Source organism: Triturus cristatus, chromosome 3_2, assembly GCF_964204655.1.
Source record: "Triturus cristatus chromosome 3_2, aTriCri1.1, whole genome shotgun sequence".
In the NCBI taxonomy this organism is placed as follows: Eukaryota; Metazoa; Chordata; class Amphibia; order Caudata; family Salamandridae; genus Triturus; species Triturus cristatus.
In genome coordinates this window covers 306,890,652-307,034,830 of record NC_140584.1, presented here as the reverse complement: position 1 = coordinate 307,034,830, position 144,179 = coordinate 306,890,652, and positions in this window count along the sequence as shown.

Below are 144,179 nucleotides of genomic sequence, written 5' to 3'. Positions count from 1 at the left end.
GGGGGAAGAAGTAGAGTCTTAGCACACACCCATGTGCTTGCCATGTATAGTCATGCACAGTATTTACAAGCGAGTGGGGTTTTCAGGTTTCAGTCTGTAATGCAAATACATTCAGCATCACTAAGGCTGGTTGCCCTTGCTGGAGTGTAGGCAGTCACCGAGAATACACATGGTGGTGGTCTGAAAAAACAGTTTGGACATGTGCATTTAAATAAATCAAAAAAAGTGGTTTCATAATGTGTCAGTCTGTAAAAGTGATTTTCACTTGCGCCGAAAAAAAAAAGAGCAGTAAGTGTGCTTTCAAATTGGCAAAGAAATTTCGTTTTGGGACTAATGTGAAAACATGACTCTGTGTGGAAATAGGAATTACAGGCAGAGATTTATTGCGTATTGCTCTGGTGATTTCACAGTTACATTAGATGGAAAGGGGGAGCGAATTTTTGGGGGAAGAAGCAGAGTCTTAGCACACACCCATGTGCTTGCCATGTATAGTCATGCACAGTATTTACAAGCGAGTGGGGTTTTCAGGTTTCAGTCTGTAATGCAAATACATTCAGCATCACTAAGGCTGGTTGCCCTTGCTGGAGTGTAGGCAGTCACCGAGAATACACATGGTGGTGGTCTGAAAAAACAGTTTGGACATGTGCATTTAAAAAAATGAAAAAAAGTGGTTTCATAATGTGTCAGTCTGTAAAAGTGATTTTCACTTGTAAAAAGTGATTTTCACTTGCCCCGAAAAAAAAAGAGCAGTAAGTGTGCTTTCAAATTGGCAAAGAAATTTAGTTTTGGGACTAATGTGAAAACATGACTCTGTGTGCAGAGAGGAATTATAGGCAGAGATTTAAAGCGTATTGCTCTGGTGATTTCACAGTTGCATTAGATGGAAAGGGGGAGCGAATTTTTGGGGGAAGAAGTAGAGTCTTAGCACACACCCATGTGCTTGCCATGTATAGTCATGCACAGTATTTACAAGCGAGTGGGGTTTTCAGGTTTCAGTCTGTAATGCAAATACATTCAGCATCACTAAGGCTGGTTGCCCTTGCTGGAGTGTAGGCAGTCACCGAGAATACACATGGTGGTGGTCTGAAAAAACAGTTTGGACATGTGCATTTAAATAAATCAAAAAAAGTGGTTTCATAATGTGTCAGTCTGTAAAAGTGATTTTCACTTGCGCCCAAAAAAAAAAGAGCAGTAAGTGTGCTTTCAAATTGGCAAAGAAATTTCGTTTTGGGACTAATGTGAAAACATGACTCTGTGTGGAAATAGGAATTACAGGCAGAGATTTATTGCGTATTGCTCTGGTGATTTCACAGTTACATTAGATGGAAAGGGGGAGCGAATTTTTGGGGGAAGAAGCAGAGTCTTAGCACACACCCATGTGCTTGCCATGTATAGTCATGCACAGTATTTACAAGCGAGTGGGGTTTTCAGGTTTCAGTCTGTAATGCAAATACATTCAGCATCACTAAGGCTGGTTGCCCTTGCTGGAGTGTAGGCAGTCACCGAGAATACACATGGTGGTGGTCTGAAAAAACAGTTTGGACATGTGCATTTAAATAAATCAAAAAAAGTGGTTTCATAATGTGTCAGTCTGTAAAAGTGATTTTCACTTGCGCCGAAAAAAAAAAGAGCAGTAAGTGTGCTTTCAAATTGGCAAAGAAATTTCGTTTTGGGACTAATGTGAAAACATGACTCTGTGTGGAAATAGGAATTACAGGCAGAGATTTATTGCGTATTGCTCTGGTGATTTCACAGTTACATTAGATGGAAAGGGGGAGCGAATTTTTGGGGGAAGAAGCAGAGTCTTAGCACACACCCATGTGCTTGCCATGTATAGTCATGCACAGTATTTACAAGCGAGTGGGGTTTTCAGGTTTCAGTCTGTAATGCAAATACATTCAGCATCACTAAGGCTGGTTGCCCTTGCTGGAGTGTAGGCAGTCACCGAGAATACACATGGTGGTGGTCTGAAAAAACAGTTTGGACATGTGCATTTAAATAAATCAAAAAAAGTGGTTTCATAATGTGTCAGTCTGTAAAAGTGATTTTCACTTGTAAAAAGTGATTTTCACTTGCCCCGAAAAAAAAAAGAGCAGTAAGTGTGCTTTCAAATTGGCAAAGAAATTTCGTTTTGGGACTAATGTGAAAACATGACTCTGTGTGCAGAGAGGAATTATAGGCAGAGATTTATTGCGTATTGCTCTGGTGATTTCACAGTTGCATTAGATGGAAAGGGGGAGCGAATTTTTGGGGGAAGAAGTAGAGTCTTAGCACACACCCATGTGCTTGCCATGTATAGTCATGCACAGTATTTACAAGCGAGTGGGGTTTTCAGGTTTCAGTCTGTAATGCAAATACATTCAGCATCACTAAGGCTGGTTGCCCTTGCTGGAGTGTAGGCAGTCACCGAGAATACACATGGTGGTGGTCTGAAAAAACAGTTTGGACATGTGCATTTAAATAAATCAAAAAAAGTGGTTTCATAATGTGTCAGTCTGTAAAAGTGATTTTCACTTGCGCCGAAAAAAAAAAGAGCAGTAAGTGTGCTTTCAAATTGGCAAAGAAATTTCGTTTTGGGACTAATGTGAAAACATGACTCTGTGTGCAGAGAGGAATTATAGGCAGAGATTTAAAGCGTATTGCTCTGGTGATTTCACAGTTGCATTAGATGGAAAGGGGGAGCGAATTTTTGGGGGAAGAAGCAGAGTCTTAGCACACACCCATGTGCTTGCCATGTATAGTCATGCACAGTATTTACAAGCGAGTGGGGTTTTCAGGTTTCAGTCTGTAATGCAAATACATTCAGCATCACTAAGGCTGGTTGCCCTTGCTGGAGTGTAGGCAGTCACCGAGAATACACATGGTGGTGGTCTGAAAAAACAGTTTGGACATGTGCATTTAAATAAATCAAAAAAAGTGGTTTCATAATGTGTCAGTCTGTAAAAGTGATTTTCACTTGTAAAAAGTGAGTTTCACTTGCCCCGAAAAAAAAAAGAGCAGTAAGTGTACATTCAAATTGGCAAAGAAATTTAGTTTTGGGACTAATGTGAAAACATGACTCTGTGTGCAGAGAGGAATTATAGGCAGAGATTTATTGCGTATTGCTCTGGTGATTTCACAGTTACATTAGATGGAAAGGGGGAGCGAATTTTTGGGGGAAGAAGCAGAGTCTTAGCACACACCCATGTGCTTGCCATGTATAGTCATGCACAGTATTTACAAGCGAGTGGGGTTTTCAGGTTTCAGTCTGTAATGCAAATACATTCAGCATCACTAAGGCTGGTTGCCCTTGCTGGAGTGTAGGCAGTCACCGAGAATACACATGGTGGTGGTCTGAAAAAACAGTTTGGACATGTGCATTTAAATAAATCAAAAAAAGTGGTTTCATAATGTGTCAGTCTGTAAAAGTGATTTTCACTTGTAAAAAGTGATTTTCACTTGCCCCGAAAAAAAAAAGAGCAGTAAGTGTGCTTTCAAATTGGCAAAGAAATTTCGTTTTGGGACTAATGTGAAAACATGACTCTGTGTGCAGAGAGGAATTATAGGCAGAGATTTATTGCGTCTTGCTCTGGTGATTTCACAGTTGCATTAGATGGAAAGGGGGAGCGAATTTTTGGGGGAAGAAGCAGAGTCTTAGCACACACCCATGTGCTTGCCATGTATAGTCATGCACAGTATTTACAAGCGAGTGGGGTTTTCAGGTTTCAGTCTGTAATGCAAATACATTCAGCATCACTAAGGCTGGTTGCCCTTGCTGGAGTGTAGCACTCTGGACATGGGCTTTTTAAAAAATCTGAAAAGTGGTTTCATAATGTGACAGTTTGTAAAAGTGATTTTCACTTGCCCAAAAAAAAGAGCAGTTTGTGTGCATTCAAATTGGCAAAGATGGAAGGAAGTTCTGGACGAGGTGGATGAGCACTTTGGCATAGAGCTGCCGCGCCTCCCGGCGTATGTCCTGCTGGGCCTCCCCAATGACCTAATGTACCCACTGAAGTCCCGCAGGGGTAGGCAGATTGCGATAGCGCTGGGGTCTGCGGTTCAGAACATTCTGATCCACTGGCGCACATCCACCGCCCCCTCCATCACCGGTTGGTTGCACAGACTCTGGCATGTGCTGGGGATGGAGAAGCTGTCGCTTACGGTTGCGGGGGAGATAGACCAATTTGAGGAGCTATGGCAACCCTTTCTAGCGCTGCTGTCCACTGAATTCCGGGAGCTCACCTGCCCGAGGTATCTTAGGCTTCTCAGGCTGCGGCCGCCGGTGACCCCGGCGGACTAGCTTACATGTGAGATGGGGACCCCCGGCGGGGGGGGGGGGGGCTGTGCGGGGCTTCCTGGTTAGGGCTACTTTGCTGCGGGACCATAGGACGGGGGGAGGGGGGAGTGTTGTTGTTTTTGTACTGGGAGGATGGGGGATGGGAGGGGGGGGACTGTGTTCTGTTGAGGGGTTGATTGGGGGGGGTTTTATTGCTCTGCTTTTGGGTGTCGGATACGCGCGTGGGATTCCACAGCTTGTAATTCTAGCGTTCATTTACTGTGTTCTTCCCTCTGAGCCAACGCTTCACCTATTGCCAACCCTCTGGAGATGCATCCCTTCTTCTTTGACTGTATTCCACGTATCCTGCCTCCTGTCCCCCTCCCCCATGGTTTGTTTTGTCTCAATAAAAACGTTTTAAACACAAATTGGCAAAGAAATTTCGTTTTGTGACTATTGTGAAAAGAAATGTAGTAATATATTTAAATACAATAAAGGATTTTTTTTTTAGTTTTTTTCAGGTATTGCTGAAGAGCAGTGAACAAAATTTAAGATGCCTACAAAATCCAGAGTTCAAAAAACGCTAAAAAAAAAACTATATTTGAAGACAACTGGAGGACCAAACTTAGTAGAAGATGCTCATGTTGGGAAAAAGAAAAAATCTTCTGGTAAGCAGAAAAAACAATTTCTTAAAAATATATTCAAAACAAAGAAAAATGTACAAAATGTCTGTACTGGAAAGAATGTTACAAAAGGAAGAGAACAGGAAAAAATTGAGAATTTAGTTAATGCAAATATACCTTCTGCAACTGAAAAGATTTACATAAACAGAAAAACAGCGTTTAAAGAGATACGTAGAAAAATGTTTCAGAGAAGAGTTATGTCCAATTTGATAAAGGATGTGAAGAAATATAAGCAAAAGGCAAAATATTACAAGAGAAAAAAAGAAATTGAAGCCATTGCAGCAAAGGCATTAGAATTAAAAAGGAAACTATTCATATTAATTTTGAATAGGATGCGTACATTAGACAAAATGGTTAATGTACTGAAATCACATAGCAAAAGGAAAAGAGTAGTGAACAGAACAAACTTTTGTAAAGTGTTTTTAGGAAAGTGGATGCATAGTTCAAGTAGTGAACCTTTTTTTAATGAAGAGAGCTATTTTCAAAGTAATAGTTTGCTGCATGCAGTTGACACCAGAGGTGGTTCATACGAAGTAACAAATGGTTGCATAATGGAGAAGGAGATAATGGTTCCAAGAGATGAGGTACAAGTGATGGCAGATGAGGCAATGGGGAGACGTCCTAAAGCCCCAGTGTACACTTGGAATTGTAGTAGTATTTGCACTGTGCGTCAGGAATCTATTGACAAATTTCGAGAGTTTCTAAGAGAATATAGTAAAAAAAGTGTAAAACAGAAGATTAAGGTGCTTCAAAGTCTGGATCCATGCAGAGTGAGAGAGAATACTGGTTTGCAGGGTCATTCTCTGGCTTGTCTATCTAGAAAAGTGTGCAATAGTGTTTTCCATCATTTTAGGATGCTGGCTGTTCATCATACTGGAATGAGAAAGTTTGTGAGACGGTTGTATTTTGCCAAAAGTCCAGCAATAAAGTTAAATGAATTGAATAGGGCTCTGTTCCGAGGAACGGTATCAGATGTAGAGAAGGTTGTTGATGAAATTCAGTTTTGTTACTTTGGTCCTGAACAAAACAGTGCAGAGAAGGACACAGTAAATGAGGAAGAAGTGGAAGAGAATGTAGAACCTTCTGTAAGTAAGACATTTAATGATCACATAACAAAATTTGCAATAGTCTCTAATGAAAGACCAAATGTTACTTGTATTTGTTGCCGCAGAACTCATTATAGAAAACAAACTAGGAATGTTGATCTCTACAGAAAGAGTGAAAATGAAGATAATTATAAGTGGAAGGATTTTGCCACATATATATTTCTAGAAAATTGTTTTGAATTGGGTGAAGATCAGCGTATTTGTAAATACTGTTACAACAAGTTAGAGGAAAATAGAATGCCGACCAGAGCTGTACATAATAATTTAGAATTGGATGCTATTCCTGCTGAACTTTCTGAATTAAATACATATGAGTCTATACTCATTCAATGTGTTCATCCGTTCCAGACCATAGTACGTATGGAGCCCAAAACTGGTAAATTACCTCCTTCAGATTTACTGAGAGGTTTAAAAGGTAGAGTGGTGTATTTGCCCTTGGATTTGAAAAAAAATATGGAAACTATTGATGCGGATACTTTGGAAACTGAACCATTAATTATTCTGGTTAATGGTGTACCTACAAAGAATAAGAAGATTTGGCAGGAGCTGGTAGATGTGCGGAAAGTACAAAGAGCAAATTTGTATTTGAAAAAAAATAACAAATGGTATGAATCAATTTATATAGAAGAAGAAGAAGAAGAAGAAGATTTTCAAGAAGACACAGAAACACCAACTGGACAAATTGAAAAAGTGGACAAGTCAAAGGAAGAAGAAATTTATGAACATTTTAGCATACATCCTCTTCATTCGAAAGAAGTTATGGGAGACAATATTGATCTCTTTCAGATGAAGAAAGCAAAAGGAACTCCTGTGAGTGTATGGGAGGAGAGCTTGGAAGCTCGATGTTTTCCTCAGCTGTTTCCTAAAGGAAAAGGAGGACGATACGATGAACGTCCAGAACAGATTCCAGCTTCAGAGTATCGGACTACAAGACTATATGCTGAAGATCCCAGATTTCGACAAAGTATTCCTTATTTGTTCCATCTTTTATTTGAAAGCGACTTGTCTGCACTGTCTTATGCAGTAAATCACATTTTAAAAAGTGGAGTACATTTACAAAATGTGTCTGCTAAGGATTTTATGGAGAAAGTGCAGCACCGAGATGATCATTTGGAAACACAACTGATCAATCTGATGGCTTGTCAGCGTGGGACAAATGAATATTGGTACCGACGCCATGGTGAACTAAAATGCATGTTACGGAATTTAGGAACACCAACATGGTTCCTTACCCTAAGCTGTGCCGAGTACGCTTGGGATGATTTACTGGATTTTCTACGAGAGGCAAATTCAAACATTAAAAACATCGAATACAAGACAGCAGGAGAACTGTGCTCATTGGATCCGGTTAATGTTTGCAGATATTTCAATCATAGATTTGAGGCTATGATGTCCTTCATCTGCAATAAAAAAAATCCACCCCTTGGAGAAGTAGTGGATTTCTTTTGGAGAAAAGAGTACCAGGCAAGAGGTGCTCCTCATATTCATATGCTGTTGTGGATCAAGGATGCCCCAAAGTTTGGAACAGATGCTGATGAAGCAGTGTTATCTTACATTCAAGAATATGCAACATGTGCTATACCAAAAAGCACAGAAGAGAACAAGTTAAAGGAGCAAGTTTTACGTTTCCAAAGTCATCGGTGTGGAAAATACTGTCGACGGAAATACAAGAGCAAAGAAAAATACTACACTAAATGTCGATTTGGATTTCCTAGACCTGTTCTTTCAAATGGAAGAGTAAACAGTTTTATGTCAGCTGTGAGACATACTATCACAAGAAAATCACCTAAGAATACCTACAACCTTAAAAGAAAAGAAGAATCAAAAAATATAAATGACTACAACCCAGTCATTTTATCCATGTGGAACGCTAACATGGATATACAGTATGTAGCTGACAATTCCATTGCTGTTGCACGATATGTAACGTCTTACATTACGAAATCAGAAAAAACAGAATTGAAGGAAATGTGGGAAGAGATTTCTCACGAGAAGACTGTCAGTAAGAAGCTGTACAGTTTCAGTTTGAAGATGTTATCGCATCGAGAAATTGGATCCTACGAATGTTCAGATAGGTTATCTTCTGCAAGTCTCTACTCGAAGTCAAGAAGAATAATTTGGGCAAGTTTAGGCCTTGCAGCAATGAGAAATCGGGTACTGAAATCTGTAGGAGAAATTGAATATTTGGTCGAGAATGACCCAGAAAGTACAGATATATTGAAAACAAACATGTTGGACACATATTATCCCAAGAGAAGTCAACATCTGGAGAACATGTGTCTCTATGAAGTGCTGCAGAACTACATTTATTCAAGGAAAGCCGCAGAAGACATCAATAATGGAAAATATAAAGTCGTTGGTGAAGAAGGATGTTTGGTGAAGCAAACAAAAGGAAGTTTGATAAATCACCGGAAGCTGAGTTGCGACACTACTGACAAGAAAGAATTTTACTACTTGGCTCTTTTACAGTTGTTTAAACCATGGCGTACAGAGGATGAACTACTGGGAGAATTTCAAAGCTATGAAGATTCATTTAATGCTTGCAAAGACAGCATACAATGCAATACATTCACAACTTATCTGCAAATGTTAAATGAAGAAATTGAACAGGAAACTACAATTGCAGCAGAAATAGCTAGAGACAGTTCTCAGGACAGCCAAAGTTCAGGAACACACAGTCAAGATCCCCTAGGACAACCAATCATTGAAAATGAAGCATCAATAGCCATGAATGAAGTGGAAACGGCTATGAATCAAGCTCAAGAAGAATTTATAGACTTAGAAAATTTGGAAAGACAACTGAATCAAGAGCAGCAACAAATTTATGAAGAGATCAAAAACAAAATTGATCACGGATTTCTACATGTAAAAAAAGAGTGCTCATGCACATCATTTCATCCAATCAGGATGTATGTAAGCGGACAAGCTGGAACTGGAAAAAGTTTCCTAATAAAAGTCATCAGAAGCTACCTACAGCAAAAAACGGATTCTACTTTGTCTTGTGTGGTTACTGCTCCAACTGGGTTAGCAGCATATAACATAAAAGGAATCACCTTACATCGTTTGCTAATGTTACCAGTGGAGCATGAGAACAAAATACAATTCAACAAGCTAACTGGAGAAGCATCCTTGGAAGTTTCAAGAGTATTGAAGAAGATGCAAGTTCTCATTATTGATGAGGTGAGCATGGTATCAAACCTAATGCTTGCCTTTGTGCATTTAAGAATGCAGCAAATTTTGAAGACAGACTATGACATGTTATTTGGTGGAAAACACGTCATAGTTTTTGGAGATCTTTTGCAACTTACTCCAGTTAAAGGACAACCAGTGTTTAATACTGTGACACATGAAGACACGAAGAAGTCATTGGGAAGCATCGGAAATACAAATATTTGGTCCTTCTTTGAGTACAAGGAACTTACTACTAATATGAGGCAAGCAAACGATGAAGAATATGGAAGTATTCTGAAAGATATCAGGATTGGACTACTGACAGAAGTTGGCAAAAAAGCATTACAGAGTCGGCTGCTACATAATTTATTTCCAAAGGAAGAAATAGTTGCAGAGAAGATATACAAGAACATTGCAGAAAACAAAAGTGTCATCTGCTTAATGCCAACTCTACGTGAATGCTCAATATTCAATGAGGAGCTTTTGAAATTGGAAAAGGAAGAGATCAGGAAATTGGAAGCAGTGGACAAAATTGAGGATGGAAGAATTACTGTCACAGTAACAGGCAAACTGAAAAATAAATTGGACTCACTAGAGAAGAACATCTCCAAAACAGCTGGATTAGAAAAAAATCTATATGTTTGCATGAACTGTAGAGTGTTTTTAAGGAGAAATTTGGATGTTGAGAAAGGTTTAGTTAATGGAGCGATGGGAAGAGTTGTGGGTTTTATTAATTACCAGAAAAAAGAAGGAGTTGAATGTTTAAAAATAAAATTTGATCAGATAGATGAAGTTAAAGATATTTGTCGTTGTACAGTTCGTTTTATGCTTGTGAAAGACTTATATGTACGTAGGAAGCAGTTTCCGTTTTCTCTAGCATATGCTGTAACTATTCACAAGTCTCAAGGATTGACTGTAGATTGTGCATTTGTGAACATTGGTTCAACTGTGTTCAAAGAAGGTATGGCATATGTTGCTTTGTCACGAGTCAAAACATTATCAGGTTTATTCATGATAGACTTTGATGAGTCAAAAGTTAGTGCTGATACAAACTGTGTAAAAGAGTATAATAGATTAAGAAGAAGCTATGCTCCTCATTTAGGTCAGTATCCTGTGTTGGAGAAACGTGTAGTTTCTCGTAAAAGAAAAAATGAGAATATCTGTAGTGAAGATGTAGAGAAGAGGAAAAAAAAGAGGAGTGATGTAATTGCAAGCAAAAAGAAAAAGGAAAATGAAGAACAGGTTGTAGGATGTCATTTTGAAAATAGCTCTGGTGTCAACTGCTACGCAAATGTAGTGCTGAATGTTGCATTTTATCTGGAAAGTTTGCAAGAGCAGATAATAGTAAATCAGGGAAAAAGATTCTGTTCAGAGCTGAGTCTCCTTTTTCAAAAGCTGAGTAAAGATAAAACTCAAATAGAAAGTGCTACTGACATTAGAAAACTTTTAGATGTATGTTCAGGACGAACACAGTTTTCTCAAAATGAACAGCAAGATGCACATGAATTTTTGATGTATTTTCTTCAGGTAGTGGAAGAAGAAGGAGTTCCCATTGACATTTTTTTTGGTCTCTCTTATAAATGGGAACATAGTTGTGATAATTGTTATAATATATGTGGCTCTATTGTTGATAATGAAAGGTTTATTTATTTGACATTGCCAGAGAGTAAAACAGTCACTTTTGCAAAATTAGTTAAAGATGCTAATCATAGCATGAAATGTGGTGAGTGTAATTCTGACATGTTTTCAACATTAATTTTAAAGGAATACGGACAGTATGTAATTTTAATGATGCAACGATGTAGAGCTGATGGTTCAAAATTGGAAACTTTAATAAAGAAGTTTACAGGACAGCAATTATCAATTTCAGGAAAAACTTTTTTAACTGTTGCAATAATTTTCCATGATGGACCTACTGTTACTTCTGGACATTACACAGTTTATCTTAAATGTGAAAAAGGCTGGACACTGTGTAATGATTCCCAATTGATTTTCAAACAACGTTTGCCTTTTGATTTAGCAAATTCCTATCTAATCTTCCTGAAACCTAAATTTTAGAGAGACTTGGCAAGATCTGGACAAAACAATTTTACCATTTTACAGGATTACCATTGCAATTTTGTAAAAAAAAGATTTTTTAAATTATCATTTGGCCTAATGGAAAGATAACCAATTGTAATGTGGACTTTTTTAATTTTTAATGAAACTTTGAAAAACCAATAATTTAGAGATTATCGGTAACTTCTGCACATTTTAAATTTTGGAATGTTATTGGAGTGCCATTGGAAATGTTTTCAAAAATGATTTTAAAAATTACTATTTGGCCATGCGGAAAAGTAACCAATTCTATTGTGGACTTATTAAATTATTAAAAAAAATTTTTTGAACCAAAATGTTACAGAGAATCGGTGAGATCTGGACAAATTAAACTTTAGAATTTTATTGGATTACCGTTGGAAATTTAATCCAAAAAAAAATTTAAAATTACTATTTGGTCTAAAGGAAATGAAATCAGATGTATTTTGGAGTTATTTGAGATATAATATTGTGATTATACTTCTGAAACAAACATATCAGACGGTATTTTAAAGAAATAACTATTGGTATTAGATGATATTTTTTTACAATATTATGCATTTCTATAATGTTAAGTTTAAGTAAAAAAAGAATCAGGGCATTTTTAATACAATCTTTGTGATTGGTATTTTTTTTTGCCCGCTGTAAAATGATGAATGCAATTGCTTTCACAATTTATAGTGAAATGCAATATATTCTGAAAACAGCAAAAATAAGGCAAAAATATTTTTTGGAAAAAAATGTAAATATGTGTACTGTATTATAAAATGTTTTAAAAATATTAATACTTTTTTCTTTTTTTCCAGATAGATATAGAAAATTTTCGAAAACTACAAACATTTTTAAAACTATTTTTAAAAAGAAAAAATGAATAAATATTTTTTCAGTGAGTATGGTAAGTCAATACTAATAATTGTAGTCTCTCAAGGACAATGTAATGTGATAAATGATTTTTTGTGTTTTTTTTAAAAAATAAAAAAAAAGTACGCGCACCGTACGCGTACGGTAAAAAAAAAAAAAAAAGTTTTTAAAAACATATGTAAAAAAAAGATGAAAGATAAGGTTGGCTCTTAAAAGAACCGTTGTGTTCATGCAGGGACAGAGGAAAGGAAGCATGGGAAAATTATTCAAAGCGACAAATGTGCTGATCTATTTTGTTGTTCACAAGGGAAACACTGGTCTCCCTATGGCAAATTAGATCTTTACAAAATGTGCAATGAATATCAACCTTCCGAAATCGAGGGTTCATTTCCAGAGGGCCAGCAAAAGGAGATTCTCCCCCCACAGATGAAGGGCTCACCTGACCTGCAGAAGAAGGAGTCAGCCCTGCAGATGATGGTCCAGGCTGAGCTACTGTGGATGTACTTGCTTGTCTTTCTGAAGAGTTACCTCCAAAAAGATGACCATGTGTCCTTCTGTGTACATCCTGGAGGTGTCTCTTCATGGTGTGATTCCCAAAGGAATACTTCCTGTTAGGATTACCTCTAGAAAGTACACGCTTACACAGCTTACAAGTCACTAAGGGTGCATTTACCTTTTGCTGGCCTTCAGGAAAAGTAAAATAATCCCATACATAAGAGGGCTTTTGTTTCCTCGATCTCTGCCTCAAGACAGTGCTGCTAGTGCTAGCCTCACTCTCAGAAGAGCTCTGCTGTTCTGCCATCGTATCCCAAAGACAAACCAGCTCCTTCTCCCAAGGGATCACAAGCAGAAATGAGGGGAATGGGTGTGGTGTAGGAGAGTTCTAGAACTGAAAGTAGTTTCAACCAATCAAAAGTTGTGTTTCATGATCACATGACCTACCGTACGCTTACGGTACGCTTACGGTACGCTTACGTCAAAAGTGCGCATGCGCGTAAAAAAGACACGCGCTTGCGCGCATGCGCATAACAGTCACTACCCGACACTTCCGCGTAACGTGCGCGTGTGGCGTAAGCGCGCACGCGTCCCACGCGCAGTACGCGCGGCTACGCAAAGTGCGTAACTATACGCAAGCAGCGTAGATAGATTACGGACGTTGCGTAAACCGTACGCTTACCGTGAGCTTACGGTACGCGTACTAAAAAAATATTTTTTTTTTAAAAAAAGTACTGCAAATAAATTTTACATGTTTATTTAAAAAAATATATTTAAAAAAACATATTAAAGAATTTTAAAAATTTAATCATAGTCTTTATAAAAGGTAAGATCATTAAATTAAAAATATGTTAGAAAAAAAAAAAAAATAACATTTAAAAAACCTTGCAAATTCACTGAAAAAACCATGGGTTTCACACACGTTATAGTTAGGAATTAGCATTTAAAAAACCTTAGAAATTCAGTGAAAAAACCATAGGTTTCACACATGTTATAGTTAGCTGGACATTTTACTCGTAAAAAACCAATGAAATTGCCCCGTTATAGTTAGTTCAGCTAACTATAACTCGCGCGCCCGCAATGCACTGCTGATGACGTCACATATTACATCACTCATGACATGGTCAGTGACATCACTCATGACATCACTGATGACATCTCAAATGACATCACTGATGACATCACTGATGACATCATCCTTGTGATAGAGTGGTAGACCTCCTCTCACCCTAATATAACCTTTGACACACACATTCAAAAATAGAGACTAAAATTTTCAAAACAATGGACATACCAATACCAGTTACAACAACCTCTTCAGTAATTCTAAGATCCACATACACATCCACTCATTCACCAACAGTCCAATACAGTCACTCATACATGTACTCACTCATCATATGTACTCATACACCTATACATCCTGTTACACAATGCCACTCATGCATAGAGTTACTCACACACATAGTCACTCGTGCTAATAAAGAATCAAACATACATTTACTTGCATATACAGTTATACACACACCACCATACTTACTTCTACGGAAACTTACACATACTTAGTCTTTTAAACAATCACTTATAGAAACACATACTTATTCATACAGGAACTCTTCCAATCTCTCACCCTTGCATATACTCACATATATACACCAATAGTCACATATACTAGTTTTAAACATATGTAGTTACTCATAAAGACACTATTGAGACAGTCATTCACTCACTAACACACCCATACACACACTCATCCACCCATGCAGTCCTGCACACATGGTCTGTTCAACACATACAAACAGTGAGTCACTCATTCATGCACCTATGCACTACGTAATACCCCCCACCGAACCATGCAGACACTCAGACTGATACTCAAAAAACCAACTAATAACCTATATAGACACCCATGTAGCTACTCACCAACCCATGCAGCCACTTATACACAAAGTGAGAGACTGATACAGATAAATACATATTTAAACATTACTCACTAAGCCATGTATTCACTAAGATACACTTAATCAGTCAGTTAAACAATCAATTTTTCAAAAACAAATCATCCATTTAGACACTTATATACCCATTTATTCTTTCATCGACCTTGAGATATACATATATAAAACATATTTAATTTTCAGAAAAACACACATTCACTGGATGATGTCATCAGTGATGTCATCAGTGATGTCATTTGAGATGTCATCAGTGATGTCATGAGTGATGTCACTGACCATGTCATGAGTGATGTAATATGTGACGTCATCAGCAGTGCATTGCGGGCGCGCGAGTTATAGTTAGCTGAACTAACTATAACGGGGCAATTTCATTGGTGTTTTACGAGTAAAATGTCCAGCTAACTATAACATGTGTGAAACCTATGGTTTTTTCACTGAATTTCTAAGGTTTTTTAAATGCTAATTCCTAACTATAACGTGTGTGAAACCTATGGTTTTTTCACTGAATTTCTAAGGTTTTTTAAATGCTAATTCCTAACTATAACGTGTGTGAAACCCATGGTTTTTTCAGTGAATATATATATATATATGTGTGTATTTTTTTTTTTTCCAAAGCAACAGCTCGTCTCGTCGGAATACACCAGCGCTCTTCTCACGGTGCGGTATCCAACGGCAGAGCCAAGCCATTATAAATCCACCATGAATCCTTCCAGCACGGAAAAATTGGGTCGCACTCACGTCTAGAATATTTTCCAAATTGCAGATTTTATTTTCAGTTATAAATGCATAATCTGGGCAGAAGATCTACGCGTTTCGGTTTTAGCATAAGACCTTGGTCACGATCAAGATGGCACTTAGACACCAACAGTATTAGTACTTTTTTGAAATTTTACTGATGTTACTTCCTGTCTGGTTTTTTTAGGTGTCAACCTACTAGCATTATGGGATATGTAGTCCTCATAACTTCATTTTTGTGTGTGTGTGTGTACACAGTGAGAAAAGCAAAATATTTGTTTCCATTGTGAACAATGTGTAAAAATAAATACATATGAAACCTTGGAATGATTATCCACTTAATTTGCAAAACATTATTAATAACTTAAAGTAGTTCTTTTTTACGATATATATCACTTAAATTGTATATCTCAATTGAATGCTATGCTTGTTTCGGGATACAAGTAAGCTATTTATAAGGAATTTATCTTTCAAAATACTGCATCATAATCAGAAACTAAGACCATTTCTATCAATGCATTTATCAAGCTATTCCTACAGCGTAATGTTAGAGAAAACCGAGGTTATCATTGATTTACTAAAACATCTTAATCCATTCTGAGTTCTTCACTTGCTGGCTTCTTTTGACTTTGCGGTTCAGTCAGAGTTGCGCTGTAACATATATGTTCCATATCATCTCTGAGCTTCTCTTCCAGTTAGGAACAGAATACAATCAATCACCCAGTTATTTCATTCGAGTGTTATGTACGTGTTTCAAACCATGCCTTCTATGGTGCTTATTCTTGTGAATTTTCCAAATAGAATCATAAAATACTGCAATTTATTTAATCCCTTTGGGTTAACAGTATTGAGAAAACCTATTGCCCATTGTTCTCTTTGTTGCAGATTTTAAATCAAGCCTCCAGCAGCCTTTAATAACATTGTTACAATTGCTGTCTTGATGACAGTGAAACAGTCCCACTGGTTGGTTGTTATGCATCTTTGTTTCCAGTTGGTTCCAAATAGCTTGAATTAAAGTATCTCATAGATTTTCTTTTTGTGAGAATACCACTTGTTTGATTCCAGACAGAATGAAATAGTTCTCTATGGTGTCACAATACGTTTTATGGTATTTGTGATACTGTTTGATAGTCTACGAGATTGTTTGTATCAGGCTTTATTTTTTCCTCATTTCTGAAGTTGATGGAGCATCCCTTCATGTAAGTGCTTGCCTTTTATCTGTCTTGATTCAACCCTTGCTATATGCTCTCTCAAGAAATGTGTTGTACATTTCCTATCCCCCTTGCTGGGAGGCGCTGTCATCAGATGCTGTTTTTCGTATTCCCAAGAACCGACAGGCAGGAAGCCTTACTTTGGTTTTTGATGGATGGAAACTTTAATGATTTATTAAACTTTTCTACCTGTTACTTTTATATGTTCTCCTGTTCTCATTGTATTCCTTACTTTGTATAGTGTGGAATTATTACATTTTAAATGCCATCAATTAATCTAGAATATCTTTCTACACTCCAACGCAGGACCGGCTTTAGGGCGGTGCAACCGGTGCAGCTGCACCTGGACTGAGTTTGGGTGCCTGTGTTCAGGGGGCGCTGTAAAAGGAAAAAACTTTGCAAAAGGTGCTTTTAAGTTGATGCCTTCCTTGAGTGTCCAGCAGGTTTCAGGCAACCTTAAAAATGTCAAGACCATGATTAATGTTTCTGCTGCAGAGATCTTTTGTCTACTGGCAGTTTTGACTCATTATAAGGTAGCGCAGAGGGTTATTATGCCTGCTGCAAAGAACATCTACCATGCAGATCACAGAACTGTATTTTTGTGAATATCTCAGTGGGTTATTGCTTTTGTCACAAAGATCCTTTTGTTACTTGCAGCTCATAAAGTACATTCCTACTATAGCACAATACCCTATGAACTAACTGTCAAAGTGCTGCATGGAAACTGCATGGTATAGTTCTCCTTTATAAGTTTAATTAAACAGTATAGATTAGAATGTTACGTTTTCCCCCCTGTCTTAAATTACCCTAATGTTGCTAAAAAAAGGGTTGGTTTTGATAGAAATACATGTTTATTAGTAAATCCAATTCCAACCACTGCGGTACGTTTTAAATCCTAAGTTTGTACCTCTTCAGATCAAAAACTCTTAAAATATACTGCCTGCTAGTATGGATAACGTGATTCCTACACCTTGTAATCCTCATTATTTTACGTACCTTCCTATAGACTGATTTACACATGTATGATTCATTGTCTCTGTATGGTGTATGTATGATTTAAAGTGCTCTGACACCCTATACTGGTATGAATAGCGCTATAAAACAATTCAAATGCATTTGTGAGAGGGGCTATGGAGAGATAAGGGGCCCTGTTGGATGGTGGTAGTGAAGGAATCTGCAAAGAAGGAGGTCATGGGGGGCGAAGAAGGTTGCTGCCCCGGGAGCCACCAGCACTAGAGCCAGCCCTGCTCCAATGCACCATAAATGCAGCACCACAACTGAACAAATATCTGCAATCTATTCCAGATTGACATAGGCCAGCCCATCTTCCCTTCTCACGATACTCCACTATTATTTACTCTTGACAAGTTCTGGAAATCTGAACTGTTGCGCCTCCGGGGGGAGTTGAGCTTTTCTCTCGCCATCTTATTGTCTGGAACATAAAACACGTAATTTGGTGGATATACTACATATAGTATATGACTGTTTCAATGTTGCGTTTATATGCACACTGCTATGTAAATATTGACAACAGAGGATTCTCACCACATTTGTAATCCACATTTGTAAAGCGCGAACAATCACCCGTAAGGGTCTCTAGGCGCTGGGGGCTGTTGGGAAGATTAAGCAAGCTATTGCCCAGAGTCACATGGTGCTGGGCTAATCTGCCGCCAGAGCCGGGGATCGAACCGTGATCCCCAGATTCCGGCGTCAGTCGCCCTGGTCGCGGCGCCACACCTCTTCCTCACCCTGACTATGGGAAATATTTCGAGCACACCGAATCTTTCAAAGATACCAACGATGGAGAATATTGGGTATGTTACTTTCTCTTTACCAACCTCAACACAGTGGTGAACCTGGTGTCTCAGTGTCACCTCTGTCATGCAACTGGGAAAGTCAAACCTGAAGACCACATCATCGCTGAAGAAGAACGTCAACACCCGTGGACTAAAAAAACCATTGACTACTGCACCACCACTAATGGCTGACATCTAGTGATCCTCAGAGACGCTTGCACAAACTATCCTGTTGGCGGAATTTGTGGCATCCATTTAATTTGATAATATGAACCTCAAACTGGAAAAAATACTAGCAACGCATGGCTTACTCAAGGTAGGAGATATAAATGGTTAATGCAGCCTCAGTCTAAAGTGTATAGTTAAAACAACTAAGGGGCATATGTACAACAAAATGTCTGAGCGCGACGCTGCTCGAAATTTTTGCAGCGTCGCGCTCCAACATTTTCAAAATGCAGAGATGCTCCATATTTACTACAATACGGCAGACCCCTGTTTTCCTTGCGCGTGCGCTAAAATTAGCTGCCTAAAGCCAATGCAGGCACTCTTGCACCATAGTGGAAGGGTGCCTGTGTTGCAGGGAATGATTGTTTATGTGCAGAAAGGTGTTCCTTCCTGCACATAAACAATCCATAATGGCTATGTGTTACTTCTATGAACAGAATGCAACACATAGAAGTAGCACATTGTCACTATTTAATGATTGTTTATGTGAAGGAAGGGACAATTTTCTGCACAAAAACAATCATTAATGGCGTTTTGCTCTTTCTATGTGTGCTGCAGTTTGCAGCACACGTAGAAAAAGCAAAAACAAGGAGAAATCAAAGCATTTCTCCTCGTGCACCATTCTAATGCCTGCTCTTGCATGGCATTAGTTTTTGGAGCTGCAACAGTTTTACACCTCCTTGTAAATCTGGGGCAGCGTCATAAAGCAATGGGTGTTGCGGTGGAAAGCCCACAGCAACACCCTTTCACGCAGATACCATATTTACAAAGCAACGTAATGCCACTATGTAAATATGGAGCAGGGCATTGCGTCATAGGAACATTGTTAAAAGTGACGTTCCTATGGCTCAATGCCCTTTTTCGGCGAGTAGCACGCTACTCCGGAACCCATAAAGGATTAGTTTCAAACTAGTATAGTGAAATATGAAAGTAATTTGAGTGGTGGTGGAGTGGTGGATAGGTCAGTCAGTTATTTGGATTCAGAAGGATAGCAGAGGGATAGAAGAGGGAAAAAGGTTTGCATTTATAGAGCGCATGTTACCCCTGATGGGGTGTTGAAGCGCTTTTTTGGCAAGTAGCACACTACTCCGGAACCCATAAAGGATTAGTGGTGAATTACTCTAGTGAAATATGAAAGTAATTTAAGTGGTGGATATTAGTCAGTTATTTAGATTGAGAAGGATAGCCGACGGGTACAAGAGTTGTTATTTGGTCACGACATATGAGGTAAAACTCCCATCATTCCTGAGTTGGTTCCTACCAGAGTCAATACTGAAGACACTGACAAACTCCATTAATGGCAGAGAACTTGGGGGCGTGGTCTGCTGCGCAGCGGAATGGCCGCTCCCTGAGTGCGCTCCGCCGGCCGGGAACGAATCCTGGAATAATCCTGCACTCTGGATGGATGCTCTCCTGTCCTGAGCTCACCAACTTGCTGCGGACTATTAGCAGACCCCGCTGTGAGTGCTCCGACGTCTCAACTCCACTCCGGGGCTGAGTTACATGAGCCGCTGGCTGGACGCTGGGGAAATCGAAGCTGGACTGCGGGGCGGAGGTCGGGAACTCCAGCCCGCAGCTTCTGGAGGACTGCGGGCCGCGCGACGCTACGGAGGGCGGCTGGGTGCCCTGCGGTGCCGGAGCTCGGACCTGCGACCTATCCTTGGCAGGTGGGCTTTATAAATGTCTTCTTACTGCCTGGGAGCCCTTGCATAGACGGAAGTGCGGTGCGGGAAGCAGCAATACTTGGAGCTTACTGATCTGAAGCCTCATCAGCTCGTGATTACCCCTGGCGGTATAATTAAAGGGGCCGATTCTGCTACGGCCTTGCTGACTGCACTACAGATTGGATGTTGGCTGTGGGTGCTGTGATCTGGACACGTTGGTGTGAGACCTGCGGACCATACGTTGCCGGACGGCCGCTATGCGGTGCACACCCGATGTAGCGCGAGCTTGTGTCCTGCGGTGATCATGAACATCGATGGAGCGGGAGTAAGTACATTTACATGATTCATGTGAGGTGCTTTGGCCGCTGTGGATGCCACGTTTGCGTGGCCTGATGTAGCGCCGTGGGAGTGTTAGGCCTGCCCTGGCTGGAACCCAAGCGACCTGGAGAGACTGCAGGTGGGGGCGTGGAGTTGTGTCCTGGCTGATATTCTAGCGTACTAGAGCAATTGCACGTGGTGGCTGCGTGCCTTTGTGTCTTCTGCCGTTGGCTGGAGGAGAATACTAGCCCGGGTGCTGGGCCTGTGACGCCTGGGGGAAGTGCCATTGCAATAGTGGAACACCTAGGAGCTTTACCCTGAGGTGGCTATTGCATGTCAGTATATGCAGGATAGGTGCTTACCTGCAGCGGGCGCAACGTGGCCGTATATTGCTGGATTCTGAACACTCTGGGCCTCATGTAGAGACTGTAAACCGGCCAGGCACCTTGGTGTTGCGAAACTGAGTTGACCCTCGAGAGTACTGCACGGGCTGATTGTTGCCGCCGAGGCGTGGACGGTGGGAGGTGATCCGTCCTAAAACAGCCGAGCGCTGGTGGCGCAGCGGATCGAGAGGTGATCTGGCTAGTGTGACCCTGATCGGTTCCCCCCTATAGGGCGTTCCACGATACCATCGACATGGGCAAGCCTGATGCGAAACAGCCAAGTTGACATTTGAGAACAAGCGTACCACACACCATACGGAATCGGAGAATGAGGCACAGTCAAGTAGCCAACATGACTCGCAGGCAGAGGACCAGTGCGAAGACTTGCGAACACTTATGCTAGAAATGCGCTCAAGCCTTCAAAATATTGATACAAAATTGGACACCCTGACATCGCAGCTAGACTCAGTCAAATCCCAGGTGATGACACACGAGACATGCCTAGACGCACTTGAGAACCGCCATACTGAATTCCACGAGTTTCAGGTGGAAACTAAAGAACAGTTACTACACATGGCATAAGCTCTTGGGGGTCATCAGAGCTAAGAATGATGATTTAGAAGCCAGATCGAGACGTAACAATCTCCGAATTACTGGTATTCCAGAGACAACAACAATTTCTAAAATGTCCTTCATCACAGATCTACTTCATGAGTTATTTGACCCCGGCCTGTCATCTGTGTTCGTGGTGGAAAGAGCTCATGGCTCGCTGGGGCCGAAGCCCCTTGTTAGTGCGCCACCCAGACCCATCATAGCCAAACTATTGAATTATCAGGATAGAGACTGTATCCTCCGGCTGGCTAGAGAGAAAGGACAAATTAAACACAGGGGCGACACCATCTCCTTCTATCCCGACTTCACCCCGGCAGTGCAGGCGGCGTGACGGGAATTCCTCCCGGCCAAGCGTATCCTTTTGCAGGCACAGATTCCATACTCCCTGCTGTACCCAGCCAAGTTGAAAGTATCGTATGATGGGACTGCTCACTTTTTCACAGACTCGAAATCCGCACTGAAATTCACTAAGCATGTAGGAGGCAAGAACGCGAAAGGGAATCGCACAGTGGAGAAGACTCCAGGAGACAACTTAAGTGACAATGACTGATATGGGTATCATATTGAGGGGCTGATTGTTACTTTGAACAAGTTGAAATGTGGGGTTTGGAGGGACGTGGGGTCAGTTACCGAAATGAGGCCTGCTGTTCTCCTTTTTTTAATTTGTTTCTGCTAAGAAGTTTTTATGTGGATTGAATGGATGAGCTCTTGGGCATTTGGCGCCATCCACAGAACTTCCGGCCACCTTGTGTGAACAAGATAGTTTGCCGGCACTACTGCGCCCCCGTGGGAAGAGTTCCGTTTTTTTGGTATGAATAGATTTGTTTCTCTTTTGTTCCTATTTTTGGGGGGGTATTCTGCAACCTAATTTGGGGGTTGGAGTGGGTGGTGGGGGGGGCGGGGTTGAGTGGGTTTTATCATTTTATGCCAGTATGTATATAAATGGTTGGCTAAAATGTGCAGTCCATGGTTGGAGGTCATGTTGGGACCGCTACACGTATAGAACAAGCCAATGCACCTTACACACAGTGCCACTAATGTGCTGAATTGCGTTACTTGGAACATCCGTGGGCTCAATGATGGTAGGAAGGCTAGACTGGTTCATGCTTATCTGTCCAGACACAATGTAGACGTCTGTGTATTGCAGGAAACACATCTCAACGTTGCACCTTCACAGAGGCTCCGTCATAGTCGGTGGGGTAAAGTTTATTCATCCGAATATTCCAACCATTTGCGTAGGGTGGCTTTACTGATTAAACGGGGTTTGGACTGGAGGGAAAGGCTGGTGCAAGCTGATCCCGAGGGTCGTTATGCCTTTGTACGGGGGGTATTGTATGGTGTTTCCATGGTTATTGTGGCCGTCTATGGGCCTAATGTGGAATCTCCAGATTTCTTCAATAATGTTTGGACAAAAATCAGGGCGACGGGCTGTAGCACAGTACCGTGAGGGGGCGACTTCAATGCTATCCTAGATGATGACTTAGACAGGCAAGGCACCTCCCGCTCATTGCATCCGGCAGCTAGTGCCGCACTGCGTGCTATAATCACTGACGGTGACTTGATAGATATATGGCGCGCCAGACACCCCCAGACCAGGGAGGGCACCTGTATTTCCGATCACCACAGCGCATGGTCCCACTTGAACTTCTGGCTAGTATCTAGAGATATAGCCACCTGGACTGTTGATATAGCACACTTGCCACGCTCATTGTCAGATCATGCTCCCGGCTTGCTGAAACTAAACATTCCGAATTCACCGCAGCGCACCTTCACCTGGCGTCTTCCGCCATATGCGCTACTTGATGAAGCATTTAAAGAAGAGATACGGACGGACATCACTGAGTATTTCGGTTTGAACACTGGGTCGGTAGCCACTGAGGCTTCCCTTTGGGAGGCTTTCAAAGTTGTGATAAAGGGGTCAGTGTATCGCCAGACAGGTGGGAGTGTTGAAGGCAATCAGGGGCACGATTACTTCACTTGAGACTCAAATTAAGGAACTTGAGGGGAGATTTTACTCCACCAATGATCCAATCGTACTTGGCCTCTTGAAGGCCAAGCTACTGGACTTCTCCGAGGAGGCACAGCGAGAGCTTAAGTTCCTTGGGAAGTATGCAGAGGCAAGGCGATACGGAGAGGGGGACAGGCCAGGACGCACACTAGCGGGTATGAGCAGACACCCTAGACCCACGTCATTTATACATGAAGTATACACCGAACCAGGCACTGTAGTTAGAGGCCAGGTAGAAATCCTAAATGCTTTTTCCACATTTTACTCTCAACTCTATACTGCTACCCAAGATACATGCCCCCGAGGGGCTGCAGTCATTTCTGGACTCGACTGCGCTGGCCTGGTTTAATAACACCCACAGAGAATATATGGATCTCCCCTTCACTGCTGAAGATGTTGCCCAGGTTATAAAAAGTTTGCCGCTTGATAAGGCCCCTGGTCCTGATGGTCTGACCACATCTTTCTATAAAACATATGTTGAGGAATTAGCGCCTAGGTTGCGGGCGGTGTATGAGGAAGCTCTGGAGGGGGGGTTATTGCCTAACTCCATGAGGGAAGCTGTGATTATTACCGTGTTGAAGCCCGGTAAGCCAGAATCTGAGGTTGATTCGTATAGACCACTATCGATGATGAATGTGGATGTTAAAATCCTAGCTAAGTTGCTTGCGAATCGGTTGCAGCCGCTTCTCCCCATGATTGTACTCCCGGATCAATCGGGGTTCATCCCAGGAAGCTCTACCTCCCATAACTTACTAACTATTTTCTCTGTCTAACACTACCTGCACCCAGAGGTTTGCGCTGCGGTGGTGTTCTTGGATGCCACCAAAGCGTTTGATACACTGGAATGGCCATATCTCTTTGCTATACTGGGTCGGATGGGGTTCAGCCCGCTTTTCATTAGAAGTATACGATTGCTATACACTTTGCCCAGAGCCCGAATCAAGGTGAACGGGCTGTTGTCCGACCCCTTCCCCATATCTCGTGGTACGAGACTGGGCTGCCCTTTATCTCCACTCCTGTTTGCGATCGCAATGGGGCCCTGGCTGCCCGTATCCGGCAGCACCATACGGTGCGAGGTATAGGTTTTAGTACTAGAAGCCTGCTTATCTCCTTATATGCTGACGACGTAACTCTCTATCTCGTCAACCCAGAGGAGAATCTAGACCTGATTTTGAGGGAGTTTATACGATTTGGTGGTCTGGCCAGAATTGTTGTTAATTGGGCAAAATCAGTGACATTTCCCTTGACAGATGGTACGCCTCAGGTACACTCCGAAAACCCTTTAAAATGGGAAGCGAAGGAGGTCAAGTATTTGGGCATATGGATCAGTTGGGATACACAGGAGGTATGGAATCTGAACTATGGGCGGGCTGTGATATGGGTGGAAGAAAAAGTAAAGTTATGGTCAAAATTGCCGCTGTCCCTGACTGGGAGGATAGCTCTAGCAAAAATTGTCATTTTGCCAAAGTTTTTATATCTATTCGTAAATATTCCAATCCCGCTCACGCAGCACTTTTTTAATATTCTCAAGTCACAGCTCATCTCCCTGGCATGGGCGGGCGGACAGGCCAGGGCGTCCTGGTATATGTTAACACTTCCGCTACGACGGGGGGATTGGGAGCGCCGGACATGCATCTTTATGCACTTTGCGCTCAGGCTCAATTTTGCAGTTCTGGGTGCACCCAACGCCCTTTCAGCCTCACGTGGCTGTAGAGCTAGACGCGGTTGCATCAGTTCCGCTCAAAGTAGCCATTTATAAATCGTCAAAGCGCTCACGTGGAGATATAGACTCCGCCGGAATGCTGCGTTGGGCATGGGAGGAGCTGCGCAAGCGGGCTGGAATCCCTGTGCTGTATGCTCCCTTGATCCCGCTAGCTCGTAACCCAATGCTGCCCTGTATAGAGGATGGAATTAGCAGGGTGTTAGCACAGACTATGCATCTTCACACCTTTGCAGACCTGTTCCCTGAAAACGAATTCAGACCACCTCCGACTGCGGACGGGGATAGGACGGTATCCTTCTCTGAGCTGTTCTTATATCACAAGCTGCGTACGGCTTGTCGAGCCCTCTGTGGGAGCTTCCCTGCCACCCCTCCGACCCTGTCAGCGTTGGAAAACCTGCTGAAGTCCCCCTCCCCTCGCAAACTTGTTACGAGACTGTACACGCACATGCAGAAATCTGCCCCTTTGGTAAGGCCTAAATCATTCCAATGTTCCAATGTTGGAATGAAGAATTTTCCACCCCAGTAACTGAAGAACAGTGGGAATTTTGTTGTGGACAGTTAAAAGAGCTTTCTCCCAATTATAAACTCCGACTGATCCATTTCAAGTACTTGCACAGATTTTATAGAACACCTATAGGCCTGCATCACATGGGGCTCAGAGAGGATGAAAGCTGTTGGCGATGCGGGTTGTCCCCTGCTTCTTTCTTGCACATAGCGTGGGTCTGCCCGGAGATAGCTGGGGATTGGCCCAAAGTGTTTGTCACGGTAAGCCAAATTGTTGGAAGATCGGAGGTCCCATCCCCAGCTCTTGGATTATTGGGCTATGTCAAAGACACCCCACCCAAGCTGCGCAAATTGCATGCTTTGCTTTTATTATATGCTAAACGCCAAATAGCGCTACACTGGGGAAGGAGGAGGGCACCAACTCACAAGGGTTGGATAGCGGACGTCACCTATGGGCATACACAATTAACTGTCTTTTGGGAGCTTGCCCCCCCCCCACTCCTCGACCCTGTGACATCTGGGAACCGTTCCTGACATGGGCTCAGGGACAGAATGAAGTTGCTGATGTGGAACAGACTGGAAATCCATAGGCTGTGGAATGGGGAGATGCTGCTCTGGGTTTTGTAAATGTGCATTCCTGCATGCTGATGTCTATGAGTAGTGTCAAGTGACCAACAACTGTTTTATGTGTCAATGTATGTACTGCAACCAACCCACATTTTGAATTATTGTAACAACAAACTGGCCCGTTTTGCTGTTGAAGTGTTTTGTATTTGCAAAAATGTCAATAAAAAAACAAATGGCAGAGAACTTGTGACTCCACAATACAAGTGAGATACACTGCGAGGTTTTGCATGTCATTTGAATGTCCAATTTGAGTAGTGGTGCCAATAAAGGGACCATCATCCACAAAATGGATCAGATTCAAAAGCAAAAACTCAACATCTGGAGTGGAGTCTGAATCAGCCCACACAACAGCAAGTATCAATGACCAATAAGGCTGCCTGGATATTCTGATAGTGCTTGAAAACATCACTGAGGAATACACCTGTTTCGATGATTCTACCAATATTGCCTGTGAGGGAGCCAAGGATGGTGCAACTTACCGTCTCCATTCCTGGCCATTAATGAGATTCTGAGTCTATTAACTGGAATCATCAATGTTACATTTAGAGTGTACCTGGGATAGAGATTGGACCATAATGTGAGTAAGGAACACATCAAGGTAGATTATTAGCTTGGCCTCTGTATGCCAAAAGCCAGGCATGTACCGCAAAGCCTTTTATTTAATCAATGTGACAGGTCATAGGAAACGCCAGCAGCAGGACCATTTCAGGGGTGTCTCATCTTTGATTGTTGTGTATGCACAAAACTGCATCAATTCCCAAATTTAAGGGAAAGATACCTCAATGGAATAAAGTGAATAAAGATGAAACACATAAACATTAAAAAAAAGTTTGTGGATTTAGCACTCAAAGTCATGATATTTCTGGGTACGCCTCAAGGTAAGACTTCAGACTATATTGTCTGTCCTGAAGGCCAGGAAGTGCATATTAGGTATGGCCATGATGTCTCACATATCATATGGTTAGGTGAACAAGGCCTCTGAGCAAGGGTAGACATAGAAGGGGAAAAAGCTCAGCATGGTGGTCTCTCGGGTGGAATTTTCCATTGGCCCATGGAACCTTTTGAAGAAGAATATATTCTGGGTGATAATGCCCTCAGGCAGTCACAAAAGTTCCTTTGACATCCGGCATCATACAGAGCTGATGTTCAAATGGGGAAATTAACTAACTCCAAAGTTGTTGGTCTTTCTTTGGCATTTGATCTCCCATTTTGATGTCAAAGGCATGGACGTGATGACTGGTGTGGTCATTGGTGCTGCAATGATGAGAGAGAGTAGCCCCATCATCCAGAGGAGTAGGGACATTGGTCGGGTCATGTGGTATGGTGTCAGTCACTATCCTTCAGATCCAGAGGTTGGTGGGAGGGCGTTGGGCGGTCAAGTGTGTTTTGGTACTCCCCCATTAAAAGAAAAGTGCCTACTCTGGGTTGTGTTCAGAGACAAAGATGATGAGAAGAACCGTGTTCAGAGAATGCATAAATCTAATAAATTCACAACTGGGTTGAGGACACTGTACTTTGAGCTACTCTGCAAATTTCTCACTTTGGATTTTGGGCCCATTGTTGGGGTATAGTCCATTTAAAAGTCGATGAAGAGCAAGAGCTTTCTATAATTTTGGAATGACTTCAACTACTGATGTGGTTGTGACTACCTCCACTTCAGGGTCTTTAAAGTACTCCTCAAATGATAATTATGAAATAGGAAATATCTCTTGTCGAGAAGACAGACACAATCTGTACAGGTCCAGACACAAGGATAAGAAAGGATGTCTTCTGTGAAGACAGTGGTAGGTGTGTCTAGCTTCTCAAACTGCGCACACTCTGACCATGACTTCAATGACATCAAAACACTTGCTGGCATTCGACCCTGTATCTGTCTTGCTTTGGTTTCCAACACTGCCAAGTGACCAACATAAGCCAGTTCAAGGACTCATTTGGTTAGGCCCAGAGGTATGTCGATTCAATTGCCTCTTAAAAGTAGTCCATGATGAGTCACAGCAGGTTTGATAGATAGACATCAGAAACTGACACGCATTGGCAATGCAACATGTTTGGTTGTGGATGACAGTTTTCAGGAGCCTTAGCGCACAGTTTGGATGGAGAGATTAATCCGTCATTTCTGGCAGTGGCTGATTGGATATCATATAGTGACATCAGCAGTGGGCTTGATACTTCTACCACCAAAAGGACATTCTTCTGTTCCTTCAGAGATCTCACCCTCTGTGTCAGTTCCTTACCTAGGTTGGTGAGATAATCTGCTGTAATAGGAAGAAGACTCTGTATATACTATACCAAAGTAAGGTATAGTGTGCACAGAGTGTAGTGGATCTTCAGAGGTTTTACAGAGGCTAAAGTAGATAATACCTTACTCTCTTTTGTGCTAGTGTGGGTGAGCAGTTAGGCTTATCAGAGGGCTGTGTTAAGCATTTGTTGTAAACACAGTCAAGAAATGAGGCACATACTCAATGACTAACTCCAAGTCCAATGTTTGTATGAAAATATGACTTTGTTACTTGTACTTCAGAGCCAAGAAGAACTCAGTTGCAGGTCAGTACCAGTTTAAAAATAGCAATATTTTTAGGTATAATAGAAATGTGTTGCAAATAGCAATAACAATACTTTACAGTAGTATTAGAAATACTTTGGGTGTCAATCAACAGTAGCAATACTTAGCAATGCAGAAAATAGACACAGTACAAATAGCAAGAATATACAATGCAATCCTATGGAAGGAAAACAGTATGCACATTAACAGATAAGTACACAATTTACAATCCCAGTCTTCGGTAGTTTGGGCCAACACAGGGCAAGGTTCAAGTGGGCGCCAAATCTGCACCATCAGCGGCACGGGGGCAGCCGGGTGTAGAGGTCAAAGGTCGTGCCGGAGCCCAATGTTAATCTATGGAGACGGGGTGATTGGAGTTGCACGGTTTACAGGTAAATATCCACGGTTTCAGCGCACAGGCCTCAGGAGTTTAATCACCTACGGGGGCACGAGGCAGCATCAAGCAAACACCACCAGCGGTACAGGGCGGCAAGGTGCACGGTGCAAAGACTGCGTCAGGTGCCCAATGCAAGCGAAGGGGGCAACTCGGTTTCACAAAGAGGCTGCAGGCTCAGGCCAGGAGGCTGAATGAAGGCGATCAATGACTGGGCAGGTAAGTAGGAATGTCGGGGATGCCTGAGGACCATCAGCTGGGCTCTCCAGAGTCAGGGGGCTGAAGATACAGGGATGTCTTTAGACATCGGAAAATATTAACCAGCCAGTCGGGGTCAGGGGAACCCTTCGTGATAACACTGCAGGTGTCTTCGTGGAGACTATGAGAGGTCAGCCACTGATGGTTTTGAGGTCTGAATCACTGGGGAGACTTCACTGGATTAGTGGGCCGCGCAGACTCTGGTCATGGGCGTCAGGTGCAGAGTGGGCAGGACTCGCGGACCCAAAAGGCAAGGGAATCCTTGGTGTTAGTTTCTTTGTGGACAGGGCCGCTGTCCTCTGGAATTCTTGGTCTTATGGGAAGGTAGGTAGTCCTCCAGGGCTGTGGAGGTCGCTGGGCCTGCAGGACGGGTCGCTTCTCTGAGCAGGTTTCTTCGAGGGCTGCAGACAGGCCGGTGGGGCTGGGGCCAAGTCAGTTGTCGTCAGGAGTCTTCACTGCTGCACAGCTCTTCCGTCCTTCTTTACGTCACCAGGAACCTCTCCTGCTTACTCATTTTTCACACAACATTGCTGCCAAAAGTGGGGCTTGGTCAGTGGCGGGCATCCCCACTAGGTGGAGAGGCTCTCACTAGCAAAACAAAGGGCAGGAAGCCTTTGAGGCTCACCGTCCTGAATGCTGTTCTTGCTTAGGGGTAGGTGAGAACCACCTCACCCCAAACAGGCTTTGTTTCTGACTGACGAGAGCACAAGGCTCCAACCTCAGGGGGTCAGAAACATGTCTGAAAGTGGCAGGCTGGTGCAGCCCAGTCAGCTGCAGACCAGATATTTCATCATTTTTCAGGGGGCATCCCTAAGAAGTGCTCTGAGTGAATTTTACAATAAATCCAGCACTGGCATCAGTGTGGGTTTATTATGCTGACTCTTTTGATATCAAACTTCCTAGTATTCAGTAAAGCTATCATGTCGCTGTGGAGTTCATAATGATAAACTCCCAGCTCATGTACTCAATATGGCTTCACTGCCCTTACAACTTCTAAGAATGGCCTTAGACACTGTAGAGGCATATTGCTCATTTAGCTATGCCCTCACCTGTGGTACAGTGCACCCTGCCTTAGGGTTTTGAGGCCTGATAGAGGGGTGACATACCTATGCCACAGGCAGTGGTTTGTAGGCATGGCACACAGGGATGTGTGCCATGTCGATGCTTCACTTTTAGCCACACCTAAACACACAGCCTGTAATGGCAGTGTGTATGTTTGGTGAGGGGGTCTCTGAGGGTGGCACCGTACATGTTGCAGCCCTTAGACACCCTCTCTGATCACAAGTCTCTCGGTAACAGTGGTACCTTTTTTACAAGAGACTCGTATAGGGGCCAGAGCATGCCAATTGTGGAGACAAAGGTACAGTTTTGGGAAGGAACACAGGCAGTGGGAACCTGATAAGCAAAGACCCAGCGAACATTCAGTCAAAGTGCATCAGAAACCAGGAAAAGAAAGGGGGGGAACCATGCAAAAAAGGGCACTTTCCTGTGTTTTGGGATCCAGGTCTGGTGGTAATGATAAATTAATATTTTTGGAGCTTCAGGATCCATTGTTTGATTTGCGGTGGGGGTCTGGATGAAGTTCGTTGACATAGGGGTTCCAGCAATGTTGTACTTTGTGACAGTATAGGTGGGATTGGAAGTTCTTTCTTGATCTGTACGTACCTCTGTTCAGTGTCTGGTTGGCATAGAATATTGGGGCTCACTCTCCACACATTTGAATTTGAATGAGAACGCATCCTAGTACCATTGAACTGGACACCATAAACAGCTTGGTATCTTCAGAAAGAGTACGGAAGTGTAGTATGGCATCTTTGGTTGCTTAAAAGCCTTTGATGCACTGCAAAACATTTCCAAACTGATCTGAGAAGATCAGGTTCGGTGAAAAAGGTGAGGTGTTGGATGAACTTGCTACAATATGTCGAAAAACCAGGAAGCTGCATACTTTGGAATTACATGGTGGTGGAACCGATGAATTGATGTCTGTCTCTCTAGTGGGGTCAGCGGTCACTTCTCCTCTAAAGGAACAGTAGTCATAGAAATCAACACAAGGCCTGGGGAATTCACATTTTTTCTTAGTCAGGGTTAAGGTCAGACGAGAGTTACATTCTTTGATGGTCTTGAAATAAACAAACATATCATCACTAACTTTGATGACATTACATAACCCCGCGAAGATTTCTGTGGTACAGTTTTTAAACACTTCTGCAGCATTGGAAAAGTTAAAACTGAATCTCTTGTACCAGCTAACTCCTCTGTTCGCTGCAAAGATAATCATGTATTTTGACTCAAAGTAGTAGCTGATGGTATTCTGACTTGTTATCTATTTTCAAGAACCAGTCGACTCCATTGACCTCTGTGACCAGATGGTACTCTGAGTGTTAAGAAGTGTTGATGTTTGATTGTGGTATGAGGTAGGTGGATGTCCAGACAAATGCTTGCTTCTATAGGTTGTACGAGCTTCTAGGCTGCTAAATGTTGTGGGCCCTTCAATTTTATCTATGATGTCAGCATTTTAGAGTCAAGTAAGTTCTGCATCCATTTTGGGTCACATGTGAAATGTGACATGGCAATGATCTAGTGCCACAGGACATACAGTATGATTGATATCAAAATTACATGGTGTTGTTCTTGAGACATCTTCTGCCCTTAAGGGATGTTTTAAAGTCATTGAGAATAGCATTTAGTTCACAGGTGCTGACACTCGGAGACAGAGGTTCTTGGACACATAATAACCATTCAATGTGATAGGCCCAGATTTGGTGACAAACACTTTCATGTGATCAGTGTAATCCCCATGCATGACATGAGCAATGAATATTGCACAGAGTGGAAAGTGTGCTGTATTCCCATATGCAAAAATGAGAACCGTGATTGGATGAGGTTGATAGCAATTTTAGAAATACATATTGTGATCTTGCGATTACATTGATGGAGGTACTGTTATCAAATTATATAAATTCATACCTGGCATTTCAGCTGGTTCCTCCTATGGGTTTCACGTGGATCACATGCACCTCTCTTACCATCTCGTTGTCGCCTGCCTTGCAGCTGGTGAGGGTGTGGGTGTGACTATACCAAGATTCTGAGTCCAAGATGTGGTGAGCAACTGAGTGGGCGATTTGGGGCAGGACCAGCAGACTTTTACATAGTGATATATCTTCCTACATGCCAAGCACTTCTTAATGCGTGCAGGTAATCTATTAGCGTGAGGGTAAATACCACCACAGTGTTCACAGACAATACACGTGGTGTACAGAAAGGTAGCTTTTGTTGTGGAACTTGAAATTCGATTCACAGGTTCAACCTTCATTGCAGGGCTCATACACGTGGCTTTGATGTGTGCGGCTCTTCAATTCAAAAGTTCAAATGAGCGGCCTTGTATGAGCAGGGCAGGGATAGACATCTCCAGTTTACTGAGGAGAAGATGTCTGAGCTTTGTTGAGGCACATCCTTTGATGACTTGAGAACAAATTTCTTCTGTTTCTTTGTGCACTGTGCATGTGCTTGCCAGGTCTTTGAGGAGTGCATGAAAATTATCTATTGACTCTTATAAGTTTTGCCTGCCTTATCCTATTAAAAAGCATTCATAATCAGTGTTGGCCATTGGTGCAAAATTAATTTTCAGGGCTGTGATTGTAGTGTCATATGTGCAAGGTGGACCAGCTTCTGGTAGTGCTCAAGAGGGACTGAATATTGTGTTCCCTGCCAAATGAAAGAGCATTGATCCCTTTAAATCATCTTTGTCTTCCAGCATAGAGACACACATTTCAAGTGGTCATGCCATCCATAGGCACCATTTCTAAAATTGTAACGATGGTGTGCCAAAGAATTCAAATGGGTTTATGCCTGAGATGTTGGACATAGTTCTGTTGTGAGACTCAGTGGCGAGGTTTGGTGGTAAAAAATGGCACAACGGGTTTGGTGGGGTAGTCTTACCAGAGATAGTGAGAAATGATGTATGACAACACTGGCATCCACAACCATCCTGCATGCACGCTGTAACGTTCTAGACCATGTCTTGTCTCTTTTGCAGTGCAATGTCCGAGGCCAGACCAGAGTCCAGAAGACAAAGAGCAGAGTGTGTCACCTTCCAGGTTTAAATGGTCAGTGGAAGCAGGCGTAGCAATGTAATAACGTGGTGCGTCAGTTTTTTTACACTGGTGCGTGGCTAGAGTGGCGAAGTGAGATGATCTTTGAGGTGAAACCACATATGAGGGAAAAATGCCGGTAGCAAGGCCAGACTGGCCAGACCGAGCATCTGACATTTACCTGTGAGGCTGGAAGGGTGGGGGGCTGATTTTCTTAGTGGGGGACGGTTTTGTAGCAGTTTTTTAAGCACTGCAAAGTTCTTGTATATCCAGCAGTTTCTTTGCAACAATAAAAGTGGCAAGACAACTCCGGTGATTAATATACCTTCTAGAGAGAGATGGCAGTTTTGTCTAGTGGCAGTTGTGACCCATCTAAGGTAGTGCACAGGTTTTTTTTAAATAGTTTATTTATTGTTAGTTGGCATTATACAGAACATCAACATACCTTCAGGTAACAAAATACATGCAGTGCATACAGATGTGTGCACATGGTACATGCCGCTCTAACTGACACATTGGTGCAGACTGGTTTCCTTCCTTTTTACTAGCACAGTGTCTCCCCAAGCTGCACTTCAACATCTGGGTGTGTACTGTGGTGTATATTGATGGGCCGTGGGCTGACTGAGCCAGAGGTGTATTTCTAAGTGGTATGGAGGCATGGACCGGGTACTATTATCCCAGGCGTCCGTCAGGCACTCCACCGTCGTAGGTGAGGTTGAGTTACGATGAAGGAGGTAGGTGGTGAAGGGTTCCCAGATATCTCTGGGATGGGATCCCGGGGGCATACGCTCCCAGAAAGTGGGTAATTGCTTGTGACAATAGGATATATATTTGAGCCATGTGTTAATTGTTGGAGCCTGCTGCAGTCTGCAATGCATTGCAACCCTGCGCCTGGCCAGTAAGAGCAACAAAGCGGCTAATCTGAGGAAATCCCGTTGCACCTCCTTCACGTACTCAAGCAGGCTGCTCATAGGAATGAGGGGGAGTTGCGTCTCAGTGATGTTGTGTATTATGTGGAAGATCTCGTGCCAGAAGGTAACGAAACTGGGGAAGTGCCATATGAGGTGAATGAAATCGACTGATGGTGTCTGACATCGAATACAAGTTGTATGGGCGTTCGATATAGCCGATGTAGAAATGTAAAAGGTATGAGATGAAGCCGATAATTAGGAGATAACATTTCGAGTTGGCTGCAGCAGAAGGTCCACTGGGTGTCGATCAGAGGAGTGTCAAGGTCAAGGTCGGAGTTCCATGCCTCGCAGGCCCTCGTGAAGAGGATTGGAAAGGCTTTCTGCATGTGGATGTAGAGGTGAGTCATTAGCTTCTGCTACGTCGTGGTGGTATATATGTATTCCAGCATGGTAAAAGAGTGGGCGGGGGCACAGGGAAGAACTCATGGAGTGCGTGGCAGGTGGCTCATAGCCAGGATAAAGATCCGCACAAGTATGTAAGCCCATTGCATCTGCGCTCATGACAGCTCCCCTGTGATGGAGCAGTGGAAGCAGGGGGTTGTTGGCCACAAGGACAGAAGGGGCATATAGCTGCGGGATGCTGACACGTCTCCTAAGCCCGTCCCATGCCCAGCGTACATTCTGGGTGGTGTCGATATCTGACCTGGGCAGCTTGTAGGGGAGAAACAGAGCTGTTGTGAGTGGCCAGCTATAGATGCAAAAAGAACAATTGATGGACAGAATGCAGAATAATGTCATACATTCACCCAGTACAGAGATCTGGGCCTAAATCCAGTGTTTTTTTGCTCACTATGCCATTCCAGTTTGAACCCAGCCACATGCAAATCAGTCTTGACCCTGTGCCCCATGGGAACAGTCCAGCCCGAACTGCCTGGCCAGGTCCTCCCTGGACTGGAAACAAGCATCCTAGGACCGGTTTCAGGGTTTCACCCCTCATCAGCCAGGATAGCTTGACTCCAGTGGCATGGAGAGCACAGGACCCACATCTGTGCATACCTGTCCAACTCCGGTTGATAAATGCAAAAAGAACAATTGATGGACAGTGTTAGACCTGTCAGCCCTTTGGGTGGTCCCTCCTCATCATTATTTATTTTGTCCCACTTTTGCCTCAAACCCTGTTTGAATTTTTCCTTTTTGGGAACCACCAGACTTTTTAGTGTTGCTACAGATTCAGGGAGCCATTTTAGCTACCCCTGAAACTTCTGTCTGAGGGCCTGAAGCACAAAATGGTGGCCTCCTGTGACATCACCAGCATCCACTGGAACCTACCAGCACTTTCCAGAACCTTCCAGGAGATTCCAGAACTGTGTGACAGTTGGAAACCGTTTAGAATGTTGGGAGGATAAGAGAGGCAGTTGGCACCTGACTGGTGAAGAGAGAGCAGCACAACAGTGAAGGAGGAAGGAGTGAAGCAGCAGGGGTGGAAACTTGTGCCTGGAGTGGGGTCCATAAACCCACCCTTGATACTTGTCCCTACTGATGGATCCCAGCCTATAGCCCTGTGTGGGAAGAAGTCAGAAGAAAACCATCCTAAGGACCTGGACAGCAGGAACAGGCCTTAGAACCAAGAAAGCAGCAAGATTCTGACCTGAGAACTGGTTTCCCTGGAGCCTGGCGTCGAGTAGCCGAAGACCTGGAGCCCGAGGTGGAGAAGCGGCGCTGACTGAGGTAGCAGACGTCGTACCCGGAGCCGCCTGAGGTCGTAAGAGGGCGCCGGCGGAGGTCGAGAGGAATACCAAGGGTCGAGAAGGAAGTGAACCGAGGTCGAGCGAGCGGCGTCATCGGAGGAGTGAAGTCCGCCCTCCGGAGTCGTCGGAGACCGAGGTAGAGGAGCACCGGAGGTCGGGAGTGAGGATCGCACTCCGGAGTCGCCCGGAACCTGTGAGGAGGAACACCGGAGGTCGGGGGTGAGGATCGCACCCCGGAGTCGCCGGAAGTCGACAGCGAGGCCAGGCCGGCCGACGTCATCGGAGCCGAGAGCGCCATCGGACCGGAGCCGCCCGAAGTCGACTTCGTGAAGAGACTGCCCGACGCCGTCGAATCGGAGGTCGAGATCGAACCGAGGCCACCGACATCGGACCGGAACCGCCTGCCGGCGTCGTCAAAGAACTGACATTGTGCCGAGGCCGCCGAGACCGAACCGGAACCGCCTCACGGCGTCGACACGACTCCAGCGGCGTCGGAACATCAGAAAAGGGCAGTAAGTGGAGTAGAGGGCGCCTAAGGCCCTGTGGAGACCTGAGAGACTACTCTAAGGGGCTAGGGAGGTGCTGAAACCCACCTGACTGTGCCTGGGGTGAACTGGGACTAACCTAGAGAGGTTGTGTGGAGAGGGAAGCCAGGGCATTGGAATTTCCCCCCCCCCTTTGATCTACCTCAGTTTAGGCCTCAGCCTTTGCCTCAGCCAGGGAGTAGTACCCCTCGAGCCTACCACAACCCTACAAGCTGTGCCTGGGCCAGATCAGCCCTTCAGAAGTGAAGTGTCATCTGATTACAGGAGTGTTGCTGTATACTGTTAATTATTTATTGGGGGTACTGTATTTATTGAATTTTTACCTATTTATTGCTGCACTATATTTATAGGTCCACAGGACTTGTTGGTGTACAGTATTTATTGGTACAGTATTTATTGGTACAGTATTTATTGCCTCAAAGTATTTAATTGTCTGTATATATTGCACTTGTATTTATGCCCTGTTATTTATGATCACCCCTATTTATTTCATCAAACAGCAAATATTTATTTGACCTGCTCTATTTAAGAATGTATATATTGTGATTGACTTATTTATTTTCCCAATCAGCAACTAAGAGAAAAAGATAAAGAAAGAATATTTTCATAATTTTTACGGTGTAGAGTCGTTTTTGGAACGGATGCACGCATGGTTATTGTATGGGTATATTGTATGCTTAGCACTGCGCCTGTTTCCTGACCACTCGAGCCAAGCTACCCCATTGTGTCGGGAAGGTCCACCACCACCCTGCGGAGTGGAGGTGGGCTGTTTCCAACATAAATTGGTGGCAGCGGTGGGATAGAGCTGTGCCTACATATACTTAACAATAACTGTGGGTAGTCCATAGGCCTACACCGGGAGTTTTCTCACAGCGGCCTTCCTAATTGTGGGTTTTTGTTTTTTCCAAATTTACTCTGGTGGTGGGAGGAGGTATTACTAAAGGTACCCCCCTGCATTGTTACTGCACAAAACCTGTCCTCTAACCTGAGTGGGCAAGATGGAGTTTGTTCTTGAAAATCTAGACACGTACACTGTGGCCCAACTCAGGGAGTTTTGCCAGCGAGAGGGGGTGTACTGTCCCCCAGGAGCAAAGAAGGGTGCACTTCAAACCAGCTTAAGGGCTTGGGGGGAGGCACGCAGGGAAAGCAAGGCTGAGGAAGAAGACAGGGATGGAGAGCCTGACCCTGAGGGGGCTGAGATGTACCAACCTGAGGTGGGGAACCTGTCCGCAGGGCCCAGGACACTTTCTAGGAAGGGCAGCACTGTCTCTAGTGGGGGCTTATCCGAAGTGGAGTTAGCAGACCGGAGAGAGAAGAGACAGCTCACATGGGACTTAGCAAGGCTGGAAAAGGAGAAAGAGGAGCAGAGGATGGCCCATGAATTGCGACTGAAAGAAATAGATCTTCAGATTTTGAGAATCGGGGCACAACCTGTTCCTAATGGTGGCAGCCAAAACCAAGAGTCCACCAGGGAATCCAAACCTTACCTGCCAAAGGACATTGTAGCGAGCTATGGGGCGGGTGACGACATCGCCAAGTGGCTAGCAGCCTATGAGGTCTCATTGAGGGCCCATGGGGTTCCAGCGAAGTATTGGGGAGGGGGATTGTATAAGTACATGCCTCCAGCTGGTAGGGATGCTTTATTGGCCCTCGAAGAGGAAGAGCAAACCCACTACCCCACCATGAAACTGGCGCTCATCAGGAAGTTTGGACTAACTCCGGAAAAGTACAGACAGAAGTTCAGGGGTAGTCACAAACTGGGCACACAGAATTGGGTGGACTTCCTGGACTATGCAAAGAAGGCACTGGAAGGTTGGATTCAGGGCAGTGAAGTAAGGAACTACGAGGAGCTGTTTGACCTGGTACTGAAGGAACACCTACTCGAGAAATGTTTCCCTGAACTGCGGCAACACCTGGTGGATAGCAAGCTGACCAGTCCCCGGAAGCTTGCTGAGGAGGCGGACATTTGGGCTAGTACCCGGGTGTCCACAAGGGGGACTGGAGGGGATACTCAAAAGGCCGGACAGGGCGCCCCCCAGAAGAAAGAGGGAGGGGAAAAGAAAAAGGAGTTCTCCAAAGGCCCCCAAAATAACTTCCAAGGGAAGGGAACAGGATTCACCTCTAAGGCTAACCCACCCAGAAACCCTAATCCTGGCCAGAGTCAGCAGCCAAGGTTTGTCCATTGCTACGAGTGCGGTGGCGTTGGACACTATAAAGGAGATCCGAAGTGTCAGAAACGATCACCCCCTCCCACTGGAGGAAAGCCCCCCGGAGTAGCTAGTGTAGTGCTCGGGGAGGAGATGCCCTTAACTAAGGGAAGGGAGTGGGCGGGTGTCACTTTAGTGTCCCTGGGAGAACGGGAGATGGTTCCTAAGATCCAGGTGCCCGCAAATACTGCAAAGTATGGGCAGTGGATCACCATCAATGGCCAAAGAGGGGAGGCTCTGAGAGACACAGGAGCCAGTATGACTATGGTACGTAGCCAACTGGTGTCTCCAGAGCAAGTCATTCCCGATGTACTCCACCCAGCCGCGATGGCTGACGGCAGAACCGGCCACTATCCCGTGGCTGAGGTTCCCTTTGAATGGGGGGGGGTTGCAGGTTCACTTCGAGTTGCCGTAAGCCCTGCCGTGCCAGTCGATTGTCTGCTGGGCAATGACATGGAGCACAATGCTTGGAAGGAGGTGGAATACCGGACTCACACCGAGATGCTGGGTACACCTGACTGGGCCTGTGTTAGCACAAGGTCCGAGACTACCCGAAGAGGGAGTTCATTCCGGCTGGAGCCTGGAACAAAGGCCCAGCCAGCTGCCAGTCAAGGGAAGAACCGAGGACAGGAGGAGCCTGCCTCGGCGTCTCCACCCCGTAGGACGGATAGGCCACCGGAGGTGGTGAGCCGGGAGTCTGCGGAGGGGGACGTTACCAACCTGGAGGACTTACCCATCCCGGCCGAGTGGCACGTGGAGGGAGGCCCGTCCAGGGAGGAATTCTGCCAGGGCCAGAGGGAGTGCCCTACCCTTGAGGGGCTGAGGCGACAGGCCGAAGCCCAGGCAGCAGGGAACGTTGAAGGGAACTACAGTGTTTACTGGGAGGATGGCCTCCTCTACAGTGAACCCAAGGCACCCCTACATGGATCGTCACGAGCCTTGGTAGTCCCTCAGCGTTATCGAGCCTTCCTTTTAGAGTTGGCTCACGAGATACCATTGGCAGGACACCTGGGGCAAGACAAGACCTTCGCCCGTCTTGTCCCACACTTTTATTGGCCTCAGATGAAAGTGTCGTCCGATACCTACTGCCGGACATGTGTGTCTTGCCAAGCCAGTGGGAAAACAGGGGTGAAGCTGAAAGCTCCCCTGGAACCACTTCCTGTCGTTAGCACCCCCTTTGAAAGGGTGGGCATCGACATTGTGGGTCCATTAGATCCACCAACTACAGCTGGTCACAGGTTTATCCTGGTTCTGGTGGATCATGCCACACGGTACCCAGAGGCAATACCTCTGAGGACCATAACAGCACCTGTTGTGGCTAGGGCCCTGATGGGAATCTTTACCCGAGTGGGTTTTCCCAAGGAAGTTGTGTCCGACAGGGGGACCAACTTCATGTCAGCATATATGCGGGCAATGTGGAAGGAGTGTGGAGTGACCTACCGGTTCACCACTCCTTACCACCCCCAGACAAATGGTCTGGTGGAGAGGTTTAATAAAACCTTGAAAGGCATGATCAGAAGTCTGCCTGAAAGCCTGCGGAGGAAATGGGACGTCCTCCTACCCTGTTTACTTTTTTCTTACAGGGAAGTGCCACAGAAGGGAGTGGGCTTCAGCCCCTTCGAGCTTCTGTATGGGCACCCTGTACGTGGACCTCTTAACCTGGTGAGAGACGGATGGGAAAGAACTCCCAGAAAGCTCCCCCAGGATGTGGTGAGCTACATGCTGGCCTTCCGGAGCCAAATGGCTAAGTTGTGGAAGCAAGCTTCTGACAACTTGGAAGCCAGCCAAGCAGTGATGAAGGCGTGGTATGACCACAACGCTCACCCGGTGGAGTTGGAGCCTGGCCAGAAGGTGTGGGTGATCGAACCCGGAGAGCTTAGTGCCCTCCAGGATCGCTGGTCAGGACCCTTTGAGGTGTTGGAGAAGAAGGGTAAGGCTACCTACTTGGTGGACCTGAAGACCCCTCGTCAGCCCCTGCGGGTGCTGCATGCCAACCGCCTCAAACCCCACCACGAGAGGCCCGAAGTCATCTTGATGATGGTGACTGACGGAGGAGAGGACGTGGAAAGCGAGCCTCTCCCTGATCTGTTTGCGTCTCAAGAAAAGGATGGGTCGGTGGAGGGAGTGATTCTCTCCCCATCTCTAACTCCTGAACAGCAGGAAGACTGTCGCCAGGTCCTGGGGCAGTACTCTTCGTTGTTCTCCCTTGTCCCGGGTAGGACTCACCTGTGCGTCCATGACGTGGACACAGGAGACAGCCCACCTGTGAGGTCCAAGATCTACCGGATGTCAGACAAGGTGAAGGCCAGCATTCATAGTGAAGTCACTAAGATGCTGGAGCTAGGAGTGGTTGAACCTTCTAGCAGCCCCTGGTCCAGTCCGGTGGTGTTAGTACCGAAAGCTGCACCACCGGGTGCCCAACCAGAACTGAGGTTCTGTGTGGACTACCGGGGACTGAATTCAGTGACAAAGACTGATGCACATCCGATCCCAAGGGCGGATGAGTTGATTGACCGGCTGGGAGCTGCCCAATATCTAAGTACCTTTGACCTTACTTCAGGGTACTGGCAGATCTCGTTGACTGATGGAGCAAGGGAAAGGTCAGCCTTCTCCACGCCCAATGGCCACTACCAGTTCTGTGTGATGCCCTTTGGGCTCAAGAACGCACCTGCCACGTTTCAGCGCCTGGTAAACCAGATCCTCACCGGAATGGAGAGTTTCTCTGCTGCTTATCTGGATGACATAGCCGTCTTCAGTAACAGCTGGGAGGATCACTTGCGTCACCTGCAAGCTGTTCTCCAGGCCCTGAGACAAGCTGGATTGACGATCAAGGCCAGCAAGTGCCAGATCGGGCAGGGGTCGGTAGTGTACCTTGGACACTTGGTGGGTAGGGGAACGGTGCAACCCCTCCAGGCGAAGATCGAGGCCATCATGGCCTGGGAACCCCCCAAGACACAGACTGAGGTCCGAGCATTTTTGGGCCTCACGGGATACTATCGCCGCTTCGTGAAGGGGTACGGTACCATCGTAGCCCCTCTCACGGAGCTCACGTCCAAGAAACAACCTCGACGGGTAGTCTGGACGGAGGCCTGTCAGCAAGCCTTTGAGAGATTGAAGAAAGCCATGTGCGAGGCCCCGGTCTTAAGGGCCCCAGACTTTTCCAAGAAGTTCATTGTCCAGACAGATGCATCAGAACATGGCATTGGGGCAGTGTTATCGCAACTCAACGAAGAGGGTCTGGATCAACCCGTGGTCTTCCTATCCAGGAGACTACTTCCCAGGGAACAGAAGTGGAGTGCAATAGAGCGCGAAGCCTTTGCAGTGGTATGGGCTCTGAAGAAGTTGCGGCCATACCTGTTTGGAACGCACTTCCTGGTTCAGACCGACCACAGACCCCTTCGTTGGCTGATGCAAATGAAGGGGGAGAATCCCAAGTTGTTGAGGTGGTCTATTTCCCTACAGGGGATGGACTTTCAGGTGGAACATCGGCCTGGAGTGGACCACGCCAATGCAGACGGTCTCTCAAGGTATTTCCGCCTTAGTGATGAGAACTCCCAAGGGGTTGGGTAGCTCTCCCCACTTTCAGCTGGGGGGGACGCGTGTTAGACCTGTCAGCCCTTTGGGTGGTCCCTCCTCATCATTATTTATTTTGTCCCACTTTTGCCTCAAACCCTGTTTGAATTTTTCCTTTTTGGGAACCACCAGACTTTTTAGTGTTGCTACAGATTCAGGGAGCCATTTTAGCTACCCCTGAAACTTCTGTCTGAGGGCCTGAAGCACAAAATGGTGGCCTCCTGTGACATCACCAGCATCCACTGGAACCTACCAGCACTTTCCAGAACCTTCCAGGAGATTCCAGAACTGTGTGACAGTTGGAAACCGTTTAGAATGTTGGGAGGATAAGAGAGGCAGTTGGCACCTGACTGGTGAAGAGAGAGCAGCACAACAGTGAAGGAGGAAGGAGTGAAGCAGCAGGGGTGGAAACTTGTGCCTGGAGTGGGGTCCATAAACCCACCCTTGATACTTGTCCCTACTGATGGATCCCAGCCTATAGCCCTGTGTGGGAAGAAGTCAGAAGAAAACCATCCTAAGGACCTGGACAGCAGGAACAGGCCTTAGAACCAAGAAAGCAGCAAGATTCTGACCTGAGAACTGGTTTCCCTGGAGCCTGGCGTCGAGTAGCCGAAGACCTGGAGCCCGAGGTGGAGAAGCGGCGCTGACTGAGGTAGCAGACGTCGTACCCGGAGCCGCCTGAGGTCGTAAGAGGGCGCCGGCGGAGGTCGAGAGGAATACCAAGGGTCGAGAAGGAAGTGAACCGAGGTCGAGCGAGCGGCGTCATCGGAGGAGTGAAGTCCGCCCTCCGGAGTCGTCGGAGACCGAGGTAGAGGAGCACCGGAGGTCGGGAGTGAGGATCGCACTCCGGAGTCGCCCGGAACCTGTGAGGAGGAACACCGGAGGTCGGGGGTGAGGATCGCACCCCGGAGTCGCCGGAAGTCGACAGCGAGGCCAGGCCGGCCGACGTCATCGGAGCCGAGAGCGCCATCGGACCGGAGCCGCCCGAAGTCGACTTCGTGAAGAGACTGCCCGACGCCGTCGAATCGGAGGTCGAGATCGAACCGAGGCCACCGACATCGGACCGGAACCGCCTGCCGGCGTCGTCAAAGAACTGACATTGTGCCGAGGCCGCCGAGACCGAACCGGAACCGCCTCACGGCGTCGACACGACTCCAGCGGCGTCGGAACATCAGAAAAGGGCAGTAAGTGGAGTAGAGGGCGCCTAAGGCCCTGTGGAGACCTGAGAGACTACTCTAAGGGGCTAGGGAGGTGCTGAAACCCACCTGACTGTGCCTGGGGTGAACTGGGACTAACCTAGAGAGGTTGTGTGGAGAGGGAAGCCAGGGCATTGGAATTTCCCCCCCCCCTTTGATCTACCTCAGTTTAGGCCTCAGCCTTTGCCTCAGCCAGGGAGTAGTACCCCTCGAGCCTACCACAACCCTACAAGCTGTGCCTGGGCCAGATCAGCCCTTCAGAAGTGAAGTGTCATCTGATTACAGGAGTGTTGCTGTATACTGTTAATTATTTATTGGGGGTACTGTATTTATTGAATTTTTACCTATTTATTGCTGCACTATATTTATAGGTCCACAGGACTTGTTGGTGTACAGTATTTATTGGTACAGTATTTATTGGTACAGTATTTATTGCCTCAAAGTATTTAATTGTCTGTATATATTGCACTTGTATTTATGCCCTGTTATTTATGATCACCCCTATTTATTTCATCAAACAGCAAATATTTATTTGACCTGCTCTATTTAAGAATGTATATATTGTGATTGACTTATTTATTTTCCCAATCAGCAACTAAGAGAAAAAGATAAAGAAAGAATATTTTCATAATTTTTACGGTGTAGAGTCGTTTTTGGAACGGATGCACGCATGGTTATTGTATGGGTATATTGTATGCTTAGCACTGCGCCTGTTTCCTGACCACTCGAGCCAAGCTACCCCATTGTGTCGGGAAGGTCCACCACCACCCTGCGGAGTGGAGGTGGGCTGTTTCCAACAGACAGAATGCAGAACAATGTCATACATTCACCCCAGTACAAAGATCTGGGCCTTAATCCATTGTTTTTTTGCTCACCATGCCATTCCAGTTTGAACCCAGCCACATGCAACTCAATCTTGACCCTGTGCCCCATGGGAACAGTCCAGCCCAAACTGCCTGGCCAGGTGCTCCCTGGACTGGAAACAAGCATTCTAGGAAGGGTTTCGGGGTTTCACCCCTCATCAGCCAGGATAGCTTTAATCCAGTGTCATGGAGAGCACGGAACCCACGTCTGGGCATACCCATCCAACTTGGGTGACAAATGCAAAAAGAACAATTGATGGACAGAATGCAGAACACTGTCATACATTCACCCCAGTACAGAGATCTGGGCCTAAATCCATTTTTTTTGCTCACCATGCCATTCCAGTTTGAACCCAGCCAAATGCAAATCAGTCTTGACCCTGTGCCCCATGGGAACAGTCCAGCCCAATTGCCTGGCCAGGTCCTCCCTGGACTGGAACAAGCATCCTACGGCCAGTTTCAGGGTTTCACCCCACATCAGCCAGGATAGCTTGACTCCAGTGGCATGGAGAGCACGGGACCCACGTCTGAGCATACCCATCCCACTCGGGGTGACAAATGCAAAAAGAACAATTGATGGACAGAATGCAGAACAAAGTCATACATTCACCCCAGTACAGATATCTGGGCCTAAATCCATAGTTGTTTTGCTCACCATTCCATTTCCTTGTGTTTGCTTTGTTCGCCCTAAGTTGGCAGGGTATGCCCAGACGTGGGTCCCTTGCTCACTTTGCCACTGGATTCAAGCTAGCCTGGCTGATGAGGGCTGTTATCCCGAAACCGGTCCCAGGATCCTTGTTTCCGGTCCAGGGAAGACATGGTTTGGCAGTTCGGGCTGAACTGTTCCCATGAGGCACAGGGTCAAGACTGATTTGAATATAGCTGGGTCTGAACTGGGATGGTGAAGTGAGCTAAGGAACGATGATGGATTTAACCCAGATCTGTGACTAGGGTGAGTATCTGATAAGTTTCAGTGCTCCGCCCAACATCTCCTTGTGTTTGCTTTGTTCACCCTAAGTTGGCAGGGTATGCCCAGATGTGGGTCCCTTGCTCACTTTGCCACTGAATTCAAGCTAGCCTGGCTGTTGAGGGCTCTTAGCCCGAAATCAGTCCCAGGATGGATGCTTGTTGCCGGTCCAGGGAAGACATGGTTTGGCAGTTCTGGCTGGACTGTTCCCATGAGACACAGGGTCAAGACTGATTTGCACATAGCTGTGTCTGAACTGGGGTGGCGAAGTGAGCTAAAGAACGATGATGGATTCAACCCAGATCTGTGTCTGGAGGTGAGTGTCTGAAAAGTTTCAGCACTCCGTCCATCATCTCCTTGTGTTTGCTTTGTTCGCCCTAAGTTGGCAAGGTATGCCCAGACGTGGGTCCCTTGCTCACTTTGCCACTGAATTCAAGCTTGCAAGGCTGATGAGGGCTGTTATCTCGAAACCAGTCCCAGGATGCTTGTTTCCAGTCCAGGGAAGACATGGTTTGGTAGTTCGGGCTGGACTGTTCCCATGAGGTACAGGGTCAAGACTGATTTGCATATAGCTGTGTCTGAACTGGTGTGCCGAAGTGAGCTAAGGAACGATGATGGATTCAACCCAGATCTGTGTCTGGAGGTGAGTGTCTGAAAAGTTTCAGCACTCCGTCCATCATCTCCTTGTGTTTGCTTTGTTCGCCCTAAGTTGGCAAGGTATGCCCAGACGTGGGCCCCTTGCTCACTTTGCCACTGAATTCAAGCTTGCAAGGCTGATGAGGGCTGTTATCCCGAAACCAGTCCCAGGATGCTTGTTTCCAGTCCAGGGAAGACATGGTTTGGTAGCTCGGGCTGGACTGTTCCCATGAGGCACAGGGTCAAGACTGATTTGCATATCGCTGTGTCTGAACTGGTGTGCCGAAGTGAACTAAGGAACAATGATGGATTCAACCCAGATCTGTGACTGGGGGTGAGTGTCTGAAATGTTTCAGCGCTCCATCCATCATCTCCTTGTGTTTGCTTTGTTCGCCCTAAGTTGGCAGGGTATGCCCAGACATGGGTCCCTTGCTCACTTTGCCACTGAATTCAAGCTTGCAAGGCTGATGAGGGCTGTTATCCCGAAACCAGTCCCAGGATGCTTGTTTCCAGTCCAGGGAAGACATGGTTTGGTAGTTCGGGCTGGGCTGTTCCCATGAGGCACAGGGTCAAGACTGATTTGCATATAGCTGTGTCTGAACTGGTGTGCCGAAGTGAGCTAAGGAACAATGATGGATTCAACCCAGATCTGTGACTGGGGTGAGTGTCTGAAATGTTTCAGCGCTCCATCCATCATCTCCTTGTGTTTGCTTTGTTCGCACTAAGTTGGCAGGGTATGTCCAGACGTGGGTCCCTTGCTCAATTTGCCACTGGATTCAAGCTAGCCTGGCTGATGATGGCTGTTAGCCCGAACCCAGTCCCAGGATGCTTGTTTCCGGTCCAGGGAAGACATGGTTTGGCAGTTCAGGCTGGACTGTTCCCATGAGGCACAGGGTCAAGACTGATTTGCACATAGCTGTGTCTAAACTGGGGTGGCAAAGTGAGCTAAAGAATGATGATGGATTCAACCCAGATCTGTGACTGGGGGTCAGTGTCTGAAAAGTTTCAACGCTCCGTTCATCATCTCCTTGTGTTTGTTTTGTTTGCCAGCTATAGATAGCGGAAGCCTAGACCACACCGGTACCCGGTCCTCCAACCAGTCCACCACGTGTCCATAATTGCCTTGCCATAGTTCGCCTAGGTCTCTGCTTAATCAGATGCCCAGATATCTGATTGGGCCAGTGGCCCACTTTATGGGGCATTCAGTTGAAAAGTGGTGGCCTACTTCAAAGGGCATTCAGTTGAAAAGTGCAGTGTGGCATCTGTCAGAGGGAAAAGAACAGATTTGGCCCAATTTACTTAAATGCTAGAATACCCATCGAATCGCACAACCTCTTGCGTTAGTGGGGCCAGGTTGGTCTGGGGGTCACGTACATGGAGTGTGATGAAGTCTGAGTATAAAGAAATTACTAGACCCCCTAGATGTAAAGCCTATGCCTCTGTAAGCATGGTGTTGGCGGAGCTGCGCCGCAAGGGGCTCCATAGCCACAGCAAATAGGAGGAGTGAGATTGGGCATACCTGTTGCTTGCCACGTGTGATGGGAAAAGGTTCGGAGACAAGACAGTTAAGCTGCACTCGGGCTGTGGGAAGAGTTAAATCAATGTGACAAAGCGGGTGCTGAGACCCAATCGTTGTAATAGCGAGAAGAGATAGGCCCATTCCAGTGAGTCAAACTCTTTGGTAGCGTCCAACAGCATTGCTATGGAGGGTATCTGCAGATGGTTCATCACTGCGAATAAAGTTCGGACTGTATGATAAGTCGACCTCCCCGGAATGAAGCCGGACTGGTCGCACCATCACCTGCAGCAGTGATAGTAACTGGTTCACCAATATCTTAGCGAATATCTTGTTATTGATGTTTATGAGTGATAAAGGACGATAGAAGTCACATTGGTCAGCTGGCTTATGAGGCTTTAGTAACGTGACTGTGACGGCTTCCCTCGGAGGGGGGGGGGGAGACCCTGCTTTCACCGAGCCCTGGTACATGTCCAGGAGTCTGGGGGTCAAGAGCTGAGAGTATTCCTTGTAGAAGGCCGCTGTTAGGCCATCAAGGCCTGGAGCCTTCTCTCCTGGTAAGCTTGCGATTACCTGGGCTATCTCCTCCACAGTTATGGGGGAATCCAAAAATTCCCGTTGGGCATTGGATTGCCAGACCAGTTATAAGGTGTCCAGGTATGTCTCGAGGTCCATGGAGGTGGCTATGGGAGTGGCAGAGAATAGGCAGGAGTAGAAGGAAGACATAACATGCAGGAGATCCGAGGGAGAGGAGCAGAGCCAACCTTCTGCATCTCGGAGCTGCGACACATAGACAGAAGCGTGTGGCTTCCGAATCAGCCCGGCTAGCGTCCTTTCAAGGAGGTCGCCCTGCCCATACCGTCAGTCCTTGGCCTCCTTGCCAAGGTAATGCGCAGCGCACATGGTTAATATGCCTTGTGCAAAGAACGTTAACTATGCATATCAAAGAACAGTATTTTATGTGCACATAGCTCAGTAGGTTACTGCTTTTGTCACACACAGATTCTTTTGTTACTGTGCAGTTCATAAGTTACAACAAAATCTAGCACAGTGAGCTATGAACTACCATCAAAGATCTGCATGCAATCTGCATGGTACATGTTAGAAAGTTATGTTTGTTTCCCAGTCTTTCATTATCCTGATATTGCTAAAAAAAGATTTGAGTAGAAATAAATTCTATTTAATAAAGTCAATTCTAACCACTGTGTTATGTTCTGAATCCCGGGTTTGTGCTTCTTCAGACCAAGCACTCTTAAAAAATGCCTACCAGTATGGCTGACGTGAATCCTACACCTTATAGTCCCCTTTGCCTTATATGATATTTCCATTACACTGAATTACACATGAAGGATTCATTGTCCCTGTATGTGTGTGATGTAAAGGTATCCAACACCCTACACTGGTGTGAGAGATGCTACAAAACAAATGGAATACACGTGAGAGAGGGGACATGAAGAGATGAGAAGCACTGTTGCAAGGTGATAGTGAGGGGATCATTAGAGAGCCCCAACAGCATTATACAGTATACTCAGCACAGCAGTACTTGATAGTAGCACAACACTCCATTATGCTAAGTATTCTATCAATATGAAACCCACAATATGTATCTGTATATGTGATTGCTCTCCATGATAATGCTGTACCAGTCATCTCTTTAAACTGCTGTTTATATGTATGTGATGAAAACCAAATAAAAAGTATATTAAAAAAATTCTTGGTGCATAGTATGAACAACATTTACTGTGCTTTAAAGGCTAATACAATTGAATATAATGGCAAAGGTGATGTAGAATGTTCAATTTCTTCCCAAATTTTATTGGGGGAGAACCTTCCAAAGTCCCCCTTTGTAGTGGTCAGGCTCACTCGCTGCACTTGCTATGCACCGTATGGCGAGGTTGGTCTGACAAAATTTGTTAGGGCTCCTTTGTGTTCCCAGTCAGACCCTGGCCGGTAAAAGTTGTTCAGGCGCAAATGAGGTTGGAAGATGTCTGTTCTTCATCACCTGTGGTGTGTTCCCAGGTTGACGCAGCACGAGTACAATACACAGTTAGATACGTTATTAGTTTGGTTTCATAACGCAAGTAAAGAGAGGAATTCCCTTGGTAGAAAACTAGAATAAATGCTTGAATAATTGTAACAGACACAATCTAAAGCCCATGTGCTAGAGCATGTACAATATCAAATTGAACCATAACAAATTTAAAATGATTTTTTTTTAATTATTTTGTATAAAATAACAATTAAAAATTAAAAAATAAATTTGTTTTTGTTAACATCAAACATATATAATCCCACCAGTAGTACATAAACACATATCACATAATAGGAGCCTGTGACATTAAAGAATTGATGCACAAAACACCGATATAAGATATAAAGATCACAGTAAAAACAATTTTGTCTAGTTTCTATCTCTAAACCATACACTTAACAGAGAGACAGGGACAGACAGTTTATTTTGTCATTTATGTAACACATCTGTTTTTGAGATTTCAAAGGGCTCTTCTTCAGAACAATCTAGTCGTAATGTATCTCAAAGAAAAGCTATTCACACAGATTATGTTAAATGTAGCGTCAACGCAATTCGATGGTTTTGACTAATAATCCATCTTTATCGAGACCAAAATTACGTCCCTCTTTCAAAAATCGACAGAAGAATTTCAGGTAAAAACCAGGCAATGTTATTTTATGGAGTAAAAACAAGTTATCGTTACGTACAGTTTTAATTACTTTTCAGGGTCAGTGCTGGGCACCAAGGTCCAGCACTGGGATCTGTCCTGATAACAGGTGAGTAATATTGTTTTTGTTCATCGGTTGATTTTTAGTGAATATTTTAAAGTTTCATAACTCGGCACTTAGAAGAATTTCCAAGTGAAACCAGTCAATGTTAGCCAATGGAGAAAATGTAGGTTATCGGTTTTCAGGTAAGTACTCGACTGTCAGAGTTAAGGTTCTGGGCATAGACTCAGGGGTCTCCCAGGGTCAGATAGGTACAGTTGGTACACCCTCAGCGGCACAGGGGAAGCCGGGTGCAGAGAGAGTTAGGCCCAATGTTAGCCTACGGCGGGCAGGGGGCCATTGGTTGGTGGCTGCTAGCAGGCAGGCCACACGGCTGTGGGAGCTGGGCTCCTGGTCACTTACACAGGGCAAGTTGGGAAGTAGAATAGGATAGATGTTGCACTTCCAGGGGCACTCGGGCGGCTGGGTGCAGGGTGCTTTTGAGCCGTCGGACGTTCAATGTATTTCAATAGAGAAGCTACCAGATGAACAAAGGCTGCAAGCTCGGGGATGGAGATTCTTCAGGTGTGACCACCACTTCGAGAGGTAAGTTGGGAAGCTGTAGGTTAGGTAGGCACCCAGGGGTGTCTTTTCGCGTTGGGAAATCTTACCCTCTGCTGGTGGCGGTTGGAGGAGTCCCTGGTTCTGAGGCTGCAGGCGTTGTCAGGAGCGTCAAGGAGGGTTCTTGGGTGCTGGATTCTTGGTCACAGTCGCCAGGGGGACATCCTCATGGTCTTTGTCCACTCAGGCACAGGCTGGGCTCGGCGGGTGCCTGAGTGTGCAGGAGTCGCGGTTCCTGGCTGGCATCAGGGGTTTGTTACTTGCTTTGAGCAGAACCACTGCTCGTGGGAGTCTTAGTCTTTTAGAGGAGCAAGGCAGTCATGTCCTCTGGGGTTTTCGAGGTTGCTGACCACTGGAGACGCCGGGGTTTAGCAGGCGCAGGTTTGAGGGTCGACAGGCCTGTAGGGCTGGGGCCAAGTCAGTTGGTGTCTTCCTCTTGTTAGCAGCTGCACGGCAGGTCTTCTTTCTTCTTGTTCTTCTTGCTTATTTCAGATTCGGATCTGAGGAAGAAAGGTTCAGGTTACCCCTAATACTAAATGTAGGTGCGTTACAGGTAGGTAGAGGTCAGGGACCAATGGGTCCCTTCCCTGGGGTGGGTACACCCCCTATCCTGCCACTCTCCAGTGGGTGGGGGGCAGGAGCCTAATCCTGATTGGGCAGGGCTCCCCATCCTTAAGATGGCGAGAGCCCGGAGTTGTGCTTCACCTCGCCTCCCCCACCTGAGGGGTGGGGTTGGCAGAGGCTGGCACACCCCCTTTCCTCACTTGGGCTTTCCCGCCAGTTTTCCCGCCAGAGTGGGTGTTAGAACCGGTGGGGGCCAGTTGCTGAGTACAGCAAGTGGCCTGGGGAAGCTCACAAAGGCGGCATGCCTTTGAAGCTTCCCCTGCCCATCCTGGGGGAGGAGACCTAGCACCTCGCCCAGAATGTGCCTTGTTGCAGGCCCAGGAGAGCGGATTGCTCTCTACCCAGGGGTCCAGCAACATGTCTGCTGGGTGGCAGCCTAGGCAGCCTCTCAGGCAGGACGTGGATTGTGGGTTAGGTTCAGGGGGCAACTCTAAGTTGCCATCTGTCGTGCATCTTACATTAAATCCCACACTGGCATCAGTGTGGGTTTAATGTGCTGAGAAGTTTGATACTAAACTTCTCAGTCTTCAGTGTAGCCATCATGGTGCTGTAGAAGTTCATGATGACGATCTCCCAGCACCATATACTCTTAATGGCAGCACTGCACTTACAGTGCCCAGGAATGGACCTGGGTACTGTAGGGGTACAGGGCTCATGCACCTGTACCCACACCACTGGCATAGGGCACCCAGCTAGAGGGGTGACTGAGGTATGCCAGGGCAGTGTGGTTGTGGGCATGGCACACAGGGATGTGTGCCATGACGACTCTCTATTTTGTTCTGCACCAAGACACTCAGTCTGAAAAGGCAGTGTGTGTGTGTCAGAGTACAGGGCCTCTAAGGGTGGCACAATAAGTGCTGCAGCCCTTAGGAGCCTTCTCTGGTCACAGTGCCCTGGGTACCTATGGTACCATTTACCAGGGGCTGACATGTGGCCAGAGATGCCAATTGGGTTTAGGCTTCATGCAGTTTTAGGGAAGGAACATAGACCCTGGGTACCTGATTGGCAGGAGCCCAGGGCACACTCAGTCAAACTACACCAGCAATTCAGCACAAAGTGGGGGCATACCATGCAAGAAAGATGGCACTTTCTCACACCAACAAGCACTGGTCAATACAAGGTCGCCCTCCTCTTCTGTTGAGCTGTGCCATCCACCTTTGGATTTTCTCCCCAACTCACGCCTCATCTATGCTCACAAGACCACACAGGCATGGCTGACGATGCCAACAATGCAGCACCCCTGCAGGGCCCGCCACCCACCCAGGCTGCATCTCAACATACACCAGTTAGCGCTCTACCTCCCCTTCAGCGAACTCGTAGACCCAGCTTCTGCCTTGCCTCACTGGAAAACCTGGATCGGAAGGCTGGACAACTACTTTGTTGCAACTCGTGAGCCCGACGGCTCCATCAAGAAATCCCTCCGCTCCATTAGGCGGGAGAGGAAATCTACAAGCTGTTTGAGCACCTGCCTAACACGGGTGCAGCAACAACTATAATGCAGCCGTTGGAGCACCCAATGCGCATTTCGACCACCGCCTTAACCCGGACCACGAGCTTTTCAAGTCAAGCCTGCCAATGTGAAGGGGAGTCCAAGGACACATTCTACGCTCACATGTGGGAACTAACCAGTACATGCACAGCAGACGATCAACCAAAGGAAGTAAGGGCTCAAATTATACAACGCTGCAGGAACAAAAGATTAATGGGCCTCATCCTACAGTAACCCAACATCACCCTAAATGACATCCTCATCTTGGCCAAGTCCCACAATCGATCCACCACCAGGGTCACTGAAATGGGCATAGCCATCACGCAACAGCCAGAAAGGAGCGCTTCGGTGAAGACAGAATGAACCGACACGGTTCGCGCACGAGGCAGGGTGAACAAACCAAGACAATCAGACCCTCCTACGTCTGGTTCCCACTGTGGGTATTGCGGGTGCAAACAACACCCTCTCGAGGATTGCCTAGCGCAAGGACAGACATACTCAAAGTGTGGCGCCCTAAACCACTTCGCCACCGCATGTAGAGGTAGGCCTAGAGGCAGAGGCACACAAGGGAGGCGAATACCATTGAAATCAGTAAGGCAACTGTCCCTTGAAGTCCCAGACTCCTAGGGCTCCTCGAGATAAACCCTTGTCACCGACACCAATTAGAAGACTCATCTCCAGACGAGGAAGCATTCCTCATCTCGTTCACAAACAATCTCAAACTGAACAGACGACCACAACCCACACTCATATTTGAGATTGCAGGATCCAGCATCAATGCCCTCATTGACCTTGGGCCTCGGTAAATGTAATGGGGTTCCAGCAGTACTGCCACCTCCAGCCACGACCCCCTCTATCTCTGACAAAAACAAAAGTCTTTACATGCAGAAGCCAGACACCTCTACCCCTAAAAGGGCCTATGACTGTGCAAATAAAAGCAGAGGGCAAAGAGATCACGACCACATTCCATGTCGTCTACAAGGAAGCAGACACCCTTGTTGGGAGCCATAATGCTGAGGACCTGGGTCTAGTGGTTTTTGCACACACTTTGAAGGCATTTCAGATGGAGGAGATCCTAAGCCAATTCCTGGATCTATTCACAGGACTTTGGTGCCTTAAAGCTCCTCCAATAAAACTACACATCAACAAATCCATCAGGCCGATAGCCCACCGCTGTGTACTGTTTCACCTAAGACCATTTGTGGAGCAAGAACTCAACAAACTCAAAAAACAAGGACTGATTGAAAAGGTCTCTTGCCCGACACGTTGGGTGTCCCCCATGGTGATTGCCGAGAAGCCGGAGCAATCATGCAAGACAAGACTATGCATAGACATGCGCCTCCTCAATCAAGCCATCAAACGCGAGAGGCACATAACGCCAATGATGGATGACATCATTGCAGACTTAAATGCCTCATGGTGGTTCTCCAAGCTGAACCTCAAAACCGGGTAACACCAACTATAGCTGTCGGAGGAGAGTCGCTATATCACTATGTTCTCAACACACCTAGGGCTATGCCGGTACAAGTGGTGGCACTTTGGAATCTCCTCTGCAGTAGAGGTCTTCCAAGAGGCGATCCGGGAGATGCTGTACAGCCTACAAGGTGTCATGAACGTAAGCGACAACATCCTGATCCACTCAACGACTGCTGAAAAACATCACCGACACCTCCCGGCGGTGTTGAAACGGCTATCCGATCATAGCGTCACCCTGCGTAGAGACAAGTGCTCGTTCTTCCAGAACTCAATTGAGTTCTTTGGTTACATTTTGAACCAAAAGGGAGTCAAGGTGGATCCCCGCCAGTCCCACACCATCAAGCAAACACCAGCTTCAACCACAGTGTTGGAGGTACGTGGCTTCCTGGGAATGGCCCCATGCTGTGGCTGGTTCGTCCCAAACCTGGCGACCATTGCTGAGCCTCTACGGTCTCTCACCAAGAAAGATGCTCCTTGGAAGTGGGGCCGCAGCGAAGAAGACGTTTTCCAGAACATAAAAGAAGCCCTGCTCCGCAAAACAACAATGGCCTACTTCGACTCTAAGAGGCACACTGAACTGCTGGTTGACGTCAGCCCCGTAGGCCTGGGAGCTGTGCTCACCCAAGGAGGGGAACCAGGCAAGTGGGCACCACTCACATTCGCCAGCAAAGCTCTCACACTAACAGAGGCTCGATACTCACAAATAGAAAGAGAAGCACTGGCCTTCAAATGGGCGCGTGGTCACTTCCATCTCTACCTCGGCGGACGGCCGTTCTGTGTGGTATACCAATCATCAATCACTTATCACCATATTCTGTGGCCCAGCGCCACATCCTCCACCGCGGATTGAACGTTGGGCCATCAAGCTACAATATTACCAGATGGAAGTAGTCTATTGACAAGTATCCAAGAACCCTGCTAATTTTCTCTCCCGTCACCCACCATTCCTCATGGATGATAGCAATGACAGCGCGGATACCGTGGAGGAGTATGTGAGCAAGGTGCATGCCCCCAAGCGCTCAACATCCAAGAAACCAGCGAAGTGACCAAAGCTGACTCTGTCATGATGAAGGTCATGGACACACTACAACACGGCTTGTGGCAAAACTTCCTAAGAGATGCCAACAACTGGCACGCCCCGAATAAGGAACGCCTCGGGAAGATATGGAGAGTATGCAATGAAATGTATGCCATAGCTGAAGGTCTGATATTATGAAGAGCATATATCGTAATCCCTGAAAGTCTCCAACTCCGAGTGAAAACACTTGCTCACGGAGGCCAGCAAAGGACTATTCCAATGAAGTCCCAGATGAGAGAGAAAGTCTGGTTCCCAGGCCTGGAGCAGCAGTAGATAATTTTGTGAGGCAGTGCCCATCATGCCAGCTCACATATCTCCAAGAAGCCCCAGTGCCAATCAAGGAAGAGCTGTGCACAAGCCCATGGTCCCAGATGATTTTGAGAGCTTTGCAGCTGGAAAAATCACAGCAGTGATAATCGACAGTTACTCTAAATACCCCATAGTGGAAGGTGTGGAGTCAACGGCTATCGCAAATGTTGCTCTGGTGCTGGAAAAGACCTGTGCCCTGTTTGGCCTCCCACAGGAAACAAAAAAGGACAATGTGCCACCGTTCCAGTGTGCGGAATTCAAGGACCTGCTCACAACCTTAAGCATAAAGCACTGCCGCATCACTCCGCAGTGGCCACAAGCCAACAGTAAGGTGGAGCGCTTTATGCGCACGCTGAACAAAGCCCTCAGGATCGCTGTCGCAGAAGGCTCCATTCCTGAACCCGGCCTGCACCATTTCCTGCAAGAGTACTGAGGGACACCTCACTGCACGATGCAGCGGTCTCCCTGGTCCTTGATGTTGAATGGACACAGGCGGGACAACATTCCCGTCTCCCACCAATGGGTGCCATTCTTGTATGAACCAGAAGATGCTCAGGCCAGGCGCACCTGGACCAATGGGCATGTGAGCCTGAAGAGACATTCCAAGCCCCCACAATTTCTGCCAAGAGACCTCATGCTAATAAAGGACCGAAAGGCAGGATGGAAGTTTCGGACACCTTTTGAACCAGGGACATGGACAATCACCCACTGGACCGGCACCATAGTCATCGCCAGAAGAGGGCAAGAGACCATCACGAGGAACGTGTCATGGTTCCAGAAGGTAGACTTCTTCAGCCAACAGGTTCCCAAATCAGATGACGAGGAGGTCACCCTGGAAGACCTGCGTCCGCAATCTGACCCCGGAGAAGTTCCCTCAACCTACCCCACTAATGGACCGCTGAGCACAAGGTAAAGCGCTGAAACGGAACCCCAGCGCAAGCTACGGTCTGAAGGCGGGGGCAGCCGCTCCTACCATCTACGCTACATCTAGAGGCCAAATCCACCACCAAGCCAAAGACTCAAGAGACTTTGCCTGTCAAGCACAAGCAGAAAGATCGACGACAAGTTGGGGAGGAATGTCCTGACTATTGATCAGTAAACCGCACCTTGTACATCCTCTGGCTAGGTGTGGCCAGAGGCTATATAATAAAGGGGCTAACACCGCACGTGCTCTTTAGCCTGTAGCCTATCCATGTGTAGGTGCCTCAGTTGTTGGTTGCCACTGTGACACGTTTTGTAGTACACCCACACACGTGGGGCTCATCACACTCCCAGAGAAAAGTGTCTGTCCAGCTCTGACCTAACATACCAGAGAGACGACACTGTCCCCAGGTCACCCTGGTTTTGAGTATGTACAAATTTCCTAAAACGTGCATTTTTTTTCCACAATTTTAAAATAAATGCAAAATACACATTCCAAGAGCTGTATTATTTTTAGTGTTCAAAGTCAATTAATTATATGCGTTTTCCGGATTCTCTTGGAAAGCACGCGTGTACAATAAAGAATGAGACAAACAGCGTGCGCGAGGCCGGTTCCTGCACTTCCCAGTGACGAGCGAAGCACACAGTCCTGCATTCTTATCTGGCTCGGCTCCAGTCCGTGCGGGGTGCCGCCAGTCCTGGTCTTGCAGCGCGCTCTGCAGTCAGCAGGCTGGGCTAATTCATTGCTGGATCACACAGCAGCGCCGTTTCTTGTTCCAGGAGGAAAGGCTGGGCCTGGGGGAGGGGAATGGGGGTGGGACTGCTTGCTCCAACTGCCACTTTTACCTGCCTGCAAACTTTTGTTCCCCCTTCCTCCGACTCGCCAGGCTGAGCGTGTGCGTCTGTGTTTTAGCTGTAATTAATCCGCGGGTTAATGTGCTAGCTGCAGAGTTTTATGTACAAATTGCAGTTCGCCGGTTTAAAGCCCAGTAAAATAGCAACCTGGTTTAGACATCCCTTCTAAGGGGTTAAGAGCTTACAAGCACTGTAAATGAGTGTTTACTTTATTTAATATATCGTGTTGGTTCCCGGCTGCATGCGTGAGCCAGACTGTTTAGATTTGTTTATGTGTTTGAGATTTTTAAAGGACCGGTGGAGGCAGCTGATAGCGATTCGTTCGGGTTCCAAAAGCAAACACGCACAATAGGGTGTAACGTGGGTCCCGCCCACCATTTAGGGCGCCCCTTCACCCAAGGGCATTTCATACCTGGGAGGTAGCAATCTGAAGAAACAGCGCAATCGTATTTTGAACCTATTTTTGAACAAAATCTCCTTCGTACAGTTCGAGAGGCGCTTTTTTGTACATGTATCAAACTGTAAAAATGTTGTAAAGTTTAAAAGTGTGGTGTAACGTTTCACTTTGGAAGTTAATGTTAAATCATTAAATGTGTGAGGTGGCTCTGCTGTGTTAGTGCAGACAGTTATTATGCACGTGTTAGATATTTAGAGCAAACCTAGCCGAAATGCAGCACAGCACGGTACAGGGTCAAAGGAAAACACAGTCGGTGAGTGATTGGAGGGGTAGCAGGTTTAGTCTCTCTGCTATGTGAGGTCAGAGCGGGACAGGCACTTTTCTCTGGCAGGAATGACACCCTGTGCTTTGAGAGGAGTGAGTTAATCTCACAACGTGTTATTGGGTGGCGTGAGGTTTATGAGATAAAGCTGTTTTGCAAAATTGCAGTCCCTGCACAGTTTGTCCAGGGATCGCAGCTGCACGTGGTGGAAGGATGGAAGAGTGATGGACTGGTTCTTGTGAACGGGAGATACCATTTTATGTAGGAAAGATGGGCAGGTGCTAAGAACCCGTTTTTCTGGTAGAACACTGAATGATGGTTGGACAGAGAAGGCTTGAAATACCCCCAATACTGGTCTGGCCATTGCCATTAAGAAAACAGTTTTCATAGTCCAATTTCAACCAGACAACTGTGCATTGGCTCAAATGGGTATGCAATGAGGCAGGTTAACAAAAGCCTCAAATCTCACTGAGGAATGATAAACGAGTGGGTGACATCAGTAAAATATACCCTTAAGAAAACGTGGCACTAGTGGCGACTTAAGAAAGGGAAGGTTAGTCAGCAAGACACGTAATGCTGCCGGGAGTAGTCAAATATCCTTTTACAGGAACAACTTTTGGGCCCTGCTTGGCAAAATAAAGTGCGGAGCAAAGTACGTTGTAAATGCTTGACTGAAAGTGGTTGTGACCTTCCAAGTTGCTCCTCTGAACAACCTGTTGTAGAGACCAACATAAATTGAGATGATTGTGGGTTTCTTGGCTGCTAAACGGACATCTGTAACTTCGGACATGAAGCAGAAGGTCTCTAGTTGGGGCAGCTGGGTGTTTGGGGAGTAGGGTGGATGACTGGCCACCCAGCATCGAGCACTGGTCCATACGGTGCAGGAAATGAGGCGAGGGCTGAATTCCAACAAATGGGCTTACCAAATCCTCCATGACCAGTCTCGGGCGATCAGTATCTATTATGCTTGTTTCTTCCAAACCTTCTGTAGGACTCAACAGAAGCAGGAAACTGCATAAAGCGGGCCTGTGCTCAACAGAACCTAAAATTATTCCACCAAGTAACTACTCAGAGTGACGCACAGGGCACAAAAAAGGGAACACCTCTTGTTCTTGGCCATGGTGAAGAGATCAACACATAGACCTTACAACCTGGAGAACAATTCTACCACTTTGCGATAAAGTTACGAGTTGTGGGCCTCTAAGGAGAGATGACTCTGAGCATATGCCCTCACTTTGAGGGTGCCCACAAGGTGTACCACTATTGGGAAAATCCTCACTATAGGGCTGACTGCCACAACCTAATTGCTTCCCAACACCAGACCCATGACCCTACAACTTCCTGTCTGCTGATATAATGGACTATATTGGTGTTGTCTGACACAACTTAAATTGTACTCGCTGAGAAGAAATCGAGGAAAGCCTTTGTTGCAAAACTGATCACTTAAAGCTACATCAGCTTTATGTGCAGGTGCTGCTTTTATGTGGACTATAGTAGTGCACCGTGATGTCACCTAAACAAGCTTCCGAACCAAATGAAGAGGTGGGCATAACAAAGGCAGCTTGCAACTATGGAAGGCCGAAGGGAGAACCCACCAAGAAGTTGGAAGGGCACATTCACCAGTGAGTTCAGAGAGGAGTGAATGATATATCAGCACCCAGACGAAACCCCCCCCCCCTTGATGTTGCTGCCATTGTTTACATAAGCATGACTAAGCCTTCATAGGCTGTCATAGGGACACACAAGATGAAGTCCTACAGACCCTGGCTCAAGGACAGCATTTTGAACTGGCTCTGCTGAATGATAATATTATAATAGCAAAAGTCGGTGATGGGTCTCAGGCCTTCATAGAGTGTCTTCTTTCTCCATGGACACCACAAATCTTTGTCCCCTTTCTTCAAGAGGGCAAGAACGTCTGCCTCCATGATCGAGACTTGTGCTGGTGGGAAAAAGGATGGCCTAGAGTACAAGGCCGGAAGGGTAGAGTGTAATCCTTGTTGATTAGTCGGATGACCCGTGCTCCATTGAGATTTTTTACCAATTAGTGGAAAAATGAGAGCCCTGTTAAAAATTGGTCGGGTGGGGTTGAAGGGGTTATGTGGCAGGCAGAGCCAGTAGAAGATGTCAGAGAGGGGGCTGCTCTTTTTGATGGTGAGGGTGTCCTTTAGATTCAACTCTGTCCCAAAAGATACAATGTATTTGTTGGGGTGTTTGGATTGGCTGTGGAGATTGGTGCTGCCTGAACTGTTGTGTTTTAGAGTAGCCTCAAAATGTCCTGTACTGCTGGTGAAATTGTTTTGCCTAGGAAGTCAGGCCTAGCGAGTGTGCCTTGACTCTGCTATTTTTGAAGCGCTCCACGGAGGAGTCTGTCTTCTCTTTGAACAACTGTTGTCATTGAAGGGTATGTCCATGAGGTTTGCTTGCACCGCCCGAGAACCCAGTGGAACACATTCAAGAAGGACAGCATAAAGTGACAGCCACGCCCATGAATTGCACCAGACTTCAGGGTCTGTTGGTTTGAAGCGTCCAAACCATTGTTCACCAAGTTGGAGAAAGGCTTTTTCATTTGTTCCTGCAAAGTGATGAGTCAATTTCACCAATTCTGACAGAGCTTAGACCTAGCATCACACAAGGCATGTTGTGTTCACCAGCCAAAAGATGAGGCTACCCACAGCAAACATGTTTAAGGCCCTTAGAGTCCAGTGTCTTAGACTCTCGATCTGGAGAGACTGTAAGATAAGCATTTGGGGTCAGCTTAACTTTTTTTTTTATTTTTTTTTATATATTTATTTCTTTATTTCGACTACACAGAGTCACAAAAGAAAAACATACAATAATAAAACAGAACATTGACAAATTTCCAATGTACAACAAATACATCTTCAAAACAATGTTAACCAAGAAATTAAAATTATCGGTGTTGCCAGAAAGAATATCCACTAGGAAAGTCATCCAACGTTTGGATGATCATATACAACGGGGATGATCTCAACAAATTTCAAAGCTTTATTCGACAGCATGTCATAAAAGCATGTTACATCCTAACAATAAATATAAATACTATGTTTAAAAACAATGTACAATTTTTTAAAATTACATTAAACCATAATGCTGGCGAATAGTTCCGATGAATTAATACCATCAATTTAAGACAACCTTTATAAAAAAATTGAACAATGTCCTTAGTGTCAGATACTCATTATCCATCTTCTAGCATTTTTAGGGTACGTGAACGTATTACCCAGGCCCACCCCAAGAATTTTGCTACAGCAATAACCAAGTATGGAGTGCAATCAGATTCAAATATCCTCAGGGCATCCTTGTATCTACGTATTCCCAACTTTAAACATACTGGTTTTATCCATCTACGACGTGGGATAACATATAATGGACAGACAAATAATAGATGGCCAGCATCTTCGATCAAATCTCGACAGTGAGGACAACAATTATCATGGTTGGATGACCAATTTTGGGTAAATGCTTTAACAGGGAGAGACCCAATTCTAAACTGAAAATACAGTTTTCTATCCAAAGGCCTCTCTATGTAATCCCAAAATGCCTCACAAGATGGAATACATTTAATATCGAGGTATCGTCCTGTTAGATTGGCATTCTGGCCAGTATTAAAAGCAGATGTTATAATCATGTCCCAGTACATTTTTTTGAGTGCAGGCTTAGGAGGAATTTTTAACCCATTTGGATCATTCCATAGATGCCCCAGGTCTAATTTTATTAATAAGTCTCTGATTTCTTCAAGCCATGCTATAGAATGAAAATGGTCAGCCCTAATAATATCTTTTAGGGCGGTAGCATAGTGGGCAAGTTCCGGTGTGACCATGATGCGTCGCCAATAAAGGAGTGGGCGCAATCGTGCCAAGTCCTCAACTCTTTTCCTACCAAGATCATATGCTAATGGAATCATTGGGGTACTTCGGGGAACTCCCGTTAAGCAACGTAAAAACTTATTTTCAGCTAGACTTAGTTGTTTCAGGTTGCCAAAGCCCCATAATTCCGATCCATATAATACAGCACTAATAGCCTTCATATTGTAAATCTCTAAGGCTGGAGTGATAGGTTTAGTCAAGGATAATTTATATTTTGAAACAATTGCTCCCGCTAACTGATGAAATTTTAGGGCAGCCATATCAATATGGTTTGTCCACTTCATATTGTTCTGGAGGGATATCCCTAGGTATGTGAATGCCTCTACTTGTTCTAGCGGGGTGTCGTTGAATTTAATAACACCTCTAAAATGTTTTCTTTTATTTAAGCACATAAACTTTGTTTTGGAGGTGTTTATTTCTAGACCACGTTCTCGACAAAAATCACCGAATGCATTTAGCGCCTTCTGCAGGCCACTAGGTGTCCGTGAGACTATCAGTGTGTCGTCCGCGAACATGAGGACAGGCACGCGGGTCCCGGCCAATACGGGAGCGTCTGTGGGAGAACGGCTCAGATATTCTACAATGCCATTAATAAACAGGGAGAACAATGTGGGTGCCAAGACACATCCCTGCCGAACACCACGCTCTACAGGGAATGTGTCAGTAACCTCCCCCTGCGTTCCCCACCTGATTTGTGCGTAATTGTTCTCATGCAAGCGGACGAGTAATGTTAGCAGTTCTGGAGCTATCCCTGCTTCGTCGAGAACCCTCCATAGTTTGGTGCGAGGCACTAGATCAAATGCGGATTTTAAGTCTATAAAAAACGCATAAAGGGTCCCATTAGTTAGCTTTACATTCCTCCAATAGAGTGCTAGAAAATAAAATACCTGGTCAACCGAACTAGTACATGGTCTAAACCCAGCCTGAAAAGGGGACAAAATGTTATTTTCTTCAATCCAGGTATGTAGTTTATTTTGTACTAATCGACCCATCAGTTTCTGGGCAGAATCTATGAGACTGATGGGTCTATAGTTACTGGGTAACGATTTGTCCCCTTTTTTAAAAACTGGGATTATTTCAGCCCCTTTCCATGAGGGGGGTACGGGCGCACCCATAGCTATGGAATTTGCTAAGTGTTGAAAGTACTGACACCAGGATGTTCTATCAGTTAAAAATACATCCGCAGGTATTCCGTCCATCCCGGGGGCACGACCCCTGGTTATACAATCTAATGCTAGATTTACATCTTTAATCGTGAACACCTGCGTATGAAAATAAATGGCCGGAGGGGGTGAGTGCTCACCTTCTCGCGAGGCTGAAGCATATTGTGGTTTGAAAAAATCAACCCATTGGTTTATTGCCACATTATTTTGGGGAGATGGTGCAACCCCGCCTCTATCCCACTTCACTATCGCCCAAAACTTCTTTTGGTCCTTGGACAGACAAGCAGTTTTCAAATCCAGCCAGTGATCCTCGTCCCATTCCTTCTTTGCCACTAGCTGTGTGTGCTTATATAGCTTTCTAGCAGATCTCACATTATCCATATTTTTCGATCTAAGGGCCAAACTTAGACTCTGGCGAGCTGTTCTACAAGATTTGTTGAACCATCCCGCCGTAAGTTGTTTGTCCTTATTACATTTCTCACCCACTAGGGGCTTTTAAAATTTTTTTGGGAGATTTAGGAAGAAAGTGGTGTGGACCTCGTCCATTGATGATAAAAATTTATTTCCAGTCGCTTGTGTATTCAATTTAGCCACTTCATTAGTTACCACTTTTTTAAGATCTTCTAATTCCTCAGGCTTCTCTATGAATCTGTCCCATTTAACATGCCTCATGTTGTTTGATACAACGACATCCAGGCTAATTTTCCCAACATTGATTTCGGGTTCTATGGGCTCATTGAAGGTTTGTAGTTCCAAGCACAGGGCGTTATGATCACTATCTTCTCGTGCGATTATGGTCATATCATTCAATCTAGCCCAAATCCTTATATCCACTAGAAAATAATCAATGCGACTAGTGGATCTGCTATTGTCAAACGTATTTGCGCCTTGGCGATCTGACCGAGTACGTCCATTAGCAGCCCTAAGCCCTCTCTCTAAACAAAGTGCTTTCAATTGAATGGCCACGGCTGTCCACCTCTTGACCGGGGGTAGATCCAGCTGGGGAACCCCCCACCTACTATCCTCTTCTTCTGCTAGAAACTGATCCTCCGAGCCAAGAGGTTCGAACGTCGTGTTAAAATCTCCACCCACTACAATAGGCTTCTCCGATGGTAATACAGAAAGGTGATGGTCTAAGGCAGATATTACATCTGATGAGGAGCCTCCAACCGTCCCTCTAGCATAAATGTTTGCAATAGCCAATCCCTGGTCATTAGGCCAGGTGATATTTAATGACAGGATGTCGCTAGATTGAAGACTATATTGGTCAATCTTACAGCGTAGGGATTGGCGAATCCAAATTATCAAGCCTCCTGAGGGACGACCTTTAGTTTTTTTAGTAGCAGGTACGTAGAAGTTAAGGAAACCCAAGCGATAAACCGGGTCCGTTGACCATGACTCTTGAAATAATATTATGTCGAACTGGTCGACAAAGATGTGCCACTCAGGACAGTGCATTTTATTGCCAATTCCTGCAAGATTCCAGGATAAGACGGACAAATGAGGCTTGGGTTTAATAGGACTAGTAAACTCATATAACGTTGGTGAGCTTTGGGTCTCATCTCCAATCCTATTCACATAATCAACCCTACTGCTAGGATTACCTAATGATTCATTTATTAGTGCCTGTGGTTCAATATCTCCAAATCCTAGATGGATGGGTAGTGCTGATCTATAAAGTTCCTTTGCAATGAACTGGGTAAAGCTGGGGTTGCCTTTTTCAATACTGTCTTTACAACTGGCTGACCCTATAGGGATAGATAGAGTATCGTGCAAAGTTGATGCATCATCCTCAAATCTAGCATTCCCATCAAGTCAATCACAGTCGTTCAAATCTGACAGAACCTCAAATCTGTTTTCTATGTTAATGTTCCACATCCTGTTGAGGTCACTCCCACCCCCTATACTAGGCAATGGGGTCCGCCCTTTCCTCACCGTTGTTTGATTTACCTCCCATTTTTTTCTACAATAGAAAAATTTAAGTGTTAAGGGAATGATGGTGCCATATCTCTGTTGTGGGGGAAATATATTATGCAGGATATTAGGGAGGACTGCTGGGTTAGAAAAATTGATAACCACGCAATCCCCAGCATACTTTTTAGGATCATGGCCTAACCATGAGACCCTTCTTGCCATGATGATTTCGCCAGCTAGTTGTCTCTCTCCCCAAGGAGAGATTCTCATATTTTTTGTTAACCAGTGTAAAGATTTGCTAATGAGGGAAGATGTAGTTTCTATTTTATCAGATGATATAATGGGTACATTGGCAAGAACCAATGTAGTAGGAAGAGCCTCAACAATACATTGGAACTGATCATTCGCTGGGCGTTGAGCAAGTCGGTCAATAGGAGGGCCTGGTTTAAATGCCTTCTGGGAATTCTCGTCATTTGTAAGTTGCAAGAGTGGGGGATTCACTATCTCTTTTTGTGTAACCCTTCCCTCCCCTCTAGGTAGTGCTGTCAGAGTGCGGTGACTTGGTGCCGAAGGCTCAACTCTGGGTGCTTCATCTACAGGTCTGTTTAGCAAGGAATTTAATATGACTACCTCTGTCATTAGTTCATCAATTCTGGCTACCAGAGGTGTAATAACACTCTCAATTTTAATATCAATCATGTTTGCTATTTTCTTGGACAATTCATTCTCAGAATATTTGGCAAAATGAGACTCTGGTGCATCAGCTTTCCTCGCAATTTTAGGTGCAGAGGTGGCCTTTTTTTTTCCCTGGGCGGGAACCATTACTTTTAGCCTGAATTTTCCTACAGGCTCTAACTTGCCTGGTTCTGGGGGGAGGGATGGAAGAATCGGAATCAACTAATTCGGTGGCCGTCTGTAAATCTACATCAAGAATAGGTTGTGAGGTGACTGTTGGATGGATACTTAGTTCAATAATATCACTCTCTAACACATCAATTTCAACTGGGGTGCTAGTGTTAACCAATAAAGGGGAAGCCAACAACGAATCAGACAAAGGTGCTGGCAAAGGAGAATTTTCAGGAGGATTTTGAGAACAGTTTAATCCCAATGAAGCCCTCCTGTCATTATTAATTTTACTAACGATCTGCACCATATAATTGTCCATAATTTTCACACTTGCTGCTTTTTTCGATTTAGGCATTTCACCACACAGCTATGACAGATGTGCTAGTAGTTCACTGCCGATTGATATCAGCTGTGGTTAGATCGATTAACAATGGTGCCCAACAAGGGAGAGATCGGTAAAACACACACTCAGTCACTTTCATGGTAGAAAAGGTCCGTTCCGTCCTCTGTCGTCCTCGGACGGCCTCAGACGGCCCGCCCTTTGCCCGGGCTTAGCCCGGCGCCGACCCGCGCGCGATCCCGCGTCGCGGGGGCTCCCGCTGGCTTTATGCGCCTACAAGCGCGCTTCTTTGACGTGGGCGGGCTCGTCCCACAAGGGTTGCTGGGAGCAGTAGTTTCCCTGCACTCAGCGGCCGCGAAGGTGGTGGATGCGGCAGCGGCAGGGAAGCGCTAAGGTGCTCTGGAGTGGGCGTCCTCCGGTGTGGAAAATACAGCGTAACACAAGGAGCAGGCAGGCTGTGGGTCAGCTTCAACCAAGGATCCGGTAAAGTCACCCCCGCTCTGCCGGGGCTCCCGCTGGCTTTATGCGCCTACAAGCGCGCTTCTTTGACGTGGGCGGGCTCGTCCCGCAAGGGTTGCTGGGAGCAGTAGTTTCCCTGCGCTCAGCGGCCGCGAAGGTGGTGGATGCGGCAGCGGCAGGGAAGCGCTAAGGTGCTCTGGAGTGGGCGTCCTCCGGTGTGGAAAATACAGCGTAACACAAGGAGCAGGCAGGCTGTGGGTCAGTTTCAACCAAGGATCCGGTAAAGTCACCCCCGCTCTGCCGGGGCTCCCGCTGGCTTTATGCGCCTACAAGCGCGCTTCTTTGACGTGGGCGGGCTCGTCCCGCAAGGGTTGCTGGGAGCAGTAGTTTCCCTGCGCTCAGCGGCCGCGAAGGTGGTGGATGCGGCAGCGGCAGCGAAGCGCTAAGGTGCTCTGGAGTGGGCGTCCTCCGGTGAGGAAAATACAGCGTAACACAAGGAGCAGGCAGGCTGTGGGTCAGCTTCAACCAAGGGTCCGGTAAAGTCACCGGCATGTTGTGTTCACCAGCCAAAAGATGAGGCTACCCACAGCAAACATGTTTAAGGCCCTTAGAGTCCAGTGTCTTAGACTCTCGATCTGGAGAGACTGTAAGATAAGCATTTGGGGTCAGCTTAACTTTTTTTTTATTTTTTTTTATATATTTATTTCTTTATTTCGACTACACAGAGTCACAAAAGAAAAACATACAATAATAAAACAGAACATTGACAAATTTCCAATGTACAACAAATACATCTTCAAAACAATGTTAACCAAGAAATTAAAATTATCGGTGTTGCCAGAAAGAATATCCACTAGGAAAGTCATCCAACATTTGGATGATCATATACAACGGGGATGATCTCGTTAACCATTGATCTTCTTCTGATATTCCACATTGCAGTTAGGAATTTACTAACAGCAAAAACAGTTAGTGGAGATAAATCAGATTTTAGTATTCGATAAGCATCCAAATGTTTCCTAAAGCCCCATTTTTTACATAGGGGGACAATCCACTTTTTCCTGGGCTTCATGTACGAAGGACAGAAAAACATTACATGAATATCGTTTTCTGGCTTCTCAGTGCAGACAGGACAATTTAAAATAGTTGGTGGGTGCCATCTACTCGTAAGAGCTCTGATTGGAAGGGAATTGTATCTCCATTGGAGAAATAATTTCCTGAGAGCAGTGGGATTGATGTCATTCAACACTGTCTCCAGCTTATAATAATCTTTCATTGATAAAAATGAACTTGTCATTGAGCCCAGTTTATCAGTCACTAACCACGCAGACTGATTGCTATCATAATACATACCGACCAGGTCTTTACGGGATATAGTTCTGCAAGCCTCTTCTGGATTTGTCCACAGAAGAGAACAGCCCAACCTGTCAAACTCTTCCTTTATATATTTTAGCCATGGGAGTTTTTGAATAATTGGATATTTTAATAGTTCCAAGAATTCTTGCCTATAAATAGTAAGTTCAGGTGTTACCCATAAATGCCTCCAAAAAGTTAGGGGCTTTAGACCTAATTCCTCCTTTATGGATCTTATTCCTAGATCTAGCCTAAGAGGGAGAAGGGGAGAACTAGTAGGAAGGGATAGTAAATTCCGAAGGAATTTATTTTCCGTGGCCACGATTGCTTGGGCACAATTGTCCCCACAACTCGCGCCATAAATTACTGCCCCTCTAGCCTGCATTTTATAAATCTCAAGTGGCGGGCCAATAGGTTTTATATGAGATTTATTCCAAAGTTTAATGATCCCCCCAGTTTTTTGCATTAACTTTAGTTGGGATTTAATCTGATGTTGGGTCCAGACCAAATTCTCATTCACGGTCACTCCCAAATACTCAAACATCTGAACTCTTTCCAAACTGACACCGTCAATAACCGGATTAGGGCGAGATGTTTTTGGGGGATTAAAAATCATTAACTTTGTTTTAGCCGTATTTATTTCCAACCCCCGATCATGACAAAAGGAGACAAAACCGTCCAAAACTCGCTGGATACCCATTGGGGACTTAGCAAGTAACAGGGTATCATCAGCGAACATAATCGCCGAAATCCCTGTACCAGCGAGCTTTGGAGCGTCTCTATTAGGGACCGCGTTCAAATGGGAGATGACTCCATTTACATAGAGACAAAACAGGGTTGGTGCCAAGACACAACCCTGCCTGACCCCCCTGTTGACGGGGAAGCTGGATGACAGATTACCTTCTCTCCCACACCTGACCTTGGCAAAGTTGTTACTATGAAGTCGTATTATAATATCCAATAAGGAAGGTGGAATTCCTAAGTCCCGTAAGACAACCCATAGCTTCATGCGTGGCAAGAGATCAAAGGCTGCACGCAGATCTACAAAGACGGTATATATGGGACTGCCCTCTACCTTAACCGTCTTCCAAAATAACATATTCAATCTAAAAATCTGATCAGTAGTCGATACACTCTTTCTAAAACCAGCCTGGTAGTGGCTCAAGAACTCCTCAATCCAATCCAAAAGACGATCTAAAATCAACCTGGCAAAGAGTTTCTGGGCTACAACTATCAGGCTGATAGGCCTATAATTGGCTGGGAGGAGGGGCGACCCCTTCTTAAAAATAGGGACCACCTCCGCACCCAACCAGGTATGGGGAACCGGCATACCCATAGAAATTGCATTGAATATTGCTAAGAGGTAGGGTGCCCAGACTCTAGGTTCATTTTTTTTTTTTGAAAACGTATTTTTATTGCAGAATTAAGTGTGAGAACTCCATAATAACTTCCCATGCCCACAATGTGTTCCAAAGGCTCGCATCCTTGTAACACTTTACACAGCCATTCAGCCCACATCCCGGAGGCTGGGCGGCACAACATTACTGGCCCCTAAATATCATAACCAGACTGACCCCATCGAGCAGGTAAATTTCCCATGGCAACAGCTGCTTTTTTCCCATCCTCCTCAGTTCCCGATTGTCCGTCAATATATCAACACCACACCCCGAAAACTCCCACCCCCCCCTCCCGCCCACCCAATACTGCTGGCGGGGGCCCCCATCATGAAATCTAGCTTACTATTGCTACTGCTACCGGATATTCGCCTATAGCCTCCCGGCCTCATGGAGCCCTTCCCTCTCGGTCCTCTTGCTCAGTGCTGTCCAGCCGGTAATCTTTCAGAGCCTGTACTATCTGCTCCCATGCCCTCACCCAGTCCAGCCCCTTCTCATCCCCTGCCCTGGTCGCCTGACGCCTCCTCAGCACACTTTCACAGCTCGCCCACTTCTGCAACTCAGCCATCCATCTCCCATATGACGGGCCCTCCCGCGATTTCCAGTGCCACGTAATTTCTCTCTGGGCCAGCAGGAGGCCCAAGTCAATGAACTTACTGGTCACTTTCATCTTCGCCGTGTGTGGGAACCAGAGCAATAAGCAGGCCGCCATATCAAACTCCACCTCCCGGTCCGTGACAGCATTCAGAAGCTCCCCTACCTCAGCCCATCCTGTACCTTAAAATACCGTTTTATCCTTCCCGGGGTCAGATAAGCCCTATGCAGTACAAAGAAATGCACCTGCTGGAAGCGGGCGTTCCTACTCCCTTTCCATGTTCTCCTTAGAATCTGACTCCATACCGTGTCCGGGATGGGTTTTCCTATACTACTCTCCCACTTCTCCTTCAACGCCGCGAGCGGTTCCAACCCCCCTCGTAGCAGCCTGGAATGGATGCAGGTGACCGCCTTAACTCTCCCTGCCGCCATCACCACGTACTGGCAGGTCTGAACCACCGCGGGCTCCACCAGGCCCTCCCTCCAGTACCGCCGCGCACACCGCCGTGTGTAACAGGTAACTCCCATCCGGGAGGCCAAACTGTTCCTGCAGCACCCCAAATGGCGCCAACGCCCCGTCCACATACAGATCCCACCATTTGCAATCCCAGCTCTTCCCACTCCGCGAGCGGTGACCAATCGCCACCATGCGGCAACGCTGTCAGCATCCCCAGCGGGATCTCTGGCGCGTACGGGTGCACCGCCTTCGCTCTCCTCATGCTTCTGCGCCAACACTGTCGGAGTGTCCTCTCCTCTACGGTGAGGTCTCGTAAGTCCAGCGTCTGTTGCAGGACTATGTAGGATAAAACATGTCTCTGGATCCCGGAGTCCCTCTCATGCTCAGGGCCTCTAAAGACTCTAGCGACATTTTGCGTCAGTACCTGTAGCTGCGCCGCCAGGTAGTACAATTCGAAATCAGGGACCGCCAATCCGCCGTCAAGTTTGGGTCGCACCAAGGTCTCCAAGGCCACCCGCCGCCGTCCGCCCCCCCACAGGAAGCCGACCACCAGCGATCTCAGCTCCGCAAAGATGCGCTGGGGGATCCAGATCGGCAGGGTGCGGAAATAATGAAGCAGCCGCGGCAGGGCCACCATTTTCAACAGGGCCACCCGGCCCAGTACCGACAACGGGAGGGAGGCCCAAAAGGACATGCATCCCTTCAGGGCCTGTATTCCCCGACCTATGTTGCCCTCCAGCAGGTCCCCAACGTCCCGGTAAATCCTGACCCCCAAGTAGGTGAAGCACGTGGCCTCCCACGCCACCTCCTCCGTGAGTGGGGGGTACGGGACATCTGCCCGCAGCGGGAAGACACAAGTCTTGTTCCTATTAACCCGGAGGCCCGACAGTTCCCCAAAGCCCGACAGCAGTTCCATAGCCCTCCCCAGGGCCTCCTCCGAGTCCTCGAGATACAGCAAAAGATCGTCTGCGTACAATGAGATATAGTGCGTCGTCTCCCCACTCCGGACCCCGCCAAAACTTGCCCCCGTCCTTGCCCGCATTGCCAACGGTTCCATCGCCAGGGCAAACAACAGGGGAGACAACGAACAGCCCTGTCTCGTACCCCTGCTCACCGGGTACTCCGAGGAAACCACCGATCCCAGTCGCACCCGGGCTGAAGCCGAGGAATAAAGGACCCTCGTCCACCGCCCAAATCCATCCCCCAGGCCCATTCGCTCCAGCACCGCATCGAGGTAGCCCCACTCTAAGCAGTCGAAGGCCTTCTCGATATCTACGGAGAGCACTGCCGGCTTCTGGGCAGGGTCCCAGACACTGTCCACTATGCGGACCAGGCGCCGAATATTCATGGCTGTGCTCCTAGTGGGGATAAATCCAGCCTGGTCCTCATGCACCAGCCGGGTCCCAGACTCTAGGTTCATGTTTATATAAATCTCCGGGGACCCTATCCAACCCTGGAGCTTTACCCGCAGGAAGCGCCAAAATAGCAGTCTGTACCTCAGCAAGAGTAAAACTAATCAAGTCTATCTCTGGAACATCACTCGACGGCAGATCAACCCAGAGGGGCTCCGTACTGGGAGAGTCACCCTTGTACAGAAGACTAAAGTGGTCTTCCCAAACTTCTGGAGCAATGTTCGGGTTGACTGCAGGATCCGGCTCTGCTGATCCAGTAGTCACAATCTGCCAGAACCTCCGCGGGTCCCTGTCCGCTAAAGCAGTGGTTAGGGTGGCCCAATTCTCTTTTCCCCACTCAAGCTTAGCGTAGTGGATGAGATGTCGGTAGGCTCGTCTCCTTTGCCGAATAACATCTCTGCTATCATTATCTTTTAATGCATGCATCAATTCTGTCTTTGCCAATCTACACGCCCTATTATACCATGGGTGCTTTTTACATGGCCTTCTCCTGCAGGGAGCTGGGGGGTTCAAAATATCTGTTAAACTAGAAAATAATGCGTTATTAAGTTCGGCAATTTTTCCGTTATAAACAGACAGAGGTTGATGGTCAATAAGGGCGGCCATTTCTTCCAAAACTGGGGTAACGCTAGCATAGACTTTAGATAAATCATCTGGGTTGCTAGCTAATTTAGCCCATTTTACCCTACGTCTATTATTGGAAAGAACGAGTGTATTAGTTTTATCCGATTGCAATAAAGATTCATCCTTGCCCCAACCTGGTAGCAAGAAATCCAAGATCAGGGGATTATGGTCGCTCTCTCCCCTAGGGAGCACCACAAAATCCTGAACTCGTTTCCATTCCTTGCATTGGACAAAAATATAATCGAGTCGGGCCTCTCTACCGAGTTTATTAAATGTAGGCTTGGAGGGGTTGTCGGATTTTGTTCGCCTATTACATGCTCTAATAGAATGAGCCAAAACTAAAGAGGTAATTTGTACAGCCAATGGTGTCCAAGATCTTACAATAGGTCCTACCACAGGTGGAGTTTTCCATAGGTCGTCCTCCTCCTGATTTATGGCATCCAGCAGCCCCTCAAGTGGTTCAAAATGAGAGTTAAGATCTCCACCCACCACTAAGAGAGTACCCTCAGGAATTCTAGACAATACAGTGGATAACACTTCAATGACCCCTGACTCTACAGAATAACTAACCGGTCTTGAATATACGTTGATCAAGGCCAGTTGTAAGCCAGACCGCCATTTTAAGAGTATACCCTGCACATCATCAGACCCTGTATCCAGAACAGTGGCACTACACCCCAAGTGTGTCGCAACCCAGATTATTAGACCCCCTGAGGGTCGACCCTTTCCTCCCCACTTAGCCGGAACTAAAAAAATGAAGCAAACCCCACACGATGATAATGTTCCCTGGCCCAAGTCTCTTGGAAATAGCATATATCATGCAGGTCTATGAATGAGCCCCATTCAGGACAGTTGAGCTTATTGAAGAGCCCAGCTATGTTCCAGGAGAGAATTTTTTGTAAAAGTCGGCCACTGGGAATATCAGAGGAATTTCCAGATATAACTTCATCAATTAAAGTGGGGATTTGTCCGGGGTGACCGGTGTCGGGGGAAGAAACTGCCAACTTCGGTTGTGGACAGCAAGGCTCTCCCTCGTCCCCGTGAGGGGCATTCTCACCTTGCAGCCAACGACCTCCTCGAGGCAGCTAAACCTATTATAACAGGAATAGTCATGCAAGGTGGGCTGGTTGTACCTAGTGTTGCTCAGCTTTCTACTGTGAGAAATTGGTCCCACCCTTATCCAATCATCAACATTCCCTGGGTGAGCATAGGTATTACATGGAGGATAGAAAAAGGATAGTGGAAAAGGTTGAATAGATGAAACTCCCTGGTTCCCCCTCCAGTTAAGAATATATGACACAATCTTGGGGTTTCTAAAATTCACCACAACGCAATCACCCTTACTTTGCTTCATGGTATTTCCCAGCCAGCTGATCCTCCTAACCATCAGAACATCGGCTGTCATAAATGGAGGGAGAGGCCTGTGGGTATTCAACCAACTAATAACTTTATTTTTTAGAGAGTCGTGAGTTTCCAGGTCAGGGTTAGCAAGCACAGGCACTCCGGTCAAGACTATTACATAAGGAGCTGCCTCAGGAGGTAGGTTCACAACATTTTTCCGTCTTAAATTACCCAGGTCTTTGTTGCCGATACCCCCATTGTCATTGGGGATATTCCCTACTTTAGTTAAGTCAAGTTTAGGAGCGAGATTGGGGGACCTTAGAGGGTAAGATAATTGTTCCTGTGGTATTGAGGACGTGACGGCAGTGGAAAGTGGTAAGTTTGGGGGTGGTGAAGGTGTGCCTATTGGAATTATTTGACTTGCTCCTGTGGATTTAGACAAACCAGCAGAGTTAGAAGTAGTCGGGAACAGGGGATCAACCAAATTCAATTGTTGTGCACTTTCAATTTGAGGACCAATCATACCATTGGTCCTCAAACAATTAGTAATTACCCCTGTAGCCGTTTCTATTTCTTTTAGTCTAACATTAATGGAGTCAAATCTAACCATTAAGGGATCAAAAAAATCTTTCAGAGCATTTATTAGAGTGCTAATTAAGCAATCTTTCACTCCTCCCATTCCCTCGCCGGAAGTAGAGGAGGGAGGCTGGGAAAGTATTTCTTCGGAGATTAGGGTGGGTATTACAATAGAGGTTTCAATTGGCCTTGTAGGTACCATAGGTGCGGCCTCAACTGGAGCATCACAAGTAGTATCTATTCTAGCCTTTTTCCCACCCTTAAGCTTCCTTACACATTTCCTTTTAGGTACAGCTCCCTCCCGTGCACCTTGGACTGCTATCGACTTTGCTTCACTCCCCCCAACTAAGACAACTTCAGATGAAGGGACAGATGAACACTCGGGAATAGGCTGGAGCGAATCTCGCCGTGAGGATATGCTAGTCCTAAGCTCCTGCAAAACCAAGTCAATCGTTTGATCAATACTGTCCATTAAAGCAATATGAGAGTTGTTCATGTCCTCAGGGGATCTAGTAGATGCAAGTAGACCTAGAGAAGATCTTCTGGTACTTTCAATACCCTCAGAGAGGCGTCTTTCTAATATATTTAGCTCATTATTGACCACAGAATTGGCCCTAATAAGAAAATTATCCAATGTACCTGGGACCATCGTGGTTGACGGCTAAGTTTTCTTCCGTGTAACCATTGATTGCATTATGAACGCAAGGAAAGCCAAGAGGAGAGGCCCGGTCCGGTCTTGTCCGTGCGTGAACGGGCTTAAACGGGCCCGCCCTTTGCCCGGGCTTCGCCCCGGACTGCGCCCCGCACGCGTCCCGCTCACGCGAGACTGGGCGTGACTTAAATGGACGTGGGGAGAGGTGAAGCCGGGAAGAGGACCCAGGTGCGGTGAGTGATGGTTTGGCAAAGCACACTGGTCCTCGCAGTCCCAACGGTGATTGTACATTTTTAAAAAGAGTAGCGCCTTGAGCAATGGCCGGTCAGCTCCTCCAGGGCAATTTGCAGGATAAACGAAGTTTAAAAGACACAATGTCCTCGCCTACGAGCGGCACCCGTGAAGCGGGTGCCGCGAGGCGTTATGTAGCCGGGAGAGGTGGAGCCGGGAAGAGGACCCAGGTGCAGTAAGTGATGGTTTGGCAAAGCACACTGGTCCTCACAGTCCTACACATTTCAGCACGCTTGGATAATTCTTTAAAGTTTCCGGCAGCATCCCACTCCGACCTCATTCCTTCGGCATCTCAGTAATGCGGGAGACTGAGGAAGCTTGGACCTGTAGCTCTCCAGAGAGATCTGTGGCAATAAAAATGATGTATCAAAGGGTGCAGCTCTGTGTCAGTGAGGAATTGTTTTCTGTGGACTGCCAGGCTCAAACAGCACTTTTTAGGTCTCGCCTGACCCAGCGCATGCGCTGGTCTGGCGAGACTTATTGAGAGGGCTCCAAAAAGTGCTACCAGGCCAGCCTAGAGCTACAGTGCATGTGCACGGGCGTTTTCCCGCAATTACTTTCACTTTCGCAGCCGCACGGCCGCTTTGCATAGCCAATAGGTCTCGCATTTGGGACCTTATAAGTATTTAGTTATGCAACTGTTGCATGGCTAAACACTTACAAGGTCCCAAATGCGAGATCTATTGGCTATGCCAATGCTTGTTTAAATCGTGGCAGGTGCTATAAAAACACAGAAGAAAGCTGCAAGTTTACTCTGAAAGGTTAGATCTATCCTTATTAGTGGGCAAAGTGCTGCTTTTCGTAACACAGAAGTAAATAAAGACTTCCTCTGAAGGATGCCCAGAGGGGTTAGGGATGTTCCATTCTGAAGAGATATAGTCCAACATCTGTATTGTCAGAGGGAAGGAGCTTGTCAGCCTCTGAGTCCTTATTCTCGGTACAGTCTTAGTCTTTGTCAGGCATTGCAAGAGCATCAGAGTCAGATCCAAACATTTCCTTTCTACTGGAAAATATCTGGACTGTATGGAGGGGCTATGTCACTGCCAAATACTCCCGAAACTTTGTACGCCAATTAGGTATCAGTCAACTTCAAAGAATTTGAATGCTGCACTGAAATCAGCTCTAAAGGTGACACAAGAGGGGCGTGGCTATGATGGCAGCTTGAGCGGACGCGTTTCTCGGTCTCTCCTGCCGGCCGTCCAGCAAAAGCACCGGCGACCGGCTGCACCCCGAGTCTTAGTGTTGGTGGGGGCCGGTCGCTGCATCGACAGCTCTGGGGGCGGTACCCCCGTGCGGGCGCGAGCCCCTGGCCCCCGCAAGCAGGTGAAAGTCGTGCCTGTGTGATCCGGCCGGGAGGAAGCGAGGCGCCATTAACAGGTGGAGTGCGGGAGGCCTGGCCGGCGGCGATATCCGGAGGAGGGCCGGAGGCCGGCCCGCACGCTGTGATCTACCCCTGCCTGGGTCCGGGGGGTGTGCGGAGGGGAGCGGTACCGACCTCCCTGTGGCCTGCTTGTGTGGCGGAGGTGCGGAGACCCAGGGGAGCACCCGGCGGAGAGGAGCGCCCGGGGACCCCGGCGGAGCCGAGTGAGCAGCGTGACGATCGGGTGAGCTGTCGCCCCTGGGAGGAGCTGGAGGAGACTGAGGGGAGCGGGACAACCCGAGCCATCGGAGGCACGGAGAGGCCTGCCCGGGGTGCCCGGGGGAGGGCGGCCAGCGAGCGGATAGCGAGAGCTTTGCCTATGATGGCCGCCTAGACACACCTTTGGGACCCACGAGGCCTGGGGGCCCTCCGCCCTCACGGAAGCTGTGGACCCTGCGACGGCTGCAGACTACGGGGAGCGACATCGGCTGGCGGCTTGGCGAGGTGAGGAGGCCTGGGCGCCCCGAGAGGCGGTTGGAGGGAGCGGGCATTGGCGGGGGCCCGGTGGCTTGCAGTGACGCTTCTCCGCCCTGGGGTGGCATCGAGGAGCAGGTTGATGCCGGTGAGGGCCGGAAGAGGCCCAGCACGTGTGCAGGAGCCCCGAGCCTCGGGCCTACGGGTAGGCGGCGGTGATGTAGAGGCCTGGTAGGAGCCGCCTGTGGGACAGGCCAGCCGGCGGGGGACAGTGGCTGAGCGGGCGGCACGAGCAGGTGGCCTGGAGTTGGAGGGCACGCGAGGTGGCACTGAGGGCGCAGCGCGCCAGAGTGGAGTCTGACATCAGCCCCATCCCGCCGGGGTGGATTGCTGGCAAGCGGTAGGGAGCGGCGGCGGACCACGGGCGGCGGGTTTGGGCCCTCCCGTGCACGGAACGATGACAGGAAGGTAGGGGCGAGTAATGGTGCCCCCGAAGCAACGGAAGGACAAGACGCTGAAAGAACTGTTTGCCCACTCCCCGGCGGGTTCCGCGTCGAGAGCCATGGCGGCGGCGGCGCCCAGCCACTCAGCGGCACAGCAGGAGGGTTCTGAACAGATTACTAAGTCCTTCCTGGAGTCCATGTTCACGGCCCTGCGAGCAGATATCCAAAATCTGCAAAAGGAATTCACAGCCGAGCTCAAAGAGGTCCGTAGAGACGTGGACAGCATCGGAGAGAGGGTCGTGGTGCTGGAGGAGAAGGGGGACGGGCGGGACGCAGAGCTGGCGGCGCTACAACAGGAACTTATTCGGGTCCACGATCAGCAGGTGGACCTCCAGTCCCATGTTGAGGACCTTGAGAATCGTTCCCGACGCCACAATATCCGAGTTCGAGGAGTAAAGCTCACGGAGGACACGAAAGATCTATTCGGCTTCACGACAGCGCTCTTTAACCACATCCTGGACCGTCTGTTAGATGCGGACCTGCGGATCGACCGGGCGCATCGCGTGGGTCCCCCCAGGTCGGGGGCTGCCGCTCCCTCGGACATTCTGGTGTGCGTACAGGACTATCGCACCAAGGAAGACATACTCCGGAAAGCACGTCAGAAACACCCCGTGACATTTAGGGAACATGCCCCGGTCCTCTATCAAGACCTCTCGGTGCTCACGCTCCACAAGCGCAGACGGTTGCGGCCGATCATGACACATCTACAGCAGCGCAACATCCCATACAGCTGGGGGCATCCTTTTCGCCTAGTGTTCCGCATTGAAAACACCCTATACCAATTGCGCTCCTTGAAAGAGGCGGCGCAGCTACTGGAGATCGAGCTGCCGGCGGAGGACAGCGGAGACAAGGGTGGCTCGGCAGACAGGCGGCCCGAGCGGCTGGGGTGGCGCCGACAGGGTCGTGGCAGGCGGTCCAAGAAGCCCCCGGCGGCGGAGATCCTCAGAGGCCAACAGGCGGCATTGGAGACTGTCTCTGCGGGGTTGCGCGCCCCCTCACCCGCCTGAGCGGCACGCTGCGGTGCCTGGCTCGCTGGCTGGGCTGTCGGCGGGAGAGAGGCCTCCCCATTGGGACACTTTATTCCTCGCCACTTCCTTCTCCCCTTTGGGAAGATAGAGGACATTGCTGCGGGACTTTTTTCCTTCTTCTTTCGTTTAAGTGTTGAAATTTGGTTGTGGGGGGGGGGTAGGGGGATGGGGGGCGTTATTCTCAACATGGTCCGGGGTTTCACGTCCATCACTAGGCGGGGTTGCAGCTGTTGGCGGGCTGAGGAGCGGGCACGTGGGTCACACCTGGGGCGTTCCCTTGTAGGGCATTGTATAGCAGGTCGGGGGCCTTCTAGGTTCTATAGATAAAGCAAATGGCCCCTCATACACTTAGGGTACTATCACTTAATGTCCGGGGGCTTAATAATCCGGTCAAGCGGAGGGCGGTCCTGTCCTGTCTAGAGAACACATGGGCAGACATCTGCCTCCTGCAGGAGACGCATCTCCTAGCACGGGACTGTCATAGGCTCAGGTCCCGTAAGTTCCCGACACAGCTCTTCTCCTCTGGTCCTACCAAGGCAGCGGGGGTGGCGATTTTGGTGGCCCAGCGGTTTTGTGGGGAGGTTTTGCAGAAGGAGGTGGAGATTAGGGGGCGGCTCTTGGCCTATAGGTTCGCTCTGGGGGCCCAGACCTTCACCATTGGCTCCATCTATGCCCCAAACGAGGGCCAGGAGCGCTTCTTACAGGCCGCACTCACAGAAGTTATGTCCACCAGAGACCGCAACGTCCTCTTGGGGGGCGATTTGAATCTCGTTTTTGACAATATACAGGATAGGTCCTGCCAGTGGACACATCAGGCGGGGGCGCTTTCGGCGGCGGGAGTGGCCCGCCTACGTGACTTGGGGATGTCCGACCTGTGGCGGAGTTTTCACCCCCGGGATCGCGAGTTCTCCTACTACTCTCACGTGCACAAGACCTACGCCAGGCTGGATTATTTCTTGGCCTCATCCACGGTACGGGCACTGGCCACTGAGGTGGAGATAGGGGTGGCCTCCCTTTCTGACCATGCGCCGCTCCTTCTGGTTCTGGCTCTGCCGCCAGTGGCGCGCCCGGACAGAGTGTGGCGTCTCCGAGACACTTTGCTGCATCGAGAGGAGGTAATGGTGCAGATACGTAGGGCTATCAAAGATTTTCTCGAACACAACACTAACGCCGACACGACCTTAGCGACCCAATGGGCGGCGCTGAAAGCCGTCCTTCGGGGGGAATTCATTGCCATTTCGTCTGCCGACAATAGGGAGCGAGGGCGTAAAAGGGAGGAGCTCACGCGGGCGACCAAAGAGCTGGAACAAATACACCAGAGGACGGGGGCTCCCCGGGTGTGGCGCCAACTTAAAGCCGCCCGACAACAATTAGCGGCTCTAGATCAAGATAGAGCGGAGTACGCCGCCCTATGCCTAAAACATGCTTACTATACCGGGGGAGATAGATGCGGGTGGCTATTGGCTCATAAGCTACGGGAGGCCCGCAACAGGCAGGGAGTCCGTGAGCTATGCCGGGAGGACGGCACGAGGCTCACGGACGACCGAGAAATAGCTGAGGCGTTTCGTGCGTACTATGCCGACCTTTACACCGGCTCCCGCCTGGCGGACGATCAAGGGGCGGACTATCTGAACTCGATCACCCTCCCAGCTCTGTCTGGAAGCCAGGCGGACCAACTGGACAGAGACATTCGTCCGGAGGAAGTGATCGCTGCCATCGCGCGGCTGAAACTGGGGAAAGCCCCGGGGCCGGATGGCTTCACCGCGATCTTCTACAAACAATTTTGCACCCAGTTGGCTCCCCTGCTCACCAAGCTATTTAACTCCTTCGCGGCAGAGGGCGCGATCCCGGCGGATCTACTGGAGGCCCATGTAACGATCATTCCCAAGCCGGGGAAGGATAAGACCAGATGCGGGGCCTATCGCCCCATTTCCTTATTGAATGTCGACCTCAAGCTCTATACGGGAATTTTGGCCAGCCGGTTGGCGCCTTGTATGCAGGGCCTCATAGAACCGGATCAGGCGGGGTTTATCCCGGAGCGTCAGGCCCCCGACAACACGAAACGAGTCCTACACCTGATTGAGAAGGCCTCCAGGACGACGGGGGAGTACATGCTTCTCACGTTCGATGCAGAAAAAGCGTTCGATCGGGTCCATTGGCACTACCTGGAGCAGGTGCTGCTGAAGATGGGCCTGGGGGAGAGATTCCGCACCCATATCTTCAACTGTTACAAATTCCCCTCGGCGGCGGTCCGAGTGAATGGGCACACATCCTCCAGCTTCCGGATAGAACGGGGCACGAGACAGGGGTGTCCGCTGTCGCCGCAGCTTTTTGCTGCCTACATGGAGCCTCTAGCCCAGAAGATTCGACAGAACCAAAGTATCTCTGGTATCAAGTTTGGGGGCTATATCCATACCATCAGCCTGTATGCGGATGACGTGCTGCTCTCCATCGCTAACCCGCGGGAATCCCTCCCGGCCTGCATGGCAGACCTGGACACCTTCGCGGGGTGGCTGGGTTTAAGGTAAATATGGATAAGTCGCAGGCTCTTAGCCTTTCTTTGTCTCGACCCACCCGGGAATACCTGCGGTCCCTGCTTCCCTTCCAGTGGGAGGAGGAGTCTATCCCCTATCTGGGGATACAGCTGGCTCCGACGCTGCCGCAGGTGGTGGACCTCAACTACGCAGCTCTGAGCCGGAAAATCCGTAGGGAGCTGGGGTGCTGGAAGTACTGCCCCCTTTCATGGCTGGGCAGAATCGCCGCGGTCAAGATGACTGTCCTGCCACAGCTTCTCTACATATTCCGCACGATTCCCCTATACCCGCCTACCGGTTGGCTCCGACGGACGCAAGCAGAGCTGGCCCACTTAATTTGGAACGGGCGGAAACCGCGCATGAAGAGGCTGTTATCCACTCTCCCTCCTGAGAGCGGGGGGCTGGGGGTTCCCGATCTTCAGCTATACTTCCGGGCCGCACAGCTGCGCTACCTAGTGGAGTGGAGTCGCCGGGAGTCGGAGAAACACTGGCTGTTCCAGGATCAGGCAGTTGCAGCCCGGCCCCTGCAGGAGGTTCCCTTTCTACGTAGGGAACACAGGCCCCCTAACCTGTATGCCTCGCACATCACCCGAGTGCCTTTAGAGATCTGGGATCGAGTAAGCATCACGCATGACTTCACCACGTTCCCTTCCCCGCTTACTCCTTTGTTTGATAACCCGGAGTTCACCCCCGGGATGAACACGGAGGCGTTTAGCCGGTGGAAGCCGTCGGGTTGCCGCTTCCTATATCACATGTATGACGGGGAAGGTGTTTATCCCTTCACACAATTCTCACAGGAATACGGACTGCAGGAGACGGAGAGGCTCCGTTACCTGCAAGTGCGGCATTGGGCGCTGGACAGACGGGTGCGCCCGTTGGCCGATCGGAGATTCTCACCGTATGAGAGGTGGCTCCTCACGCGCACCTCGGATAAACAATTAATCTCCGATTTGTATGGCATGTTGCAGGCCCGGCATACACATACCTACAACGCGGGGAGAACGCGGTGGGAGAGAGAGTTGGGTCGAACCTTGACTCACAAAGTGTGGGAAGGCATATACTATAGAGCCCGCCACTCTGCGTACCATATGGGCCTTACCGACACGCTCACGAAAGTGGCGACTTACTGGTACTATACCCCAGAGCGGCTCCATGCCATGGATCATCAGAGGGAGGCGTGTTGTTGGAGAGGATGCGGGCAGGTGGGCACATTGACGCACTTACTGTGGGAGTGTGAGTATATCCGGCCGTTTTGGGCGCAGGTGCTTGATGAGGTGGACAGGCACCTCAACACTGAGATACCACGTTTTCCTGCCTACACGCTGCTGGGCCTGCCAAATCCCTTGACCTACCCGCTTCGTTCCAGGAGGGGAAGATTGAAAGCTATAGCACTGGGTTCTGCGACACAAACTATACTCACCCATTGGCGCACTAACAACACTCCATCCTTCACTGAGTGGCTACATCGGTTATGGCACGTCCTGGGCATGGAAAAGCTCTCACTGACGTTGGCAGGGGAGGGTTCTAAATATGGAGAGCTATGGAAACCCTTCTTGGCAGTGCTGGCCTCTGAATTTCGGGAGGTTACTTGTCCCCGATACCTGCGCTTACTGCGCCTCGCCGAGGAGCAGAAGACAGAATAGCGCTTTCAGATCGAAGGGGTCCCCGAGGGATGAAGGGAGATGGACGTGGAATGGGGGGGGGGTAGGAACGGGGGTGGGAAGGAGCGGGGGGGGGCTTGGGACCCTGGTGCGGGTGTTGCTGCAGAACTATCTGGAGGGGCGGCACGGACTCGCGCCACGCTCTCAGGGACAGGGGTTCTGTTTCATTTTGGTTCTTTGTTCAATTTAGGAGCACCACGGGGAGCTTATAGTCTCAACGGGTCGTCTGCCGCCGGGCGTGGCCTGGGGGCCTCCTGACTACTACATAAGGCCTTTAGACAACAAGTATGTGCTACTACCCACATTTTGCAGACGCGGCCGGCCCGGAAGGGTTGTAGGCGACTTGCTGTGTTTAACTGTGAACAATGCACTATACTCTGTCGCTCCTTGATGTTAGCGGATACACGGCACGCCGGCCCTCTGGGTTGTAGGCATTTCGCTTCTGTTCCTTGCTTTGGGCTCTGACAATCAATAAATAAATGTAATCCTTAAAGGTGACACAAGTTTGATAGGCGGCACAGGCACATGGGAGATGGTGCCTTGGAAAGCGCTGGCTTAGTCGGAAGCGGCATCAAGACAGAGGTCGCTGGAGGTGCAGAGCCGGCCAGCACTTGGTTGCAAAACCCACAGAAGCGGCTCACCCTTCAAGAGCAGTCAAGAGGATAAGGTGGCTGTCCTGAAAAGATTCAGCATGGCTGGCCAGAAGGCCTCAACCTATGACGGGTCGTTGATGGAGTCAGGAATTTCAGCTATGTCTTTTTCAGCATTGGAATCAATCCGGCAGAGGTCTTATCCTTACTTTGATGTTATTTTGTGTTTCTTGTGAGAAGGCATCTTCAGATGTCATTCCCTCTCTAGAGATTTACCTGAACAGGAGGGATCCGCTTTGGCATATCTTTGAAAGCCTTGCTCAAAAATAGTTTGCCATCCGCTCTCTAATGGCCTTCAGGCTTCTCAAGATAAAGGAGTTGTTGGACAAGGGGGTGTTTTCGAATCCTAAACTCCTCTTGCAGATGTCTTATGTCTATGACAAGAACATATTTTTGTTGCATCCACAACAGGGATTAAACCCTGAAATCTTTGCAGACATTTGACTTAGTCACTTTTGAAAGCTGAGGAATTTCATTGGTGAAGCACCAATAGGAGCTCCAGACCTGCATCGATGAAGTGCAGAAAAACAGGAACAGACTCAAGTTGGCAACTCATATACTCTGATGTCACATCATGGGCAGGTGGAGTGACAGCTGATGCTTTATGACACCACTTCGCAGTGCCAAAAAACTATTACTGAAGAAAAAAGTTTATGGATCCAGTGTGACACCTAGAGGAAATTCATACGGTGAGGCAGCCGTGGGAAAGAAATATCGAACAGAAGCATCCATGCCTGTGGCCACACAGTGTGTAACACTCTTACTGTGATAATAACAGATCATAGAACATATAACACTGTCTGTGACACCACAGTGTACAGACTCCTTCATGTTATCATATATATATATATATATATATATATATATATATATATATATATATAAAACACTAGTAGCAGCGAAGGACCTGTGCCGCTTACAATGGCGGGCCGTGACAGGGTCGCCAACCCTAATAGATCCACACACGGAAAGCCATCTCGAGCTTATGAAGACAACAAGCCTTAGCCCATAATTGCTTCAAGTGTGATATTTTATTCACAGAAAGTCACCCAGCGCGTTTCGAAGCGTCCACTTCTTGTTCTACGCTTACCGTACGCGCACGGTACGCGTACCCCGCGATTTGTTTTGAAAAAATAAAAATGTATTTTTCACACTTCTGAGTCCTTTTTGGACCCCCTGACAAAGGCTACGGGGTCTGCAACTCTCTACCTTGCCCCCTTTTCACGTTCTCCACCTTTGTTTTTTAGTGTGAGACACACAAAATGGCGGCCGACACTTCCTGATTTCGACCGACTGGAATGTTTACTGTCATGTAACCACCAATCAGAATTACGCTCGCGCACGGCAGCGTGCGCGTACGGTATGCTTACCGTACGCGCACGGTGCGCGCTTATAGATATATATGTACTTTTAACTGAAATATTCTCAGGAACTACAGAACAGATTTACTTTAGATATTCAAAAGACACATCCCTGACCTGAGGACTACCTCTCTGCCAAATTTCAAATAATTCTGTTCAGCCGTTCGGGCTGTACCTTGGACTAAAGGTCCCTATGGAAAAATGCATGGGGAAAACGCATTTTGGGACCCCCCTTTTTTCTCGGCCCCCGCTTGACTAATCACCCCGAGACTTTCAGGGTAGGAGCGGAGTGGAGCGCCCCACCTATTTTGAAAAATTCGCGAGGATTCGTCAACCGGCGCCAAGGTTATTCAAAATAGACTTTTCAGATTTCCTATGGAAACACGGTCCTAACTATAACTATCTACTGGCGACCGCCAGTAGATAATATATATATTTTACTTTTTTTTATTTTACAAATCATAAAGTTCTCTAGCACTTTATGGGATCTGGAAACCCTTTCAGGTTTTCGTATTGTCATTTACTGTAGTCAAAGTGGATTGTTGAAGCTGTATTTTTTGATGGTGGGCACCAAGGATTAGAACAAATGTATTTCTCAGTAATGAGTTATATTGGATATTGGCGGTCTAGATTCCATTACAGACCTGTGTAGAATGCAGAGCATGATGTGTAAGGATATGGTGCCAAAGAAGGGTGCCATTTGTTTCATACTACTATGGTGCATGGTTGCCCATTGCTTTGCTTGGATTAGCTGTTCACTTTGGAGACATATTACTCTTTTGGGAGTGGTAACTTCTACTGAAGGGTTGTCGTGTGGACTGATGAGAGGGTAAGATGTACTAATAAGGTAGCAAATGCATAGCCAGTTATAAGGCCTAGAGCTGTGTGGTGTGTATGATGTTATGAGGAGGTTGTGACTAATGTCTATTGTTGATGTGTGGCAAATTATGGATGTAACTTGACAATGATGTGCTGTTAAGGTGGCAGACACTTAGCCAACTATATGAATTGAAGACGTGTGGTGCACATAAGTGGCCTTCAGGAAAACTCTTGATGCAACATTCCCATTGTTTGCTTAACTGCTCACAGCAACATCCACCTGAACAGCTTTTTCATTACAGTGGGAATCTACTAACCCTTGGAGCAAAACCAGGTGAACTTCCAAATACATGATGGTAACACACTAATCCACATGGGAAACTGTCCAGACAAAAAAAGCAGTTTTACTTTCTGCCTGGAGCGTGTGTTGCACTGAATGAACGACAGTTTTGTGTGCATGAATGGAGTCATAAGATTCTAGTAATCAGAGATTCTGTGTCTTATCCACGCTATTTCGACTGCCTCCACATCTCGGAACCCCTGTTTCTTCCTTTCTGAATGTAAGCCATCTGGAAGCTCAAAGCCATCCTCACTTTGGCTGCCCAAGTCACACAGAAGTAAAATGTGTGAAGCCTTAAGAAAATCTCCCACATCTCCAAACAGAACACTGTTGAATTGAGCTAACTACTGCAATAGCCACTCTGCTTTCCCCAAGACACTCATTGCTAGGCTACACATAACTCCCAACAAGGCAGCCAGAATGTGCCTAAACCTCTGTAAGCAGGACCACTTTATGCACCCCTTACAAAACTCACTGGCATCCGCCAGATTCTAGGACCACAGTTTTGTACACCCTTCATTAAGGTGCAGAATACCTGCAGAAACCAACACATCACTGCATCCCATACAGAAACTGTTGTCCTTTGTCTGCCCAAGACATTAACTTACAATCTTTCAAAAGGATGCAACACAGAGGAAGTTCATGGGGTGGTCAAGGGCCCAGGCTTTAGAGCACCCTCAACCCTAAATTAAGATCTAAGCCTTATCATAAGCGGTTCAGGAACCTTTAGAAAACTGAACTATTGTGATTTGTTTTTTGTTAAAGAATATCCGACATGGTTACTCACACTACCATTTGAGATTCTAATTTCCCCTCCCCGGTTTTAGGCTGCTTAGGTCTGGGTTTTGACAGCACAGCTGTAAAATAGACAGACCTATTGCTAACAATATACATAAAGGTGGTTTTGGGTCTGCCTCTTTCAGTCATTGGCTTCATTCAGTCATTGTCTTCATTCAGCCATTGGCTACAGACTTTATGAATCACATCTTGCTCAGTCCAGGGGAGTATTCATCTCTCACCTAATGCTACTGGGTTTTTGGTTAAATCCTGCCATCCTTCTCTCAAGTGCTTGTGTTGAACTGCACGTGGGACTACTTTATGTTATGTGTATTTGTAAAGCGCACTATCACACACAAAAGTATTCTGGTGCTAAACAGGTGTGTGTGTGCCTAGCCCCTCCTCTGGTAGGTTGGCTAATTGAAAAGCCAGGTCTTCAGGTTCTGGCGGAATTCAAGGAAAGAGAAGGAGGCTTTGATGTGGTGTGGGAGGCCGTTCCACGCTTTAGGAGTGATGTAAGAGCACGCCCGACTGCCTAATCTTTATAACTTTGGCCCTCTGAGAATACTCATGCTGTCTCCCGAGCATATGTCTCACTCTGATGTACTAACTCTGTATACACTAGCACATTAAACCCAGACCTATTTTCTTTGCCTTTGCTTATTTTCTTTGTTATCTGTGTCAGCGCTCTTAAGTAACTGAAAGACAGCAAACAGAGCTTTTTAAAACTTATACATAAATAAATAAAATGTTGTGTCTAAACTTTATTTTTGCATCAGAATATGAAACCTGGGACACTGGTGTAAGGCACATCACTACACAAAGCCTGTAACATCATACTGCACAGAACCCTGACAGTTTCCTGCACTAACCATCCCCTCACAAAACGTGCTGATCGCACACATCCACTGTAGTGCCAAAGGCAAACCTATATATTAATATACCAACATTAATGTGTTGTCTAATAAATACGGAATACTTTGTGATGTCACTGTCCAACATTGTGTCTCAAACTCCACAGTGCACAACGCTTTACCGGGGATCCCACAGAACAGTTACTTAGAATACGACCATACCCCACTCCACTGTGACCTTAAAGTACATCTTCCTTATGACAAACAGCATAAGGTTAATTGTTTCCCAACTACAGTAAAAAAAACAGTCAAAGAGGTAACACCTTATAGACTTCCCAAGTAAAACCAGGCTTCATAAAATCAAGTGATGAACAAATGATGCAAATCTTTCAGGCTGAAAACTGCACGTAACGGCTGAAATTACTATCCCTCCTTGTTTGTCTTCCAGAGAGCGGAGAACCTTTGTCAGCCCCTTACCGTAGAATAAAAGTCTATTGGTATTTGTTCGGGTATCCCTTTTGGAAATCAACGGGCTGAGGGAGCCCGATCTCCATTGTGTAAAATCCATGCAGCCCCCATACCACGGCCTTCTGCCTGACACAATGTATGCTCTCAGGGGCCTGCAATGCATAACAGAGCATCATTCACTTGATGCATGCCCACTACATAGCAACTTTACACCTTGCTCTCTCCCACTACCATGTCCTTAAAATTAGTCGTGTTTCAGATGTCTGTCTTGACCTCAAATACACACACCTCACTCCTTTGCATGCGCCCTGCACTCTATTTGCTAAAGAGAATGTGCAAAATGCCCTCTTTACCGACTGTACCTAGCATTTAAAATGTGATAAATATTTGTATTTACAGTTATATTGAGATTGCTATGGATATGTGTTGGATCAATAAAAACATATTTTTAACACAAGCATGACAAAGTTCTTCTCCTGGATCATGCCTTAAATGCCTACCTGCCTGAAGTGGCGGTCTGTAAACCAAGCGCATGCTCCAGTGGAAAGAGATCAGCCTGAGCCGAGGGGTCGCTTATCAGCCTCCTCTTTGACCTCCGCAACCGTGATCGTGCTACCGGTAGTGCTTGTGTCAGATGAAGGATTTTGCACACAACAGGCGTTTCACATATCTAGGCCCCATACCCCAACGTGACCATCCTGGAGGCAGGACATATAAGTATGAGAAAACCCTGCGCACAAGGGACCAGAAGGTACACATGCATTACATAGGCTGAAATGAGATCACCAAAAGTAAGTATAAAAGGGGTTGAGGCAGACCCCAAGGTGATATCATGTCAGGCAAAGTAGTGAAGGGTGTGTAGTACTCGGCTATGCTGTAACGGGATGTGTAGTAACAGCCATCTGGACCAGAGCTGTAACACAGCCGCTACAGGCCCTCTCAACTGGCCAGGAGTAGCCAAGGGCCAGGCTACAACCTGCGGTTGTGGAAAAACTCTTTTGTGAATGATAAATGTCAAGACTAAGAGCATTTTGGGGTGTCTGATGCTCTCACTTCGAGGTACCCAAGGAATCAGGAACTCTCAACCACATCACTATGGGTCACTCAACATTTCATAGATACTTTCATCATCACATAGCTACATTTTTAAACCAATGTTTTTACAACCAATTGCCACATTGATACATTTTAAGGCACTTTGTATTCTTTCCCTACATCCTGCCTTAAAACAGTGAAAGTAGCAGTGATTTCCATTAAGGCCTGCAGTTACACGCTTTGCCAAATATGAAAATAGTTTAACTATTTGTGGTTGTAACTTGAGTACCGTAAGAGGTAGACATCTTCCCTAGAGATTATCATTTTAATAGTTCTAGCTCTAGAGTAAATTACATTCTTTATTAAAAACAAATCCTCAGGCTAGATATCAAATTTTATATTAATATTCTGGTTTGCAATGGGTCAGGTACTAACCTTGTATTGTACTGGACTATGTTTTACTGCTGCTTTCATTGTTATTTGTTCATGCACCCATCAAGGCTGCAAAGCACTCCGATGGGAATAGACTAACTGATAAGCCATTTTGACTGATTGGCTGAGATGATGTCTGCTCACTTTCCTCCGAGTTGACTTTCCAATGAGGGTGAGATCAGATATTTTATGAGGGTGGTCCCATTAAAGAGAATGGTGAATGAACAGTTTTGAAGGCCGATGCAGGTTTGAAAGGAAGGTGACACCATTCAATCAAGCAGCATTTGTAAAGCGCAACACAATCACCCAGAGGGGTATCTGGGCGTTGTGTTTCCACCGGAGAGCCATTTCTTGAGTCTCTTTTTGAAGTTTCCCAGCGAGGGGGCTGTGCGGCGCTGGAGGGGGGAGGTCATTCCAGGTCTTGGCAGCGATGTAGGAGAAGGACTGGCCACGGCTGTTACAGATGCGGGGGGCATGTGTAAGGGCGAGTAAAGAGAATGGCAGGTGTCCACTGAAGTCTATGGAGAATTTTTTTGATAGGAAGGTGAATATGAGTGAAAAGCGTGTCAGCCGCCAAATGAGAGTGAGTTGACAGTATGTGTGTAATTGTAATAGGACCTTGGTGTTAAGCTTTGGTTGTAGTGTGTTAGGTTCGGAGACGCGCTCCACACAGATTTCAGAAAACATGTAGCTATGCTCAAGCATAAGATGACGCCAAATAGTGTAAGAGACACTTGGTTGCGCAGGGAGGTACATACCATTTTATCTTAAATGTATCACTCTTGTAAGCATCAGGAGATTGAAATAGGTGTTTAGCAATCTTTAATATTTAAATTGGCTGTCAATGGCAGGAATCACTTCTCAGAGCTTCACTGGCTGGTAGGAGAAGCAAGTGCTGCCTATGCAAGGTTTTCTGCATCCATGGGCGGTGATCAGTGCAGCCATTCTGGAAGGAGCAGCCAAGCTTGGCAGAAGGTGAGGAGTTTATTTTGAAGGAAAACTGGTCCAGCACCTTCCCATCACATCCTGTGAGGTAGGCCTTAACTGGTCGACCACACTTACCATTGCAGATTCAGGGAAAACTGTCCTGTCACTGCAGGCCTAGTATGTGCCTGGCATTTGTGCAGCCCAGAGCCTGTCTCAGTATGAGCTGCCCAGAGGTGTCTTAGCACCTGGTTCGTGTTTCATCACAGAACTGAGTGCAAGTTATCCGCCAAGGACATCTTCTATTTTCTATTGAGGAATTTTAAATATAGATTGGGGGGGTTGTGGGGAGCAGTTGGGGGAACCAGCAACGTCAAACCTATAATCCAATATTTTAAGATAGTGCTTCGAACTGCAAGGTCCTTTTAACAACAAACAGGCTTCGGACGGAAAAAATACATTGTGTGGCAGCAGAAATCGCTGCAGTATACGTTTCATTTTTCTATTGGATAAAGGCCCATGGCCGGCCATAAAACTGTTGAATATATGGCTGCGTGTGACGTCATAACGCAACGAAAAGCCCATACAGGGTAAGACCTGGTGCCCTAAGGAAGAAGCATGAAACCATCTTTACGCGAACACCATGTGTGTTATTACAAATTCCCATAATGCATTCTTCTATATAACGCTTGCATTGTGGTGTGAAAGGTTTCTGGAGGCAGCAGTGTTTCGGCCTGTGTGCCGGTGCCTCCGCAAGGGGCACCGTGTGCCTGTGGAGAGAGCAGAAACATTAGCTCAGGGCTGAGAGACGAGACTTTCCTTTGCGAGGCCCTGCCTTGGCTCTGGGCTCCGCTCCAGTTTTAGGCTGAATCCAGGTCCACTTTTCGTTTCAGCCCGGCTCTGCTGAGGGGGAAAGCAATGTAAACTCCCCCAGAGTGCGCAGAGGCTCCAGCTCTCATTTCCATGGGCTGGGGGTGGGGAGGGGACGGCGGTATAGGGCAGGGTGGGGGCTGCCTCATGCTGTGTGCGCCAGGAACTCCCCAAACAGGAGTACCAGGCTCTGGGGCAGATAGAGTTCAAGATAGGCAGGCAAAATAAAGCGGCTGGTTTGAAAAACGGATCACGATAAGGCGCTTTTATGCGTACTGCATATGCATTTTTGTAACGGACATAAACAAATGTTAATTCCAGGAGGGTAGTCCAGGTGGGTATTTTGTCCCCCAGACAGATGTGCACAACCTCTTAAATCTTCGCAAAACTTCCAGTTCAAAGCTACCAATCCTAGTAAGCCAGCCTTAGGTAAGTGAGAGAAAGAGTGCGTGTGTGTGTGTCCATGCCCCCCCCCCCCCCGCATCCTCCCCAGCAAGATGTGAGGCTACCTTCTTCAGGGATCTGTGAGTAACAGCAGGTCATCGATTTAAATATGAGCAGCGATAATCAGGCTTTTCATTCTTCCAAGGCTGATATGAAAAGAGCTGCACATCTATAGGGACACGTCACATCAAACCCAACAACAAAGCATGTTAAACAGAGCTTACACCCCACATGGGCCAGTAGGTTGCTATGATGGCTTCCTAACCCAACACCACTGACTCCAGTGACCTTACTCACATTGCAACATACCCGGCAAAGGGCAAGCCAAGTACTACGGACAGCAGCAAAACGCTTCTGGTAAGACCATTGGCCACAGGCCTGCACACACACATACACATGAAGCTGCAATAACCCATCATCTTATCAGGTATCAAAAACCACTTATTGTAAACAACAACAGAACTACATACATACTAGCAATGTTGCTGCTAATTAACCAACCAGTCTCTGGTCTTCGTCAAAATCCTCGAGAGGAGAATGAGGTGGTACTGAACCACAGAGGTACTAGAAGGCCATACCAGTCGGAAAAGGTGCGCTCTATGCCTAATATAACATAAATACTCTTCCACGTGGCTTTGCGGTGCTGCATGAGTCAGAAGCATTGAAAAATATTACAGCTTAGGAAACAACTATCCTTTAAGTCATTTGAGGGCAGTGAAGTGGATATCTTGTTGGGTGACACGGACAGAGAAGAGCATTTCAGAGTTTGGACCCCACTACAAAAAGGTTTGACTGCTAGTTGTTGAGTTATAGACGTTTCCAAGGCCCCTGTGTTATGTGGCATCTGATAGGATCAGTGACTGAAACTTGTATACCCAGGTGACTCTGGCACTCCTGACATGGTTAGTCAATCAATCAATCGGGATTTGTATAGCACAGCTTATTAACCGTGAGGGTATCCAGATGTTGAGCGTGCTGCTGTAAGGGGCTTAGTTGAACAACCAGGTCTCGAGTCCTTTTCTGAATTCCAGCAGAGATGATGAGGTCCATCGGTGAAGTGGGAGGTTGTTCCAGGCCTTCGCAGCGAGGTAGGGGAAGGAGCATGCTCCACTGATGCTGCGGCGGATGCGGGGGTGTAGGTGAGGTAGAGGGAGGCAGAGCGCAGGTGTTTGGAGGGAAGGTGGAAGTTCAGTTGGTGGTTGATGTAACTGGTCCCTGGTTGTAGAGGGCTTTGAAGGTGTGGATCAACATCTTGAGTTAGTGAGTTGTGTCCCTAGCTGAGAGTGCAATCCTGACGGGGTTATTCACTGATGCATGTCCCTTTCTGAGGCCGGCAGTCCTGACGTCATGTACTAGACGCGTTGTTTTCAAGATATGCAAAGAGATCACAGATATGGTCCATGATAAAGAGTTATCGCCAGTCTGGCATACAATCCTATCTGGCTAGTTGCTATTTGAAACATAGCATAATGCATTTCATGAATCAACACCTGGGAGGCTTACCAACTCTGGACCACAGACCTTGATGGCTGAATAAGTCCGCCGATAAATTATGCAGACGGTACCATCAAGCACGAGACTACGCTTTATGTAATATGTATCTGCCATGCACTACTCCCTGAACGATGATCCCTGCTGCGAGTCCACTTTAATCAACTGGGGGTACGTTGGTGTAGGCAAGCTGTCATAGAGTGCTATAATGGGCTTAACATTTGCCTTACCACCCATATTATTAAATTCTTGGCCTCGGCATTCAAAAGGCTGACAAATTCCACATAGGCGCCCTTAGTGCCCACAAAGCCAGGTTACAGTCAGAATAGTGGATCTGAAAGACTGTCAAGTCTCATATTGACGCAAAATGGAGTTTAAAAAAAAAAAAAAAAATCCTCATTGCGCACTTTGGCACCGTGCACTTTGGCATTCTATTGTGAATGATGGAGGTTGCATTGCCAAGAGTACTTTTTTCCAACAGTAGGATGCTGGTGTGGGTTCAATTCCTAACTCGGAACCTCGGGCCAAGGTGTCAAAAAGCCAAATAAAGGATGAATGGCCCATAATTGAACCTCTTCACTGGCTCCCTGGCCCTTTGGCTCTTTTTTTTAATTTTAAGTCTTGAAAATACTGAAAGCTGCAGAACTGAATCTTCTTACTCGCACCTGGCCAGACTATGGCATCTTTACGTAATTAGGCACTTTACCTACCATGTTGTTCCCTTGTTTTTTAAAATACATATTTTAAACTTGCACAAACTATTCCGTGCATCGGCATCCGGGCACTCCATAGGAAATACATTGGTTTTAATTTAATAATGCATTTTATCTACTGTATGTTGCAGACCTCTTTGTATTCTAATTTCGTGTAATTTGTTTTGCAACAGTTTTAACTTTGCAATAAAACCACATTTGACTTGTGTTGTTAGCTGACTGTAACACTCCTTGTTGAGAGTTAGGTCAGCAGGTGAGTTCTGCTCTCCAGAGCAAGGCGTGTGTCCAGTGGTTTTCTGAAGGTGTCCATTAGGTTTATGTCCCCCTGAGTAATAGAAACAAAAATGAGTCCAACACTAAACTGAATGAATTTAGTTTCTGATATTAGTAAAATCAAGAGTTGGTCTAACAATGAGTATATGCATAAAAAAGGCCACCTGCTACATCAATGTCAAAATCAATGTATTCCTAGTTCTTTAATGCAGAATGTAAAAACAGTGAGCAAGTGCTAGGTACCCAGGAAGGATAACATAGTGCTTGTCTTAAAGTACAAATGTGTACAAGTGTAATACACAAAAAGATCACTGGATCACACTAGTCGGTAACCATAACTGGAAAACACAACAAGTACAGAATTTTGTAAAACATTTTACACCTGGTTGAAATGTGCTAAAGAAAAGGGTGTTTCAACCCTAGTAATAATGGGCTGGTCATCATCAGGACAGACAATTGTGTGCAAAGTCAGAAAACGAAGGTCTGCAAAGAGAGAAACAAAAACTATATATGAAATAAGATTTTTTTTTTTTTTTTAAAGAAACAGTGTAGTTTAGTCTGCATTCTAGTTAGGAGGTACTTACCTAATGGTGTACCAATGGAGCTGTAGGGAAAATACAGATGAAAATTAGTAGCGTTTTATGCTAGAAGTTAAAGTACCAAAAGTGCCACGTTTGAGGCACACTGTCAGTTATCCTGAGTTGTTGAATACCAACTTCGAAGGAACACTGAGAAGGAAAAAGAAGTCTCTGAAAAATGGCACACACGCTCAAACAATTGCCTTAGGAAACAAAACATGAGCTTACCTGAATTGCTAAAGAAACCCCACAGTGGCAAATAAATATGTGGTGACAGAACCTCAACAAGGGTGTCGTCAAGCTGAAATAACTGCAAGTGAATGCAACTGTCAGTCTGGAACTACATAATAGTATCACAGTGTTAGGCTTGTGTGACAATGACATCAGCAAGGCGTACACAGTGCTATATGAACATAGCCTGTCTTGTGCACTGCCACACTGAACAAGACCAGTATGATGCTGTAGCAAGAAAACCCTGTCTGGGGATGCAGTAAATGAGACCTGTGCAGCACACGGCTGAGAATGGCTTATCTGGTTGTGCAATGGCAGCGGTGGTGCAAGGCCTGTGTAGTACTGCAGTGAACAAGGCATGTGTTATGCCACAGAAATCTATGCCTGTGTGAGGCTGCAGTGACACCCGGGGTTCTGCCCGGAGTCCCCAAGCAGTGAGGGGAACACACATTGTATTGTATTGTAATTGCATTTGTATAGTGCTTACTACCCCTGATGAGGCGTCAAAGTGCTTTTTCGGCGAGTAGCATGCTACTCCGGGACCCATAGAGTATTAGTGTTGAATTAGTATCGTGAAACATGCAAGTACATTTTAAGTGGTGGATAGTTTAGTCAGTTATTTGGATTCGGAAGGATAGCAGAAGGCTAGAAGAGGAAAAAAGGTTTGTATTTATATAGCGCTTGTTACCCCTGATGGGGTGTTGAAGCACGCTATTCTGGAAACCCATAAAGGATTAGTGGTGAATTAGTATTGTGAAATATGAAAGTAATTTGAGTGGTGGATATAAGTCCGTTATTTGGCGTGAGAAGGATAGCGGAGGGATAGAAGGGGAAGAAAGGTTTGCATTCATATAGCACCTGTTACCCCTGATGGGTGCTGAAGCGTGTAGGAGAGTAGGGTCTGCTTTCTATGTTCACCCCCACTTTTTGCTTTTGCTTTACTGGTTTTCGACTTAGATGTGGCTGTGGGCCTGCTAATCAGACCCACAGCCCTGCTGTTCTCTCTCTAAATTAATACTATGTACTTTAGGTGCATAACCCAATTGGATAGGATCACCTTATTGGCCCCTGTACAGTGTACCTTAGGTACCCAGGGCATAGGTGTACCCTAGGCCTACCAGGGGCTGCAGCATGTATTATGCCACCCCTGGCCTGGCCTTCCATTATGACACAACTGGCTGATCACTCAGCTGGGGCAAGGTCGTGTAATCACCCCTTGCTTAGGTGTAGTATTCCTATACCTACCTTATATATAGACACATGTGTACCTATCAGTCACTCCTATGGCAGGCCTTAACAATCCTGGAGGCAGAGTGCTCGGTAACATGTGAGATGGTGCTCTAGCATGAGCTGAGCCTGTCTGCAGCTTTCGGAACCATGTCCTTATAGCTGTTCTATGATATAGCATACCATATACTCTTAAAGTGCCTTATAATCTTAAACGGTTATGGTAACTATGGTTTGGCTTTATCAAAACATGTCGTGTAAGGTGTCTAACACTTTGGAATAATACCCCCATCCCATTTCTGGGGATGAGGATATTATCCCTCCCTTCTAGAGGGAGAAGACATGTTGTAACCTACTTACCCGGTTAAAGTTAACCAGAGCCCCAGCATCACAAAATGGATGCTGCTGCCACAGACACGAGTCTGACCTCCTGCTGCTGGGAGTGATCCCGGCAAGGGAGGCTTGGACAATAGGTTTCCTGCCTTGGGAGGTGCTAGCACCACCCAGACAGACCTTAGTGTATTGGGGCAGGGAGGGATGAATAGAATGAGACATGCCTGGGGCACACAAGGTGTCCCGTGCATAGTCCAGTTCAAACCGGTGCTGGGGCACTCCAGCCCCAGTCCTGGCGCGAAACTGGCCAAAGGGAAGGGGGTGTAACCACCCCCCTCCCAGGTCCCACCCATAAGGCGTGGCCTAGCAGGTATCCCAGCCCCCCAGATTAGTATAAGAGTGGGAGTTGGGCCTCAAGACTTTAGATTATCCTGAACCTGCAACTTGAACAGAAACTCTGGACCTTCGACATTCGACGAAAGAAGAAGACTGAAGAATCTCCCTTGTGGCCAAGGAGTGGCTACCCTGTGCAAACAGGCACCATCAAGAGACTACCCTTTGCTTTGCTCCGGTTCTACGAGGGACCGACTGCAGGGCCCGACCAGAGCCTTGACTTCCAGACTTCTCCGACCCTGATCCACATCCACAGCCGTGCTGAGATCCGTGGAGGCGACGAGAGACGTGGGACCGGCTACCTGGGAAAAGTGGCTAGTATCTTCAAGCGCAGCTTCTGAGGTACCCTCGAAGTTGTGCACCGGGGATTGAGAAGCCCCAACCCCAAGCACCATCTGCACCGAAGATCAGCCCCCCACACTCCACGAGTCCTGCGTGGGGCCCTTCTGCATTTTCCTGCTTGTCGCGTCTGTCCGGTTGCTTGCCCGCTGGCTAGTGGCCTTTGTGACGACGCACCCTGAAATCTTCAGCGCTGGTTTGGCTCCTCCAGACTGGCTCCCGCTTCTCTGCAAAGAAGAAGCACCCCAGAACTTCCTGGTCTGCACCAGAAGCAAGTCCTCCGTTCTTCGTGGGTTCCGCTTGCCAAGGCTTGGTGAGTCCTAGTCCAACTTCGACGCCGCCGACAGCAAGAGCCTTCGTGGGACAGCTCGCCTCCTGGTCCTGGTCGTCCTCGACGTTCCCTGGTCCTCGTGGCTGCAGCGACAAGCTTCACCTTCACCTGCAATCTTCACGACATCGCCTGGTTCCTTCCTGGTTCCATGTGGTCACTGGCTAATGACCTTGACTCTGTCCCCTCTGCTTGCAGGTATCCTTTCTTCCTGATCCCAGCCTTGGGATCCACCGGACACTCTTCACTGACTGCCTGTCAGCACCTTTCTTCAGGCATCCATAGGAGTCGACGACGAAACCCGACGCAACTTCACCCCTATGCACCCGCAGCCTGTGGGCTAGGTAACTTGGGTACTCCGGTGCTCATCAGGGTAGTGACTATCCTAGTGTCTAGTTTTCCAGTCTCGACTTCCTAGCTACTCCGGAAGTGTCCTAAATCTATTTATTTCAAAACTGTACTATTTCTATCGATTATACGCATTACGCGTGAGTGTTTCCACTCTGCACCTGAATCCCGTGGGCCTCCCACTTCCTAACCTTTGGTAGTATAGTGTAGCCCCAGCGATTCCCTAGGCCTAGGCCTATCCTATTTCCGTGACAGTGGTCCTTATACCACTTACTTAGTATATGGTTTGCGTGGCCCCTAGGGCCTAACTGTATTACTTACCTGTGTGACTTAATGTATGCATAAATAAGACTGTGTTGTACTTACCTCTAATATCATAAAGAGTGCTGAGGGTTTGTCTAGAATAAATACACTTTATTTTATATATATATCTGTTGTGGTGTCCTTTCATTTGGTATTCAAGGGATTATACATGGCATCACAGCTGGCTTCACATGCCATTCAGAGTTTAGCCTAAGACTGCTCTTGTCCATGCTACCACTAGGATAGCTGGTCTATAAGGTTGACTTTACAACCAATCACCATAGGGGTATTTGGACTGATATAAGGTGTACACTAGAACTAGTGACATCATACATCAGGCCAACTTCTCACATTGGTGAGCAGCGGTTGGGATCTGAGCTTGCTGTTGTAATACCATTGTAATCTTGAGATACTAAATTGAAAGATCACACAGATATTGTTTAGGTACATATAACATAGATTATAATACTTAAGTCCTACTGGACTTAGTGGTTGTAGGTTGAAGGGAGTAACACACCCTGACTACAACTACTAGAGAGGTTTAGTAGATACAACTAGTGTAGGTAGGTGCACACACCACACCCTCACTAGAATCATGTCCCTGAATGGAGATCACACTGATGCTCCCTCAGGAGAGGAGAATCCTAGACAGGTTCCCTCTAGATATGATGCATTCACTTTCCAGGAGATGAGACAACTGTGTACCTCCAGGAGATTAAAACAGGGTTCCAACCCTACCCTTAGACAGCTAGTGGAGCTTCTGGAGGCCTATGATGCTGAAAGAGCTGCCAAGGATGGTGCCATAGCTGTAGATAAGGGTCTACCCACCACAGAGGAGTCAGATGGGGCTTCAGATGAAGAGGTAGACAGCCAGGGCCAAGTAGGAAGACTTAGCCAGGCTAACCTAAGTTTACATGGGAGTTTGCATGGGGTCCCCCCATACAGACCCCCAAGTGGGCTTAACCAGAGAAGCAGGAGGGACAGATCCCCTTCAAGGGAATCCATCCACTCCCATGTCTCTAGCATCTCTAGTGTTTCCTCTCACAGGGGAATGACTTCCCCTGAGAGAAAGGAGCATGAAGCCAGAATGAGGGAAGCTAATCTGAGGATTCAGAGGGAAGAACTTGCCCTTGCCAAAGAGAAGCTTGCTCTGGCTAGAGAACAAAAGTTAAGTGGGTTAGAACCCACTGGTGGCAGCAATATCCCTAAGGATAGAGACAGGCACTATGATAATAGAAACCTGAGCAAGATTGTCCCTCCTTACAAGTGTGGGGATGACATCCACAAATGGATAACTGCTTTGGAGAGAGCTTGCAAAGTACAGCAGGTACCCCAAAGTCAGTGGGCAGCTATCTTGTGGCTCTCCTTCTCTGAGAAAGGCAGAGACAAGCTCCTCACAGTTAGTGATGAGGATGCAGATAATTACACTGTCCTGAAGAGTGCTCTAATTGATGGGTTTGGCCTAACCACTGAACAATACAGGTTGTTGTTCAGGGATACCCAGAAGACACAGACTCAGGACTGGACTGACTTTGTAGATTGTGCCACTAAGGCTCTGGAAGGCTGGCTAGTGGGAAGTAAGGTTAAGGACTATACAGGATTGTATAATTTGATCATGAGAGAGCAAATCCTTAACAACTGTCAAAACCAGCTACTGCATCAACACCTGATTGATTCTGATCTGACTTCTCCCCAAGAATTGGGAAAGAAGGCAGATAGATGGGTCAGGACTAGAATTAAGCAGAAAAACCAGAACCAGGGCGGTGATCAGAAAAAGGCAGACCAGAAGGGTAATGATCAGAAACAAAAAGACCAGAAGTCTTCACCAGGCCCCCAAAAGGCTCAGGGGGAGGGTGGTCCCAAAAAGGATAAAAAGAAAGATGGCCAAAAGAAACCATGGTGCAACTATTGTAAGTCCAACTCACATTGGTTTAGTGAGTGCACCAAAAAGGATAAGCCCCCAGCCACCATTGCCCCTAAGGCAACTGTACCCCCTAGTTCAGCTGTAAGTGGTGGTTCCCAGCAAAAGGGTGTAGTAGGGTTAACCCTGGGAACTGAGGAGGATTCTGGCCTAGTCAGAATACCTACTCAGGCTGTTCTGATCTGTGATGGGGACTTAGCTTTGTCGTCTACTATAGGCCCCAGTAACCTGGGCAAGTACAGACAGACTCCTTTTATCAACCAAAGAATGGCTCAGGCCTACAGGGACACTGGGGCTAGTGTCACAATGGTGACACCTGCCTTTGTGGACCCTGGACAGATCATACTAGGTGAGAATTACCTAGTGACCAACGCTAGCAATGCCACTACCTCCCATAGTGTGGCTATTGTTAACTTCTCCTGGGGAGGGGTAACTGGCCTCAAGAAAGTTGTTGTTAGTTCAGACCTTCCTGTAGAGTGTTTACTGGGCAATGATCTTGAAACTTCAGTTTGGTCTGAAGTGGAGTATAGGACCCATGCAGAAATGCTGGGGATAGATGCACATGTCCTTGCTGTGACCAGGTCACAGGCCAAAAAGTGCACCACTGAACAAGTGCTGGATCCTGAAACTATGGACCAGTCACAACCCAAGAGAAAGAGCAGTAGGGTTAAGGCTGTGCCTTCCCCCTGCCTCAGGTGGTGGATCAGCCCTCCCAGGAGGATGATTCTGAGAGCCCTGAAGGAACTGTCCTAGGAGAACTTGAACCTGATCAGGTTGAGTTTCTTGGGACAGGGGGACCTTCAAGGGCAGATCTGAGGCAGGCTCAATTAGACTGCCCCTCTCTTGAACCCCTCAGACAGCTGGCTGCTGCTGAGGCTGCAGGGAAGGCTCAAGGTACCCATAGAGTGTATTGGGATGAAGGGCTACTGTACTCAGAGGCTAGAGACCCCAAGCCTGGTGCATCCAGGAGGTTGGTCATACCACTGAAGTTCAGAGGCTTCCTTCTTACCTTGGCCCATGATATTCCCCTTGCAGGACATTTAGGCCAGAACAAGACTTGGGACAGGCTTGTCCCTCACTTTCACTGGCCCCATATGTCAGAAGATACTAAGGAGTTTTGTCGCTCCTGTGTCACCTGCCAAGCCAGTGGCAAATCAGGTGGCACCACAAAGGCCCCCCTCATACCACTACCTGTGGTGGGGGTTCCCTTTGAAAGAGTGGGCATAGATATTGTAGGACCAATGGACCCACAAACAGCATCTGGGCACAGATTCATACTGGTGATAGTGGACCATGCCACCAGGTATCCAGAAGCTATTCCCCTGAGGACCACAACAGCTCCTGTTGTGGCAAGGGCCCTGCTTGGAGTATTCTCCAGAGTGGGCTTTCCAAAGGAGGTCATTTCTGACAGAGGTGCCAACTTCATGTCAGGATACTTGACTGCAATGTGGAAGGAGTGTGGTGTGAACTACAAGTTCACCACACCCTATCACCCACAGTGCAATGGGCTTGTTGAGAGATTCAACAAGACCCTAAAGGGAATGATAAAAGGGTTACCAGACAAGCTTAGGCGAAGATGGGACATCCTTTTACCCTGCCTTCTGTTTGCTTACAGAGAGGTCCCACAAAAGGGGGTTGGCTACAGCCCTTTTGAGCTTTTGTTTGGGCATCCTGTAAGAGGACCCCTGTGTTTGGTAAGGGAAGGATGGGAGAGACCTCTCAGACAACCCAAACTTGACATAGTGGATTATGTACTTGGTCTCCGCTCCAGGATGGCAGAGTATATGAAGAAGGCTTCTAAAAACCTTGAGGCAAGCCAAGAACTCCAAAAAGCTTGGCATGACCAAAAGGCTGTGCTGACTGTTTACCAGCCAGGGCAGAAAGTGTGGGTGTTGGAGCCAGTGGCCCCAGCAGCACTCCAAGACAAATGGTCTGGACCCCACACTATTGTTGAGAAAAAGGGAGAAGTCACCTACTTGGTGGACCTTGGGACTCCCAGAAGCCCCCACAGGGTGCTTCATGTCAACAGATTGAAGGCATATGTTGACAGGGCAGACATGGGGCTACTCATGGCTACAGATGAGGGGCAGGAGGAAGAGAGTGACCCTCTCCCAGACCTGTTGACTCAGAACCCTGATGATGGCTCAGTTGATGGTGTGGTCTTTTCTGACAGCCTCACTGCCCATCAGCAACAGGACTGCAGGCAAGTTCTGCAGTCCTACAGACATATGTTCTCTCTGACCCCAAGTCAGACAAACTGGTGCACCCATGAGGTGGACACTGGTGACAGTCTGCCTGTGAAGAGTAAAATCTACAGGCAACCTGACCATGTCAGGGACTGCATAAAAGTTGAGGTACAAAAGATGTTGGAGCTGGGAGTCATTGAACCTTCAGAGAGCCCTTGGGCTAGTCCTGTAGTTCTTGTGCCAAAACCTCACACCCAAGATGGTAAGAGAGAGATGAGGTTTTGCGTAGACTACAGAGGTCTCAATGCTGTCACTAGGACAGATGCCCACCCAATACCTAGGGCAGATGAGCTCATTGACAGACTGGCAGCTGCTAAGTTTTTGAGCACATTTGACCTGACAGCAGGCTACTGGCAAATCAGACTAGCTGAGAATGCAAAGGCCAAAACGGCTTTCTCGACCCCAGGAGGACATTATCAATTTGTGGTAATGCCCTTTGGTTTGAAGAATGCACCTGCCACTTTCCAAAGGTTGGTGAATCAAGTCCTTACTGGGTTGGATGATTATTGTGCAGCTTATCTTGATGATATTGCTGTCTTTAGCTCCACCTGGGAGGATCACCTGGTCCACCTGAGGAATGTTTTAGAGGCCCTGCAAAAGGCAGGCCTCACTATCAAGGCCACTAAGTGCCAGATAGGGCAGAGCAAGGTTGTGTACCTGGGCCACCTAGTCGGTGGGGGTCAGGTTCAACCACTGGAGAGCAAGATCCAGACCATAAAGGACTGGACTCCTCCAACTACCCAGACTCAGGTCAGAGCTTTCTTGGGCCTGACTGGGTACTACAGAAAGTTTGTTAAGAACTATGGGTCCATTGTGACACCACTTAATGACTTGACCTCCAAGAAGATGCCAAAGAAAGTTCAGTGGACAGTAAGCTGTCAAAAAGCATTTGATGACCTGAAGCAGGCCATGTGCAGTGCACCTATTCTGAAAAGTCCAGACTACTCCAAAGAGTTCATTGTCCAGACAGATGCTTCTGAGTTAGGTGTGGGAGCTGTTCTTTCACAACTGAATGTAGATGGTCAAGACCAGCCCATTGCTTTTATAAGTAGAAGGCTGACCCCTAGAGAGAAACGTTGGTCAGCTATTGAGAGGGAGGCCTTTGCTGTGGTTTGGGCCCTGAAGAAGCTGAGGCCATACCTGTTTGGCACTCACTTCAAGATTCAGACAGACCATAAGCCCCTCTTGTGGCTAAATCAGATGAAGGGTGAAAATCCCAAACTTCTTAGGTGGTCCATTTCCCTACAGGGGATGGACTTCACAGTGGAACATAGACCTGGGACTGACCATGCCAATGCAGATGGACTCTCCAGATATTTCCACTTAGAACATGAAGACTCAACTGGTCAAGGTTAGTTTAATGTCCCTAAGTTGGGGGGGGGGGGGTGTGTAGGAGAGTAGGGTCTGCTTTCTATGTTCACCCCCACTTTTTGCTTTTGCTTTACTGGTTTTCGACTTAGATGTGGCAGTGAGCCTGCTAATCAGACCCACAGCCCTGCTGTTCTCTCTCTAAATTAATACTATGTACTTTAGGTGCATAACCCAATTGGATAGGATCACCTTATTGGCCCCTGTACAGTGTACCTTAGGTACCCAGGGCATAGGTGTACCCTAGGCCTACCAGGGGCTGCAGCATGTATTATGCCACCCCTGGCCTGGCCTTCCATTATGACACAACTGGCTGATCACTCAGCTGGGGCAAGGTCGTGTAATCACCCCTTGCTTAGGTGTAGTATTCCTATACCTACCTTATATATAGACACATGTGTACCTATCAGTCACTCCTATGGCAGGCCTTAACAATCCTGGAGGCAGAGTGCTTGGTAACATGTGAGATGGTGCTCTAGCATGAGCTGAGCCTGTCTGCAGCTTTCGGAACCATGTCCTTATAGCTGTTCTATGATATAGCCTACCATATACTCTTAAAGTGCCTTATAATCTTAAACGGTTATGGTAACTATGGTTTGGCTTTATCAAAACATGTCGTGTAAGGTGTCTAACACTTTGGAATAATACCCCCATCCCATTTCTGGGGATGAGGATATTATCCCTCCCTTCTAGAGGGAGAAGACATGTTGTAACCTACTTACCCGGTTAAAGTTAACCAGAGCCCCAGCATCACAAAATGGATGCTGCTGCCACAGACACGAGTCTGACCTCCTGCTGCTGGGAGTGATCCCGGCAAGGGAGGCTTGGACAATAGGTTTCCTGCCTTGGGAGGTGCTAGCACCACCCCAGACAGACCTTAGTGTATTGGGGCAGGGAGGGATGAATAGAATGAGACATGCCTGGGGCACACAAGGTGTCCCGTGCATAGTCCAGTTCAAACCGGTGCTGGGGCACTCCAGCCCCAGTCCTGGCGCGAAACTGGCCAAAGGGAAGGGGGTGTAACCACCCCCCTCCCAGGTCCCACCCATAAGGCGTGGCCTAGCAGGTATCCCAGCCCCCCAGATTAGTATAAGAGTGGGAGTTGGGCCTCAAGACTTTAGATTATCCTGAACCTGCAACTTGAACAGAAACTCTGGACCTTCGACATTCGACGAAAGAAGAAGACTGAAGAATCTCCCTTGTGGCCAAGGAGTGGCTACCCTGTGCAAACAGGCACCATCAAGAGACTACCCTTTGCTTTGCTCCGGTTCTACGAGGGACCGACTGCAGAGCCCGACCAGAGCCTTGACTTCCAGACTTCTCCGACCCTGATCCACATCCACAGCCGTGCTGAGATCCGTGGAGGCGACGAGAGACGTGGGACCGGCTACCTGGGAAAAGTGGCTAGTATCTTCAAGCGCAGCTTCTGAGGTACCCTCGAAGTTGTGCACCGGGGATTGAGAAGCCCCAACCCCAAGCACCATCTGCACCGAAGATCAGCCCCCCACACTCCACGAGTCCTGCGTGGGGCCCTTCTGCATTTTCCTGCTTGTCGCGTCTGTCCGGTTGCTTGCCCGCTGGCTAGTGGCCTTTGTGACGACGCACCCTGAAATCTTCAGCGTGGTTTGGCTCCTCCAGACTGGCTCCCGCTTCTCTGCAAAGAAGAAGCACCCCAGACCTTCCTGGTCTGCACCAGAAGCAAGTCCTCCGTTCTTCGTGGGTTCCGCTTGCCAAGGCTTGGTGAGTCCTAGTCCAACTTCGACGCCGCCGACAGCAAGAGCCTTCGTGGGACAGCTCGCCTCCTGGTCCTGGTCGTCCTCGACGTTCCCTGGTCCTCGTGGCTGCAGCGACAAGCTTCACCTTCACCTGCAATCTTCACGACATCGCCTGGTTCCTTCCTGGTTCCATGTGGTCACTGGCTAGTGACCTTGACTCTGTCCCCTCTGCTTGCAGGTATCCTTTCTTCCTGATCCCAGCCTTGGGATCCACCGGACACTCTTCACTGACTGCCTGTCAGCACCTTTCTTCAGGCATCCATAGGAGTCGACGACGAAACCCGACGCAACTTCACCCCTATGCACCCGCAGCCTGTGGGCTAGGTAACTTGGGTACTCCGGTGCTCATCAGGGTAGTGACTATCCTAGTGTCTAGTTTTCCAGTCTCGACTTCCTAGCTACTCCGGAAGTGTCCTAAATCTATTTATTTCAAAACTGTACTATTTCTATCGATTATACGCATTACGCGTGTTTCCACTCTGCACCTGAATCCCGTGGGCCTCCCACTTCCTAACCTTTGGTAGTATAGTGTAGCCCCAGCGATTCCCTAGGCCTAGGCCTATCCTATTTCCGTGACAGTGGTCCTTATACCACTTACTTAGTATATGGTTTGCGTGGCCCCTAGGGCCTAACTGTATTACTTACCTGTGTGACTTAATGTATGCATAAATAAGACTGTGTTGTACTTACCTCTAATATCATAAAGAGTGCTGAGGGTTTGTCTAGAATAAATACACTTTATTTTATATATATATCTGTTGTGGTGTCCTTTCATTTGGTATTCAAGGGATTATACATGGCATCACAGCTGGCTTCACATGCCATTCAGAGTTTAGCCTAAGACTGCTCTTGTCCATGCTACCACTAGGATAGCTGGTCTATAAGGTTGACTTTACAACCAATCACCATAAGGGTATTTGGACTGATATAAGGTGTACACTAGAACTAGTGACATCATACATCAGGCCAACTTCTCACATTGGTGAGCAGCGGTTGGGATCTGAGCTTGCTGTTGTAATACCATTGTAATCTTGAGATACTAAATTGAAAGATCACACAGATATTGTTTAGGTACATATAACATAGATTATAATACTTAAGTCCTACTGGACTTAGTGGTTGTAGGTTGAAGGGAGTAACACACCCTGACTACAACTACTAGAGAGGTTTAGTAGATACAACTAGTGTAGGTAGGTGCACACACCACACCCTCACTAGAATCATGTCCCTGAATGGAGATCACACTGATGCTCCCTCAGGAGAGGAGAATCCTAGACAGGTTCCCTCTAGATATGATGCATTCACTTTCCAGGAGATGAGACAACTGTGTACCTCCAGGAGATTAAAACAGGGTTCCAACCCTACCCTTAGACAGCTAGTGGAGCTTCTGGAGGCCTATGATGCTGAAAGAGCTGCCAAGGATGGTGCCATAGCTGTAGATAAGGGTCTACCCACCACAGAGGAGTCAGATGGGGCTTCAGATGAAGAGGTAGACAGCCAGGGCCAAGTAGGAAGACTTAGCCAGGCTAACCTAAGTTTACATGGGAGTTTGCATGGGGTCCCCCCATACAGACCCCCAAGTGGGCTTAACCAGAGAAGCAGGAGGGACAGATCCCCTTCAAGGGAATCCATCCACTCCCATGTCTCTAGCATCTCTAGTGTTTCCTCTCACAGGGGAATGACTTCCCCTGAGAGAAAGGAGCATGAAGCCAGAATGAGGGAAGCTAATCTGAGGATTCAGAGGGAAGAACTTGCCCTTGCCAAAGAGAAGCTTGCTCTGGCTAGAGAACAAAAGTTAAGTGGGTTAGAACCCACTGGTGGCAGCAATATCCCTAAGGATAGAGACAGGCACTATGATAATAGAAACCTGAGCAAGATTGTCCCTCCTTACAAGTGTGGGGATGACATCCACAAATGGATAACTGCTTTGGAGAGAGCTTGCAAAGTACAGCAGGTACCCCAAAGTCAGTGGGCAGCTATCTTGTGGCTCTCCTTCTCTGAGAAAGGCAGAGACAAGCTCCTCACAGTTAGTGATGAGGATGCAGATAATTACACTGTCCTGAAGAGTGCTCTAATTGATGGGTTTGGCCTAACCACTGAACAATACAGGTTGTTGTTCAGGGATACCCAGAAGACACAGACTCAGGACTGGACTGACTTTGTAGATTGTGCCACTAAGGCTCTGGAAGGCTGGCTAGTGGGAAGTAAGGTTAAGGACTATACAGGATTGTATAATTTGATCATGAGAGAGCAAATCCTTAACAACTGTCAAAACCAGCTACTGCATCAACACCTGATTGATTCTGATCTGACTTCTCCCCAAGAATTGGGAAAGAAGGCAGATAGATGGGTCAGGACTAGAATTAAGCAGAAAAACCAGAACCAGGGCGGTGATCAGAAAAAGGCAGACCAGAAGGGTAATGATCAGAAACAAAAAGACCAGAAGTCTTCACCAGGCCCCCAAAAGGCTCAGGGGGAGGGTGGTCCCAAAAAGGATAAAAAGAAAGATGGCCAAAAGAAACCATGGTGCAACTATTGTAAGTCCAACTCACATTGGTTTAGTGAGTGCACCAAAAAGGATAAGCCCCCAGCCACCATTGCCCCTAAGGCAACTGTACCCCCTAGTTCAGCTGTAAGTGGTGGTTCCCAGCAAAAGGGTGTAGTAGGGTTAACCCTGGGAACTGAGGAGGATTCTGGCCTAGTCAGAATACCTACTCAGGCTGTTCTGATCTGTGATGGGGACTTAGCTTTGTCGTCTACTATAGGCCCCAGTAACCTGGGCAAGTACAGACAGACTCCTTTTATCAACCAAAGAATGGCTCAGGCCTACAGGGACACTGGGGCTAGTGTCACAATGGTGACACCTGCCTTTGTGGACCCTGGACAGATCATACTAGGTGAGAATTACCTAGTGACCAACGCTAGCAATGCCACTACCTCCCATAGTGTGGCTATTGTTAACTTCTCCTGGGGAGGGGTAACTGGCCTCAAGAAAGTTGTTGTTAGTTCAGACCTTCCTGTAGAGTGTTTACTGGGCAATGATCTTGAAACTTCAGTTTGGTCTGAAGTGGAGTATAGGACCCATGCAGAAATGCTGGGGATAGATGCACATGTCCTTGCTGTGACCAGGTCACAGGCCAAAAAGTGCACCACTGAACAAGTGCTGGATCCTGAAACTATGGACCAGTCACAACCCAAGAGAAAGAGCAGTAGGGTTAAGGCTGTGCCTTCCCCCTGCCTCAGGTGGTGGATCAGCCCTCCCAGGAGGATGATTCTGAGAGCCCTGAAGGAACTGTCCTAGGAGAACTTGAACCTGATCAGGTTGAGTTTCTTGGGACAGGGGGACCTTCAAGGGCAGATCTGAGGCAGGCTCAATTAGACTGCCCCTCTCTTGAACCCCTCAGACAGCTGGCTGCTGCTGAGGCTGCAGGGAAGGCTCAAGGTACCCATAGAGTGTATTGGGATGAAGGGCTACTGTACGCAGAGGCTAGAGACCCCAAGCCTGGTGCATCCAGGAGGTTGGTCATACCACTGAAGTTCAGAGGCTTCCTTCTTACCTTGGCCCATGATATTCCCCTTGCAGGACATTTAGGCCAGAACAAGACTTGGGACAGGCTTGTCCCTCACTTTCACTGGCCCCATATGTCAGAAGATACTAAGGAGTTTTGTCGCTCCTGTGTCACCTGCCAAGCCAGTGGCAAATCAGGTGGCACCACAAAGGCCCCCCTCATACCACTACCTGTGGTGGGGGTTCCCTTTGAAAGAGTGGGCATAGATATTGTAGGACCAATGGACCCACAAACAGCATCTGGGCACAGATTCATACTGGTGATAGTGGACCATGCCACCAGGTATCCAGAAGCTATTCCCCTGAGGACCACAACAGCTCCTGTTGTGGCAAGGGCCCTGCTTGGAGTATTCTCCAGAGTGGGCTTTCCAAAGGAGGTCATTTCTGACAGAGGTGCCAACTTCATGTCAGGATACTTGACTGCAATGTGGAAGGAGTGTGGTGTGAACTACAAGTTCACCACACCCTATCACCCACAGTGCAATGGGCTTGTTGAGAGATTCAACAAGACCCTAAAGGGAATGATAAAAGGGTTACCAGACAAGCTTAGGCGAAGATGGGACATCCTTTTACCCTGCCTTCTGTTTGCTTACAGAGAGGTCCCACAAAAGGGGGTTGGCTACAGCCCTTTTGAGCTTTTGTTTGGGCATCCTGTAAGAGGACCCCTGTGTTTGGTAAGGGAAGGATGGGAGAGACCTCTCAGACAACCCAAACTTGACATAGTGGATTATGTACTTGGTCTCCGCTCCAGGATGGCAGAGTATATGAAGAAGGCTTCTAAAAACCTTGAGGCAAGCCAAGAACTCCAAAAAGCTTGGCATGACCAAAAGGCTGTGCTGACTGTTTACCAGCCAGGGCAGAAAGTGTGGGTGTTGGAGCCAGTGGCCCCAGCAGCACTCCAAGACAAATGGTCTGGACCCCACACTATTGTTGAGAAAAAGGGAGAAGTCACCTACTTGGTGGACCTTGGGACTCCCAGAAGCCCCCACAGGGTGCTTCATGTCAACAGATTGAAGGCATATGTTGACAGGGCAGACATGGGGCTACTCATGGCTACAGATGAGGGGCAGGAGGAAGAGAGTGACCCTCTCCCAGACCTGTTGACTCAGAACCCTGATGATGGCTCAGTTGATGGTGTGGTCTTTTCTGACAGCCTCACTGCCCATCAGCAACAGGACTGCAGGCAAGTTCTGCAGTCCTACAGACATATGTTCTCTCTGACCCCAAGTCAGACAAACTGGTGCACCCATGAGGTGGACACTGGTGACAGTCTGCCTGTGAAGAGTAAAATCTACAGGCAACCTGACCATGTCAGGGACTGCATAAAAGTTGAGGTACAAAAGATGTTGGAGCTGGGAGTCATTGAACCTTCAGAGAGCCCTTGGGCTAGTCCTGTAGTTCTTGTGCCAAAACCTCACACCCAAGATGGTAAGAGAGAGATGAGGTTTTGCGTAGACTACAGAGGTCTCAATGCTGTCACTAGGACAGATGCCCACCCAATACCTAGGGCAGATGAGCTCATTGACAGACTGGCAGCTGCTAAGTTTTTGAGCACATTTGACCTGACAGCAGGCTACTGGCAAATCAGACTAGCTGAGAATGCAAAGGCCAAAACGGCTTTCTCGACCCCAGGAGGACATTATCAATTTGTGGTAATGCCCTTTGGTTTGAAGAATGCACCTGACACTTTTCAAAGGTTGGTGAATCAAGTCCTTACTGGGTTGGATGATTATTGTGCAGCTTATCTTGATGATATTGCTGTCTTTAGCTCCACCTGGGAGGATCACCTGGTCCACCTGAGGAATGTTTTAGAGGCCCTGCAAAAGGCAGGCCTCACTATCAAGGCCACTAAGTGCCAGATAGGGCAGAGCAAGGTTGTGTACCTGGGCCACCTAGTCGGTGGGGGTCAGGTTCAACCACTGGAGAGCAAGATCCAGACCATAAAGGACTGGACTCCTCCAACTACCCAGACTCAGGTCAGAGCTTTCTTGGGCCTGACTGGGTACTACAGAAAGTTTGTTAAGAACTATGGGTCCATTGTGACACCACTTAATGACTTGACCTCCAAGAAGATGCCAAAGAAAGTTCAGTGGACAGTAAGCTGTCAAAAAGCATTTGATGACCTGAAGCAGGCCATGTGCAGTGCACCTATTCTGAAAAGTCCAGACTACTCCAAAGAGTTCATTGTCCAGACAGATGCTTCTGAGTTAGGTGTGGGAGGTGTTCTTTCACAACTGAATGTAGATGGTCAAGACCAGCCCATTGCTTTTATAAGTAGAAGGCTGACCCCTAGAGAGAAACGTTGGTCAGCTATTGAGAGGGAGGCCTTTGCTGTGGTTTGGGCCCTGAAGAAGCTGAGGCCATACCTGTTTGGCACTCACTTCAAGATTCAGACAGACCATAAGCCCCTCTTGTGGCTAAATCAGATGAAGGGTGAAAATCCCAAACTTCTTAGGTGGTCCATTTCCCTACAGGGGATGGACTTCACAGTGGAACATAGACCTGGGACTGACCATGCCAATGCAGATGGACTCTCCAGATATTTCCACTTAGAACATGAAGACTCAACTGGTCAAGGTTAGTTTAATGTCCCTAAGTTGGGGGGGGGGGGGGGGGTTGTGTAGGAGAGTAGGGTCTGCTTTCTATGTTCACCCCCACTTTTTGCTTTTGCTTTACTGGTTTTCGACTTAGATGTGGCAGTGAGCCTGCTAATCAGACCCACAGCCCTGCTGTTCTCTCTCTAAATTAATACTATGTACTTTAGGTGCATAACCCAATTGGATAGGATCACCTTATTGGCCCCTGTACAGTGTACCTTAGGTACCCAGGGCATAGGTGTACCCTAGGCCTACCAGGGGCTGCAGCATGTATTATGCCACCCCTGGCCTGGCCTTCAATTATGACACAACTGGCTGATCACTCAGCTGGGGCAAGGTCGTGTAATCACCCCTTGCTTAGGTGTAGTATTCCTATACCTACCTTATATATAGACACATGTGTACCTATCAGTCACTCCTATGGCAGGCCTTAACAATCCTGGAGGCAGAGTGCTTGGTAACATGTGAGATGGTGCTCTAGCATGAGCTGAGCCTGTCTGCAGCTTTCGGAACCATGTCCTTATAGCTGTTCTATGATATAGCCTACCATATACTCTTAAAGTGCCTTATAATCTTAAACGGTTATGGTAACTATGGTTTGGCTTTATCAAAACATGTCGTGTAAGGTGTCTAACACTTTGGAATAATACCCCCATCCCATTTCTGGGGATGAGGATATTATCCCTCCCTTCTAGAGGGAGAAGACATGTTGTAACCTACTTACCCGGTTAAAGTTAACCAGAGCCCCAGCATCACAAAATGGATGCTGCTGCCACAGACACGAGTCTGACCTCCTGCTGCTGGGAGTGATCCCGGCAAGGGAGGCTTGGACAATAGGTTTCCTGCCTTGGGAGGTGCTAGCACCACCCCAGACAGGCCTTAGTGTATTGGGGCAGGGAGGGATGAATAGAATGAGACATGCCTGGGGCACACAAGGTGTCCCGTGCATAGTCCAGTTCAAACCGGTGCTGGGGCACTCCAGCCCCAGTCCTGGCGCGAAACTGGACAAAGGGAAGGGGGTGTAACCACCCCCCTCCCAGGTCCCACCCATAAGGCGTGACCTAGCAGGTATCCCAGCCCCCCAGATTAGTATAAGAGTGGGAGTTGGGCCTCAAGACTTTAGATTATCCTGAACCTGCAACTTGAACAGAAACTCTGGACCTTCGACATTCGACGAAAGAAGAAGACTGAAGAATCTCCCTTGTGGCCAAGGAGTGGCTACCCTGTGCATACAGGCACCATCAAGAGACTACCCTTTGCTTTGCTCCGGTTCTACGAGGGACCGACTGCAGAGCCCAACCAGAGCCTTGACTTACAGACTTCTCCGACCCTGATCCACATCCACAGCTGTGCTGAGATCCGTGGAGGCGACGAGAGACGTGGGACCGGCTACCTGGGAAAAGTGGCTAGTATCTTCAAGCGCAGCTTCTGAGGTACCCTCGAAGTTGTGCACCGGGGATTGAGAAGCCCCAACCCCAAGCACCATCTGCACCGAAGATCAGCCCCCCACACTCCACGAGTCCTGCGTGGGGCCCTTCTGCATTTTCCTGCTTGTCGCGTCTGTCCGGTTGCTTGCCCGCTGGCTAGTGGCCTTTGTGACGATGCACCCTGAAATCTTCAGCGCTGGTTTGGCTCCTCCAGACTGGCTCCCGCTTCTCTGCAAAGAAGAAGCACCCCAGACCTTCCTGGTCTGCACCAGAAGCAAGTCCTCCGTTCTTCGTGGGTTCCGCTTGCCAAGGCTTGGTGAGTCCTAGTCCAACTTCGACGCCGCCGACAGCAAGAGCCTTCGTGGGACAGCTCGCCTCCTGGTCCTGGTCGTCCTCGACGTTCCCTGGTCCTCGTGGCTGCAGCAACAAGCTTCACCTTCACCTGCAATCTTCACGACATCGCCTGGTTCCCCTATGCACCCGCAGCCTGTGGGCTAGGTAACTTGGGTACTCCGGTGCTCATCAGGGTAGTGACTATCCTAGTGTCTAGTTTTCCAGTCTCGACTTCCTAGCTACTCCGGAAGTGTCCTAAATCTATTTAATTCAAAACTGTACTATTTCTATCGATTATACGCATTACGCGTGAGTGTTTCCACTCTGCACCTGAATCCCGTGGGCCTCCCACTTCCTAACCTTTGGTAGTATAGTGTAGCCCCAGCGATTCCCTAGGCCTAGGCCTATCCTATTTCCGTGACAGTGGTCCTTATACCACTTACTTAGTATATGGTTTGCGTGGCCCCTAGGGCCTAACTGTATTACTTACCTGTGTGACTTAATGCATGCATAAATAAGACTGTGTTGTACTTACCTCTAATCTCATAAAGAGTGCTGAGGGTTTGTCTAGAATAAATACACTTTATTTTATATATATATCTGTTGTGGTGTCCTTTCATTTGGTATTCAAGGGATTATACATGGCATCACAGCTGGCTTCACATGCCATTCAGAGTTTAGCCTAAGACTGCTCTTGTCCATGCTACCACTAGGATAGCTGTTCTATAAGGTTGACTTTACAACCAATCACCATAAGGGTATTTGGACTGATATAAGGTGTACACTAGAACTAGTGACATCATACATCAGGCCAACTTCTCACAAAGCGCTTTTCTGGCAAGTAGCACGGTACTCCAGAACCCATAAAGGATTAGTGTTGAAAAATTTGTATAGTGAAATATGAAGTAATTTGAGTGTTGGATATGTTATTCAGTTATTTGGAAAGAGAAGGGTAGGTGGCGGGATAGAAGAGGGAAAGAGGTTTGTATTTATATAGCGCTTGCTACCCCTGATGGGGTTTTGAAGTGCTTTTTTTGGTGAGTAGCACACTACTCTGGAACCCATAAGGATTAGTGTTGAATAAGTATGGTGAAACATGAAATTAATTTGAGTGATGGATATGTTAGTCAGTTATTTGGATTGAGAAGGGGAGGGGTGGAAAAGGGAAAAAAGGTTTGCATTTATATAGCGCTTGTAACCCTGATGGGGTGTTGAAATGCTTTGTTGGTGAGTAGCACGCTACTCTGGAACCCATAAAGGATTAGTGATGAATTAGTATACTGGAATATGGAATTTGAGAAGTGAACATGTTAGTCTGTTATTTTGATTGAACAGGATAGTGGAGGGATAGAAGAGTGAAGGATTTGGTTTTTGTTTTTTTAAAAACTTTTTTAAGTAATAGCAGTAGGAGGAGGCTTTTGGATGAGTAAAAAGGGTTTTTGGAGGGGAAGAGTCAGAGGGAAGAGTTTAGAAAGGTTTGTTTTGGGGGATCATTATAGTAAAAGAGGTGTCAGATGATGCAAGGAGGGGTAGAGTAGGAGAGAGTCATAGTAGTGGTATGGGGTTTGGGATAAATGAGAGAGTGGAGGTAGAGGATATATTGATAGATGTATAGGGTGAGAGATAGGGTAGTGCATTGGAAAGAGTAGTAGAAAGAAGCTTGAGATGAGTCAGAAAGTTGGGCTAGAAGATATATTGAGAGAAGTATAGGCTGAGAAATAGGGCAGTGCATTGGAAATGCTAAATTAGAAGAAAGTGATAAATATATAGATCCATAAGTACATTGAAAGTATATAGATGCATAAAGGAGGTAAGTATATGTAGATTAAAGATATTGATAGAGGTACATGATGAGAAATAGGGTAGTGCATTGGATATGCTTTTTCAGGATGAATGTAACAGACACAAAGATCCAAGTACTTGGAGGTACATAGATGCACAATGGAAGCAAGTACATGTAGACCAAAGATGATTTTTTTTTTTTACAACATAATTATTCTACATGTTTATACAAAGCAATCCACAAAGATAGGTACATATCTACAGTGAAAATAAATGCTTATATACAGAGGGATATGCTGTACGTTTCTGTTTGCGTATAGTGCTTATGTGGGGAAGAGCCAATTCTTGAGCAGTTTTTTTAACAAAAGGTGGTTGTCAGTGGATCTTATGTTGGGTTTAAAGAGTTCCATAGTTTGGCTGCTTGAACAGAGAAGGATGTGCCACCCATGTTTTTTTTCTAGTATCTTGGGATTTTGAGGCGAGATGCCCCTTTAGAGCGGAGGTTCCTTTGTTGAAAGTGTTTGGTGATTTTATTCCTGATGAAGAGTGGTCCCATTCCACGTATTGCTTTGTGGATGATACAAACTAGCTTGAACGTGGATCTTCTGGCAACCGGTAACCAATGCAGGGCTTTCAAGGCAGGTGAGATGTGGTCACGCGGTTTGATATGTAAGAGTAGTCTGGCAGCCGAGTTCTGAATCCGTTGTAGTCTTTTCATGGTCGTTAAAGGTGATCCGTAGTAGAGGCTATTGGCATAATCGAGTTTGGACAGAACAAGAGAGATGGTAGCTTGGACTTTGTGTGGAAATCCCAAATGAGGGAAAATTCGTTGCAGCGTTTTTATAGTGACAAAGCTTGATCTTGCTAGTTTGTCCACTTGGGCATTCATCGAGAGCCTGGAGTCCATGGTCATTCCAAGATTTCTGACTTCCTTCGATACTTTAGGCGTGGATCCCAGTTCATCAGTTCAGATGGCAAGCAGGTCATAATGTTTCCAGTCGCCACACATGAGTATTTCCGTTTTGGAAGCATTCAATGTGAGATGGCTCCAAGTCACCCACTGATCCACGGCTCTGAGACAACTGAAAATTGGGGATTTTACAATGTCTTTGGGGCATTCCAGTTGAAGGAGTATTTGCGCGTCATCTGCATAGTTATAGCACGTGAGGTGAAATTGATTGATCAGTTCCGGTAATGACTTCATGTAGATGTTGAAAAGCATGGGCAAGATGATAGAGCTTTGAGGTACCCCTGCTTTTGTGGAGTATGGTTTGAATGAGAAAGGTGGGGTATGGATGACATTAGTTCTGTTTCGAAGGTAGGACGCGATCCCAGTCTAGAGCAGTTCCCTCTATGCTGGCGTTTTTCAGAGTGTCATGGTCAACCGTGTCAAAGGCAGCCGAGAGGTCCAAGAGGAGTAGCTTAGCAACCCTGATGCGGTCTACTGTACTCTTCAGGTCATCCCAGATGGAAAGGAGGGCAGATTCAGTGCCTCTTACTGGACGGAATCCTGTTTGGAAGTCTGGAAGTATGTCATTCTCTTCAATGAATTGTGACATCTGGGCAAACGCTGCTCTTTCTATCAGTTTGCCCAGGAAAGGTCCACTTGTAATGGGTCTGTAGTTGTAAGGGTTCAGTGGGTCCAAGTCTGTTTTCTTCAGTAAAGGGCGTATGTGTGACTTTTTGAGTGCTTCTGGAAATATTCCGGTAGTTAAAGAATCGTTGATGATTCTTCTTACTGGAGTGGCAGCAGAGGTTGTTAAAAGAATTGTCTTGAAAGTTTGTGGCGGACAGGGGTCAGAAGGGCTGCCGGCAGGCCTGCTTACTTTGACCAGTTTCATAAATTCATCATGTGAGATGTGTTGTAAGGAACGGAGAGGCTGGGTTACAGTATTCTTGTATTGTTGTTTTGTACAAGGGTTAGTGCTGGTACTTTGTTTCTGTTTTAAGTACGAGTCCAATGTGTCTGCTTTGTCCTTGTAATGATTTGCCAGTTTGTCTGTGAAATCCTGAGTAACAGGATGAGTTCCTTCTAGGCAATTTGGTTTGCGAAATTCATTGAGTATTTTATAGAATTATTTATTTGCACATTTAGCATTTTGAATTCTGTCTGAATAGTACCTTTTCAAATCTTTTTTGATAGCTGACTGGTATAATCTGTTAATTTTCTGTAGGTGAAGTTTATCTTGTTTGGTGTTTGTTTTGAGTCAGGTACGTTGCAGCTTTCTTTTTTTTTTTTTACGACAAATTTTATTGAGATTTTTATACACAACGGGGTGGACCCCCCACAAGCAATGTTCATACAGATTACAGATTATAGGTACATAAACTGCTGGTGAGGGTAGCACCTGAGGATCAGTAAAACATTCAAACCAACATCCCCCCTCCCACTTCCCCCCTCCCATGTTGCAGCTTTCGAATTTGTTGTTTTATGTCTTTTATTTCTATATTTCTCCAAGGCGCTTTTTTTCTTTTTTTCTGTTGTGTGGTTTTGAGTGGTATCAGGATGACAAAAGCTTCCTGTAGCCAATCATATAGATTTTGAACAGAATTTATTGTTTCCAGATTTATACTGGATGTTAGTTGTGTTTCTAAGTGTTCCAAATTGAGTTTGTTCCACGGCTAATAAGTGGATGGATATAAGGTAGTTTTAGGTGAGTCGCTTAGTGTTGTTTTATGTTGGAAAGCAAGCAAGTGGTGGTCTGACCATGTGACTGGAGTTATAGTTTGAAAGGTAACTAGTTCAGTATTAGCAAAAATGACATCTAGGATACGTCCAGAGATGTGTGTGGGTTTGTAGACAATCTGATGCAGGTTCAGTGCGTCTAAGCCAGTGATTATTGTTTTTGGATGTGTCATATTAGGTTTGTCAAACCAAATGTTGAGGTCACCCAGAACGCATGGTTTGAAGTATATTGTTATCAGGTTTGAAACTGTGTCTAGAAGAGCGTATGGGAATGTGCCTTGCTAAGTGGAGGTCTGTAAAGGAGCAGGAAGTTAAAGGAAGAATACGGTGTAGGATTGCATCTTGTTAGAAGAGCCTCACAATTCTTTATGGAGATGTCGTCAACTTTAGTAATATGTAATGTTTGCCTGAACACAACAGCTAGACCACCTCCTTTTTTGCCTATATGATTTTGGTTGATCGTTTGATAGCCTAGAGGAACGGCTTCATGCAGGACAGGAGCCATATCATCTCCCAACCATGATTCAGTTATGAATAGTATGTCTGGTCTTGCATCTGTGAGAAGGTCATAGATGTGATGTTTGTTTTTAGAGAGGGATCGAGCATTTATTAGTAGACAGTTTAGAGAATGGCCTTTGGTAATAGTGAGACTTTGTTTTGTAGAAGAGTGATCAGTATTGTGTGGGTTTGTAGCAGGTGTGTTTTTAGTGCTGGCATTAGCTGTATTAGGATAGCAATTGTGTAGCTGTTCTGTATCATGTTCCTCATCCAACATGCTAAGAAGGCATTTTAATAGGTCTGTGTGTGTATGTGGTGGAAATGGTGTTTAAGAGTGAGTTGGTGTGCTGTGTTGTTTTTGTGGTGTAACACTGTTGTGCAGTAGACATGGGGAAGCGAAGTTGTGAGGTGTGGCACGTGGCTTATATTGTTTGCGTGTGTTTAGGACAGAAAGTGTAGGAGTCAGGGGTGGTGGTGCAGCATGTGGGTCATGTAGTAAGGTTCTAAATTGTCCAATGGATGAGAGGTGGTTAGAATAGAGTTGCTGTGTTGCTGTATCTGTGTTAGATGTGGTGGAAGAGAGAAAGCTTGGCATTGGAGTGTTACTTTGTGTGGTTTGAAAGATGGGTGTATGTTTGTATTTTGTGATGGTAAGTATTATGAGGTGTTACGCTTTGAAGATCATGTTGTGCTGGTGTGTGTGATATGTTTTGTTTTTGAGGAGTAGAGAAAAGGGGTGCTGGTGTATTCGCTTCATGCAGTGGTTTTGGTTGTATAGTATTGTTTGTGAGAGGAGGTTGTAAGATAGAGGGGGTGGTGATGTGTTTATGAGTAGAGTGTATGTTGTGTGTAGGAGGGAATGAAGTAGAGGTAAGAGTGTTTGTCTTAGACTGGTTTGTTGCAAGAGTTAAAAAGTTTGGTGGTGTGCAGTGTATGTGTTGTGCGTTAGTGTTATTATGGTAAAGGGAAGAGGAGGGTGTTGTTTGGACAAATGATGGAAGGCTGATTATATGTTTGTTAGTGATAAAAGGTGGTCTGTTATGAGTAATTAGAGCAGGCAGCGTGTGTCTGGATGGGATGTAGTTATGTATGGTGTTGAATGGCGTTGCATTAGTGATGAGTGGATTGGTTAGTGGTATAGGATAGAGTTGTGTACTGTTTGTATGTGATGGTGGGTATGTGTGGTAGTTGGGATAACTGGTACATTGGTTTGTGCATAGGGTTGTGTGTGGTGTACATTTGGTGTGAGTGTGTTACTATGTTTGTGGATGTGGATGGTGTGGGGTGGGTATTACTGAATGGGAGCATGGGAAGCATTTCTGGCCCTGGTGCTAACCAGTCTCGAACAGGCTCAAACAGGCAACTGCCCTTGTCCTCTCCACCCTTAGCCTCTCCGCCCAGGCTCATACGCCCTAAGCCTTGGCCTTTTATAGCCCTAGTAATCAGATGACCCCTTCAGCCAATGGGAGCCCTAACACTATCCAATCACAACACTAGCCCTAAAATCTAGAACCAATAGGAGACCAGGACCTTACAGCCAATCTTAGTCCAAGCACCCAATCAGTTTCAAAAACTCTGATCCCTACATCCAATAGAGGCCCTAGCTCTACCAGTAGTCCCAACCCAAGTCCAAGCAACCAATGGCACAGGAAGCCCTAGTCTCTACTTCCAATAGAAAGCCTAATCCTACTCTTAGTCCCACACCTAGTCCAGCAACCAATCACACCAGAAGGCCTAATTGCTATTTCCAATTAAAGGTCTAACCCTAGCCCTAGTCCCACCCTAACAACCAATAAGTCAGGAAGCCCTAGTCCCTACTTCCAAGAGAAATCCTAACCCTAGCCCTAGTCCCAACCCTACATTGATTGGTGCTGTTGGGAACAAGACTTGTATGGTGTAGGATGGTAGAATGAGGAGGGTCTGTGTGTGAAGCTGCTGTAAGCAAGGGTCCGTGTCACAGTCAGTGAGAGTTATGCAATGCTGCCTGCTCTCCGTCAGCTGCACTGACAGTACGCATGAGAGTACGTGTGGTCCAGCAGTGAACAAGACTTGTCTAAAGACACTGTAAAGAGGTCTGTGTGTGGTGCCTGCTTGGATCTGTCCTGTTGAGAGATGCTGGGAGGAGGTTCCAGATTATAAGGTCAGTTGACTCTGCTACAATTAGGACTTCACATTTTGTTCTATTTAGGCCAAGGAAACTTTCCTTCTTCCAAAAATAAATATGAACAAGTTTCTACGATATGCTACAGTGCTTTTCATTACTATTCGCTATTTTTGGTCCGGTCTACATATGTATATATCAGAATTTCTACCTGATGAGGTAATACTTGAGTCCTGGGGACAGGCATGTAGGTATTGAAGAACAGAGGGTAGAGTGAAGCCCTCTGAGGAACTCAGTGTTACACCTAATATAAAGTTAAAAGAGATGACCCAATTCTTATTTTTTGTCTCTGGTTGTTCCAATCAAACAAGGACCATCTCTGATACTCCTGTACATTCTCTAAGGCTGTTTGATAGAATGGTGAAGTTCACACTGTTGTAAATCGCTGACAGATCGAGGAGCTTCAGGTTCACTTGCTCGCCTTCATCATGGGTGACGAGGCGAGCTTTTCCGATGCGACGATTCTGTACCTCAAAAATGTGTTTACCCAGACTGAAGATTTGGTTGTGTAGTGGAGGTTTGGGAACAGGTAATACAGCAGGGCCCGTCATAGGTTTCTTTTGGAAAGGGTGACATGATGGCATATTTCAAAGAGTCTGGAACTTTGCGACTTAGAAGGAAAGCATTCATGTTGGTCAGGTTAACGGGGCTGCGTTCCCAAAGAGCACCTGGCAGATGAAACAAAGTGTTTTCAATGATTGTTCTTTTAAAGGGAGCCAGTGAAGGGATTTCCATGCTGGTAGGATATCAACATGCTGTTTCAGAGGGCTCTTCCTAATCTGCTTACTACGGCCATTTTACAACGGCCTGTTTGCTATGTTCTCCCTAAGTGGCCAATGGTATGCCCAGACATGGATCCCTTGCTCACTTTGCCACTGGATTCAAGCTAGCCTGGCTGATGAGGGGTGACACTCCGAAACCGACCCCAGGATGCTTGTTTCTCGTCCAAGGAGGACCTGGCTTGGAAGTTCAGCTGGACTGTTCCCATGAGGACCAGGGTCAAGACTGATTTGCATATGGCTGGGTCCAAACTGGGGTGGCATAGTGAGCAAAAGAATGATGGATTAAACCCAGATCTCTTGACTGGGGGGTGAGTGGTTGAACATTTTCGGCACTCCGTTCATCATCTTGTGTTTTCTGTTTAACAACTGGAGCAAGAACTTGGTCATGAACTCTCAGTACCATCACTGAGGATTATAACACCTGGAACTGGGGGAAATTAATGCTGTACAGGGGTATAACAGATAATGGTGAAGGAGGACGGGAACAAATGGGCTGTTGCACAGTTATTTCATATTGTTATTAGTAGTTGAATTACGAGCGACATTGAGACATGGAATGAGCATAATCTCTTTATTTGATGGTGTACGTGTTAATGGATATCTATATTGAAGAACTACGCATTGTGTACACAAGCAAAAGTTAATAAAAATGAATTGTAAAAAGCATGCAGTTTCAAGCCAAACAGGAGGTGATCTCCATCGTTCTGGCCCGTAAAGGGTGATTTGTTAGGTGAGCAGTGGATAAGCTGTTGCATGTGGGGCATAATCACAGCAACGGTGAAGGTGATTGCTTGGGAGGTCTGAGGCAGAGGGAGAACATCTTTAAGCATATCTACGTGATGGAATGGTGTTTTTGAGTACACATTTTTTGAGAGGTGAAGGATAGATTGATCACCCTCAAAAAGCGCTCCTGAGTTGCTATTTTATCCAGTGGGATTGGGGCGTTATCTACCTGCGTCATCCAAAAGACAAGGAAAGGGACTGGATACAAAGGGCTCTTGAGCAGGATTATTTTTTTCTCCCTATTCAGGCAAAGGCAACCTTCCTGCATCCACAGATAAACCTAAGAAAGTCAGTGAGGCAAATTCTGAAGTAAACCAGGCTCCTCCTATACAAGCTTGCAATGCAATTTAATATTGGCAACAACAAGTGTTTACCAATATTGTTGAAATCTAAGATGGCAGCATTGGGGGAGGTAAGTCGGCATTGAATACTTTAGGTAAGGGCTAATTGTGATCTTGGCTATGTAGGAAAGGAATGGACCTCAAATGATCTGATGGGTGTGATTTTTCATAAGACCATATGCCACATCTGTGAAATTCAAGGTGTTCATATTGTCGATTAACTCTGAAGGTGTTTACTATATGGGCTGGCACCCACAGGTTTATGTCGCTAATGATTATGTTTTGCTAATAACTGAACTGTATTTGTAAAGGTACTTAAAGTATTTCCTCCAAAAATAACAGATTGTAGCCAGGGTTTGGTAAATGGCAGGGTAAATTAACTATTCAGGATAACTACGGCAGCATGACTAATGTGCATGGTGGTGAAACTTCGATCTAGGACTTTGTAGATTATTCAGGGGCAAGGCATAAAGCACTGCCATGCCTCCCACTTTCTTGGATTCTGTTTTTAATGGAGGATATTAAATCCTGGAGATAATAGATAATCAAAATTGATGATGCAGTGGTTCCTAAACCAAGCCCTAAAAATTTGCAGTTGAGCTGATTACAAGTTGCTGTGCATCAAAGGCATGCCAGTTGCTATTTAGGAGATCTAGCTTAATGGAAGAGATGGGGCTGGTTTTGATTTAGAAGTATCAAGAGAAAGTCTATGTGGTACTCTTGAATTTTTTTAATCATCTTTCACTAAAAGGGGAAGGGTTTGCTAGGAACTTCTGGAGTATGGGGCTTCTGCTCAGAGTTAAGTAGAGTTGAGATCTGGAATATATTTATGCGATGGACACAGTGCTTAATTTGAGCAGGTGGCTAAAGGGGCTCGCCAGTAGCACTTTCAGCACCGGCTGTAGTGATAGTCCACCACATTGTGGTGCTATCTGTCCAGTTTTGAGATGAGCAAAACAACAGTGTTTAATAAGCCAACATCTACTTAAAAAAAAAAAGAATACAAATTGCTGCTCATGCCATTATTATAGCTTTGGGTGCCCTGGAATAGTCTGAATTGTCACACCTGTGATGATTGCTAGTTGTGTTTGTGGAGTCATTGGCAGCACTGACAGGGGCAAGGATGTTGTGGGCTGCAGTCGCCTCCTGAGAAGAGCACTGGAAGGAGAGCTACTCTTGGAGGCTGGTCGTTGGATATGAAAACTTGGTGGTCACCTTTCTGGATCTTCAGATTAAGAGGTTTGTGTAGTGAGGGGTGAGGCAGATGCAGTAGTGGATTGTTGCTTGTTGTCAGACACAAGTGGCCAATAAGGTGTCTTTGACCTTGAACAAAATTTGAAAAAGGTATTTGAATAATCAAAATTTGTTGCTGTCAGCTGGACCACGGTGGTGCTGTTAGAGCTCAATTTTAATTGTGTATTTCCTGTAAAATGAGGGCTGCCTGTGATATTGAATTTATGCCTCCCCTGAATCTCCATATTCTTATAAAAGGATAGTTTTGATGGGAATCTTTCTTACTATGTTTTGGATGTATGGCTAAAAAAACATAAGAGGTCTGCCACTGCCCTATCATTGATTCCCGTATTCACCTGCAACGAGGATCTCCAGTAAGTTTTTTTGCAGGATGTATATAAAAAACGTATTGGAATTATTTAATAGGCTGATGGTCAGATAGATGATAGTAAAGCTTCCTGAGCCAGATTTGTGCCTCACTGCTCCAACTGGTTGGGTTCGAAAGGCTATAGAGTACGAGATAAGCCTTAAGATCATAGACGACTTAAAGGGGATATGCAGATCTTACTAATGTTGGATGTAGCTGAATATCTCAGCTGCAGGCTGCATGTGTGTAAGGGCAAGTCAGATAGGAAGGGAAGTTAGTGCAGTTGTGACAACAGTGCGTTCTGTCTATTAAAATTGTCCCACAAAGTTGGGATACATACATTTATGCAGCTGCACAATTTTTATACTCTCTTAGTAAATTTCTGAACAGCAGCAATGTCCCAAGTCATACCACTATATGAAAAGCAAATATGTAAACATTGGATAGCTGGTTATTTCTGGGGGTGCGCCAAATTTATTTTTAATATTCAGTTATATAACAAATATGTGTCCAAGTATACGGCCGTAGTCAAACATAATGGTCATTTTTAGGTCGAGCCTGGGCAGCGCATGCGCTGCTCTGTGGCATGCTGTATTGGAGTATGGCATAGAAGCCCCGCCCACTAACCGCCCATATTTGTCATTGGCTTGTGTCATTGTCATTTGTAAATGCTGGCTTCTGATTCGTTATTAGGCTTGTTAGTCCCTTCTTAGTACCGCCTTGTCTTCATTTGGAACCTCCCATGGCGACTGGCTCTTTTACTTTGGTTGTTACACGGTATATCTTCTTTAGTCAATAAGCACTATTTTCTTTAATGAGTTTTTCCTCCTGCAAGCACAAGCTTTCCTACAAGATTCAGCAGCCATGCGCGCTTTCACTTTCCAAGCAGCCCGAGACAATGGCAGCCGCTTCTTTGAAATGAAATAGGTTTCGCAGTTACAATAGTTTGAGATATTGGCATTGTAAATGACAATGCCTTTTATTTATGTGTTCATTAGCAAAAGAGATAAATAAAAGGCATTGTCATTTACAATGCCAACAGCTTAAAATCTCGCAAATGCGAGACCTATTGCATTACAAATGCTTGTTAGAACTAAATCTCCAGAGAGGCATATTTTACAAATGTAATACAAATCCCTTGTCCGTTGTTTGTGTCTATGTTTCCTTTATTAGCACGACCTATGTAATTTAATTAAAAGAGCAGAAATAGAAAGTAGCAAGTTGTAGAAAAGCAAACGTTCCAGTTAAACTTATTAAATACCCGCTTCTGAACGTAAGTGATTTAATTTATTCTGTTTACCTGTACAATCAAGAAAACATGCCACGTGATTTTTAGAGTAGTAACCCAGTCAGTGTGCTGTGCAAAAAATTACTTAGTTGGCTCACAAGCAATACATGGGCGACAGTTTCCGCCAGATGCAACGTGCTGTATTGTGGTGCAGTTCACAAATGGGATTGTTTACTCTTTCTGTGTGAAATCAGTGTGTAGGAAAGCTTCATCGTCCGGCTCTCAGTGCTGCTTAACCTGCGATGGTCTGCGGCCTTACCTGAGGTAACATGCGGCCCCTTTTACTGATAGGAAGTCCAGTCGGTTTCAATAAAAGATTCCAAGCCGGGGATTGCGGCTTTCTACTAGCTGCGGTCTAGGGCTTCATCACAACGATCCAGTGCGGGTTTTCCACTGCGCCGGGAGCTGCAGCCTCGCTGCGAAGAGGGCTCCGCTTCCGTTTCCAAGCGGTGATCCAGTTCTGATCTTCTGCGCTGTACCAATATTAAGGAAAATGGCAGACTCTCCTTTGTAGGGATATGTTGTGCCAGGGTTCAGTAAAGGAAACCAGTAGCAGCACGGGGCTGTTCCCTTGCACCTCAGCACCACTAGCCTGGCCAGCTCCTGTGCCCAGGGCACCCGAAGACGCCTGGGTCAGGGAGCCTGCGCCCTGCTTCCTTTCCCCCGCCATGCCTCCTGGAGCCCTTGGCCCCAGTCCAGTTTCCCATAAGGCCCTCGTTCGGGTGGCACAGGCCCAGGTGCGGCCGGGTACCTACGCTGAGTGCCTGTTGGTTGGCACCAAACCGGTTCGTTCAGAAAAATGTTTTGCCGGAGGAAGGGAAACATTACAGGTCCAAAAGCGGTCACCCTGAACAATCCCAGCCTATAAAAGGCCCGGACAGTCCGACGCTCATTTTCATGGCGTTCAGTCTACTGTGAGGAAGGAAACATATCTAGTAACTCCCATAGCTACAAAGAAACATCACCCGGATTCACTTGTACATACTTACTTTGTTAAAAATAATACATTTAAGAAGGAGTAGGGTGCACAATAAACCACTCTTGCATCCATACACAACCAACCTAGTAGCATACAAACAGTCCACCAATAAAAGGTTTGGCATCTCGGGGTATGAGGACGCAATACTAATAGTAATATAAAAACAATTGTAAAGGCGAGATGAATTATAGTGAAGGTGTTCACCCTTCGTATGTAAGTCCTGTTTTTAATGGCTCTTTATTAAACATTTTACATGCATGATACAGAGTGAATGAACACATTGTAGACACAATCATCGTATCTTGACATATACAGAGCATGTTAGTTCTTGGGGAGCATATTACATCGAGATCTACAGCGAAATCGGGGCGGTCTCACTAGCCACAACGTGTAGGTAGTGTATGTGTCGGGGTTCCATCTGAGATGTGTGCCGGCAATGTTGTTATCTTATGGTAGTGATCGTCTGTCTGTGGGCCGGTTGGTGTATGTGGTGCATAGCAACTGTGTGGGGGTAAGGCTGGTGAGAGTGTGAGGGCAGTGTGTCCTCGCCATGCGCAGAGATGCTGGTCCACTCCCCTTATGTCCACGATATGTTGTGTGTCGTAGGCTAAGAAGGTCATAGATCAGATCCTAGCTGCAGCGACAGTAGTGTGGTGTCCCATGGTGGGATTTGCAGGTTTCTTCCTACTCAAATGCGCAATCTGTGGACAACCCTGTCCACAATCTGTGTCCAGTTTTGGAGCTCAAGTTTCCATTTTGCAAAGGGTGGGGCAGTTGTAATTTCCAGGCCATCACTGTCGCTCATTGCGGCATGGCCAATGCCAGATCGACGGACTTCGGGGACACTGCATGAGCCCAATAAGTATGTCTTCGTGAGTTGAGGTGGTGTCTTGCTACGATCTGTGTCACATATGTACATACCTCATCCCAGTAGAGTCGCTGCAAGGGGCATTGCCAAGTCATGTGAAAGAAGTCTGCGTCTACATCTATGGCATTCATGCCAAACGGTTGGAAAGAGGCAATGTAATCTCCCTGGGGTTAAGTCCGTTGCACGTAATTGTACTGTAGGAATTTTAGATGCACGTTCCTCGAGACCTTGGAGACATGGGCCAGGATTTGGGCCTAGTCCTGATCAGTTAGTATAAGCTGAAGATCCTGTCTCTAACAGAGGACAGGCAGCACTGCAGCATCCTTTACGCGTATCGCTCTATACATGCAGGGGCGTAGCTTGGTCAGTAAAATTGAGGAGGGGGTGACCTTCTGATTTCCCTACAATCACGCCGGCATACAATATTAAAATACATTATACGACAAGCAGGGCACATGAGAGTAGCTAAAGGCGCAGCGTAAATGGTGGCACAGCTAGCACTTTGGACGCCTGTGGAGGTATCCGTGTTTGCGCCACATCAAAGACGGGGGGTGGGGGGGGGGGAGGTCGGGGAGGGGGGTGGGTGACTGGCGAGATTTTTACAATTTGCCACCCATCAACGGCTGATTGAAGAAGGGGGCAATTGCGGACTCCGCCCCCCCCCTCCCCGCTTCACCCCTTTGCTCCGCCACTGAGCAGAAAGGGAGAAGAATGCGGACTGGTATGAGTATTACGTGAGTGAAACACAAAGGGGTATATTTACCAGAAAGTGGCAGAGTGCTGGTTAGCTCCAAAATTGCTAATGTCGCGCTCAATCACTTTGGAAACGCAGGGATGCGCCCTATTTACAATAATGCGGCACACCCATGCGTTTCTCCCTGCGCTGGTGCTAAATTCAGCTGCCTAGCACCAGCGCAGGCACTCTTGCACCACAGTGTAAGGGTGCCTGCATTAAGGGAATTATTGTTTGTGTGCCGGAAGGTGTCCCTTTCTGCACATAAACAATCCAGAATGGCGATTTGCAACTCCAATGTGTGCTGCATTGTGCACAAAGAAGTTGCAAATCGTCATTTTTTTAATGATTTTTTATGTGCAGGAAGGGACACCTTCCTACATATAAACAATCATTCATGGCAATTTGCTGTTTCTATGTGTGCTGCACAATGCAGCACACATAGAACATTTATGTTTAGAAACATGATCACAATGTTACCGGATTGGGTAAAGGTGATGCCCTTGACACCATGCTTAAGGGCATCAATTTACTATTGAACAAGACCATCTGAATATAGCTTACCTAGAGGCAATCTTATAGAGCACAGTGCCTAAAAATTGTAAATTTAGCGCAATATAAAAAATAGTATATAAATGCATTGATAAAATAGTAAGGTATGCCCCAACTTGGATGCGTCTATAAAATTGACCTTTTGTCCTGAATTGTGTCCTGAATTTTGACCATTTGTCCTGAATTTTTTACAGTCCTGTCCTGAATTAGCCTCCATGCCAGGTAGTCACACTACTGAAAGCACCTGTACCCAACTATTCATAAGAAAATACATTTATTGGTGGGGGGGTGTCAACAAACCCTAAACACCCTACCTGAAGCTACATGTATACATGTTAGTTATCTGGTGCGTTTTGGAGCTCCAGGTCAAGAGTGTATAAAGTGTTGGTTTGCTGGTAGGCTCTGTTTCGGGGCCATCCGAGGTGTAAACTACTGCACTCCTGATGGCAGGATGTATGAGGAATTGCCCCGGCGAGAGTGCCTGTGCTTTGCAGATTGCTGAAAAAGAAAGTGGCGTCCCGCATTCCTATAGTTGTCCTAGGATGGTCATGCTGTGCCATCAGTGTCTGATCACATGCACCAGAAGGATGGGGGGGGGGGGGTGCCTGATGGAAGGGGGTCCATTGTGTCATACAGGATGGTCGTGCGGAACACTCTGGGCCAGAGGTAGGTGGCCTCCAGCAGCGCGTCCAAAGACCGCCAGGCCATCAGCCACTGTAGCTGGGCTGCCAGATAGTAGGCCTCTGGGACTGGTGTCCCCAGCGCGCCGGCATCTGGTGGAAGGTATAGTATGTCCAGGGCTGTTAAGTGTCTACCCGCTGCCCCTATTAAGCCAGAGAGCCACGTATTGAGTTCCCAAAATATGGACTTTGGTTGTGACAGCGGAAGTTTAGCAAACAAATAAAACAGTCATAGCAGGGCCACCAGTATGCATGTCACTTTTAATGTCGCTCCACAGAACTTGTAGATCTTTAATAGAAAAATCAGGAGTTTTTGTCCCAAAATCTCACTGTTGGAACTTCAAGGACCTGCTCTTTACAGACAAAACAAGCATTGGCAAAGACAATGGATTGCACCTTTTTTGGACTATTGGCTTTGCCAATGCTTTTTGTCAATGCTTGCAGCAACATCAGAGAAAATAAGAAAGGAAAGAAGTTGTGGTGATGCAGCTGCTGTTGCGGGTAGCATCGTTCTGTAAGTGCCCACATGCGTCAGCAAGCGTATGCACAGCTACAGAATGATGCATACATAATTTTCCTTTTTGTATTGACCAATCTATGATGGTTCCAACGGTGGTGTCCCGGCGCTGAGCAGCTGAAAAAAAAAACTGCGGAGAACAGAGAGCAAGACGGGCTAAGGCAGATCAAATAGCCAGGTTTTCAAGGCCTTACTAAACGCACTCTCCGACTCGGCTTTACGAAGATGGTCAGGCATGGAATTCTAAAGGGTAGCAGTTCTCACAGTGAAGGCTCGCCCACCTATCCTAGTTTTGGAAAAGCGAGAAATCCGGAGCAATTCCAGAGAACTGGATCGCAGGGTCCCAGTCTGGCTGTACTTCTGGAGTCTCAACTTCAGGTATCCTGGGCCTCTGTCTCTAGAGGCTCTGAAGGCCAAAGACAGAGCCTTAAACTCTACTCTCTTCCTAACTGGGAGCCAATGCAGGCTGCGCAGATGAGGGGAGATATGATGACGGAGTGGCACGTTTCTAATTAGCCTAGCAGCGGCATTCTGGATGGTTTGCAATTTTCTCATCAGATAAGCTGGAAGGCCCAGGTACAAGCTATTGGCATAATCCAGCTGGGATGTAACAAGAGTGCAGACCACCGTTTCTCTGCAGTCCATCGGCAGAAGATGCAGGAATCTCCGCAGGGCTTTCAGCTTCCAGAAACAGGAGGCGGAGACATGCCCTATCTGGACCTTGCATGAAAGTGAAGAGTCAAATTTGAAACCTAAATTTCTGGCAGATGTGACAGGGATGTGAGGGGGATTAAGCTCTACCGGCCACCATAGATCGGCCCGTGGTGGGGACAGTTGATTAAAGAACATGACCTTAGTTTTAACGGTGTTCAACTTCAGGCAACTGTCAGTCATCCATGAAGAAATATCCATCAGGCATTGTTTAAATCTGCCAAAAGCGACCTCTGCATGATCTTTGAAGGAGAACACCAACTGGGTGTCATCAGCATATGAAACCACTCGGACTCCGCAGTGCTCAACTACTGATGCCAGAGGGGCAAGATACACATTGAATAGACTGGGGCTGAGTGCCAAACCCTGAAGGACTCCACACACAAGAGGGCTGGAGGAGGAAACATGAGGGTGGAGGAAAACATGTTGTGACCTGGTTGTAAGAAAGGGACGGAATCAGGCTAAAGGAGTTCCCGTAACTCCCAGCAGTGCCAGTCTTTCTATCAGAATCTGGTGTGATACCGTGTCAAATGCTGCTGACAAGTCCAACAGCACTAACATGGCACAGGCGCCCTGGTCAAGTGATTCGCGTATAGTTTCCGCCACTTCTAATAGGGCAGTCTCCGTACTCTAACCCGCCCTAAAGCCTGATTGAGAGTCATGGAGGTGGTTATTGGCCTCCAGGAAGGCAGCTAACTGCCGCTGAACCTCCTTCTCTAGGATTTTTGCGGGTGCAGGCAGAAGAGAAATCGGCCTAAAATGTTTAAGAATAGCAGAGTCAGCCTCCTCTTTTTTAAGAATCGGCACAACATATGCCTGTTTCCATGCTGACAGATAACAACCTGTTGACAAAGAGGCGTTCCAGATTGAGTTGAGATGGGGGTTGAGCAGAGGGGCAAGCAGTTTAAAGAAGCTTGCCGGACAGGGGTCAAGGGGTGAACCCGACTTAACTCTCTTCAGATCTAATAGGGAGGATTCTAAACAGTATGGATGAAATTCATCCCAACCATTGGCAGGCGTAGTAGGCACAATATTAGTAGAATCAGACCTCTCCCTGTTGAAGGCAGAATAAATTGCCTGGACCTTCTGAAAGAAAGTCGAAAGATTTTCATATAAAGTGGCAGAGGGGACAAAAGTGCTTTTCTTTGCATCCGGTTTCATAAAACCCTGCACAATCTTAAAAACTTCCTTGGGAGGGGCGTGGTCTCGCTGTCAATGGCGTGAGATGTACGTCGAGGAGCTCCGACCGGCCACCACACTTTTGAGCCATTATAGCGGAGTTGGGGCTCAATCAGCGCCACTTTTCGGGGCGCACTGGTTGTAAAAACTGAGGAGCCTCCACCAACGAGCGGACAACAGCGGGGGCTCGCTGGTGGCGGTGGGACCGTGGCCTAGCACCGGCCTCTGGACTCTGGGCGCCGCGGCCGCCATGTTGTGGCATCTAGATCTGAGTCCCACCTGCGGCCCGGCGGCGATCCCCTGGGCCCCCTTGGACTTCCCTGGTGCCGTGCCCCAGAGGCAGAGGTGCCAGAACACGCCGAAGACGTCCTGCGGCGGCCGTCGGTGCCTCCTGACCTGGCCGGGGGCTCCTCTCTGTTGCGCTAGCGGCCCGCCATTTTGAGGACGGGCGCGGGTCCGGTGGCGGCCGGGAACGTCTGGAGAAGGCCGCCGCCGAGGCGAGCCCCTGAAGACAGGACCTGACGGCGGTGAGTGGCTGGCGGCGGGCTGGGGCGGAAAGGGGCCCCGGCCTGACCCTGCTGTGAGGCGCATTGGACTTGGCGCACTGGGGCCCTGCTGCAGGTGGAGGGGTGGTGCTGGCACGTTGCCCCTGAATGTGGACCACGGCAGTGACCACGCGCCCTGCCTAAACTACCCCAGCCTGTGCATTAGACCTCACTCTGGACTTGCTGCTGAGGGGGTTTTGCCCGCGGCCCTATAGGCCTGCACCGGCCCACCGGTCACTCGGCCATACTGCTGGGGCCTGCGGAGGGACTTGCTTGGCATAGACGCTTGCCCTTTAGAATGGACCAACCCTGACACCGCCTGGACCTTTGCGGACTAGTGACACGGGGGCGCTGCACCAACTCTTCTGCACCGCTTTAACCCCTGCGGGACTAGGTCCCTGTACTCTCCTCTTGCGGCCCCTGAGCACTGCAACGACTCGAGACAGCGCATACAGCACCCGGGGGTGTGTGGACCGCTTGTCCCCTGTAGCGATCTTGTCTTTGGCCTGCCTGCTTGTGATCCCCCTGCGACACTCCGGTGCGGGCTCCGCCGGTGGCCTTCCCTGACTGCGTGGTCTTGAGGTGGGGGGTGGTGCACCCACTGAGACCTGTGATTTGCAGACGCCGCGGATGGTCTCTTGCTACCCTTGGGGACTAGAAGCCTGTTGCACAGCCACAGCACAAGAATGACACGCACTAACAGAGGCAAAGACGTTTCAGGGTCAACCTCCAAGGACAACTTGGTGGCGGCAATGTGGGGCAAGGTGGGCTCGTCTGCCCCCGCTGAAGGGGCCCCGCAGGCTGGGGGGGACTCATCGCTGGTGACACAGGCTTTTATGGCTTCCTTCATGTCAGAGCTGAAGTCTGAGATTGGCTCCCTGCGTACTGAAGTGCACTCCTGTGTTCGGGAACTCAGGAAAGAAGTCACAGACCTCGGCAAGCGCGTAGACAGGCTGGAAAAGACGGTTGATGCCCGTACAGAAGACCAGGAGCAGCTTTGGTAGCGCTTAGCCGTCCTGGAAGACCAACACATAGAATTGCAACTGAAGCAGGAGGACCTGGAAAATCGAAGCCGCCGGAACTATCTCCGCATCCGGGGGGTTCCTCTCGGAGCGGAAGGGAAGGACATTATGACCTATGTGGCGCAGTTGCTACACGAGGTGAGGGGAGACGATGACACCTCCCCGCCGGCTTTGGATCGGGCTCACAGAGTCTCCGGGCCCACGGGCAGGCCGGGCCTCCTGCCGAACATTTTAACCAGGGTCCACTTTTTCACAGAAAAGGAAGCTATCCTTCGGTCAGCACGAGCCAAGCCGGATCTCACGTACGAGGGGCACAAGATCCAGATATTTCAGGACCTGGCACCCACTACCCTGCGCCGCCGTCATGACTTTAAACCGGTGACGGACAAGTTGCAGAGCATGAACATCTCCTACCAGCGGGGCCACCCATTCCCTTATTTTTACATGGGAGTCCGAACGCAGGGTGATACGGTCCTACAGAGATGCGGCTCAATTGCTCCGGCTTCCTTCCTCACAGCCCACCAGCCCCACTCGCCCATCACCCTCTGCAAGGGTCCCTGCCAAACCGACCTGGTCGACCGTACACCGGCGCAGACGCTCACCACCCTTCACTGAACAGGTGTCCTTGCAGGCTAAACAGGACATTATAGAGCACATTTGGTCCTTGGAAGGGGACAAGTCGGAGTCAGGTCCGAACTCTCCACTCCCTTGATCAACGGCTCATATCCTCCCCAACTCCTCTTTTGCAATGTGGCTGGCGCCGGAGCGCTCTACCTGGAAGATCTAGAGAGCAGCGGACGACCCACCCCCTTCTGTTCCTGAGAGAGTGACATCTCTGGGCTTATCCGAACCCTAGGGTGTAGGCTTGCCCCCGACTGGAACAGGACAATGTGGCCCGGTTGGCCAAAGATGGTTACACATCTTTCGTTTCTCTATCCTACCACTTGTCTGTATCTTTTTTCTCCCTCTTTTCTGTTCACTAGGTATGGCGGACGGATGAACCCTAGGCCACGACGCACGCTTGCTGCCAGGGAAGGCCTGCTCTTGTATATCCCTTCCATCCCCCTGATATGCTTGCTGCGATGGCTTGACGGACTAACTTGGGATTTGTTTTATGTATGGCTCTTTCTGGCCCTTTGAAGATACTAACACTTAATGTCAAGGGGCTGAACTCTTCAAATAAGCGGCAACAGGTGTGGCGCTACCTACGACAGCATAGCCCAGACATTATTTTTTTGCAAGAGACCCACCTACTGCAAGTAGATACCCCCCGCATTGTATCCCCTCCAATTCTGGCCCACAACAACTACTAAAATGGCTGGAGTGGCTATCTTGTGAAGATCTGGTATCAGGCAGGGGGATCTCAAAGTCTTTCGCAGTCCAGATGGACGCTTCATCAGGGCAGGGGTGAGGGAGGGGAGACGCCTACTTACACTGTGCAATGTCTACGCACCGAACCAGATGCAGGACTCTTACCTCCGGGCGCTTTTGCGGGAACATGTGCCACAAGGCGACTCCTCCCTAATTTTGGGGGGAGTCTTTAACCTGGTGTGGGATCCTGCGATGGACCGCAGTGAAGCTTCTTCCAATGGGACGTGGGCCATGTCCTACGCACTCCGAAAACAGATAACAGACCTTGGCCTGCTGGATGTATGGCGATATCACTCTCTGGAGGTGAGGGATTATTCGTACTACTCTAATGTTCACCGTTCGTACTCGCGTATTGACTATCTTTTTATTTTGCACGATATCATGCGCGACACATTGGGGGCGTCTATGTCTGACATATCGCTATCTGACCATGCCCATGTGGAGCTTCTCTTGCAGGACTTGGCCTCTTGTCCCACCCGTCTCCCACGGTGGCGCTTGCCGCTGCATGTCTTGTGAGATCCGGCTGATGTGGAGAGCATAAGGGCCGCTATTGACTCTTATTTCATGAGCAATGACCTTCCTGAGACTACCTTCTGTGGTGTGGGATGCCTTCAAGGCTACAATCCACGGCCACATTACATCTTTATCGATCGCACGGGCGCGGGAAGCCCGCCATATGGAAGATAGCCTTTCCAAGGATATTAAGGCGCTGGAGAGGCAGGATCAGGGCCATTCCTCGCTCGCGGGTTGGCGGCGACTTGCTAACCTCCGGGGTCAGCTCCTGCGCACCAATAAAGCTGAGCGCTCCCTGCATGCCTGGCCTTGTGGAGCCGGATCAAGTTGGCTTCATCCGCAATAGACAGGGGGCGGACAACGTGCGTAGAATCGCGCATCTGGTGGGGAAAGCACAGCACTGGAATATACCAGCATATGGGACAAGGTAGCCGTGCGCAAGGGGCTAACGACCTTCCCCTCCCCTCATACCCCCATTGCAGGTAACCCACTATTCCCTCTGGCCTTCCATTCACACACATTCGCCAACTGGCTACAGGGGGGTTGCAGAGTGATCTGGGACCTGTATAGGGGGGGAGCACTTAAGACATTTGCCCAGTGCAGGGAGGACTTTTGTCTTCCACCGAATGCGCGGCTACAATATGCGCAGCTGCGGCATTGGGTGTCCTCATCTGAGATACAACAGGCCGCTGTCAGACCATTCACCCCCTTTGAACGGCTGGTCCGCTCCTTTGATGAATCGAAAGGCCTTATTTCTCGGACGTACCAGATTCTACAGCACCCTCCAATGCTTACTGCGCACACGTATCAGCGCCAATGGCAATCAACGTCAACCACGTAAATCACACCATCGCAATGGAGTCGCCTTTGGCGGGATATTCCTAGGGTCTATCGCAGCATACCCCAAAGGGATAATGCATATAAACTTATGATGCAATGGTATTATACGCCTACTCGACTGCACAAAATGTTCCCTGCCATGTCCCCCTTATGCTGGAGGTGTTCGAATGCTTCTGGGGATTTTATCCACATTTGGTGGGCTTGTCCGCTCTTGACCCTGACCCTGCTCTGGGAGGAAGTCTTTAGCCATATCAAAGAGGTATTGGGCTTTCCCCTGCCTGAGTCTGCAACCACAATCCTTTTGGGCCTTAAACCCACTAACCTAAAGGCACTTACCCGCAGCGATTTGACTATAGCACTTCATATGCTTGTGGCGGCTAAACAACTTATAGCGCTGTACTGGAAAAAAACTGAACCTCCCCCAATAACTGCTTGGTTCACACGCTTATGGCATGTAATAACCATGGAACTTTTTACAGCGCGATTGCAGTCACGCGACACCCGCTTTACTGCTGTTTGGCGACCCTTAGTCCAATATCTCTGCAAAATAGAACATGTGCGTTATCTACCCTCCAAGCTTAGAGCGTTACGACTTTTTGAAGATGCCATACTCCCGTCGGACCCCAATAGGATCCTTGCGTAATCATTCCAGCCCTGGGCGACGCTTCCCATGGCAAGCCTCAAGATATGCGCTTTCAATACCATGCACTCCGGCGCGCATATACCCATCCGCCTACCTAGCCACTTTTCTTGCTGTGTATTTCCTTTTATCTTTTCTCCCCTCTTCTTCTGACTTGTTTCTGCTCCTTCACTATTATCTACTTTTGATGGGCCTCATACCCGTGTTCTCACTGTTCTTGTTGTTGCACCAAAAAGGTCCTGCGATTTCGCACCTCACTCTCATATTGTTATATATGCAATGTCACGCGGCCGGCCCATCAAGGGTTGTAGACGACAAGCTGTGTGTTCAACTGTCTCTTAATGCCTTTATATAATCCTGGAGAGCACTGGATGAAACGCGACTGGCCCTAAATGGGTTGTAGGCTTAACGCTGTGTCAATTTGGACCTCTGTTATACTTTGTGCGTAGAAAATAAAAACATAATAAAAAATAAAAAAACTTCCTTGGGAGAGTTATCAGAAGCTTTAATTTGGTTGGCAACATAGTTTCTGATTGTGCAGCGCTTGAGGCCATGAATGTTTTTTATTGCAGCTTTATAGGCAGATTTAGCTACTGACTTGCGCCATTTACGTTCTAACCTTTTACAGACACTTTTCTCACTGCGAAGTTCTATTGAAAACCATGGGGCAGAAGGCTTGTTCTTGGCTGATTTAGTGGTTTTAACTGGAGCAATTATATCAAGAGCAGCGATAACCCAGTCATTGAAAAGTGCTGCATCAGTGCTTGGGTCACCGGTCAATTTGGGGGAAGTGCTGTTAAGAACAGGACCCAAGGATTCCATGGATACTTTCTTCCAATTTCTCCTCTCTTCATAAGAGGACCTGATGCTATTAGTCCCTCGTGAACTGGGCAAACTAAAAGGAATTAACCTGTGATCAGACCAGGTTAATGGCATAGGAGCATCAACTCTCAGTGCAGGATCGTTGGAAAAAATAAGGTCCAGCATATGACCAGCCTGATGAGTGGGTTCAGTAACCCGTTGGGTCAGATTCAGCCCCAGAAGCGTGGTTGTTGCCACTTAAATCAATTAATAAAAGTAAAAGAAATGGTAAGTGCACTATAGAGCGTAAGATGTAGCAGAGCATCTGGTGGCCAATACTAGTTGCTGGGCCCTCCCAAAAAAAGGCATCAATCAATTTTTTTTAAATGCCACGGGGGATGGGGAGCAATGGCAAAGCGGGTGAGGGGAAGCAATGGGGGTATAGTATTAAGAAAGCTGGGTGGGGGTAGAAGGGACAAAGTCACACACAAGAGGGAGAGCAAAATTAAGCACAGGGCTTGGAGGAGAAGCGAATGAGTGAGAGCAGCACACGAGGGAGAGAACAATGCAGAGCACAGGATGCGGGAAGAAGCTGATGAGAGAGAGCAGCACACGAGGGAGTGAGCAACATGTAGTGCATGAGCTGTGGGTTTTAGGGTTGGGGAAGCAGCAAATGAGGGAGAGAGCTAGAAACCACATTTGCTCTCATGGTGTATTGAAAGAAAAAGACTAATGTAGTACCCTAAATGTGAGAAGAGGAAAAGGATGCAAGGCAGTCAGTAAAAACAATAGTGAAGAGGCTACACTTCAAGGTGGGGACAAAGAGAAGAATGGGAAGGCCAGCCATCGAATAAGAAGCAAGCAAACGGAAATGAAAATAAAGCCAACCGATGGTAAGCCATGAGAAATCTTCAATCTCACTGTAAGATTTAGGTAAGCAAACAACAGGCCTCTCACAACCAGACAGCTTGCGCTGACTTGTAGACAACACCTAAAAACTAGACAGTGCTAGGCCGCCATACCATATACCATACTACCAGAATTTGGAGATCTTCCATCTTCATCTTAAAGGAAATGCAACTCAAATTTCCACTACAGACAAGGCATTGTTAGTCGATGTGTGTCCGCAAAGACCTACAGGTTCTTTTCGATGTGCGTGTTAAAGAAATGGGCATAGATAGCATTTACACCCCTTTTACCACCCTGACAAATCGTGCATAGCCATAGAATTACCACCAGCTTTACCATAAGCCTTTAGCTGTTGGTAACTACCCATACAAACGCTTTTTTTTAAAGTGTTTGTTAATGGGCACAGATATTGCTTGTGAATGCTACTCTGTTTTTACTACAGGTGTTAATTGGGCTTAAAAAGACCAACCATTTTTGGCAGGAATGTTTTCTGTGCCTGAATTTACACGTTAGTCTAAACAACTCTTTTAGAAAATACCAGTCTGTCTTTTGACTTCTGAACTCCCTCGAGCTCAATTTGGTATTTAGAGACAGCTTGAAAAGCAGCACTTGCTAAATGGTAAGACGCCGTACCCAGGTCATTCTGGAAACATCAAAAGATTCAGAAAGCCTTCCTTGATTCAGGGCAAGATACCATCAGTGCTTCACTGGCTGCCGTTTCTGTTCGATTAAGGATATAGTTCAAGTTGTGTGTCCAAGCCCAGCTGCATATACTTAGTGTTAAACCAAGCTAAATGAAAGGTAAGACTCAGGTATAACCAAATAGAGCCAAGAGCTTTGAGTGTGTTAAGCAATCCTCTCTTCCAGAAGCCAGTCAAATGGCTTAACACCACCACGAGTGAGGGTGAAAGCAATATAAGAGCCCAAGCACTCATGGAAAATACTTATTGTGAGACAGAATCCCCTGGAATGCAGTTTTAATGAATCTTCCTGATTTTTGATTGGTGGTTACAAACAGGCTGTGCAACTCCAGAACCCATTATTTTTATGAACTAGCCAATAATACTAAGATGTTTACCATAGAGCGCTTCAAACTACAGATGTTTACACTTTAAGCAGGTTAGTTAAGCAGTTTAATGGTACTCAGTTATGAACCGTGGAAGGGCAAATGGTTCAGAAGGCATCACTGGGATTAAAACTTGTGACCTGCGCCTCACATCACACCAGGTGTCAGCAGAGAGCCTTAACCTGATGACCCATCTGGTCAGAAGGCACAATAGTTTCTTTTAACCTCTGATAGCCGTGAGATAGAACTTTGCATTTCATAGGAGATATATTTTTTTAGATTATTTTCAGAAACCCTTACATTTGAAGCAGCCTTTTATTACTATTATGTTACATGTTGCACACTGAAACTGCAGCCATAACACTCAAATATAAAAGTACATTGCGTACCTTGTAACTGCTGATAGGTTTCATGTTGTTACTACTAGGCACTATCCCTGAAACACCTCCTGATCTGGAACAGTTTAGCCATCTCTGGCTCCTGACGTAACTCTTGTTATCAAAGTCAGCCCCATTAATGTTCTCTTCACAACCCGAGCACACTACCCTCCCTCTACACTTCTGTGTGTTGGTGGTGACTGCCTAGTTGTACTGAGTCACCCTCATCTCATCCTCCACGGCTGAGAGGGTGGCCCCATGGATATGGCTCACTCTGAGTTAAAAAAAAAAAATCACCCTCACTATGTCAATCTCCAACTGCTTTATTCACCCTTCTTCTTCCTCACGATGGTCCATGTGAGCGGAATTAATGGGGAGCCACAGGAGGTAGGCTCACAGACGATGAACCGAAGCGACATGCCTTTCCAGAGTCTTCATTATCATGAGGCACATCAAAATATTTGTCAAATTTCTTTTGAACCACCATTTTGTCATCCCATGTGCTCAAAATGTTCTACAGACCACAGGGCCAGACTGGCTGTAGCGGGCACCAGGCATTTTCCCAGTGGCCTGTTTCTTGAGTGGTGGGGGCCATTTTTGTTACTGGGGGCCGGTTTTGTAGTATCAGCCCCCAGTTCCAACAATCAGTGTTGAATAACTGAGATGATTTTCTACAATTCCTAAATATTTAAGGCATTCTTTAGCACTACGTTCAGAATCCCAATGCTAATTGTCTTAATTCTGTTAGAATGGCATTTTAATTGATATGAATTGTTGAAGTTTATATGAGGGATAAAGTACCCTCTCTTATATGTTATAATGATATTGCAAGTCAGTTCAGAGTTATGCTCATATGGGGGAACAAGGTCAAAGGCTGAGTTCTTTTTATAAGGCCATGGAACTCTGAGGTGACCTGCAATATCCTTTTAACATACGGCAGGGGATTTCTTATTCCTTTTACTAGATGGTCACTCCATTACCACTTCCACAAACATTTAAATCATTGAAGTCTAGTTCTTTAATATGAAGGAGATAATATAGTTAACGATACGAAGAACAAAAGAAAAAACAGTAGTGAAAAATTAAATACACAAAAAACATTAAATTGCTGGGAAAAGATACTATAACCAGTTACTGTAAACCCAGATAAAAATGCTGTATCCCAGAAGGTGAAGTACCATGAAGAGGCCATATTATTCCTGTAATGACCCATAGCGTGCAAAATTAAATATCTCCTTTCTGCTGACTACAGTTCATATATATATGAATACGGAAAATCCAGGTACATGCCTTTAAGCGTGGCTGCTGTTCCCTTCAGCAATGATCCACAGGCCCAACACATTTATAGGGAAGTTAGATTTTCTGTCCTGACAAATCCTCAGGACTTGTGAGTGATGTCACATTTATAGAGCTTCCCGTGCTCCAAGTGTGACTTTCAAGCCTATAACTTGCTTCTGAGGATCCCATCAATAGTAGCTACCATTGACTGCCACTAACAACCACTGCTACCTCCATCGCCTCGAATCTGTTCTCAAGGCCTGCCACAAAGACACGCTTAACCTCCAATATCCGGCAACAGACTACTTGCTCCCTGCAGCCCTTCCTAATTGCCCTTTGGACACAGTCTGCCACTAAGTTTCTCTCATGTCACTCTTTTTTTTTTTTTTTTTTTTTTTTTTTGAAACCGTTTATTGCATCCATAAAAAGGTTACAGGTATGGGCCTACAACCGCACGGCCGGCCGCTAAAGCATCACAAATATAGTACATACAGACAGTAAAGGTCTCTCAGCGGTGTACAGTAGAAACACAGGAGTAATCAACGGTGCAGGCCTCACGGCGTCCTGCCACAGAGTACGGTTTCATTTTAAGGACTAACAACATCAACAAAAAACCACAACCGCAAGGCAACCCGAGATTCAAGATGACAACACTTGCTCCATAGTGGGGGATCCAGACTGGCAGGAAAGATCTGAAGAGGGGGATGGGAGGAGATCAAGGACTGGGGGGCCGCGTGCCCGCGGCCGAGCAAGAGGGTCCAGCTAGGGAGACGGAGCAGGCGAGGCAGCCGGCAGCTGTGGTGGCTCACAAATGCCCCCACGGTAGGCGTTCCAGGGGCCCCAGATTTTCACCCACGCCCCAGGCTTACCCCTCGCCACATACACCACCCTTTCACGGAACATACACCAATCCATGTGCTCTTTCCAGGCCGACACCGCAGGGGGCCTCTGGGATCCCCACAATTGAGCAATATCACGTTTCGCTATCATGCATCCCAGAGTCACCCACCGCGTCTGCGGAACCGAGTAGTCATTCGGTTCCCATACATTCAACAAGCACCTCCTCGCTTCGGGCAGCAGCGCTACACGCGTGACCACACGCAGGACCTCATGCACGCCACGCCAGAATCGCTCCACCTTCGGGCACTCCCACAGTATATGCATAAAAGTCGCCAACGCACCACAGCCACGTTTACACAGTCCGTCCACGGCAAAACCCATACGTAGAAGCCTCGGCCCCGTCACGTAGACCCGGTGAAGAATCTTGAGCTGGACGAAACGAAGGCGAGCCGGGATGGCCACCTCTTTCGGAGAGGCCACCGCGGACATCCAATCCTCGTCGTCCAGCTCCAGCCCGTCGGCCACCCAAGCCTCGCGTAGACTAGTTAACAGGCACGATCTATCGTTAATCAGCTTCTTGTATATGAGGGAGATCGTGCTGTCCGGGACATGGCCATCCAGCACTCTGTCCTCCAGGGGGGAAGACTCCGGAATGGATGCAACATCCGGGAAGACGGAGCCCAGCGCATGGCGGACCTGCAGGTACCGAAAGTACTCACTGCCCTGCAGCTGGAACTCCGCCTGCAGCGTCTCAAAAGTTTTGAATCCCCCCCTCGTCCAGAGATCCCCCACTGTGCTGATTCCGATCGTGTCCCACTTCTCGAAGCCCTTCGATGTCCACAGGGAGCCCAGTCTCTCAGAGGCATACAGTGGAGACGCCCGGGTCAAACGGTCCTTCCACCCCATAGCTGCATTAGCCGCGTGCCAAACCCGCACCATTACACGCGTCGGTCCCGTCAGACGGGAGTCAGGCGCGCCAGAGTACAGCGCTCGATTGTAATCGCCACCGGGCAGGAGCATCTTGTCCATCTCGAATGCCGGGTTCAGGGCGGGCCCGTAAAGGCCATGATTAATTGCAGCTAGCTGGGAGGCCCAGTAATACCGTTTAATGTCCGGGAGGGCGACCCCTCCATCGTACCACGGGAGCGTCAGTTTAGCCAGAGCAATACGCGGCCTCCCGTCCCAGAACAGGCGCCGCTGAAGGCCCTCCACCTCACGAAAGTAGCGTGCCGGGACCATATCCATAGTGTTCTGGAGGGCGTAGAGGAAGCGCGGCAAGGACATCATTTTAAACAAGGCCGCTCGACCGAGCGGCGAGAGCGGGAGACGCCGCCAGCGCACCACATCCTCCTTCAAACGCTGGAGAGGGGGCAGCAGATTCCGCTCATAGCGGGCCTCCGGGTCAAGAGTGATATATATACCCAAGTACCGGAAACCCTGGGAGGCAATCTGGATCGGGCAGTCCCGCGGCAGGACCGGAGCCTCCCCGGAAAGCACGTAGACGCAGGATTTCGCCCAGTTAATGACTAGGCCTGAGTTG